The sequence below is a fragment of the Calypte anna genome, chromosome 3 (genome assembly GCF_003957555.1).
Source record: "Calypte anna isolate BGI_N300 chromosome 3, bCalAnn1_v1.p, whole genome shotgun sequence".
NCBI lineage: Eukaryota > Metazoa > Chordata > Aves > Apodiformes > Trochilidae > Calypte > Calypte anna.
The window spans coordinates 91,831,556-91,967,282 of record NC_044246.1 but is presented as its reverse complement, the minus strand read 5'-3'; the positions used below and the strand labels follow the sequence as shown (position 1 = coordinate 91,967,282).

The window sequence follows — 135,727 nt, the reverse complement described above, 5'->3', positions numbered from 1 at the left end:
ACTTGAGATTCCATTCTGCTGCAGGCACTTCAGCAGCTTATACAATTTCTTGGGTGCTTGAATCAGACAGTCAGTTAATTTGTCTAGTCTAGTAAAAAGTTGAGGTATGACAATGGAATTAAATCAGTTGAAGTGTCACTTGTTTTCAGGGCTGAAAAGATGCTTAGATACTCCCTGTGCAAACAGGGACAAGTGGCTACTCTCCCTACCCACCCCCCCCAAACCCTGAATGCTTGGTTCACAGCAGATTAATCATGAAAGTTACTTTCATGTAATTCCTCCTGGTCAAAATTCAGCAACCTAAAGACCCCTGGTAGTCCCTCTGATTTCTTTAGTGGTCTGTATGTGTGCCATTTCATGAAGTGGTTCAGATTGATCAAGTGTTGAAAGTTCCAGGCAGTTTTAATTGTATTTTATAGCCAGAAAAAGCTGATGGTGCTTCTCATGTTGAAGCAGTAGGTGTCTTTTAAATCATGAGCCCTCCCTTCCCAGCCTCTGTTTGTTTCTTCTCTCTTGCTGATGCTTTAAGGAGCCTGAGCAGTGAATATAAACCTTTTAAACAAAACTTTTTTTCCTCTCTCAAAACTTTTTCTACTTCAGGTGCTTTCAAAGCCATTATGGTGAGGGTTCAGTGCAAGGAAAGAAATTTGCCTGTTCCTTTTGTTAGCTAAACAGGTAACTAGGTAAAAGCAATTAACTCTAGTGGGGCAGTGGATTTAATATTAACCTGTCAGTTACTGCATATGAGTTCTCTTTATTGAAAGTCACAATTCCATCATGCAGGAGCAGGAAAAGACAAAAAAAGGACTTGCTACCATTGTAAGTGTAGTTAGCAAAGCAACAGATTTTCCATCCCATGTGTTGCTCCAGGCTTTTTCCACAATTTATGTGTTGAGATTATTTTTCTGGCTAACATTCCATATTTTTGATAATCAGCGTATTGTGGAAAAGTGAGTACTGGAAACTTGCATACCACTGTCCTTTCCAACAAGTGACTTGTTGTGTCCAGGACAAGCTGATTAGCCTGCTTCTTGTCTAATATTAGTGTTTTACTACTCCCAGGTGAACTGTTTTTAGCTGATTAGCTACTTAAAAGCTGAACTTCTGAGCAGCAAGCAGTGAAACCTGTTGAGAGGACGGTAGTGACACTAGGATTTAATTTTTTTAAAGTATGTTATTTCATATATCAGCCAATCCTATCCTGGTTTACTGTAAATATCTACCTCCTACTGAGTCTGAAGCATTCTACTGATAAGAAATTTCTAGGTCTTTTCTTAATGGCGAATTCACTTTGCCATGTTAGCAACACACTGCAGTAGGCAAGTACTTCAGTAGCTTTTCTTAGAATTCTTAGGTGCATGCACAGCTTGCAAGTAAGCTTGCTTGTAAGCATCCCCAGAACAATGCAGAGATTGGTCTTAACTCTTCAAAGCTTGTGGGTTTTTTTATTGTATATTTTATAAAACTATCTTCTTTGGGTCCTGACGTGAAATAGAACAAATTCTGGGATAATTTTTCTGGTGTTAGCAGTTTGATTCTCTGATCACTCGCAATAACTTGCCAGTTTTGCCCACACCCAAAATAAATGAGCTGCATTAAACCATTTTGAAGTAACTCATATGAGATATGATTGTCCTGTATTGCTGAAAAATTAAACAGGGCACTACATGATTATAAACATAAGTGAATTTCTCTGTAGTTCAGCAATGGCACAGGGGACCTTCTATGAGGCAACTTAAAACCAAAATCTCAACTAACAAATAGTGATTATTTGAATATTGGCGATGATTTTTTTTTTTTTTTTTTTTTCACTTGGAAGGGGAGAAAACTGCAAGTCTGAGGAACATTTGCATAGTGGATGATTTTAGGATAATCTACAGCAATTTTTAATTTTTTTGCTTTTTAAATTATGTCTCAAAGAAATTAAAAAATCTTGCCTGGCTGGCTAATACTTGAAGATCTAAGTTTGAAATTCAGTTTTGTATTTACTGCTGTCAAAGATTGCTTGTGGCAAGCTTGCTTTAATGATCTGTTCAGGCAACTTTTTTTTTTTTTGCCTCCTCTAGAGTGAAAGCATATTCAAGAATGCCTTTTTCAGGAGCATTTTGCTTAGATTTCATTCTTACTTCATGTGAATCACACAAAAAACTTTTAGAGGCAGCCTTTTTTACTTTAAAAAATGTCTGAAATAATTTTCAAATAGTAGAACATGTTATGTATAGTTATAATTAAAAGGAGAAGAGTTTATGTATCTTTAAAGACATCTTCTTTCCCATATTTACTAATTAATCTATTTGAGGAGTTTTTTGTTACTTTTTTTTTTCAATACAAAAATAGGTGAGAATGATTCTTTGGAGTTTTGTGTTTTGAATTACAGTAGCAGGTGTATTACCATAAAAATACTACAAGTAACTGAAAGTACTACTTGCCAATAGCAACCAGTTTGCTGCTGAAAACCTGGTGTTTCAGTGTCGCTGTATGGCCTCAGTATGGCACTTCAGAAATGTGGTGGTTTTCATGTTGTGGCTTTTATCATTAGGGTGTTGGGATTAATTTTCATTTACCAGAATGATTTAGGGTGATACATAGCATTTGCACACCTTTTTTGCCCTGAGGAAATTCGTTCTCTTGAGGATTTATTAGGGAGATCTTATCGGGACAGACACCTTGTACTTTATGGGAACAATTTGTCCTCTTAACATACAGGGTATGGTACAGAGAAGTATTCATGTTCCGAAGAGACTGCCTTTGAAAGCATGAAAAATACATTGAAAGGAGGTAAAAGGGGAGCCTACCTGACTTGCTGGTGATATATTGAAGGGAATAATTAGTAATCAAGGGAATCAAAAATGTATTTCCATGGAAGATAACTGCTGAGGCTGATAGTTTTCCCCTCCAAACACTTCTGCACTTACAAAACATTAGTGTTACACAGTCCAAATACCCATGAAGCTTAAGGTTCTAAATACTCAATTCTGCCTTTGTTTTATTCAGAATATTTTAAAGAGAATGTTTATTTATGTGGAGGTGATTTTCCCTTCTGCTCTGTACATGGAGTACTGTATCCAGTTCTGGAGTCCCCAGCATAGGAAAGACACAGAGTTCTGGAATGTGTCCAGAGAGCCACTAAAATGCTCAGAGGGCTGGAGCACCTCCCCTATAAACCAGGCTGAGGAAGTTGGGGTTGTTCAGCCTGGAGAAGAGGAGGCTCTGAGGTGTCTTCATAGCAGCCTCTCAATATCTTAAGGGCACCTACAAGACAGCTGGGGTAGGGATTTTGACACAAATGTGCAGTGAGAGAACAAGGGGAAATGGTTTCAAACTTGAAGAGGGGAGATTTATGTTAGACATTAGGAAAAAAAGTATTTCCTGTTGGATGGGGCATTGATCAACCTGGTCTAGTGGGAGGTGTCCCTGCTCATGTAGGGGGGTTGGAACTAGATGATCTTTAAGGTTCCTTCCAACCTAAACCATTCCATGATTCTGTGATGATGTGCTTCACTCTTTATTTGCTACTAATGGTGTAAAACATTGACCTTTTTAGTCTTTTTGGGACTCAGCTTTCCAATGTATAGAATGTGAGAAGAAGCTTCCCACCATACCTGGCTAGTAAGAAGACCAATTATGATCTGTAAAATTTGTATGTAAATATAAGGATAAATCAATATTCTCTCGTAGTATCAGGATATTTGCCAGTAGCTTCTTTTGTCTCAAAGTGTGGTCCCACAGTATTTAATACAATGAGAGTGTCCTAATAAGTTGCAGGAGGTTTTTTAAGGTAGCTGTATTTGTGGAGTGCAGTTCTATCTTAGCTAAACTCTATCAATTTCTGCCTTGAGAGATGTTCAAAGCTTCCTGCCCAACTAATGCAGTTTTCAGTAATACATCAGAGTAAGGACTTGGTTTTATTTTGGGGAGGGAAAGCAAAATCCAGTAAAAAAAAATCAGATTGAGTGGTCACTTCACATTAAAGCACAGCAAGCAGATCTGTACCTTCAGTCTCTGGTAGCAAACTTTGCATGTGACAATTTGAAATCTATTTTTGTTACCTTGAGGGAAGAGTTTTTTCACTGTTCTTGGAGAATTTGTCAGGCTGAGTTTGAAAAGCTGTTGGTTAGGATCAGGGATCAGGGTCAAAGAAGGATGAGACATTCTCTATGAAGACATTAAATGCTTCACTGTACCTGTGTTTATTTTTAGAGTGAAATTGCTTTATGATTTCTTAATGAGCTTAAAAGTTGACAAGGATTTAAACTGTTTCTGGAAATACCCTGAACATTGGGAGGTGTCATATTAGCTGTTCTGAAATAAAACAGACCAAAAGGAGAACAAACAACTTCAGCTAGTGTGCTATTTACCTGTCTGTTTGGAATTGCTATCCACCTAGTTAATATTTGAAGGAAATAAAGTTCCAATGTAAGAATGCCCTGTGTTTCCTTATTCAAGGCAAGCATAAAGAAACACCAGGAGGTGCCCTGCCTGCCTTTTGAATTGTCAGGAGGAAGGGGAGACAGTGCCAGGTAATGATTGTCAGTGCTGCTTTCACATTCTGTTCACTGATGAACTAAATCACACTTAGCTCAAGGGTCCTGAGCAGCGTGGTTTAGGAGAACCAGAAATGCAAGCTCTTTGTTAGCAGAGAGGGGTACTGCTGTGTGCAAGTGCTGTTCAAAATGTTTTTAAACAGCAAATTCCCTCTATAGGCCAGCCATGCCTCCTATCTACAATGCAAATAATCCTTTGTTGGGGCTATGATCTTTTCTGGACTCACAGAAAGGTCTGGAATATTTTCCAATGAGACACCTGAGATCTTGTCCATTTTTTAGTCTTTTCAGCCATTCTAAAATGAAAAGCAAGTGAAGAATCTCAAGTGGAGCTCCTTCAACAGCTGAAGATGAATAAGCATGTCCAGCCTTCTCCTATCTCCTTTTCCTTCTCAACCTTAGATCTAACAGAGATAGTGACATTTGGGGTGCTGATAACATAACAGCAAGAGATCTCTTTGTGTGAACATAGCCATTCTGCATCGAAATGGAAAAATGGGAGCTTAAAGAATTGTTAAATCTGAATGAAATCACTTTAAACAATGTGAATGTCACTCTGTGCTGCTGATTTCTCCACCATAAGCTTGTTGATGAAATTTTTCATTAGTTTTGTGTTCTCTCTGCCTTCTTGGAGCGTTAGTGTTGATGTACCTATTCCAATGACATCAGGCTGCTTTCTGCCAGTGGATTTTTATCACCATAAGAGAATTTGAAGGCAAGACTAAAATAAAACTTAAAGAAAAATAAAGGTGACTTTGAAAAATTACTTGAGAAGTTCTGTGAAATTAAGGTATATAGGCAGCCTTGACAGAAGTTGTCATTTATGAACTTCTATGTATGAAGAAGAGAGGTGGAGTTTTTTGGATGTAAATAAATAATGGATGTTTTTTGAAAACTGGACTCTAATTACTTTGAAAATCAGCAAACCTTAAAAGATCGATTTAGTATTATTATCCCAATTATTAAGTGGTCCCAGCTATCTACTTGAACCACTCAACAAACTGAATATTCATTTAACAGATAATGAAAAGAGGAGGGTGATTTGATAGGCTTTTTTAACACAGGTCATAGATGAGATGGTCGTTGAAGGTTTAAGAATTCTTGTTTATTCATAGTACAAAGTGTTACCTTACTGAATACTGTTGTGGATCATTAATTCTTCTTTATGATGCTGAAGATGGGCTTGGTTCTATGCTTGCATAAGTCCCTGAAGGCTTCTACTAATTTCAGCAGCCTTCACTTGCTCTTTGTATCACCAAAGTGTCTCTCTGGGACTGAAGGTACCTCTCAAGGTAAATAGGGGAAACCCAATATTTACAAGATACTAATATACCTTGCAGGACTTGCCAGATGATTTCCTCACATCATGTCTGAATCAATTGCTCAAAATCTGTTTGTTGCTTTCCCCCCCCCCCCCCCCCCTCTGTCATGTTCCTCTCAGGGCTCTATGAAGTGGCTTCCCAAGTCTCCTAAACTGTACAGTGGCCATAACTGGAGCTCCCAGGGCTCTCGCTGGGCCTCGTTGAAAGGAAAGGAAAGTTTGCATGGTGGTAACCTGTATAAATTCAGCTCTGCTAATGGAAAATGGAAGGAAGGAAGGATCAGTCCTGAGCAAGAAGCGGAAGAACTGGAGGATCCTGATGATGTAGGTAGTTTCCTTGAAGTCAGGAAGGACTTGTATGTCCCTCAAGAAACTGCAGTCTGCTCATAGTGCTATGCTGTTGAGTTTGCGTTGATGGGAAGCTGCTCTGCCTGTACTTTCCCATCCTTGCTTGTGCAGAGGGTACAGAATCTTGCTCAAGGTTTTATTCCATTACTTTGCTTGCAATTAAAAGGTACAATCCAAAGCCCAGGAGTACAGTTCAACTTGCAGGTTAAGATGAGTAACCTGAGCAATGATAAGATACGTATGTTTCAGTGTTTTACTCCCACTTATATCCCCGGTTCCCAACATCCCTCCATCTCTTTCAGATTGTGAACAAGCTCTGTGTGTCCCAGAGACCAGTGAGGTTGCAGTGCTACCCCACTGCACGTTTAACTTTGGTTAATGCTCCTTCAGGATGCTGATGTCAGGGAAGCCTGGATGCTGTGTTTTCTCTAGCCTGTGTCCACCAGGTGTCTGTCACCTGAGTGTCAGTTTTTCTGCATGGAAGCCCTTTCCTTTGCTTCATACATATGGCTCCTTCCTCTGGGACAGTGGATTCAGTGCTACTGGGCTGTCAGAAGCTGCCTAAAGTAGTCTCGTGCCCCTTTTCCTAGCGCACTGAAGAACTTAGTTGGGTATATGGGTTTTATGTGCTTGTGTGTGCCAGGGATCTAGAGAAAAGCTGTGTGAATCCCAGTCCTCCTCCTGTTCCCACAATTTCTACTCCCATGTTGAGGAAAAACTATGGTCAGGGAAATAATGGTGAAAGAAAGATACTTGTACACTTGCTTTAAAGTTGTAGTTTCGTCTTTACTGAAACATATCAACGTGGAGCAATGTGACAGAGGCAAACAACTTCGATCTATGATGGGTAGGTTCTGGGTATCAGGTATTTTTCTTGTTATTGCAGTGTTTACTTTTTTATCTTTAACACCCAGGAACCTATTTCCAAGTTTTCTGGCAGCCTTTTTGATACCAACGATAGCATGAGAAATCAAAGAAATATCAGAACATCTCTTCAAGAAAAACACAAGCTGGCAATGAAAGGGAAGACTCTTCCAGGGACTAACACTAAGGTCCAGCCACCCACCTCAGGAGTGGGCAGCATCCCCAGTGAGAGTGGATGGATCCCAGAGGATTTGAGGGTGGTGGATGCTCCACAACCCCCACTGAAGGTATTAAACTGCTGCATGGGCTGGGCTGGCTGATGGGTGGGCTCCAAATGTCCATGGAGAAATCTGCATGTCTGTGGGGAAGATGCACTTCTTGTACAAGGCAGTTTATGAAAGATGTGAAGGAGACGTTGCATGGTAGATGTCATGGGACTTACCTTTTGCAGAGTGTAAGCTGAGGTTTGTGGAGCTGAGGCTTCCACTGGCTTATATGGAAAAAGATTTCCCATTAAAAAAATATAAATACTTTGTAGCTATTCAATACTGTCTCATTTTGTATGTCCAGCTTTGGCATTGTAAGGTCAAGCCAAGGGTGTGTGCAGGTGGGCACTCAGCTAAGTCCGTGGTTTAGGAGCAATGACATGGCCTTACCCTAATAGCTTGAGAAAGCCTTTGTCCTGTGAAAAGGGATGAAAATACCCAAGTGAAAATTTATCAGTGAGAACAGCAAGATTTGGGCTGAAGTTTATGGAGAAAGCCATAGTCTGAATTTAATTGCTATATCCCATCTTGGCGTGCTTTGGAGCACATGAGCTGGAACCATGCTTTATGTGTTGTCTCCCGGGGTGCCCTAGTACAGATGGCACCAAAGCAGTGACCATCCCTGGGGCAGGAGGTGCAGAATTGAGCTGCATCCGTGGAGTTGTAGGATGCAGCCCCAGGGAAGGCAGCTCGCCCCGTGGGGCACCTGTGCTGGGACCTGGCACCAAAGCACTGCCCAGAATTGTGAAGTCTTGAGCATGTGGGGTAATGCTAAGTCTAAGCAACATTTGGCAGGGTTGTTTGCATTTGACTTGTAGGATATTTTCTTAACTTTTTAGGCAAAAGGAATTTGAGACGCGTATGTTATACCTGCTAGAAAAACTGCATACATTTGTTAAGTTTTGAAACGCAGCTGTGTTAAAATAGCCATAATTGTAAAACAAAACAAGTTATTTGAAGCCTGAATTGTCTCAGAGATATAAAGCAAATCAATGAAAATAAGAACATTTTACTCATGTGATGAGGTGAAATGCAATTTGCGTTCAGATTCCTCTGCACTATGGCAATGTGTACTTGAAATTTAATGTAATTGTTGTTGCCACTAACATAAAAAAAACAACCAGGAACTGGAAGGAATAATTCTTAAATGTAAGCTGTCATTGGAACTTGAAAGAAATTTTATTTGGTCTTTGTTGTGAATTGAAAAAATTATCTGAGATTTTGCACTAAATTTTTTCATATACCACTGACAGAAGAATAGATTAAGTAGACTACAACTTTCTCTGATTTTTAAAGCAAGTAAAAATATTCCTGATATTTTTAATTTTAATGCTTATAATACTGTCAAATCATTTGATGGAGTTAACATATACACACACAAAGCTCATTTAAAAGCAAAGAATATTACTCCTGTAGTGCTGAGATACATTAGTCTGCTCTCAGAAGAATTAGAGAATAAGCAAATCAGATTGTTGATGAGGTTTCAAAGCAAAGGTTTTTCATAAACTTATGAAAAACCTGCTCCTTCTGTGTACTGGTGTTGTTGCCATTGTGAATGCTCAGTAAAGTGGTGGGTTTTATGAGACAACAAGTTTGGTCAGCAGCATGGTAAACAACCTTATGTGGTCTTGGCATGACTAAAACCTGGAGAAATAATGCATTCTTGGTGTTATTGAAGAGTAAAGGCTAGTTTTGCATGGTGTTGAAGTGTAGGACCATTTTTCTCTGGGCTGAGCTCCAGAGGGGAAAATCTGCTGGATTTCAGAGTGGGAGGTAGATTTTCATTGCTCATGTAATTAATAGGCAATGTTTTTGATTAATCAGGCCACTTATCCATTATAATTCTTTTCCAGATAACCATTACTGTGTGCAGTCAAATGGGGAGTCTTGGTATTAGCATTGCTGGTGGAAAGGGCTCATCTCCATGTAAAGACAATGATGAGGTGCATTTCATTACTCAAAATTTATCTAGTAATCATTAGAAAGAAACTGACGAGCAGTTCTTTGAACTATTGTGTTTCTTTGTTTTCTTTCTGAGGTTGTCCTTGATAGGACATAATAAGTGTCTTCATAATAAATCTAACAAGGGTAAAACATGGTTAACTTTTCACCCAAAGTGGAAGCTGACAGTAGATTTTGATGGAGAAGCTCCTGAAGGGATGATTTTGGAGAGAAAACCTTATGTAAACCAATGGTTTTCCAAAGACACCCTGATGGGTAAAATGTTGCTGTCTAGTTTCCAATTTCTGCTTCAGTTTGGGGTCACTCCTTGGCAATCCACATGCCTCTCCCATCCCATTTGCTCGTTTCCAGGAGCTAAGTTGATTTGAGAGACGTATTTCTCACATCTCACTTAATTATCTCTTAAATAAATCTTTGTTTCCCTGTCTGTCCCTCAAGCCACAATGTAAATAATTAATGACTTTTGTTCATTGGATGTATCAGCCATGAAAGCTATTTTTTTCTTGCTAATGGATTAAGATGTTTGTTTATTTTAATAGAGGCAGCAGAACAAAAGTTCTTGAAAATTAATTATTTCCCATTTGTTTTTTACATCTAAGAACAATGGAAGAAGTCAGATCTGAAATGTTTCTTTTGTGTTATCAGGGGATTATGTTTGCACGGCTGCCAAAAGATGGTCCAGCAGACATGGCTGGGGTGCAAGCAGGAGACAGAGTGGCAGAGGTAGGTGGGATGTGTTCTTTTGATGCTATTTTTTCATCAAATCACTCAGTTGTGGAATTTAAGATCTAGATCTAGGCTTGCCATAGCTTTTTAGATACTTCCCAAACTACATTATAAAGAAATTGTTATTACATTAAATTGATGTATTATTTCTTATTATTATATTCTGACGCTCAGATCTTTATGTTCAAAGTGCTTAACAAAACATTATTCACTTAAATGGCTGATTTGTAAAGGAAAATAATGGTCTTATTAAGCAGTCATGTAAGTACAAATGCAGTTGTATTTCGTCCAAGAAGTTTTCTTGTGACATTGTATTAGATTTACTAGATGAGCTCATTGAAGTTTTCACAAAGAAATATAAACTAGAGAGCTTGTTTCTCCCAGGTAGTTTTCATCTGGAGAGGACAGCTCAAGGTAACCTTCCTGATGGAGGCTTACAGTGCCAAGTGGTAAATGTGTCTCTGAGGCTGCTCCACCTCAAATCTCATCTTTTCCACCAGAAGTCACTCTCATGAGCTTCTGATGTTCCCAAGAGCAGTGGTGATCACACACAGTTTTGTGATATGTGTATTTCACCCACTGTTCAGTTTCCACTTGCTGAAAAAAGTGGGACGAGCCTCCACAAAATCACTTTGAGGTGAAGCTGGTCCGTATTTTTTTCAGCTCTTATTCTTTTAAATTTTCATTTATACCTCTGTAAATGAACAGTTATTACTCCAGCATGCTCCTTGTTCCACAATCCACATACAGAAGTTAGTTTAACATTTTTTAAAGGATTAATTATGGTTAAAATTCTCTATCATTGTACCTTATGAAAGGATTATCCTTTTTTAATGTTTTTTTTTTATTTATTTTAACCTATGTGAAATAATTTAATTATTTCCTTACATATTTCACATTGTCAGATTATCAGGGAAGAAAAGAATCCAGATTTTTTAGTGTCTGTACCTTTAACTTCTGAGTAGAGTTTCTGGTATAGTCAGTATCTTAAAAATCAACCAGTTTGCTTAGATTCTTCCATGAGGCTTTAATTAATTCTTATTTGGGGGGCTATTTGAGATACACTTGCTACTTATGTCTGTTTTTTTAATGAATATTGAAACGTGTAAAAAGGAGGTGAAAAATCTGTTCCATGCTGTAATGTCCTGATGTTGTTATCCTGCAAATAGTTATGATTTCTTTCTCCCACAAGATGGCAGAATCATTCATCTATTTAAACGATGTAGAAAAACCAAAAATCTCTGCTTTTTGTGTGTGGGTGGGAGATGAGAAGCAATTCATGCATTCAGGTGTGCTATTGGAGTCCTAATATTTAGACCACAAGACTTGACTCTGTGCAAATAACCAATATTTTTCTCTCGATACAAACAACTTCTGTTACAGCTTCTAATTCCTGAACTGACCATTTCAGCAGTTAAAATATACTGTGTGTTCATAAAAAATGGGGAACAGCAAGAACTGCAATTTCATTTGCTTTCGTTGTGCAAGAATATATAACAGTAGGCCCAGGCATTTGTATAGTATCCTGAGGGGGAGGGAATTGTTCTCCTTAATCAATGTTCAGAATAAAACAGCATTTCTGCTGCTTTGTTTTTAAAGGCATCCCTTGTTTCAGAAGTCGATGCCCTTGATGCTGGTCCTACTGAACCTTCATCCAAGGGCAGCTCCTTCCCGAAAGTAAACCATGTCATAACAGTAAGTAAGATGACCTCCATGAGTAACATACCATTCTTAGCTATGTTCTTTGTGTTGACTGTCATTAATGCAAGTAAAGACTGGCATAAAACTTGTGAGTGGCTGCATAAGAGGAGAACACCTACCAAAGATCAGCAACCTTGCCAAGTTTACTTAGTTGGGCTGTCACTGTATCTGGGATGTGACTTCTGGAGTGGTTCAGCTCCTGGATAAAAACTATTTAGCAGATCAGAGCTTCTGAAGCACTCTAGTTTCGGGGGTTAAAGGGTGGTGTCTGTTCTCCTCAGCTGAAGTGTTTATTTTGTTGTCTGGACTCCCTCTCTAGTAAATGGAAGGAGCAGCATCTCCAGGGTGCCTCTTGTAGAAGGGAGGGATTGAGCTGCTAGCTCGAGGTGACCCTTTTTTTGTCTTTTGACCTGAGGAGAAACTTGTGTGCCAAATTAAGACTGCATGCCCATATTTCATGTTACTAATGTCAGATAAGATTTAAGCCTACTACACAGGTCACAGAAGGAAATGGTGGAGCCTGCAAGGGTGGCTTTTAGAAATCTGATCCACTTTTGTGAACTTCCTTAAAAATTCAGCTCTCTGAAAACCTCCCCAGCCATGGTCATCTGCCTGCAAACCCAAAATCATATATAAGTAGCAGGAAGATACAATAAGATCAAGGTATCTGAATAATTAAGGCCAAAAAGGATCATACTTGCATTAAGCCTCAAGTACTAGGAAGCAACAACTGTTTCTTCCACAGCAAATGCCAGAGGAATGCTTTGTTTGTTATTTGAGCCTTTTTTTTTTTCATACTTCTCCTAGAATACCATTCACAACCCAGCTAATGGCAAAAAATCAAAGTTCATTGATTATATAGAAGACTATAATCCAGGACCAAATATGGTTTTTATTAACCATTCACATTTTAAAAAATAATGGGATTTTGTTAGTTCACCGAAAAATAAGCAAATAGATGATGCAAACCTGGTTTCCTTTCTAGATTACTGTGTAAGAAGGATCAAGCTGCAGAGTTTGTCCATGAGATGACTTAAAAAAGGTTTTCTCTTTAGCTGCTTATAGAAACTTATTTGAGAGCTCTGTCTCAAACATCATGGTGTACAACATTTACACCATTTTTATTTTCCAGTTGAAAATACATCTATAAGTTGAAAATCCAAAGAACTTCAAGCTAAAAAAGCCAAGTGTCTTGGTTGCTCTGTTAAAAATAAAAAGATCTGTAATGTTCCTAAATATGATGAGAAAACACACGATGTTGGTATAGTAGAAACTGTAATGCATCAAACTGCCTTTAGAAAGTGCATAAGCATATATGATGTCCCCACAATACATAGGTCACTGGTTTTCTTCCTTTCTCACATATTCTTTAGACACAAGTCATGAGAAATCCTACGTGGATGAGAATCATAGCAGATCCATCTACTTCACGTCTAGCTGATTTAAACTTCACAGAAAAAGGTCTTGATGCCCTTACACCAGTAAAAAAAATCTTCAGATATTTAACTTTCAATTCCTTTCTTTATTCATCAATATTAGAAAGTTCTAATCATACAACTTTAAACATAATAAAACTTCTTTCTTGTTTCTTTACTCATGTACTTTTTTCAATTTTAAAAGCAAAACCAGTAGAATACTCAGATCAGAGAAGCTCTATAAAAGAAGACAACTAAAGTGGGATTCAGAAAGTCCTTATCATCATCAAAGATAGTTTTCTTCTGAAACTCATTTCAAACAATAATGACCTTTCTCACAGTCAGTGTCTGACTGACCTGTTACTGTAACACCATATGACTCAATATTTCACTCTTCAAGTTTTTTATGAAGAACTGCTTTATCTCTTCTCCAAAGCATTTCCATGTCCCTTGATCTTGTCAGGTAAGGGTGTTGGTATTTCTATATTAATATTTTTTTTTCTGACAGGATAAGTTTTAGAAGGCAGAGGTCTGCCTTGCATCTTGTGAGTCTTGCAAAGAAGCCCATGCACAGCCTTGTTGGCTTAGCTACCTTGAACTGATTGCGTGAGCTTCAGCAGAATGTAAGAACCCACCTGCTATGTAATCTCCTTCTCCATGCAGTCTGCTGGTTTGATTCCACTTTTATCTAAGTAACTGAGTTAGTTCTGAGTCAGGATGAAAGATAAGAGGTCTGTAATACATGCACTGTGTTTACCTCCATAGCGCAGTGGTTATTTTGTGAATTTGGGATTAAGTTCCTGCTCCAAACAAATGCTTCTGTTTGCATAGTGTATCTTTTTCCTTCTCTTCTTCCTTTTAAGTAGTTTTCCCACAGGAATCGGTCAGAATCGACTCACTTCAAGTTTTAAATTCTTGGATTTTGCAGAGCTTGTCATTAACAATTCTAAATTCCAAAAAAAAAAAAAAAACTTTTAAAGAAAAAAGTCATTACTTGATCTTTTCAAGATTCCATACTTAAATACCTCAAAGAAAAAAAAAATCTACATAGTAAACCCATTCTGTGGTTGACAACATTAGCAATGCAGACAGTATGAGCAAAAATTCATACAACAGACAAGCAGACTTGAGCAAGGCAACTGGAACTGTGTTCTAGGAGACATCAGACTGTTTGAGAATAAAAAAGAAAAAATATTTGCACAACCACACAAACGATCAGCACCCATCTCTCCTTGTGAAAGGCATCCTCATGCACTCTGCAGGAATTCAGCATGGGAGGAGGAGGTGCTGAATTCCTGCAGGTGTTCAGGTGTGACCACTGCCTTTCACAGGGGTTATCAGCTTTCTTCAAAATCAAAAGGATTGGTAACTTGGGCTGTGGGTGGCACTGCCCAGGGAGGTGGTAGCTTTTAAATCTCCCAATGTGATCAATGCAATGGATTTTCTTCCATGTTTTTGTAGCAGCAGGCCGTAAGTGCCTACACAGAAAGCACTTAAATTAAATCTATGTATCGGGTTCCCCTGTCAGGGAAGTCACTGACCAGTGGAACATTAGAAGATGAAAGAACTGGAGCAAGGACAATATTCTTAAGCATTTTGAATCCCGCAAAAGCCTTTTGTGTCCAATGGCATTGCAGATATGACATGACAGACACTGATCTTTCATTTTTATCTCCTGTGAAATGCAATGGTGAGTATGACCAGATTTCACCTTCCTTGCCTTGTGCATTGCCCTTGGGAGGCCCTGAACTGGTGGGTAGGTAAAAGAGAAAGGAGTGTTGCTTTAAATGCAACATGTCCACATGGTGTATATACTACACACTGGGAGACAGATAAAACATTTAAGGTGTTCTCTTGCTCTTTGCAGTAAGAAGTGGAGAAAATACTCAGTTTTAAACCTGGCCTCTAAAAGATATCAAACTTTAGAAAATTCTCACAGAGGAAATCTGAGGGCAAAACACCTGGATTGAACCTCCAGTTCAATCCAGTGCATTGAACCTCCAGGAAATCATATTGATCTGAATTCAATTTTGGAGCAAGTCACCAGGCAGTGTGGGAAGAGCAACGAACCTGGGAAAGAGGGTTGAGCTGGTAGGGAAATGGGGAAATGGATGCAGCCAGGGATTTCTGGACCAGGAGCATGGAGGGTGCACCATAAAGCACTTGCTAGTTAAAATCTTTTTGATAGGGTGCTTTAAAGGGAAGCTGTGTTCAATGTATAGACATAGTTTGCAAATTCCTATTGGTTTGTACATGTTGCTGTGCACTAGGTGATTTTTGTCATGCTCTCCTCATCCCCTGCCCCAGACACCTTCCTCACCTCACCCTGGTTGCCTTGCCCACCTCTACCTTGCGTGATTTACTGTGGGTAAGGAATTAACAAAGTGTTAATTAATGTAATTCTCTCTCTTTAATTTGTATTTCCCCCACACATCCTTCTAGGGAGAAGGTTGCTTTTATCTGTTGTTTCTGTCTTCAGGAGTGAAGCATCACATTGCTTTCATTAAAAAAAGCCAGATGCCAGTTTGGTCTGACCCATGCAGCAGTTCATCAGCTCCTCTCTGCTGTTCTTGCTGGATACATTTTACCATCTTCTCTTTAAAGCTGTTATTTCAAAATCCAGCTGTATAATTTTTTTTTAGGCATGACTAAGGAAGAAAATTTGATTTAGGCAAATACAGTCATTATAGAATTGGACCTTCTTCACCTGGCAAATGCATGTTTTCATTGTTTAGTGAGAAGTCTCAATTTTCTATTTTGCAGATCTATAACAGATATTGACATTATCCATGATGATAAAAAAGTAAAGTTAAATATGAAACTGTAACATTATTAATGAGGTTTATGCAAACCCCTGCAAATGCTCTCAGCTGGGTAGATTTCTCCCTGCCCTGAATTTCTACTAGCTGAAGGGTATCAGCCTTAGCACTGGTGCCAGCACTGACATAACATACCTGTTATGTCCGGTATTTCAGAAATATGTACCATGTAGCTGTATGGAGTTAAACTAGGCAGGCTTCCCTGTGAGAGGTTTTTTTTATCCGGGAAATATTTTCTTTAGAAATTGGTCTCTCTGAACGAGGGTTAAAAGTATGTCTGGTTTTATTCCATAAGGCCAATCCAAATCCTTTACCCCTGCCCTTATTCTTTCAAAATTTGGCTTTTCATGTTTTGTATCACCTGATTAACAGCCTTTCTCTTTGGCCACTGGCCTTGTTCCCAGCCATGGAACGTGTCACTGCTGGTTACACCTTTCATGTGACGCTTGGCCTTTAGCTGTGACTCTTGCCTTGAGAGCTTTCTTCTTCCGCTAAGATTAGAGTATGGACCTGTGAGTCCATACTCATACTGTGAGTCCATGACCTGTGAGCTCAAGGGGAAGGGGAAGGCTAGTAAAGGAGAAAAAAAAGATGATGGGGATTGTTCTGTTTAGTTTTGAAATGGTTATAAAAAGACATAATTATCTGTTCTTTATGGATAAGAGTTAACTGGAAGGTAAAAATCATTGATGGTTAACCTGGTCATCTGATTGAAAATACTTTAAGAAGGTAATTTCAACTGAAGCATCGTAGCTAGTTCTGGGTTTGTTCCTATCCTGTTTCAATATGAAAGAATTCTGGCAGCAGACACCATAGCAAAATTGCCCTAGGTTATTTAGCTGGGTCAGTTTTACCACGTCTTGCAGTGGACTAGGAGTGCAGAGACAGCCCCTGCCTCTGCTTCAGTTCAAGGACTCCAACTGTCAGTGGAGGGTGGTAATTCCATTAAATGAGAGTGTCTGCAATAAACTGATATTTAGCTATGCCTGATTAAACAAAAGTTTTTACTGGACCTTTTTGCTGTCCAAAGTCTTAGTGTTTATGTTGAAAAAGTGTGAGAAAGATGTAAACAAGGTAATGAAAGGAATTTGCATGGGTTTGATGCAGGGCATGTAATTTGTGAAATTTACTTTTTAGGCAGTGAAAATATAATTTCAGGGAGGAAGGAAAATAATAACATGTTTCAAATGATTAATCATGCTTTTTTCTGAAAAAAAAAGCAGCATTCTACATATTTTGATGACTTGGAATTGACTGGTACTTATTTTAATAATGAATGCATGATGATGGAAAGTGAGTAGGAGGACTTTGTGATATCAACAGAAATATTTTAAACAAGTTCAGACAGCAGTAAAAACTAAGAGAGTAAAACACTGGAACAACACAGGATCCTGAATAATCTGTCTTCCTGTACCAGGATCAACTTCTTCTGAAGAATAACTGATAGAAGATGGAAATTCCACACAGTTTCACATGCCTTATGCAAGAAATTCAAGCTCAGTTGCCCAAACAAGGTTGAAATCCCTTGGGCATTCTAGGAAGAGAAGCCATGGGTTCAGAAAAAGATGGAACAAAAGATAATGCAAGTTTAGAGTTGTTTTGTTACCTTGTTTGATTTGTTGTGGTTTGTTTGGTTTTTTTTTTTTTTGTTTGGGTTTTTTTTAAAAAAACAAACAAATGACAAAACTAGAAGGGAAAAGGAAGCTGTTAAAGCTTATATTGTGATTTTCTGGAGCAGTGATGGAGAGTCCTGAATTCACAGAGGATAGTTAGGTGAAGGTAGCATGGTTGCAGTGATTAGAATCGTGATCAGTGTTTCTTACATCTATTTTGTGTTTGCTTTTTTTTGTTCTGGATTTTTTGGGTTGGTTGGTTTTGGTTTTTTACCTTTTGATGCAAGAGAAAGTAGAAGCCTGAACCTCTCCACACTGAATGGGATCTTGTACAAACGCACTCCGCTGCTTAATTGGGTTTGCTCTCAATTTGCAAATGTGTAGGTGGCACAATCTTCAACCAAGAGCTGTTTTGTCATTGGTACCTATGATTCAGCTATGAGGAAACCAGGTCTCCTCCACATCCTGTCAGGGAGACAGGAAGGGAGCAGGAAAACTGCCCACAGAGAAAGTACCAGGGGTGAGCTTGAGGACAGCAGCAGTATGGGTTTGCATGAGGCTTCACAGGGAGAGTGGGAAGGGAGAGATGCAGAAAGCAGAGAGACAGAGGTTATGGTTGAACTTGGACCAGAGTGTTTGATTTGTTAGAGAAACTCTCCAAATGGAGTGGGTGGATGTATGCGCTTTCATCTGCCTGAAGGGGTTGCAGAGGGACTGCTGCGGATGGGAGCTGAGCCCTCTTTACTCTCGGGCAGGCAGGTTTGCAGCTGCTGCAGCACTTCTGGGCTGAGATGTTGCACATCGGAATGGGCTGCCCAGGGAGGTGGTGGATTCTCTGTCCCTGGAGTTTTTTAAGAAGAGACTGATGTGGTACTCAGTGCCATGGTCTGGTAACCACGGTGTAGTGGATCAAGGGTTGGACTTGATGGTCTCAGAGGCCCTTTCCAATCCGGATGATTCTGTGATTCATCCTCTGCTGTGGAAAGCTGGTCAGTCATTTGGTGCTGATTCTGTGGCACCAGAAAGATCAGATGAAAGACTTCTCCCAACACCACTTATTTCATGGAAGTAGTTGATGAAACCACTGTAGACGGTGTACAAGCATGAACTGGTGTGCAGATGGTTGTCTAGCAGGGAGTCTCTCCGGTGGCGTCAGCAGGAGAGTTGTGCTACCAGCAGGGAGGGTATGTCCTCTGTCCTCCCAAGGCTCCACCACAGCCCAGGTGCTACAGGTATGCAGGCCTGGGCAGAGGAGAGAGTGTGTCATCAAGGAAGCAAAATGAGTTTTCGGGAAAGTTGTGAAAGCCTAATTACAGCTTGCAGTGTATTGAACACAGGGAGAAATGTGAAAGAGTATTGTGTCAGAACTGAGTACTCTATGGGATTCGTTCCTTTAGCAGTATTGTCACAATCTCAGATTTATTAATATAAAATAAATTTTAAAAAGAGGACTAATTTGCTTGTGATAATTAAGTTGACTAATGATCTCTTAAAATAATGAGTATTTCATAAGGTCTAAAACAAAAGAATCTCCAAAGGACCTTTGTGCCAAATCAAAACTCTGAGTGTGCATGTTTGAAGGTGGTGTGGAGTGGAATAATCCACAGGAACTTCATGTTGTTAGTTTAAATTGCTAAGGTTATGCCTCACCAACAGCTAGATGTATTTTTTTCTTTTTTTCATTTCATCAATTAAATTCTTTTGTGATTGTCAGGCCTAGTCCCATCATATTTGAAAGATAGAAGAATCAGGCTCCAGAAGTCATGAAATGCTCTAAGAAAAACTTTTTCAGAGAACTGGTTTAGATTCCTTGGAAGTGGGATCACTGGGGAGTAGAAATACAGTGATGTGGGTGTCTCTTCTCCCCATTTACAAGTAATAGAACAAGAGGGAATTACCTCAGGTTTTGCTAAGGGGTGTTTAGATTGGATATTGTGAATAATTTCTTCACCAAGAGTTTTGTCAAGCACTGGAACAGGTTGACAGGTGGTTGAGTCACCATCCCTGGGAGTATTTAAAAGCTGTGCAGATGTGCTGCTTAGGGACATGGTTTAGTGGTGGAGTTAAGGTTAAGGGTTGGACTTGATGATCTTAAAGGTCTTTTCCAACCCAAATGATTATGTGATTTTACGATAGAGTTCAATAACTGACACTCAACAAGGCTTTCCTTCCAAAGGAAAAAAGAAGTACTGGCAACTCTTCTTTCATACTTACTAATGCAATGCATGCCTGGTCCTGGGGATATGTGCACATCTCTTGTAGGTAGCACAGCATTGCAAGCAAAAGCCTTCCATGAGCTTTGAACAGAAAGCTCAATGAAATGCAAAGTTACCTGCATATTTCTGCACTAGTTTCTGAGGTGTCAAAATTTCAATATATGATCCAGTATACTGCCTGTACATATAGGATGTGCATTTGCTGTGGCACAAAGCAGATGGCTGCTGCCTGTCATGAAAAAAAAACATCTTTTAACAATGAACAGAGCCAAGAGAAACATCCATTGTGTGTAAAGCTTATAAATGCTGTCAGATGGGCATGACAGAAGCGAATCTTCCCAGGAGTTATTAGCTTGACAAGTACTTAGGCTCTATATATGTTATTGAAAGCTTCCAGAAATGTATCCTTAGTTTAAGGAAAAGGGAAAGAAACAGAAACAAAACAAAAACGATACCAAAATGGAGATTGTTTGGGGAATAATATAATTCAATGCAGCCACTAAGCATGTATGTGCTCATGTCATTTCCTAAATCAAATAATGTAGAGCAAGGAAGTAATATATAAATGGTTGAATTGTGTGCTGTCAATGTTAAACATTATAAAGCATGAAAAAATGCAACCAAGTAGCTGGTAAATAAGAAATACTACCTTTCCTAAAAATTTTCAAGATCATGTTAAGATGGACATTTTATTTATTACACATTATTATTATTATTATTATTATTATTATTATTATTATTATTATTATTATTATTTTTACCTGCTCAAGTAGTATCTGTTTTCATTACATGGTGTAATATACATATTTTTAATTAGTGAAAATTAGAATGACTTTGTGCATCAGAGTTAAATTTGTAGTAATCTATTCATTGATAGAAGCCATAACTGATCCATTTTTTGTCTATAAATCAGAAACCTGACATTATTCTCTTTTCTCAGACACAGCATTCAAAATTAATAAGCATTGCAATATAGTTCTCAAAAAACATAAAGGTCTTGGCCAAAAATTTATATGAATCTAATCCATGTATGCATATTTCTTAACTAATGAACTTCCACATTGATATTTTGTCTTAATGTTTCGCTTAAATATATTTTGTCAGTTAAAAAGCCAAAATGTGTAATTTTTCACAGATCAAGAATTTATATGCTTAATGGTCTCTAATTAATCCTTATTTCTTTCAGGTGCATGAGTTTAGTGAATAATTAAGTTAAAAGTGAATGTACATTTTTCATACTTGTCTTTATTCTTTAAAGATCTTTTAATATTTTTTCTCCTTTCCTATAATTTTAATTTTTTTTTAAATTAGCTAACAAGAGGTACAGGCAATTTCGCTCAGTTTTGCTTTAATGACCAATGCAAATTTTGGTGTAGAACAGTTCACCTGCCCGGAGCTCTGCAGTGTGACATCTCTCGCTTGTTTCTCTGATCACTTGCTTCCCCTGTACCTTTACAATACCCCATTTAAATGCTTCTCTTCTTTTGACCTGACACTCTTCTCTGCAATCTTTTGCATCTTGCTGAAGATCCCCAGGATCATCCTCACGCGCCCTTCCACTTCTGATGAAGATACCGACCAGTTGCCCCCAGACCCCGATGACTTTGAGCCCGAGGAGCCTGACAGTGCAGAAGGCCATGCCTATTCGGACTGTCTGAACAGTGCTTTTTATCCTCCCTAATAAAGTACTTTTCTGGAAAGAGTTCACTGGTGGTTTTCTTTCCCCTTGCTCAATGAAGTTTAATGCAGTACTTGAACCGCTGTGCCTTATTTGTAGGGAAGAGCATTACAGGGAGAATGGATTTGAGCTGAGGGAGCAGAAGCCGTGTTATTATTTCTTTGCCTTGAACTTTCCTTCAGCCAGAACTTGAGCACTTGAAAGAAAATGTGCTGGGTGAGGTTATGGGAATGTCAGTACATGTTTAATAGGCACTTGTAAGGGTGTCCAACAGCACTAAAATGCAGTGGTGAAAAGAGTGGGTGAGTTTTATTCAAAAGGTCCTTTATCCATTTTGAAACACACTGGAAAAATTGCTAGTTTTGTTTTTAGAATCTTGTGTCTATGTTTTCTCCATATAGCTCATCCTTTTATCTACACCCAGGTTCCTTTGAATTGTCCCTTAATGTCCTTTTCTATGAGAATAAAAAAAACTGTTTTGTCTTTTAAATAGTGCTGATTTTTTCCCCTGCAGATCAATATTATTTCCTTTGGAATTCTGTATCTCATTCTAGCATAATAAAGAATAATTTCCTCAGGTAGATTGGGAATACAAATGTGTATCAAGGTTGAATGGGACCTATAAGTTACATTTTATTAGATCTAAGTGTAGGGAGTCTCATATGCAACTGTGCACCAGCAAGTGAAATGGAAAGCTATTTTTGACTCTCGAGGAACTGCCTGCGACTTTTTTATTTCTTATCCTGAGCAGAAAACCTTAATTTTTTCTTACAGCTCTATGCTAGTATTTCATGTGTATGAGGTACTTAAGAGTAAATGTTCCTGTACAACAGTGTTCACTCCTTCAATTCTCCTCACTGCTATTCAGGTTTCTAATGCATTTTGAAGTGCTTGAGAACCACCTCCTGTGCTTAGGCTTTATTTGAGGTTCCAACAATGCTGCCTTAACTCAGAGGTGGGGTTTTAGCCCTGCTAGACTGGGATGTGAGGACTTCTTTTTCATGTGCATAAAGTGTGCCTTGGTGGGTTTTATGAAGTGTATACAGTTAATTTTTCTGTAAATACAATATAATGTAACTCAGTGAGGTGGTAAATTCTCATGTTTTATTCACATTCTGAAAGATTTCTCATATGAACATCAGGCTTGAATGAATGCTGGTAGCGAGCGAGCTTTTCAGGAATTAAGAAGCTCCCAGGGGAGTGTGGTTGTCACAGAGCTAGAACAATATCTTCTACCAATGAAAGGGGTATTCTATTTTGGAAAAATAGATTTGCAGTAACACTAGGATATCAAGATTTCTCTTGGCTCTCAAATGCATCCACTGTGGCTTTTTCATTATCTTGTGCATCAACATTTTAATTGAAGATAATTTATCAGCCATAGGAATATAAAACTAATTTTCATGCATTTGCAAAATGAATACTACTTTAGAATCTGTTATGGTTTTAGTAGTAAAGACCATATTGTGTACATAAGCATTCCAATTCAGATTAGCTGAATTGATGTTGATAAATGAAATTATATTTTAAAATATTAGCTTCCCATCCCTCTTCTTGCCTCAGAATAAACAAGGTTCCTCCACCACAAATTAATGTTTGATCAATGTATATTGCAAAAATATAATCAAGCTTAGAATCCATAAACACTTTGGCAATCCAGCTGCAAACACGGTTTATTATTGCTTTATCATGTCTTAATAGACTGCAGAAAAAGCAAACTCATTCTGCTCCTATAAACCAGCCCTGGGCTGCAGAATAAATTGTAGTTGAGAGTTAGTGAATAAAGTAGTTGTGTTGAGAATGCTCTGTTTCCATTCTTTTTCCTCCTCATGAACAGGTGTGGTTCAGATTCTTCATTAAGGTCTTGGAAGTCAAAAGGTTTGCTATCAAAATTATATGCTCTTAACCAAATGCTGTCAGCAGTCAGATAACTTTTAGACACTTGGATCTTTATCTGTCCTTTTTGACTTTCCAGTTTACCTTCAAAGGTAAATTTTATATTGCAGGGTAGAGATTTTTCTCTGGGGAGAAAAACTGAACAAAGGTTGACAAACGAACCCAAATAATTTTGTAAAGGGATATGCAACCAAAATACATCAGTCAAAGCCTCTGCTACACATTTATTTAGGCTATGCTTAAGGAAATAAATGCCAGGGCAAGTGACTTATGTTTTGCTTTTGTTCTGCAAAAAAGGGGCAGAGCTGGAGGTCAGCTGCTGGTGTCTTTATCAGCACTGAGTAATGTCTTTTTTTGAGGTTCGGTGTTTGATAAGAGGGGGCAGAGACAGAATGTGGAAGAAGTGTGATGGGAGTTGGTCTATTAGTGAGTGTTCATATCCTGCACTCTTGCTTCCTGCTCATCTGGGAGGTGCCCAGAAAAATGGGTGCCTGCCTGGGGACCCAGTTGTTTGTTTTCTGTGGGGCACTATCTTCTTGTTCTCAGCTGTCAAAACAGTTGAAAGATACCTAAGAAACTATTTAATGCCTTCCTAATGTTTTTTATTAGCCATGTCTCATCATTGCTATGTCTACCATTGTGGAGGAAGAAGGCAAGGCAAACAGCACCACAGAATATGGGAAGAAAGATTTAATTTTTTTGGTGATGCATTTTAGTGGGGTTTTTTTGTAATATTTTTGTATATTTTAATGCCTGGAATAATTTGATTTGCTGTGATATAGCAGTAACATTCAAGGATGTCATATACGGATAGCTGAAACAATGGATATCCAACAAAAAAGAGCTCAGTTGTTCTGCTGTCTGTACCTGTGGAGGACAACAGCTGCAGGACCTTGCCAACACAAGGATGGTCCACTTCAACACAGCTGATTTAAGAGAACTATGAAGAGAAGAAAGCACTTACAGCCTCCAGGGACTGCCCTGTCAGTGGAGGCTCAGAGGTCTCAGAATTAATTCACTTTAATGTTAAAACAGCCTTCCTTGGTTTTATCCTCAAACATATTCAAACTTGCTCTTCCCAAGGAAATTTGTTAAGGAGTCTCCTGGTCCCCATACCTGACATGTAGTGCTCTGCTTCCTCACAAGCAAAGCAGAGAGCTGCCTTGCCTCTGGTGTTTCCCTTTTTCCACGCCTGCTCCCTTCTGCTCCCTGCGTGTTTGCAGAGCCAGCGGGGTGGATCGGGGAGTGACAGCAGCAGCTGCCGGGCGCCACGGTAGGAATGTGGTCCCACCTCTCCTAAGGATCAGCTTCCCACCCTCGGCTCCCTCAGCTTGGAAGGTAAGCCTGCTCCCTACACAGCCCTCGTGGATCTGGGGTGCTTTTTGTTTCTGCAAGGAACATGCCATGAAATACCAGCCAGAAACTCTGCCGAGGTCCTGACGTTTCCAGGCATGTGCATGTGACCTCGGGTGGGCATGCTGGAGTAACGTAGGGCTGGGTTGGCATGGTGGGGCTGAGGGAAGGATGGGCACCAGAAATAACCTGGAAAGCTTAACTTGTGGCTACAAGCAGTGAGGGAACCTATTGGGTTTTGTGTTTGCTTTTTTTTCCCTTTTAACTTTTTGACTTCTTACTTACAGTCCTATACAGACTATGAGTCTTTATAGGAACATGCTATAGTTCCTATAGTATAGGAACAGGTTCCCCAGAGACATTGTGGGGTCTCCTTCTCTGGAGATATTCAAAACCCAGCTGGATGCCACGTGTAATGTTCTCTAGGCAATCCTACTCTAGCAGGGGGGTTGGACTAGATGAACTCTAGTGGTCCCTTTCAAATCCAATGATTCTGTGTGTTATGGAATCATCTCCAAATCAAACCTCTCAAAATCATTGCAAGTGTGATTTCTGTATTAGCCTGAGTTTTCTTAACTGGTATATGAGGTGGCTTTCAGCTGTGTATAGTATGACAGAGCACATCAGGGTCTGAATTTATCCTTCTGACTGTTGAACATTTATGGTGTTTGATGCTGAGCAAATAAAAGCCACTGGCTTAAGAAAGAAGTAGTACAGATCTACTGTGTGTCATACAGCCAGTGACTAGCAGCCCTGGGCTACTGCCTTGCCAGGCTGAAAATGAAAATTTGCAAAGAAATGCAGTGGCCACATGAGTGAAAACACAGCTGAGATGCCACACAAATTTTAGGATAGTTGCTTGCTTCCTTTTCCAGGAACAGGAGATCAAGTGAGCACAGAAAATACATCTGCTTAAGTGGTTTATTTACATGGTACTGCTATTTTGGATATTCAGTGCTTCTTAATAAATAAATAAATACATACAGCCCTCGCACTCATCAGCTTCATCTCTTGGCCTCTTTTTAGGTTCTGCTCTGAGAAGAAAACCAGATGTTAGGAAATTGTAATACAAAGAAGTAATTGAAAATAGCACAGTAATTTAGGCAATGTCTTTAACATTCTTTTTACTTAGCACCTGTTTGCAGTTTTCCTTTGCAAAGTAAAGCAGGAAATATACAGTTTTCTAACTGTGTTTCAAAAAGTCCTTAGAGTAAATTAACCATTATATCTATGTGGAAGTAAGAAATATACTTGCATAATTCTATACACATGAATTCTTGTATGGGTAGGATCATGGTTTTTCATTAGGTTTAGCACTGAAATGTCATTCTGAGCAAGGCATGGAAGATAACAAGATCATGTCAGCCTTTCTACGTGATCTCCATGGTCCTTACACATACACATCCAAACTATGGAAGAGGGCTGCAGCCAGCAGTGTTCCTTGTGCTGCCCGAGTTGAATGCAACAGTGTGAAGTTTGGCATCATGTTCTGTTGCATTCATAGCTTTTTGCTCCTGTTCCTATCACCAATGCAGTGTCCTCCAGTTCCCTAACACTTGGACAGATGCATGATGCATCCATAATATGAATTTCTATTTACAAGAAACAGAGCAATTAGGTTTTCCCCTATCCTAGTAGTTTAACTTTGTGTGTGTGTGTGTGCCTTTATGCAATCCAGTGTTCGGGCTGTAGCAGCCACAAAGTGAAAGGGGAAGACATTAAATTTTTTTGTGTGAGTGCTACAAGAAACCTTTACAAGAATGTTAGTAGAAAACACTTGTAAAACCTTTTAGTCTTATCAGCATCTTATGTTGGAATTACTATGAGTAAAGTCACTTGTCATGGTTTAACCATAGCCAGTAACTAAGCACCACACAGCCACTCACCCACTCACTCACGCCCCATCTTGCTAGTGGAATGAGACAGTTTAAAAGGACAGAAAAGGAAGAAAAACTACTACTACTAGGTTATATGAAACAAGTGATGAACAATACAACTGCTCACCACCTGCTGACCAATGCTCAGCTCATCCCCAAGCAGCAATTGCTGCCCCACCAACCGATCTCCCCAGTTTGTATGCTCAGTATGACATTATATGTTATGGAATATCCCTTTGGCATTTGGAGTCAGCTGTTCTGGCTGTGTCTGCTCCTGGCTTCTTGTACATCTCCAACCTTCTCACAGGTAAGGCATGAGAAGCTGAAAAGTCCTTGACTTGGTGCTTAGCAACCACTAAAACATCACTGTGTTACCAACATTATTCTCATACTAAATCCCAAACACAATGCTGTATCAGCTACTAGGAGGAAAATTAACTCTACCCCAGCCAAAACTGGGGTATCAATTCCTAATTACTTCCTTAGGTCTTTCTGTAGCAATCACCTTTGACATTCACATGGGCAAGCTGACAAAAGAAAACAGTTCAAGGCTGTGGAAGTAAAAAGTATGAAAATGATTGAAGACTAATTTTTACAGTACTTAGTATGAGTGCTAAGTAACACACAGCATAAACTCCAGTGAAAATCCACTCATGCTTATGTAAATCCATATGGGCTTATATATGTCTTGAGCCCTACTTTGCTGGTGTGCTGCAGCACTGGCAACCTGCTCGTTCCCCAGCATGGGTCTCCATTCCCCAGCATGAGGAAGGAGAAGCTCCATTGGGAGCTTCTGTTTGGAAACTTGCCAACGCCCAAGGTATCCCAGCCACTGGTGGGCCAGGGCTGGGGAGCACACTGAACACAGGCAGCTGAAGCTGCCCACCTGAGATGCTCCAGTCCTTGTCTCTGATTTTAAAACGCTGGAAATGTTCAGGTTAATGGGAAATGAGGTGACTCAGGTTTTGCACCTGTGCCATAGGAATGGTTGGTAATGTAAGCAGCAGTGTAATGTAAACTGCTGTTGGAACCACACTGAAGGCCTCTTAATGTCCTGCTATGTGGTACAGAGGCATTAGGCAAGTCCCTGGACATAGGGATAAGTTTCAGCCTCGGAAAAGATTTATAAGATACAGACATCTTGATACTGTTTTCCTTCCTGCTGAAGAGTGCAGAAGAGCTGCAACTTTCCTCTGGGTATTATGTTGCTTACTTGTCCTTCTTATTCCAGCATTTCCAGGAAATGCAGTGAGGGGTATTTTTACTCTTATGACATCAAGCTCATATTTATTCTCTCTACTGTGGCAGCCCTTGTAGATTTGACTGGTTCTTTGTGTTTATTGTGCCATACTCACTCATCTGCTGGCTGCCTTACACTTCTGTAAACATAGAGACTAAAGAAGTATGATTGTCACTGGAGTAACTTTTTCATTGTTCTGAAAAATGTTTCTAAGGACTTTTTTTTGGTCAACTTTTCATATTTAAACTGTATAGACTGTTGCATGTCAACTTCTTTGAGCGCTTTTCTTCATCTCTGATCCCCTAAAGATTACATGAGTATAGCATCTATCAAGAAACAAGCAGAGTAGAAAAGTGTGCCTGTTTTTGTCTGTCATTTCCACAAAGACAACAGAAAAATGCCAAATGAAAAAATGTTTTCACATTTATCTAGCTAGCTACTTATTTATTTCTTTTAGAGAAGTCATCTTTTACCAATGGGTTGAGAGGGGAGGGAGAGGATTTTCTTTACTTGGGATTTAGTGAGGTTCTTAAACTGCAAGCTTTACAAAGAGCTATGCTTTTCTAAATGAACAATATACTGACTATTTTCATAGCAACCTTTTTCTGTGTGACTCTGTGTTGTTGCACTTCCTCTTCCCTTGCTGGCACATGCAAAACCAGCCTTGTGTGTGGATCATCCCCAAGTTAACATGAGCCCAGTTGATGTGGCAACTGGAGGGTGTGTTATAAACCTTGGCATCCACAGCAGAGCCACCAAGAGGTTCCCTCCATCCTGCAGTTTCTAATATTGGCCCTTCTGACTTCATTGTTGTGAACCAGAGCCAGGTTACTCTTCTCCAGTCAACTAGCAGACTCCACAGCTACCATCTGTGTGGGTATCAGCTCTGTTTAGGAGGGTTACTGATCATTTGTTGTACTCAGGGGTGCTCACAGTGCCAGCTGAAAGTTTTGCAATTCTTTCTGCATTTTGGAGGTGTTGTTCTGATATTAGAAAAGGAGAAAGTGCTCTGCATGAGTGTATATTAGGGTAGCTCAGTCCTGAACACTCAGCAGGGAAAGATCAATAGTCATGCTAAAGCACCAATTTAAACTATTGTTCTGCATGCTTCCCGACTGTACGTGACAACATGTGGGGCCAGTTGGTTGTATTTATTATTTTGCTTGCTTAATAGTCTTTGTGAACACAAGTTAGTGCTACTGAGAGATAGCTATTCATTTTCATGGACTTTTTCAGTAGGAGCTCTTGGTGTAGAGAGGGAAAGGGGGAAGTCAATGGGGCTGGTAACCAAAGTCTCTCCTGAACAATTTGCTGTGATGCCAAACCAATGTTTATTGTTATCAGAGGCAGCTGCCTGCCTTCTCTCCACACGTCTATTTGTGGATTTTCAACAGCTATAAATGGAAACATGAGCTGACCAGAAATCACCACAGTGCTGTCTGATACTCCTCTCCCCCAACTCCAGAAGTACAGGGATTTCTAACATGTAGTCAGAGTAAATCACTTCTTCTCAGGATATCAGGGTGGTTTTTCTTCCCTTGGGAAATGGAGTTAGGAAAACATGACAGAAAAGGCTCAGGAAAGGAAGCTTTAGAAGAAAAGCAAATGGTAAGATATCTTGAGAAATGTAGATATTTTAAATTATATTTATATTTTTAACTATCATGATAAGAAGGAAAGGCAAATAATCTATTATATTTTATAGGAATATTTCTTTGCTTTCTTGAACCACTGACCTTGAAGATTAATGTATGTTAAATTAATTTTGGTAGTACATTAGTGTGGAAATTATGAAAAATTGTGAATGCGTCTTTTGTGCATATGAAGTTTGGCAAAATCTGGTCTAGTTCAACATTGATTCATTATTGTAACCCAAACTGATAGTTAATAGTCTGTGGTTTTCTTGGATTTTTCTTGAGGGGCTATTACATATCTTTGCACATTATTTTCCATAACTTTAGATCAGTAGATGGCATCTGAAATTGTTTTCCTGTGTCTGAACTGTGTCTGGAGCTTACTAAAAGACCTGTGGCCAAAACAAATTATTAAGAGAAAGTGAAAACAGTCAAGGCACAGCTTATTCCTAATTAGCGTAGGATTGAAATGCGATTTATAATCTGCCTTGCATTAATGAGGTCATTTTCTTGATACCACAAAAAGGGAAGTTTATTCTTGGTTTTGCAAAGCTGAGAAGAAATGTGGCCATCACTTCTGTTAAAGAAACAAATTAGCACTGATTTTTTTAGCACTTTTCTGAAATAGCAGTGGTGTTGTTTTGGCTTGGTTTTGTGGTGGGACAGCGTTTACTTCTGTTTAATCATATGTGCCTCAGCTAGCTTCAGTTAAGTGAGACTTGGCAAGCTTATGTATTAATACTTTTAAGAACAACTTCGCAGAGGCAATGTGCACTGGGTAGGAAGTATGGTTAGTAATGACAAGGCCTTAAATTACTTTTTTTTTTTTTTAATGAAAAGAAGTATTTATCTAAAGTATGATATCTGAAAGAACATTGTTAAAACTTCAGCATGCAGTTGTACCATGACTTTTATCTAATGGTTTACTTGTTCGTTTGCTCATGAATGAATTAATACTTCAGACAGTGACATCATTTTGAATTTGTGGTTGAAATATAAAATATAAGGAAAACTTCAAAACTAAAACCAATTGTAAAATTCACAAAAGCTTCAGGGAAGCTTGCAGAAGAAATGTTTGAAATGCTTTTCTAGCTCATGTGTGGAGAAAATATATAGCAATGTAATCAGACAGTATGATTATCTAATTGCAGGCTGCACCCCGCTGCACAAAGAATCAAGGAGACAGCCTTAAGTGAGGCTTTTCCAAAATGCAGAGTGCTTCATTTGGAACCCCAATGATCTTTTGATAAGGTTCTCTGTGTGCATAATTTAATAATTTTAAGACTGAAGAAAATAGAGACCCTACTGATGGGAAACACATTAACATCCATGCCGGGTCATACAGTGTTCAGTAGTTTCAAAAATGAATCTTCCTAACATATCATGCTAAGAGAGCCTCTGTTAGCAGCAGCAAGTCACATCCCTGTGGGTCCTCAGCAAGGGGGTTGGGGGATGCAGGTTGCACATGGCTGTGCTGACAGTGGAGGAATGTCCTGGCCCCACACACTAGTTCTCCTGCACCTTTCCCTCTCCCCTTCCAGCCAAGCTGTGGACCCCACTCCATCCCCTTTTCTCTTTCTTAGTAAGTTTAGCCTTAATGCCTTTCTTCCCAATTGCTAGATGGGTTTTGCTTTATCTGCCAATTATTTTTTTCATTTTTTGTACCTCCTTTTATTGATTTTTATTGTTTTTATTGATTCTGCTCTTTTCTTTTTGTCACACGCAGAACAGGTCAATATTCAAATGCTGCATGTGACCAGTGCCCATCTGTGGTACAGATATTATTTATACATATTATTATTGATGTCTATTCCCATATTTAACTTAGTAGAGATAACACTTAAGCTATTTAACATTATAGGTGCCATGTGCTCTCCATTTTCAGTATTATATCCTTTAAACCAGATGATACTCTGTACATGTGAATCTAGATGATACTTTCTTTTATATATATATGTATATATTTCATAGGAGCATAGGAGAACTCATTTGCAAAGGGAGCTCAGGAGATCTCTAGCCCAATCTTCTGCTTAAAATTACTATGGAGTCAGGACAGGCTTCTCAGGGCTTTACCCAGTTGAGACTTGAAAACTGCCAAGGATGGAGGCTGCACAACCTCTCTGGATAAACTGCTTCACTGCTCCGTTGCCCTCACCGGGAAGAAGGCTTTTCATATCAAGTCAAAGCTTCTCTTGTTTCAGTTTTTGTTCATTTCTCCCTCCTCTTGCCGTGCATTGCTGTAAAGTGCCCTGGCTCCACCTCCTCAGTAGCTTCTCACACGTACCTGGGGCTGCTGTTAGGTCCCCCTGGAGCCATCTCTTAACCAGGCTAGTCAAGCCTACCCCAGGCTCCTCTGCTTCTCCCTGACCATCTTGGTGTTCTCCACTAGAGCTGTTTCAATCCTTCAAAGTCTTCCCTTGGAGGGCCCCAAACTGGATGTCCTGTTCTAGATGTAATCTAGTGAATGCTGAATAGAGGAGGATAATTTCTCCCCTTATGCTACTGTGCTCCTGTGAGCACAGCCTGGGGTTCTGTTCTTGCCAGGGCTAAATTTCCTCTTGCTGTCCCCCAGAGCCCCCAGAGCCTCCTCAGCAGAACTGGCCCCCAGGCACTTGGGCCCCAGACTGAATCACTGACAGCCACCCTTCCATCCCAGGTCCATAATGCTCCTGTTGACCTATTCCTCCAGCCTCCCACGGACCCACTGAATGGAAGCCTTGCCTTCAGGCAGGAGTCTATCATTCCAGGTAGCTCATCACCTCTGGGTCATAGAATTGTAGTGAAGTGCATTGGAAGATTTAAAGGTCATCTAGTCCAACACCTCTGCAGTAAGCAGGGGCATCTTTAACTACATCAGGTGGCTCAGAGCCCCATCAAGCCTGACCTGGAATGTCTCCAGGGATGGGGCCTCCAGCACCACTGTGGGCAACCTGTTGCAGTGTTTCACTATCATCATAGTAAAGAACCTCTTAAAGAAGTCATTGTCAAAGATGTATAACAGAAAAGACCCCTGTAGGACTCTACTTATTGCTGTCCTACAAGAAGAGTACAAAGCATTAACCATGAATATGTAAGCCTGTTGGTTCTATCAGCTTTTTAGCTGCTTGCTTTTCACCCACTGGGCTGTCATGTTCTCACGTGGTCAGATCTTATCAGTGAAAGGTGAGGCAAAGACATCACTGAGTCACCCCAGCCTTATCTGTACCTGCTTCTACCTCCTGTGCTGCCTTTTTGCACTTCAGCTCAGTTACTAATTCCCTGTTTAGTCATGTAGGTGTCCTAATAAGTCTGTTTGTCCTCCTGAGTCTCAGCATGAAGTCTTGCATGTGGAAGAGGTTATTTTCACAGGCAGCTCCTTTTGTTTCCAAGCTGCCTCCCATCAGATCCCACTTACCAGCTCCCAGATAAGCTGAAGCCAGTTGTCGTGAAGCCCAGGGTCTTTGCTCTAATACTTGTCTTCCTCACTCCCCACAGGATCTTCAGCTTCACTATTTCACAGTTGATAAGAGCCAAGCCTGCCACTGAATATCACATCTGTTATCCTTGACACCACTCAGAATTCCCCAGGCCTGCTTGTGTCCTCTTCTTTTGTTCTGCACCACATCAGGGAGGCTGAAGTCTCCCGTTAAAAGCATTGTGATACAGATATTTTGTTGGGTTGTTTAAAGAAGTTGTTGTGAGGAGCATTGCCCACTTTCTCCCCCCAGCTGTACTGCCACCCTCCCTGACCTTTCCTCTGACCCTGACCCACAAGCTCTCACCCAACCCTCTTGTCCAGCCAATTGCTCCACACACCTGAGCTGCTGCTTTACACAGAGAGAGCTTCTCCTTCTTATCTTCCCTGTCTGAATTTCTGAAGAGCCTCTGTCTGTTCACTACAGCTATGTGAGACGACCCAAAACATCTCAGTTATTTCTACAATGTCAGAGTTCAATGACCTATGTATAATTTTATGTTTGTTACACAAATCTTGGCTTGTATACTTTGTTACAAATATTTCCAATTATTTTCAAAAGAACAAAGCCCATGTCATCCTGAAAACATTCTGATTGCAGTGCAACAATCAAAGAGAGACCAATTCTTGCTCAAAGTATAACCTCAATAGAGGACAACCTCTCAGACAATTTTATTAAGTGGTATTGTACCTTTACATTCACTGCTTCCTGTGGATGAGATAAAGGATGTAAAATTCTCTATAACTTCAGGCTATTTCATTTAATATTTGTGAAATCTATTGTTAAAGAATTCTTGTCCTTTGCGTCCTGAAGGAAGAGTCCCTGGCAGCCAGAATACTGAAGAGAGTCTTTGTGTGGTGCTGGTTGTGAAAATGGAAGATAATGGAGGGCCCATTTAGTGATGGGAAAATAGGATGACTCACTATAAAATAGATTGGACTACACAGATGGACTCAATTTTCCTTTTTGATTTTAGTGTAGGTCAGAAGAGTATTTCTAGTTTCCCTGTTGAAATGACAGCTCAGCTCCAAACAGTATGTTTACATTCTGAAGTCCTCCATTTATCCATGTTGCCTCTGTGATTTGAAATAATTTTTATAATATTTCACACTTGTCTGTTTCCTATTTGATCTTTCTTTCCCCATGAAAATACAGCACATGAAATACTGCACTTAAGCTAACATTTGCACTGGTATGTTTAACAGGAAACATTCAATCTTTGTATTTTAGTTTGCATTATAAGGGTTTTTTTCACTTTTTGTTACATTAGGTAATGATAAGAGAAGAACAGTCAGATAGAGAAAATAAATCAAACCAATATATGGATCATAAATAATAACATGCACTGCTTGAAATGTCATCACAGTTAGTTTTGGGATGACAGAACACACTCTGTAAGAAAAGGCTGCAGGATTTTGTTTAGAGATTTAGCATTTGCTGTGGATGCAGCTCATTTGGAGTGAAGCAGCTCAGATTTATCCTACCTGAGTAAAACAATGATTAACCTTTGTACGCAGGTGGCAACAACATAGAATCATAGAATCATAGAATTGGCTGGGTTGGAAGGGACCTCAGAGATCATCAAATCCAACCCTTGAACCACTACTGCTGCAGTTACTAGACCATGGCACTGAGTGCCACATCCAGTCTCTTTAAATATCTCCAGGGATGGAGAATCCACTACTTCCCTGGGCAGCCCATTCCAATGCCTGATCACCCTCTCCGTAAAGAAATTCTTTCTAATGTCCAACCTAAACCTCCCCTGGCACAACTTGAGACCGTGCCCTCTTGTCTTGCTGAGAGTTGCCTGGGAAAAGAGACCAACCCCCCCCCCTGGCTACACCCTCCTTTCAGGGAGTTACAGAGAGTGATGAGGTCTCCTCTGAGCCTCCTCTTCTCCAGGCTGAACAGCCTCAGCTCCCCCAGCCTCTCCTCATAGGATCTGTGCTCGAGTCCTTTCACCAACCTAGTTGCCCTAAACCCTTCCAAAATCAGGTATTCTCTGTGGGAAGTGCTGTGGGGAAGACTCCTCAGAAAAGACAGCCCATCTCCTGAAGGCTGCCACCTAAGCAATTGCAAAGAGAATGGAAAATGGTGGCTGATACAGTGATGTCTGCCCAGAATTGCACCTTTAGTTGTTGATTTAGCCAGGTGTAAACAAGATGAGATGTGAGTATGAGATGGGAAGGGTTTTCTGAAGAGCAGAAGAGGAGAGCTGGGTGAAGGCTGGTGGAAATGGGCATGGCAGGAGGCACCAGGTACAATCAGCCCCCCATGAGAACCTCTTCTGCTAGGCCACTCTTGCTTTTTGCTGGTGAGCGCTGGCATCAGAGAGGCAGAGACATCAGCACAGCCTCCAGGCCCAGGCCATCCCTTCTTTGCCAGGAGCAGGACTTCAGAGTGTCTACAGCAAGAAACTGGTAATATATTAACACAGAGGCAATTGCATGTCACTGTGCAGGTATAAGAAGGTGGCCAAGACAGCACCTGGCTAGGGGTTCAATATTTCCTCTTGCATACTGAGAGATGAGGTATTCCTGCCTACCTATGTGGCTGTGAGTCATGGATTACTCCAGCACATGGATTACACCACTGATCACCACGGAGAAAGGAACGAACTTGGAGGCTGCAAGTAGCAGCGTATTTTTAGCACTGTTGATGTGACATTAAACAGGACCAAGGCAAATGGGAAGCACTGAATTCTGATCTGCCCTCCTTTCTAATCTTGTCACTTAGCTCTTGCCTTACTGGATCTTATGCTGCCTTTTCTTTAACCTGATGCCAGTGGTACAGAGGTGCTGCTGAAACACTTGAGGTAGGCTTTGGTTGCATCAACGGGGAAAGAACTACCTTGGAGAGATGTCATCAGCACATTTTTGGCTTGAGGTTACATGAAACGTTACCATGCAGTCTCATGCAGGGATTCAAAAGGGTAGGGCAGCAGATTCCTGCAGGGACTTGAATGTGATGGTAAAAGAGCCTTCTTAAGAACAAGTAGCAATTGCATATTTTTACTTTCTGGGGTGATGAAAGCTAAGAGGCCCTCTAACAGCTGGATCAGCTGCTATAACAAAGTAATGCAGGACTATTCAAATTATTTCATTTTGTAGTAAGCAACAAAGAAAGGAGTAGTAGTATGAAGAAACAGACACTGATGATGATTTAACACAGTTCTGGGAAAGGTTTCTGGGCACTGGAGCTCTCTTGAGTTCAGTTAAATAGAAAAATCAGTCTGTGGTATGCTGTTGGTGTTGGTGCCTGCCTGGATGATACCCATGTGTAGCTTGAGAGTTAGAATGGGCAAGAGACCATTTCCAGAAATTGGTATGGATATTGAGACCATTACTGAGAAAATTCATGTATTGTGAAAAGATATTCCCCAGAGAGGTATGGGTGATACTTAGGAAGATGTTCACTATCCATTGCTACTGCTAACATTGAAGTTTGGGACAAACACTAGGAAAAGCTTCTTCATTAGAAGTATAAGGCAGCACAGGAACAACCAGGGAATTTGCAGACTATCTGCCCTGGGAGATTTTCAGGGTTCCACTATATCAAACCATGGCTGACTTGACCTTGCTTTGGCAGGAGTCTTACTTTGGAATGGATGCTGAGTGGATGACCTCTGAAGGTCCCTTCCAAACAATATTTCTTTCATTCTTTGATTTTGAATCTTCACTAATGCGTTTCTCATGGAACATGTTGCTAGTTTTTTCCATCTGCAAAACACTTTTAACACATTTAACACGGGTGCACCATGAGGCTGTGCGTATCATTAAGACCTCATTCTTGTATTACAAACCTGCTGTTTTCAATTCACTGTTCTTTTTTGAATTATGAAAGTGTTCAATAATACAGCAGTGGCATTAAATCTGTTACTTTGATATGAATTATTGAAAATAAATCTACTTGGCAATGAATAGAATAAAAGGGAAGAACTGACTGATGAAAGGAGGGAGAAAGAAGGTGCATGTTAACCAAGCTAGGCTTCGAAGGCAACAGGCAGAAAAGCAATATCAAGTTTCTGTGTTTGCTTTGTAACAGCTATGAAATGCATCATATTTAATATATTTTGCCCATATTGCCCTTCTTTGATACACCATTAGATTCTACTTGCATACTGGTATGGTAATTAATGATTGCTTCTCAAAATAATTTTCGTAACTACATTTTAGATATTGAGTACAAACATTTAAGCACTAACTGATCCAGAAAAATTATTGAGTTATCAGAACATCTGTTTTTCTGCTTGTCTTTCAAAATAAGCTGGTGTTGTGGCAGCAAGGATGCAGTAACTTCTTTGATATTTCTCAGAAATCTTTATCAGGATATTTGATTTAAAAAAATCTCACCCAGGGAAGGCAGTGGTTGCTTTTTCTCTCTCTTTTTATTAAAAAATATGTTCATACTGTGTACTGTTGACTATTAAATGAACTCTAAATAATATATTGAGTCTCTGTGAAGTGATAGCTGGGGTTTTTTTCATCTCTCCTTGAGGAGATTGGATGAAGAGAGTGGAAGCAGGGTAGCTTGCATCTCACTTTTTAAATATACAGCCTGCTGCACTGGTGTTAGCCAAGGCAGGGTGAAGAAACTCAGCCTGTGTGTGAAATTAATTTTGATGCAGGTAAATGAGAAGATGAACTGATGAACACCTATAGCTTTCTAACAAGGTGGAAAATGGTGCAGTGCCTGGTGGTCCTTCGTGTCTTTTTTCACAAGCAGAAAGTTTTCCATAAAGGTTCTGCATTTCCACAAGAAACTTTTGTTCACATCTGATTTTTTCATGTTTATCATGAAACAGAACTATCAAATATCTTGTCCAATAACATAAACTCTCATGTTTTTGCAGTACTCCTGTCATCAAATCTATCTGATGATGTTCTTTTAAGACAAGATTGATCTTGCTTGAAAGAAATGGTCTTATAGGAAACCTTTCTGCATTAAGTGCTGCATTGTTGAGTGTTAATGAGGAGCTTTTTCCAAAGGACTGGTGGTGTTATGTAGCACATACTGCAAAATAGTTTTTGATGTAATTTTTACTATATTCATCACTACTCTGTAAGCTTAAAGGGATTGATTAAATATAGATTGAACTAATGAAGATCTGTTCTTAAAGAAAGGGAATGAAAGCAGATTTGATGAATTCAGATAATTTTTTTCTGCTCAAGAGCTTTTAGTTTGTTCAAGATTCTAAAAAGTGGAAACAGAGGGCTGAAGCTTTTAATATGTTGAATTGTACACAGCTGAATGCCTTCATACTCCAGAATGGACACACAGAAATCCAAAATGCAATTTCACACTTGTCTCTATGAGACACAATTTGAACCATTACCATTCTGTCATTGCTGTTTCCTGTTCCTTATTTGATCTGAAGAAAATATTTAATGAAGCATGGGAAAATTAGGAATTTTTAAATGCTGTGTTCTTAAATAATGTGAAATAAATCAGTTGGATTCACCTGAACCGTTTGAAATTGAAGACTGTGAAAAGAGCCATTGTTTTTTTTTTCTCTTGTTGAACAGCTTTACAATTCTTTTCATAGTGGTTCCATACATTTCACAAAAAGTTATTGACCATTACATGAATCTTTTTGCTGCTTCTGAGAAATATTTCTGTTGGTAATGATTTTATATAAGAAATAAGCTAGAAATTAACATTACAGTTTTCAGCCTCAAGCAAAAACTAAGTCACTTAATAAGTGTACTGTGAAAGGCATCTAGATGAAAAGCCAGGTATTATCTCAAGTAAGTGATAATCAGAGATTGTAATTTTTAGCAAAGCTCTTGAGCTAAAAATGTACTCTGTCTTTCAGTCTCAGACAACAGTAGCAAAATGCAAAGTGTTAGCATTTCAGATCCCAGCAAAGAAAGGGACATGATCTGTCTGTCTCTTTTGCTTTAGTAGATGTTTTCACTTGTGTAATGAAATTAATCTCAGTTGAAAAGGCAGCAGCCTTCATTATAGTTATTTACAAACCAGTAGATGAGCTGACACTGCTATTTGTATAAAAAAAATAAATAAAAATCCTAAGAAACTGTCAGTGGTTTATTTATCAGGAGAGGTTTAGTTAAGTCTAAAAAACCCTTTTTGTTTGTTGTTTGCTTTTTAATAGAAATTATCCTAGTTCATGGTAGTTTTCTGCAACAGAAAGTCTACATGCTGAAAGATTAAAATGATAAATTATTTCTCTAATGAATTCAGTCTTTAATTCCTCCCCTGTTTCTAAGGTGCAGAAGTCGGGCTGAGGGGGTCCAAGACTTCCAAGCTGATTTGTGCTGATGTAGTGCTGCATCATGGGATGGATCGCCCTGGGTTTTCAATTTAAATTCTGGAAATTAGGATTATCTGAGCAAATTTAATTTTCTCTGTGTTTTATTCATGAGTGTTATGACATAAATGTCACTAATAGGGTTATGGGCTATTTTTTCTCAAATGGTGATTGTGTTTAGGAATCACCACTACCAGCTACCTCAGGATAGGCTGTGACCTGAACAAAAGAGCAATTACCCTCAGTGATCTTGGAAGTAAAATATGGTAAAATAAACCCTAATGTCTCATCCCTCTACTTCCAATTGAATATTTTTGCATTTTTCAGAACATGCTCTTCCTGACATATGCAGAAAATGTAAGTAAAATTGTTGATATGTCCAAAAAAAAGGAAACTTGGCATTTTTGTCCTCCCACACCATGGCAGTCAAAGGGATGATTTCAGAAAACTTTTCTGCACACTGCAAAGGGCTCTCAGAAGTTAACTACTGGTAGGAAGAGATAAGTTAAAGCTCCTTCATAAAACTAGCAAAATTTGTGGACATTACTAAAATTTTAGAAATAGAAATGATCAGACCACTTCCTAGGATTGCTGTCTCACTGTCTCTGTGAAGTGCTTCAGTACTGTAGATGTGTCCATGCAAAGATTTGGAAATAAGTTTCATGTTGCTTTCTACAGTGTAAGGTTTGGGAGAGGGTGTGAGCCCAGGCATTGCAGTATCAGAGTGTGCTTTGACAGATGCTGATGTTGATTTTCAGAATATGCTATTGTGTAGCATTTAATATTACATACTCCTTAAAATTCAGAAATTAATTAATTTGAAATCTTGACCCTGGTATTCTGAAAACATCTCCTTTCTCTTTTATATGAAACTTTCTTGATAGCAAATGCTTTTCAGAAGGCAATTACTTATATAGTCGTATTTTTGTTGTGTATTGTAGATATCTTATAAAACAATACTTGTCCACGAAAATTCCTATTATAAGTTTGCAATCAGTGGTCCTGAGATCTGTTCTTATTACTGTTTCTCATACAAAATCATACAGATTTAGATGTTACTTCATTCATGATGCAAATGAATATTTGTCTCTTTTCAGACTTCTTAAATAATAGCCATTTGTTCAGTGGTGGATATGTATCTTTGATATAATGGCTTTTACATAGAATGTAAGTAGTTACCAATAGTTGTCTCACTGAGCTGTAGCAGTAATTCAGTTTAATAGTTGTTTGCAAGTGCAGAGGTATATCATAGTTTATTTTGTAGCTTCCTGATTTAATATCTATGAGAGGGCATAATTCCTTAACAGATATCCAGCAGCTTACATGCGTAATCCAAGAATTTATCAAATAGTCATTGCATGTAAATCATTTAGAAACACAGTCAATGACACCAAAATATTTAAGTTCCTTAAAAAGCAGATAACCCATTTCAATCAATGTCTGAGCGGGTAGATGATAATTTTCCCATAAAGCTGTTGTCACTTACATGTGTACATCTTCTCACGTGTTGTCTATATTAGGTAATGATCTGTGTGGCATATCTGAAATACTGTCCTAGAGGAAAACAGATGCCAAAGCATGAAGAACAGTGTTTTTGTATTTAGCTACGCAGCTATAGACAGCATTTGCACATGAAAGTGTGAAAGGAGCTTGTTTTTTGGTTTTTGGGTGGTTTTTTTTTTATGTGAGGGTTGTGGGTTTTATGTGCAAGAGGGACTTTTGGTCTTGTTGAACAGAGAGTAAAATGAATCAGATAACATTCAGGATTCAAAACGGTTGTTTTGAAAAGCAGTGGAAACTCTAAATAGTGCATAAATATTAATAATCTTTGCATTAGCATTAGCATTACCAGTATTATAATTTTAGATTATGCATGTTGCAGTTTCACCCATGAATCATCTAAATCAGGGCCTCCTAACTCAAGGTTAAGAGCAAATACACAACCAATGGCTATTCTTGCCTCCAGAACACATTGTATACTATTGTATACTAAATTCTTCATGTGAATTCTTTATGAAGGTCTTTCAAGTCAAGATGTTTATTTTAAGTTGCTATTGAGTATATGGCAAAAGCACTATTTCGTGTCATCTTGACGCAGTCTTCAGAAGCCTGTAAACAGTTCATTTTTTTCCCCTCTAAATTATGACTGAAGATCCCAACGTATGCTATGCTCAGTAAATAATTCTGTAACAAAATATCTGTAATTTTAAATAAGTAGATTTTATAAACAGGAAGATATTGCCATAAATTATAATTTGTGTATGTTTTTGTGCTGGAAAATTATGTATATTTAAAAGAACTTTTAATTAAGTTTTAGAAGTGTAATTATGCCATAAATTGAAGATATTTTCTTTGTTTTTGCTATCACTTCACAGGAATGAACGTATCTGACTTACAGAACAGTCATCAGAAATGTCTGATAATTGTATGCTGAAATCAGTTATTTAGAAAATGACTAAAATAACTAGCTAGCTATTATGTGGCATGGTGAGTGCTTAGGGTATTTATAAATCTTAAACCACAAAGAAGTTGAAAGCTACAGTTGAACATTTAAAACTAGACATAGAAACACCATTTCTCAGCAAAGGTTTTTTACAACAGCTTATTATTTTTAAAATTTATTTCATTATATTCTCCTTTGCTAAGCTTACATTTTTGTTCTATTAGCGTAATGTTTCATCCTGCTCTGCTCTCCTCCATCTGAACAGCAATGTTGCAGCATCAGAAATGCCCCTGGTGCCTGGCTCTGCTCCTCAGCATTTTGTGTAATCACAGAATCATGGAATGGTTTGGGTTGGAAGGGACCTTAGAGATCATTTAGTTCCAACCCCCTGCCATGGGTAGGAACACCTCCCACTAGACCATGTTGCTCAAAGCCTCATCCAGCCTGGCCTTGAACACAGGGAAGTGGGTACCCACAGCCACAGTTTTCTAGGCAATCTGCCAGTGTCTCACCACCCTCACAGGAAAGGCAATGCAGCATCCCTGCTTTTCCTGAGCATTGCATGCTGCCTATCAGAGCTGTGAGTCTGAGAGACCTGATGAATAAACCACAAAGTGGCTTAGGGTAAGAGATAAATACTTTGATGCTGACCTGAGCCATGGCAGTAGCCCGTTTGGGCAAGCAATAGTGGTAGCACAGGTACCTATAGATGCTTTAGTCCCCAACTTTGGGAATGTGGTTTTGCAGATGCTGAAAAGCATTGGACATTGAGAGGAGGATATGTAGGGGTTGAACAGTCAAACCAAGGAGTACTTTTGAGGCATAAATGCTGTTTTGAATTGCTAGATTGGTTCTGGTGGGAGCTTCAGCACTCAGATGTTTCCTGAAGCAATAGGGCTTGGCTAGATCAATTCCTTCTTTGTCTCTGTAGGCCACTGAAATTGATGCTGTACGAAAAGATACTGAAGTACTGAAGGAAAAAGTGAGGTGGCTCATGGAGGTCCTTGCACTCAGCAGTGTTGTGAAAAATGTGAAAATTATTGTGTTAATAGCAGAATTAATCTAGTTGAAGTTCCAAGCAATGTGGTATACACCACAAGTTTTTTATTATTGTACCACAGGTTACAGGCATAGTTGTAATGCATACATGAGACAAGGCTTGGGAAGCAAGCAGAGAGTAAGACAGGAGAAGTAGAGAGTACTAAAGATCACTGTGAGACTGTGAATAAAAAGTAATAGGAGTCAGAAATGGGAGAAACAAAAGAAAAGGAAAAAAACCCCAACAGAATTAGTATTTAAAAATGAAGTAAAAACACCAAAAGGGATGTGAGTGAGAAGTAAATAGATAAGTGTGAAAAAAAGGTGTTCAAGAAACATGGCAAAGGAGAAAGAGAACAAAAAGTAGGGGGGCATGATGGGCTGAATATTCTGCAGCCATACGTTTTTAAAAATTGATGTGTGTGAATCGAATAGCTGTTTTATTGATCAATCTAAAACTTCATCATTTGCACATATATTGTTTCCTCATGATTTTGGTAAATAATTGTGTCAAATTCACAGATTACTTGCCAGAACACCTGTAAGTAGCTTGAGAGGAAAAACTCCTTTTGCTAATGTGTTTATAACAAACCTTCACACTGATGAAGTGATTTTCCCAACATATGTTAATTTCTCACTAGACACTTTTGTGCATCTTCTAAGAAAGAGTTGGTATGTGCTTTTTGACATGTTGAAGGGTAAGGGATTTCAGTACTGAAACCAAAACTTTCCTGCTGTTGCATTTGGTTGCTGGCTTGATTAGCACAGCTTTCCATGTGGGTTGATATTGATACTAGGGACACCTCTTTCTGTACAAACAGGTTTTGCCATTGACTCCCATACCTGAGAGCAGCTGAACTGTGAATAGTTCCCTCCTTTCCCTCCAGCGCTTTTATAAAAATCACTTGACTGCACTTGTTACTCTGTCTTACACAAATGATTTTATGTTGATCTATACAAATAGATGTAGAAATGTATAGAGAAGACTTTAATGTCTGAGGTTAGCAATGTATCTAGAAGATATATTTCTGCACAAGGAAGCCAGGAGTGATACTTTCTATCATATCTTCAAATGAGAACACCTCAGCTCTTCACTTAATTTATTTTCACGGTTGATAGCTCCCCAGGATACACATACACTCCTCCTTTGCTGCTGTTCTTTTCATGCCAAAGATTGCCTTCTCACTCATCAGCACTAGGCAATGTCACATTTTTGGTTGACCTCTTGTTCTCCCATCTCTTCTGAAGGGTTTACAGGAATCGTGTCACCCTGGCTCGCTGCACTCCAGGCATGCGAGGCAGCTGCTGTGCTCCAGCCTGGCTGCAGCTCTGCCCATAATAACAAGAATTGTGCTTTCACACCTTTGCAGTGCTCTTCAGTCCCGTGGTTGGGCCTTTATTTGAAGCTAGAGATAACCTCACTTTTTATCAGCAGCCTGGAGTAATATAAGATAACATAAATTAGATTCTGTGGTTGCCCTGGTTGGCTGTGGGATCTCACAAGGTTATGTTTTGGTTCCTTTAGTTTCCTTTCAGTTGTCTTCTGTCACAGAAACAACAAACTACCCAGTATAAGTCTTCCATTTCTGATACACTACTGAGATGAATGTAAGGGCTGATTGTATTTGCCATTAGAAAAGCACTCACACTGTTACTTTCTAGTGCTCAGCTTGCTCTGGCTCCTTTTCTGCAAATGCAGCCACTTTTGAGTGTATATCATCCTGTTTGGATTAAAAAACAGCAATACCAAACCCAAAACACCAGAACTTCCACTATTTTTCTGAAGTTTCCCACTACTGAGCACTGATTTACTCCAGCCAGCCAGCTTGCATATTGAAATAATCCCTGTGGGTGCTGTCTGTTCTTATGGGCTCCATATACAAGCTTGGCTGCAGGAAATGTAGGCAAAATTTGGAGGCAAAAAAATAAAGGAGCCACTGGGTTTTTTTTAAGGATTTTCTTGTAAATTGATCCAACTATTTCCTCTTTTAAGCAGCATTTGAACATTCCTGTTTGTGGGGGGTCATTTTCTAGCTGGTTTTGAAATAATTTATACTGATCATACTGGAATATAACATTAATTTATTGTCTCAGAATTAATATAGAACACATGAAATGTATTTAATTAGTGAGAAATATTTTTAGGATTATTGTGCTTACTTGGATTTTTTCACTTTTTTTTTTTTATTTAATTTTTTTTTTAGAGCTGGATTAAAAGGGCTCAGAAGAGATTGTTTTAGCTTAATATGAGAATTTTTCTTCCCTAACATATTTCTCACAGTCATCTAGGAGAAGTATTTAATGTGAAAAATATCTGTCCATTTCAGTTTGTCAGAAGAGTTCAGATTTGATTAGGCATAGAAACAGTCACTGCTGAAATCCAGTAGTTAACTAGAGGACTAATTTAAAGGTTAGGACGATGGGGGGAAGAAAAGAGTATGCCATACATTAAATATTTTTTATCACAAACAGGTAAGAGCTTATGTGCCATTTTGTGTTGCAATGCTAACTCACTATTGAGCTCCAGATTATTATTGGGAAAACCCCTATGTGTCTGAGTCTTTAGAAGAACAGTTGTGGGGGTTTAGGATAGGATTTTGTGTAATGACTTGCTGTTTCACTGCTTTGAAATGAAGGAACAGGGACAATGCAGTAGAAAGAAGTGTAATAAAAAGAAGCATTATCTTTCATGTTTGTGTTCTCCTCTAACAAGATGGAAGCAAAAATTCCATTAGCAGCATTAGTCACAGTCTAAGAGCTGAGGTCCCCAACAAAACACTCTGCAGTTAAGTTCTGCTGCTTCTCTTAGTGACTTTTTTATTCCTGCCCAAAGGATGGAAGATGAGAGTGACTACTGCTGATGAATCATATTGGTGACAAACCAAATGGATAATGTCACCTAGGTAGGCTCCTGCACTGTCTTCACCAGTCAATATCAGTACTGAAATAAGACATCAGGAACAGAGAATTGGACCAAGCACAAATGTTTTGAAGTAGAATTGTAAAAGCAGATGGGGTGATAGCTTGTGTTTTTATTTGTCATAAAACTGATAAATTCATGCGGTGCCTCATGGCAATTTTGATCTTATACCAAGAATCCAAGACACTGTAGTGAAAACTGACCTATAGACTTTTCTGCACAATATTGCCATAGGCATAGTCTTTCCCTATGTATCACTGGCTAATGTTTACAGGGGAATTTTCTGCATGAATGTTTCAATTAATGTTGCTTAGATATGATTCATATCCCCTCATTTTGATGTCTGTAATTTACATCTGAATTAGAAACTCACCTGAGTTTCTTTCACGGTCATTTAATAAAACAAGCACAGAAATTGTATGGGATGATTAAATTCACCTGTGTTAGACTCTTGCCTTTGAGCAGAATGAACTGCATCTCAGACATGCCAATTTATTGCATACAAAGAGAGCAGGACTCTTTACTATTCTGGACACCTTTGTATTTGGTCAGATGAATATCACTCTTAGTGATGCCATTTACTAGGGAAGCAGTAATATACATAATCCTGAGACACAACAGTGCTTTAGGAAATCATTCAGCAGGTAATGGGCTGGTAAAGTGTATTTTACTCCCTGTCTGTCCTCATACCCTTTGGGCACTATCTAAGGTGTTTCTTCAGTAGAAAGATAAAAAGGAAGGAACTTTCATCCAATTAAATACTCTTAGAAGTAATTTTGTTTTCCTAATGCCTGGCATCATGGTGTACCCACACTTCTTTTGTGAAATTGTGTGTAATCTCAAGAGAGCCCATTCTTGGAATGACGTGTTTCATTTGGACTATAAAAAAGGTTTCCAGCACATTGTTTCTTACAAGGTGACCCAGGACATTTTGACTAATGCTAGCTTGTTTGTGTTTGGCAGCTACCTAAAGGGAGGAAAAAGGAACATAAAAAGCAAGGCAGGGTGGAAAAACTACTTTGCTCCTTTAACCAAAGCCAGGTGGCAGGTAAATGTTATCCTCACAAGCACATGGTGACCACTGCATTGGAGAATAAGAGACGATCTTGGGGCCAGGGGGAAGAGGAGAGTTGGTCCCTGAGCCCGGGAGACAGTGAGTCTCAGCTGCAAATGCCTTGGTGGTGTGCCTGTAGCTGAGAGCTTGCCATCTCACATCCATTCCAAAAATTTGATCCCCCTGACGGCTGAGGAATCTGTGGCAGCCATACCACACATTGGCACAAACATTCTGCTTTGCGGCTGATGTTACCCTTTTGATGTCAAGTGTTTGCTGATCCTGATGCCAAATCCATCATGTTTGATTCCACTAAGTAATTGGAAGTGGTGTTTTGATTTTAACTATTTTCCAGTGAAAAGATAGGAGAGGAAAACTGATCCAAGGACAAAAATCATCCTAGGCTGACCCAGCAAGTATGTGCTCAAGAACCTCTAGCTATTGGTTTACCCTGATTCTGTAATTTCTTTTACTAACAGCAAATGACATGTAGTTTCTAGTAGTGCTTCTGGCATTCTTGTGCTTTCTTCAGAATAAACAAAAAAGACATTCATGCCCATTTCTTGGTTGCTCAGCATTGCCTCCCACAGAAATTTCAGGTGCCAGCATGGAATTTCAATACAAAAATTGTAAATGGAACTTCAACACAAAAAATGTAAAGAAACTATCAGAGTACCATTTTAAGGTTATTTAAGACCTATGCTATGAACTTTTAATGGGAAGTTGAGCCTATTGAGGCCTATGAGAGATTTCAATATTATACTCTGCTAGTCACCAGAGATAATCAAAGAGATGAGCGTGGCTAATAGTTACAGTCTTTTTTCTCCTATTAGCTTAGTGTCTGATCATTAACTACTCAATTTTTGTCCCTTTAAATCAGAAATTCACTAATTCTTATTTGCATTAAGATATTTGGTCAATGTGTTGTGGCTCATCTCTGCTGAGTTTAGACAGCTGCATTTACGTCTGAACAGGTTGTCTAAACTCCTGCTGTAGTCAGTGGGTGGAAACAGGGGCTTCTCTGCCATTATTCTCTGACGTAGTTTAGATGCCTCTCTTTTGGTGAAATGAATCCTCTACTAAGAATTGCCTGTTCTCTTTTATGTTGACTGTAAAGGAGCTTTGAACAAGCTCAAATGTAGATATGGTAAGAGCTTACATTTTCTTAACTATCTGTACAGACAACTGAAATTTAAATTGGCAGAAACTTTGTATTTCAGATTATTGCAATGCTATTGTATTGTCTTTTCAACTATTTCATTCATCACTCAGAGTTATTTTTGGTGTAGAACAAAGATATCAGCTGACACACCATATTTTTAGATGCGAAGTTCAAGATATACATGGGTGAAAATGAAGGGAAAATGTAGACTGAAATCTGGGCAAAGTTCCAAGAAATAACCAGCCACATTCCTACTCCTGTGAAAAGTGTTAAACTATTTTAAGACCCACTTGTTTTACTAGCACATGGGGTTTCAATCTGAAAGAAGAATGAAGACAATCTGAATTTCCTTTTCTTTCTTTCTTTCTTTCTTTCTTTCTTTCTTTCTTTCTTTCTTTCTTTCTTTCTTTCTTTCTTTCTTTCTTTCTTTCTTTCTTTCTTTCTTTCTTTCTTTCTTTCTTTCTTTCTTTCTTTCTTTCTTTCTTTCTTTCTTTCTTTCTTTCTTTCTTTCTTTCTTTCTTTCTTTCTTTCTTTCTTTCTTTTCTTTCTTTCTTTCTTTCTTTCTTTCTTTCTTTCTTTCTTTCTTTTTCTCTCTCTCTCTCTTTCTTTCTCTCTTTCTTTCTTTTTCTCTCTCTCTCTCTCTCTTTCTTTCTCTCTTTCTTTTTCTTTCTGGAGGTGTTGATGGAGTGTCTGACTTCCTAGAGTGCAGAAGGGTTTCCCAGCATGGTTTTCCCAAGCAGAGCTTGCACATTCAAATCCTTGCTTTTGGTGATTATATTCAACTCAGCATTACAGGAAGAGACAATAGCAATCTAAGGAGACAAAAAAACCCCCAAACAAACAAACAAAAAACCCCAACAAAACCACCAACATATTTAAGACAGGAAAGGGCATAAATCACAGAAGTAAATCCACACCCAGATCAGTTTTGACAGCTAAAGCCAAACTGCAAGTGAATAAACATTCATTCACATAGTGGCTGCCGTCTGGTCCTTGGTGGCTGTGTTTGCGAATTAGTTCTTCAGACAGACACATAGAGCTTGGCCTTCTTTTTTTTTGAGACGAGATTCACAGGGCATCCTAAATCTCCTGCTAATGCTTTTAAAAATAGGTAAGATGAAAATGACAGCTATTGAATACCTTGGGTTGGCTGAACAGCCTTTCTACTGCTGGGTACCACAGCCTTTCCTCTCCACAGTGCATAAAGAATAACTGCACTAGGGTAGGGATGTAGAAGAGCTTATCTCAAATTGTCTAACTGGAAAGAGGTACTGAGCCCATTGTACACCAGCAGGCAGAAGCGTATCTGTCATATCAGAGCATCACACATTTATTGACTGGCTTGCTGTCAGGGTTGGGTTGTTCTTCTCCTTCATCCCAAAACCCCTGTTCTGTAGAGCCTATAAACCTTAGGATACCATGTCAGCAATGTATCAATGCAGTCCTTGTAATACTGCAGCATGTAGATTATTTTTAGTAAACAGCTCTTCCTGACCACAGTGAGCTAGCTGTGGTGCAAAGCAAGGAACAGTCAGGGATCTGAGCTGAAAAGCCTTTCACATCCAGCATAAGATTCAGACAGAATTTAATTGTCTCAGTCAAAGTTCTGAAAAAGCTCATTTTAAGTTCCCTTGGAGTCCTGGCAATTAGCAATGCAAGGGCATTCAAGTCTTTTTCCTATTAAAGTTTCACAAGCGTAACGATGTCAGGTTCAATGACTTTGATTTACATTAGACTCTGAGTATTTTTGTGCTTCTCTGAAACCACAGCCCCATCATGACTGGAGAGAGCAAGAGCTATTTTGACAAACCTTCTGATCCTATGGGTTTGGTCTAAGCCCACTTCACAGAACAGAGGTGCACATGATGGTCATTTCAGGTTAATACAAAAGGAAAGGAAAAGCCTTTGACCCCTTTTAGAATACATTGCACTGAGATAGGGCTGGTGGACAGGGGGTCTCCAGCATTCTGCAGACCCAGTCATTGAATAATTTGTTTAAACCAATCTTTAGACACATCCCAAACCTCAGATCTCTCCCAGCATTAAGAATCTGTCCTAACTGCCAGTGAACAATCACAAATGCTGAATATTTTGTGAATATAAAGCAGCTAAAATAGTAATGAGAATGAGCATTACCTCACATAAGGATGACCTCTTGTCTCATGGTTGGTTAATGCATTGGTTTAAATTTCTTCAAGCAGACTTTATTCAGAAAGCTTGTTTTAAAAGTAAAAGCATTTGCCATTATTATACACCTACCTTAACATTTAGTGATGTAACCATCTCTATATTGCCAACCTTGTCCCTCATTGCAAATACTTGTTGAAACAAATAAGTTATAAATAGCTTATGCAGCATATTGGATGCTAAATAATATTTGGAAAAGTATTCAGAAATGGGTTATATGGTAAAGGAAAAGAGATAAATAATAGTCTGTACTACAGAATCATTATTATTTGAGATAGGAAATAATCTTTTTGAACCTTGCCTACTTTACTGTCTTAATAAAAACCTGATCTCTGAAGTCTGGCACAGAATTTGAATTACTCTCCTGGGGAACTATTCCACAGAGTGATAGATGACACTGAGAAGTGTTTCTTGATACCCAGCTGAAATATTTTTGTGCTCCACTTTTTTCCACTTCTTTTGTGGTATGGACCAGTGAAGCCACAGGGAGATACAAGGAGTGGTAAATCCTAAATTGTTGCTCTGCAGCAGAGCATTCTACAGGCATGGTGCAATAGAATATATAGTTTTACATGGGACGCTATATCAACACATAGCATAGAGAGTGGAAAGGTGGAAGTTGACCACTAGCTGATCGCTAGCTTGAAGGTGACCACAAATTTGACCCAGATTTCATCAGATATTCTCAATGACTTGTGCTACTGAACAAAGTTTTGGTTTTTCTTTTTTGATTATCCACCCCAAAGGAGTTAATATTATGGTGAGAAAGTAATTTGCTAATTTCTTCCTGTATTGTTATTGATGTATAATTTAGGATTTGCCTACAAATCACAGGGACCAAATCAGAGAGTACAGTATTATTAGCATTGCCTTTTCTCAGTGTCCTGTCATTTGTCACTTTTGAAGCTATTTGGTTTAATTTAAAGTTTTGCTTTGTTACAGTACTTATTGAATGGATCAAGCATGTTTTCTGGAAATACTTTTAGATAGCTAAGTTTGAAAAAGGTGCTGTAATATTTATACATATTTACATATATATAAATTAAATTGATCCTGATTGAAGATGATGGGTAAACAGATCCCTGAAAATATTGCTGTTATACCTTAGCATTCTGTATTGCTAGGAATTAGCTTGGCTGGCTATCATCACAAAACTTCACTTTCATAACAGGCAGACAAATATAATTGCTTTTGCAGTACTGCATACAAGGGCTCTCAATGGAATTTATGACAGTTGCAGTTGACTGATGGAGGTTAACTTTATACTGTTCACTGTAAATGAAAAACCTGGTCATAGATGGTACTTAGTATGAAAACTACTGATGTAATTAATTCATCCAAGCTTAGTAAGTTATTTTTTTTAGAGGTTAGGCAGCCATTTTAGAATCCAACAATTAAATAAATTGCGTCTGAGCATCTCTAATACTGGCTCAAGATTTACTGGTCCTCTTTTTGGACTGTGGTGAGAAAAAAATCTTGCACGTTTACTGCACTTAAGCTCTTTAAAGCACCAACTTCCTGAGGCAATAATACTGTTAATACCCTTAGCAGTGATTCTGCAAGTAGTTTAGCACCTGTCTTGTCTCTTACATAGGGAAATTGATGTTTATGTCAAAAACAATAATAAAAAATGTTGTTGCTCCGGAGTCTTGTATAAAGAGTAGCTATAATGCATAGTTTACATTTAGTTCCAAATGTTCCACAGTATCCCATTACAATATTTACAATAGTTACAATATTTACAATATTTTAATAGTTAAAATTATTACATAAGTCATGCGAAAAATCATATGACAGAACACAACCCAAGACCACCCCATGTTTTCTTTTCTTATTAGAGAAAGGAAGAAGATCTCCATTTGACCTGGCACAAATATTTTCATTAAAAGACTTTGGACAGTAGTTGGGGAAATGTTCTTTCTTCACTGAAATCTATAGTGCAAATCTCAGAGGCACTTCTGGTCCCAGCATATCTATCCAACCTCTCCCTGATTTTAAATCAGACTGAGGGGTCAGCACCCCTCTGAGTGGCACACGAAGATGCTTGTTAGTGACAGTGACATGAGAATCAGTGCTCAATGGAGCTCCTCTAACTAGAGGTGAGATAACAAGGAGTAATTCCAAGTTGTTAGAGCTTTAGGAACTACTTTTTCTTGAGGATAACACCAGGAGACAGAGAAGTTGCTGTTAATCATATTGTTTTTTTCAGGGATATTTCTAATTCTATTTCATGAAGCCTGTCACACCTGGGAAGCAGTAGTAAGACTAGAATGATGGTACAAAAAGGGTTTTTTGTCTCCTTTATTGACAAAGAAAAATGCAATGTCGCTTGCATACTTCTGCTGGCGTTCTTTAACTCATACAAAAAGCTTCTCTGGGAGCAAATCTGTAAAATCATTTAAATGTTTTGTGTAGATAATGGAACATTTCTATTGTACTGTCATTATCATCTTAATAGGTGCTGTATGTGGTACTACAAAGATGAGCTATTTTTCTAATATGAAAATTAGTTGAATGACCAACTGTGATCATTGAGAATCTTTCAAAATTTGGAGGAATCTTAGTTTGCTTGTAATGCTTGAAAGTTTATTACTTATTCACTGGCTTCTTAAGTTAGATGCCCTTGGTATCTCAACATTCTGTAGCAGATGATTTTGATTAGTGTTTTCTAGAAAGCTTTGACACAAGTTATGTTGATGTTGGCTGAGGGAGGTAGGTAGCATATGTAGTGCATTATCACTATACATTTTAGCTGTTGACAGTGACAGAAGCAAGTTGACATCAGTTCATCTTGATAAGTGATATTGCTATTACCAGTGTCACTTGCATGAACAGCTACTCAAAACATTGACCTGGGACTCTGATTTGATGTTATAATAAATCTGGCATCTATTAACATACATGTCACATTGACTTCTTAATGACATATTCCTTGACAGGAACATGTTTATTGTATATTTTTTCCGTTCTCCTGTTAGTGTTGCCCTCAACATCTTTTTCAGAAGGCATTAATCCAATATTTATTTTTGTGCCTTATGGTTTGTTTTTTTGTTTGTTGGTTTTTTTTTTTTTTTTTTTTTTGGGGGGTTTTTTTTTTTTTTTTTTGTTTTTTTAATGGTAGAAATAGCATTTATTGGTTTGGATATGAGATGCATTATAGATAACATTTTCTTATGGAAGACTGCCACACAATTAATTTCATTGCCAGCAATTCAAGATGTTTTGAACAGATTTTATGTCATTCAAGGCTTTTTCCTTTTTCAAAGAGTATAAATCCATTTTAGATGCTTCCATCAAATTCAAATCCAAGAAAATATACATTTTCTCTTGGAAATGAAAACTGAATTGATTTATCTTTAAAATGTACTAATCATTTGATTGCAATTTGAAATTAATTAGAGAATACTGTTTTCTGAATATGAATAAAAAGTGTTAAATTGGTAGGCTGATTTAAACAGGGCTGTTGTGTAAAAAACCCCACAAAATGCATGATCATTCACTGTACTGGAATGTGTGGGGAATGTAAGTAACCTGGGCCCTGAAGGGATGGTGGCAATCTGAGCTGTGGGGGTCCATGGTGCTCTGGGTCTCACTGGAATTCATTTGGCCATAGAGCTGTATCTTATTTGCATCATATGGATAATATGGAAGGATATAGTAAGCGTGGTATTTTCTCTAGATGAATGATTCTCTCATAAACAGTCCAAAAAAGCAAGAAATTTCAACAGAAAAGATATTTTGTGAGAACAGAGAGTTGCTCTCTGGGACCCATGAGGCATTCAGGGTTGAACTGCAATGGCTCTTAGCCCAGTGTTGCCTCTGAAGCATTCACCTTCAGGTGCTTTGGGGTCTCTTGACATCCCAGGACAGTGCTGCCTGCCTGATTCCTCTGCATCTTGTGGGACCATGTCCAAAGGCAATGATCCAAGCCCCTGCCACTATGCTTGTACCATCTGGATGGTAGACACTGGGGTATGGAGGATGAGTTGTTGGGTTGGCACAAGGCTCTGCTGTGCTTTATAAATTAAGTGATGTGTTACACAACTGGCTCAGGCCTCAGGTCTGTCTAAACTTATCGCCCAAGAAAGTTATCACCCCAAAGTCATGGCAGGGAGATGCCTCGGGGAGCCATCAGGAAACACCAGCAGTAGGGAAGAGCCTGAACTCAGCCCTTGTACCCATCTGACACTGGCTGCCTGGTTAAGCATTCTCAGCTGTGACTCTTTCCAAATTTAGGCCTCTAAACAGAGATCAGTTTCATACGAGAATGAGCCTGTAAAACCCACCATGCTGGGATGAACCAGAGTCCCATTTTGTCCACTGCCACATCTCAGGCTGTGGCTGATAGCTGGTGCCTAGAGAAAAGTGTGAGAAAGGGGCAGGAATTGTGAACTGAACTTAGATATCTTCATTTGCAAGAGAATTACAATACCTTATCATTAGGCCCAGTGATGTGAGTTTTTCCTGGTGGAAGTCTTTGATCTTCTTTAAAGAACTAATTATTCCCTGGCCCAGAGTGGGGGACATAAATTGCTCTTTACATTCTCATGTCCTCATGATTAGCTGGTCCTTAGCTGCTTCTGCATTGCCCTAAATATTGATTACTATATTTTTATGAATTTTTAATGAATTTTCATGAATATTTTAGAATTTTTATGTATTTTAAAATTAATACACCTGTGATGCTTCATGTTAAATTAGTTTTTGTTGGTATTTTAACATTTTTTATCTGTAAATGTCCTTATGATGGGCTTTTTTTTTCTTGATTAATTCAATTTTCCTAAGAAAATTTTAAGAACATTTCAGTGGTTCTTCATTCTAAACAGAACTGAGTTCTTGAAAATATTTTATATTTGCAAGAACTAACAGCAAAATAACATTTGGTGGCTTTTTTGTGTACCTTCTTCTCCTCATACATAAGCAAACTGCATTCTTTGCATACCCCTCAGAAATTTTGTGCCTTTATTGTATTTTATATTTCAGTTTTCAATAACCACATTGTTACTGAGTAAGGAAAAACAAGTTATGTTTGAGCATTGAACCAGCACTCATTAGGCTTCCAGAAGGTGTCTGTTTGATAACTTGGGCAGTAGATAACTGCAAGGGTGCTGCAGAAGTGTGAACTCATTCTGAACAGAGAGGAAACATGAAGCCCTACCAAGGGGCTTAGCTCCCCAGTCACTTGATATAGGAAATAGAGTGTATAAAAATTCTTGCCCACACTATACTTTCTAAGTATGTATTTGTATTCTAGTTATTTTACAGTGCTGACAAACAGCAAAAAAAGGTAAATATGTTAGAGGGGATGCAGGATTCAATGCTACTGCCTACAAAGTCCTGCAGAAGAGTTTTTCCTGATGTTTCGGGCTTCTTCTACCACATATGAGAAGTCACACATTCAAGTAACACATTTAAATAAGATTTCCCTTATTAGCAGAGACAGATTCTCATGCTGCCAGGGAAGGAGTAATGGTAGGTTGTTTAAAAAAACACATTTTTTTCATGATCATTTTTTTATTTTGCTGCTGCAGATGTGCAACAGCCCATAGGTGGCTGGTTCACTATCTGCACCTTCGCTGACAGATAAAAAACTTTTAAAATAGACTAACAATCATGTGCACATTTTCCAAGAGAGATAAGCTGAGTTTGGATGAGAAAAGCAACTTCTAAAGTGCACCACTTAGGTAATGATCAGGCCCGAAATATGCTGATCATTTAGAATTTTATCTTTTGATGTGATACACCATAATTCTTGCGGGACTGTGCCTTTGATTAGTCATCATGGAATGAAGTATATTTTTAAGTAGGCAGGTGCAAATATATCAAAGCATATATTTTTTTTTACTTGATCTCAAAAATTTCATAAAAACTCACTCAAAATCCAAGTTTTCCATGGGCAGCCATTAAAACCTCTAGAGTTTCATATGATCAAGGGCTGATTTATTTTAATGGGACAACTTATTTTAAGAGGACAAGCATCTACCACGCTGACATAGCTATCTGCAAAAACAAATCCCAAATTCTTGACACTTCACCTCCACCCACGTAGCATTTGCCTGTCTTTCATTTCTCAAACACACACAGATAACATACTTCCTAAAGAAAACATGGCAAAAGCCCCTTAACCCTGAAAGTCTGAGGGTCAAATAAAGTGTACTGAATAAGAGATAGTTTGTGCCCAAGCTAGTGGAGAAGGGGCTCTGAAGCAGACTTGATTTAGGTTTTGTAGCAGAAATCTCCTCATAAGCCATTTTTTTTTCTACTATTAAATTTTCAGAATAGCAATGGGCCCTTGCAGCCTTAAACCTGGTGTCTATGTTTAGCAAGAAGAAAAAAAAACCAAACCAAAAAGCCTGGCAATTGCTGCTCACCTCTCTGTGACCACGTGCATTCCTCAAATGCGTGGTTTTGGAAGAAGATTAAAGGCTGATGAAAACCCCTCAGTCCAGACCATCTGCAGCCTTCTGGCTTGTTTGTGAATGTCGGGTGCTGGGATGGGGCTCAGCTGCTTGCTGGTGAGAGGCAGGTGCCAGGGAGTGCTGCAGAGCAAAAGGTGTCCTCTCAAAGTTGCCCAAAGCTCCTTGATCTCTTCTCAAATCCTTCACCCGCAGCCTTAGCTTCAGGAGTTTTGTTCTCATTGTTTCCCTGACCCTGGGAGGCCATATCAACATTGTAATGTTCAGTGACTGGCTTTGACATTTCTAGCTAGGAAAAAAAAACTTCATCTGAAGGAAAGCTGCAACCTTTGGCGATTTGTTTTCTGATGCTAATAAGGGAAGACGTTTTTCAAAGTTTGTGCTGAAAAACATCTGAAAAAGAGACATCTGAAAATAGCCTGGTAGCTGGGGCATTCATCAGTGCTGTAGGAAACTTGGGGTAAGTTTCTATCTTGTCCTTTAAAGACAGATATTCAAACCCAATTCTGTCTCTCTATCCTGATGTTCCCATTAGTCAGTCCATCCTGGATGTAAGGAACCTTCCAGATGAAGAGTGAGTAAAATCAACAATGTTCTGTTAAAGATTTTCTTCAAGCGTTCTGAATTTTTTATGCGTTTATGAATTTTTATGTGGAAGAAAATACTAAAAGGAAAAATTCCTTTTCCACTTCAGAACTGCAAAGGAGATTTCAGATGTACAATGGCAATATAAAGCCAGCAGAAGCAATACTACATGTAGCAAAACCAGTGTTTGACTTCTACTGAAATTAAAGGAAATCTTTTAAGTTAATGAAATTTTACCAGTTACTCCTATACTTGGCAATTTCATGCCAGGATCTTTTCTGAGAAAGGGAGGAAAAATAAATACTTAGTACAAGCAGGCTTTTCAGTCACTTCCTATAATAACTTCTTTCATTTCCTGAACTTTAAAATGTTTTCCTCAGTGCCAGTTTCTGCCTAGTTAACAAGCAAGACCTGGTAGACAAGACAAATCAAAATCAGAGACTGGAGCTGTAAGACATGTACCACAGAATGCAGCTGCTTTTTTTGGTAAACTGCATGTTATTTATTACACTTCCTTTAAAAGTTAGTGAACAAGTTTCAGAAAAGAGGACTGATCCTGCAGGCACATCTGCCTTGTGTGTTTCTTGAATGCCTGAGTACTCCCACTGACCTCTGGTCTTTTCTGTAATCAAAACCTCAGCTGGAAAATGCTGGCAAGACTGAGCTTCTCATCACTTTTCTTTTTTCTTTTCTGGTTTTTCTGTTTTTCTTTTTTTTTTTTTTTTTTTTTTTTTTTTTTTTTTTTTTTTTTCTTTTTCTTTTTCTTTTTCTTTTTCTTTTTTTTTTCCCCTGAGAAAACAGCTCTTGTTAGTAGGAACATAAAAACTAACACCATGAAAAAGACAGAATTTGACAGAAAGAGTATAACAATGCCCTTTTCTTTAAAATTAAGGCAATTTTAAAATAATCTGAAGCCTTAGTACGAAGCTGCCATAAATACAATTTCATTGGATTGTCAATACATTGCTGTTAAGATGTTCTTTATGCATTACTTGACATCTTAATGGTTTTTAAATTTTTAAATATTTACTTTTAGTTTTAGTCTGGAAGAGGTTCTGTATTATGTAAAAGCTTTTCAGAAGACATGGAGTAGGAAGCTTTCAGATTTCATCCTGCCTTATGCATACAGATGTGAGAGTTTTATTAAAAATGCTTGTGATTTCTTAATGTTGTTCATAAGACTTCATTCTCTCTGAGATAATGAATCCCAGCAAGAGTTACTTGCTACAACATAAGAATGAATTTTATTAAGTCCAAACCTGTTTATTATATGCAAATCTAACTTGTCAAACTATTGCGTGAAAAAGTAATACATGAAGTATAGGTTCTTTTCTTTTGTGTTGACTTTAAATGAAGGATATATATTTGATATCTGGTTTAATAATCCCTGCTAGTAGAAATTTAAACCATGACTAATATCTCAAACCAACAAACTGACAACTGAAAAAACTTAGATTTTTAAACTTTTATACTTTTATATATATATATATATATATATAACTTTTATATAATTGGATTACAATCTTCAGTTCCAGTTGAAACACTTTTTTCAGGAGATGGATGAAAAATAGAAAACATTCTCTGTTGCAGCAAATTGAGTATATATAATATTGTGTTCTGGAGTTTTGAAGCTGACTAACTCTAAGTTGAGTCTCTTTTAGAAATAATGTACATTGTTATAGCTGGGAGCATAAAATGTACTTCTCTATTACTAGTAGTGACAGAAATAATGTTTAATTGACATCCAAGATATATTTCTTCCCTTTTCAAAGCTAAGACCAAGTTCAGAAATCACTCCATTCTCACTAAGTTTTCAAAATTTGACCTATTCCAAATAACCCTCAGCAAAGTAGATTCTAAAATGATAAAAAAGCCCAAATCACTACTTATTCTGAAGTCTTGCAGGACACTTCTTAATCTAGACATTTTGAAACATTGCAGTAAATAAGCAATTTTCTGAAGAAAATCTTGTTAGGAAGCTAATGACAACATGCAGATTTTTGTTTGTTATAATAAAGCCCCCTGCTTATTTTATAATACTGTGATCCTTTTGTTTAGTCCATAGCATCTGGAGAGATATTTTCAGATAAAAGTCTAAAGTATTCTTTATAAGAGTGACAGGGTTTTGCTTAAATTTAGAGGTCTCTTCTTTAGAAGCCTGATATTAGTAGAATACTTAATCATGAAGACAAACCTAAATACACTGTCTTTTTCTCCCTTTTCTAGGACTTTGCTTCAAATGTTGTAAACTCTGCTTGGTATAAGTTAAAGGTAGACTGAAAACTGGAATTGGAGAGGAGAGTGACTGAGAGAAGCCTAACTGATAAGAGATGGGCAAAGACAACATAAAAAGAGAGAGGAAAAAATCAGTGGTCAGTAGATGTGTTAATTGACATTGAAATATAAAACCAAGAGTATGAGGCTAGACAGAAGGAAAACCTGATTTTGAAGGTAAAGTACCCCAGTCCTATCTCTGTCCTGGAAGGAATATGGTTTGCAGGGCAAACCCAGAACTTGGGTAAAGATGGCCATCTCAGTGGGATAGTGCTATGAAGAGCTGTCTGACTGGGCTCAAATGGGAGCTTTGATAGGTCATCCCAGATGTCATACCAGAGGGGAGAGAGTTGTCTGAAGTTCTGGCCAGCACATACTATTCATGTGTGTTAACTCCACCACAACTAGTCAAATAATGCCATATGGATGTAGGATATCTGGAAATGGTGAAGAAATTGCAGTTACCCATGGGCTGTCAGAACATTTTAGTATAGATAAGGTTATAGGCACTTATTCAGGTCTCCACAGAAAGCCTGAGGTCAAGGACAGCATTTCAGTTTGCAGGCTGCCCACATTGGTTGGCTGAAGAAATTATGCTTGTTCTTGGTACAAAATGTATAGTCTGCTGTGGAAAACATACTCATTCTTTCTCCTACACTCTAAAGTATCTGAGGAATGGTACATGACTGTATTTAGCTGGATGATTATGTCAGAGTGCAAAACTCAAACTGGTGGGGGTTTTTTTGATGAGAAAAAGTCAAGTTTGTAAAATGACAATTCTTCACACAAACGGTTTTGTTGGAAAAAAAAATAAAATTACTTATTGGAACAAGTGTAGCTATTCTTCCAAATAGAAAAAGTCATATGAAAATGACCCTGCCTACTGCAAACATGCAGTATTCCTGACATCTAGGAAAGCTCAAATTAAATGTTTAAAGGCAGTATCTTTATAGTGATTAGAAAAGAGAAGAAAATTAGTTTCTGAGTTTACCATCCTCTCCTGGAAATATGCAGAAAAAGCCAACATCCCTTCAGCTTTACCTTTTTGTTTGTTAGTAGCTGAATGCCAGAATAATTACTCTTTGTAGCCAGCATTCTTCTGAACCCACACAAACCTACTCAGAAAATAGCTCTTTAAAAGGACCTCTGAAAATCCTTTCTGAGAAGGGGAAAGCATGATCTCTTCTTCAGTTTTATCACACACATTTCTCCACTGTTTTTAATTTTATTTTTAAAATTTATCCCCCAACTATGCTGTGGACAGCAGACTGGAGAAAGAAACATCTGAATTGCCAGCCCACTGATTTTTATTAGCAGAGGACAGGTAAGAATGCTTGTGGGTGGACTCATGGATAAATCCCTTGCCCAAATAAACATAAAGGGTGGTAGGGAAGCTTCTGATGGGAAGTCTGTTCTTGATTATATAGGATAAAACAATCCCTTTCTTAATGGTTAAAATACCAACTGCTTCCTCCTATGTTTGGTTAAAAAGCTCAACAAATAGTATATGATATTTTCCAAAAGACCTTGCATATCCCTGGTGTACCAGGAATGAGAACTCTGCTTTCTTCCATATGGAAAGGGATCCCTTTCTCTCCCTTATGGGAGGGATCTGAGATAGCTGCTCTCTGATGGAATGGCAGCAGAACAAACTGGCAGCAAAGAAACCAGAAGTTCTTAGCAGAGGACAGAGACAAAGGTTTAAATTTGTATTTCATAGAATCTATGGAAGCAACTCTTTATTTTTTTTTCCTCTCTCTTTCTTTTTTCTTTTCTTTGTTTTTTTTTTAAAGACTTTTCCTGACTGATCAAAAACATAAGAAAGTCTAGATGCCAGATGGCTTTTTCTATTTTGAGACCTCATCCTTTTGAATATATCACCATCAATTAGTAGGATACCTTTAAAAGTTAAAGATGTGATTTCATTCATTCATTCAGCCTGTCATTGATATATAGCTGCCAGGTGCTCAGCCTTTGAAAGTTTTAGCTGTGCAGTTCTGTGTTTCTTTATATCCTCTGGAGATTTGTTCCAAAAATATAGCTCCTTAGTAAGACAAATGCCCTGACACAGGATAAGGCAGTTTGGGACAGGAGGTATCTATTGAAACTTTCATGATTCAGAAATTTAAAAGAAATTAAAATTGAAGATTTATAGTAATGGAGGAGTCCAAACACAGGAGACAACTTGATAGAGTCTGTTCTGCCAAGATCAAATCACATCAACCTTTTCTTTCCCAATTATTTTAAATGAAAAATTTCTTTCCAATTACACCAAACTTGGCCAAAACATTTCAGCACTCAAGAAACCTTACTTTTGCAATTTTCAAAATGAAAATATTTTTTAAATAATGCATGTGAATAAGCTATGAAAAAATTGAATGTACTTTTACCATCAGTAAGCTGAGAATAGACAGGAGCAATGGATGATGGATATGAGAGGAGAAAGTAACTTTTAGGGAGTAAGAAACAGTCAAAATTAGTGAGGACACAGCTATTAGTGGAGACTGTATGGATTTGGCATCTACAGAGTGTGTGTGGGTGACAGCATCCCTCCACTTTTTGGTATTTGGTGAGCACAGGTGGAGCTGGATGTTTGTATCTGGGGGTAGCTGGTGATGAGGGGAGCTGTTAACCTGGGGCAGAATGTGGGTATTCAAGGCTCCCAAAGGTAGCTGAAGCCTCTGGGTATGGAGAAACCTTCTGGTGATGGAAATTGTCTTGTATTTTCTCCTGGAAAGAAGTGGTTTTCATCACTGTGAGTGCTGGAACTGTGAATGAATCTGCGTCAGTACCTCCAGTACTTCAGGTCTGGGGTTTTTTTTTTTTTTAGAGTAAGTTCTAAGATATGTAGGTAAGTGCTTAGGGTTTTTTAGGGTAGGTGCTTATACCACAGGTGACTGTGGTATGTAATATATATGTGGTATAAAGAGCTATGGCTGTTCATTTCTTTCTGTCAGGCTTGGATGACAGGGGTGTTATCCAACACTCTGTGTTGTACAGAGCAATATCTGGTGAAACACAGAGAAATTGCCAGTGCTGTTGCATACACTATGATACAGCTAAAGTGCTCTTGCTCGTAGCAGGTTTGCAGTGAATCAGTGAGGACCCCAACATCCATCACATCCTCATCAGTGTTCAGCAGGGATTGCACACACAGCTGTTAACCTGGGGCTGTTTAAAGCATAACTCAGCTGCTAAAGTGAAGCTGTACAAGTTCTCCTTCAGTTGTGTGTCAATAAAGCAGAAAGGTCTTGAAAAATGAGCAGAAAATTTGTGCAAGTGCAAAATGCTCAATCTCATCTGCCACGTGCAGATCACTACCAAGCCTCAAGGGTATGGTGAAACACCAGATAGCTTATGCAACTTACATGAGCTAGAGCAACACAAATAGAGATGCGAGAAATTCTATTAATCTAATGGAAGAATTAACAGTCTAATCCCAGAGTTATAATGCTGTCAATTCCCTTTCCCATGACAAGGAGTCAAGCTGGAGGAGGCACTCATCACAACCAGTATTTATCTGAACACTTTTAATTAGCCAAATTATTATCATTAATAGATTAAGGCTTTTATTAGCAGCAGATGACTATTCACACAGTGTATGTAGTTACTCATGCAACTCTCCTCTATGCTCATGCCCTAACTCATAGCTACTCAGCTGGAGCCACAGCTGGGAGGGGGCAAGCAGAAGGTGAAGGTTCAGAAGCAGAAGGTTCTACTGCTATGCTTTTGGCTTCTGAGTGGTCAAAAGTTATCTTAGAGGCCTCTTGTTACTTCTGATGTATGTATAAACCTACAGTCTTTGTCCACATCTAGCAGCTACAGTCTTCCCAGATGATGTCCAACTTGTTCACTGTTGATGCCAGTGTATCCTGGTGGCATTGGGCAGACTGGGATGAATCTTGGTATTCTCAATTTATAAGCTCTTGTGTGTTCAACAGGAGCAGTAATATCCTAAACTTACCAGGGAGGGATTGTTGGGGAGGGACTCTCATGCACTTATACTTCTCTTCAATATACTGGTTTATTTTAGCACCTCCTCATCATATTGTTCACACAAATGCACACATACACAGGGCTAATATGATGATTACTAGACCAGCTTCAGTGATATTCATACAAGGTCAAATGGTCCAATTATTACAGCCCATTCCCGATAACTGTACTCTTGAAAACTGACCTAGTTAAAGCTTCTCACTTATACCTCTTCTTCTTTTTTTTTTTTCCCCCTATGAATTTTTATAGAACCTCCCAGCATCTGCAGTTTGCAATTTGAAGAGACCTATATGATGTTGATGGTGGGGCTTACTTCTTGGCAATTTTACCCCAATTGAAGTTGTTTTTCTATGTTCACCAACAATCCTCCTACTTTTTCTTTCTTAAATTGCCAGGAAACTCTATGTTATTTCCAAATTTTACTTTGTTATGTTTTACATATGCTGGACACTAACTCTTTGTTTCCTCTGATATCCTTAACACCAGCACACAAGTTTGCATTTCTGTAGTGAGGAATAACTGGTTATTAATGATTTGTGCTTTTAGCCCTAGGCTAGGAGCTTGTTCTATACTCACATTTTCAAGGCCTCTGCTGTTATCTTGTGTTTGTACTTTTGGAGACACCTGTTTAAAACCTCCTGGTTTTCTTTAACAGCCTTCAAGCTATGGCTTCCTGATAACATATGTTTTATTAGCACATCTATGTCCTTTTTCTGGAGTCAGGCAATAGGTGACAGTGCAAAAATAAGGGTCTGCCAGAAGTGCCATGCAGTGATACTTAGAGACACAGATGTGATGCTTGGCAGCTCCTGCTCCCAAAGTGTATTGCCTACAACAGGATCTCTGGTGTGTTACCAAGCTTGCTTTGAAAGGAGAACTGCTGAGATGCTCATCTGTGGTGGCAGCATCACATGGGCTTGATCCCATGTGCCCCCTAAGCCCATCACATGGGCTTGATCCTCCTGCAGTGGTGGGGGCACCCCCCATCCCCCCAGAAAAAAAATATGCAAAATCAATATTTATGGGTAATTTCTGATTGATCCACCCAGTATAATGAATGCAGGACAAACAGAAGGAAATGGTGATTATCTGGAGGCAGTCCAGGTGTGGGACTGCCTAGCTCTAGGTTTGTACATAGGTGCATAGGTGATGGGCTAGATAGAGCAGCTTGGGATGTTACAAAAGGGGTCTTTTTAGCTTGGAAGATGTTTTCTAGGAGGTTTAGGAGAATGGAGAAAATAAGGGATATAAGCATGTATGTGATCCAAAACTATGACTTAGAGACCCAGGTCCCCTTGAGTCTAATGTTTTATAACCATTTAGTCAAACAACACTTAATTAAATAAATCAAAGAACAGGAGAGGTATTTTACTCCCCCTTTGTAACAAAGGAAATTAAAGGCTATCTTTACTTTTCATTTTCCAACATGCTTAGCTGCATATATGTAGACTAGAATGAAAGAGCAATTACATTTTATAAAGTTTGCTGGTCTGAGGAGCTAATTAAACTTATTACTGAAAAGGAACACTTCAGCTGAATGAGCTCTTGCATTTTGAATGATAGATTAAAATTGTACATAATTATTCATTTGGGCTTTCTAGTGCTTTACACATTAATTTCCAAAAGATATTTGCCTGTGTGTGTGTGTTTTGGTGTGTGCTGATGTATTGAGAGAAGCAAAAGTGATTTCCTGAAGGTGATAGGATGGGCAAATCACAGAGCCACGCAAACAGCTTGGGGAAGTTCCTGGACCACAGCTGTTGGTGGAAATTTGGCACAAACCTCAGCTGGGCTGTAATTTCATCCTGGACTTTTGGAGTGGATTTAGCTTTTTCTCCTGAAGTTTCACGGCTATAAAGTTGGTGTTCAGTTGATCATCTGCTGCTGTTTATAAAAAGAGTTTAGATAAGCCAGAGCTCCCATTACACATTAATCAGCGAGTCTGTGTTAGGTTACTGTGATAGCTAAAACATGTTGGGGTATGATGATATGCTGAAGATTCCTTCATCTCATTAACTGATAATTTCATTCATAGCAGACTGGTCTTGTTCTTTCTCTCAAGGAAGAGACAATGTCTGTTCTATGGTTTGACTTTAATCCAAACACAGAAAAGGAATTAAAAAAGAATTTACACAACCCTGGCCTTGTTTTCAGATGGCCCCTTTCCCTGGCTGGGCTGACAGCTTTAGCTGTGCTCTGTGATTTTAGAGCTATATTTATCCTACAGGAATTGTGGGCATGTGAATTTGTGCTCTGACCAAAACAGCACTTCAGTCAACATGTTTCTATGTCATGACACACAAGCTTGTTATTTTGCTATTATTTGTCATATGCCTCATTTTCTGTCCCCTAAGCAAGTAAATAAACAGCCTCAAAAGGAAGCATTTGATGTTTCATGAGTGAGGTTTTCTCAGGGTGTCATTTTATTAGCAAAATGACTTAGATTATCAAGTCAGTGGAAGAAGTGGTAATTTGAACCAGCATATTCAGCTTCACTTCAGCAATCAGTATTCCAGAAGAAAATCCTGGGAACCAATCACTGACAATGGGACCTCAATTTAAATTACAAAATTGGCAGTATGCTGAGTACATATAGAGCACGTAACAGTCCAAATGTGCTCAGCAAGTAAGGAAGTTGTGGCAATGAAACAATAATTAATATAATTTAACTTGCTATCCCTGGGGTAGCTGTAAATTGATGACATTAATTATGCAACAAATTTATTTGTAAATGGATGACACAGGAAGTCATGAAAGTCATCTAGAATATGTTTCTCCTTTTGAAGCTATTTGGCAATGTGTTGTGCAACAGCCTCTAACCCCCAGTGGATATTCAAGGGTTACTGATACTAAACCCTACAACTTATGTTCTTCAATGACTACAGTAACATGAAAGGATGCAATTAAAAAATATCAATTACTTCATTGTGCCTAAAGAGAATTATATAATATAAACCAGGATTTCTTAGTATTAACTTGAATAGATGTTGCATATGGTATTTTTCTGCCACTGTAACTCTTGATTCAAATGAATTACAGCAGCTGTGAATGTATGGTATTGATCTCCTGCTGCTGGTACTGCCAGGTCTAGAGAAAAGAGGATAACCTGCAAGAAAATTTCATATATACATTTTTATAGACTTCAATTTTAGGTTTATTTATTATTTACCTCTACATGTCAGAGTGGCTTTGAGTAAATACAATCAAATGCTGAAAGTCAACCCTGTTACTTTCTTCCAGTTCTTTGAGAACAGAAACGTGAGGCAGGGAGATATGGTAAATGAGACGAGTGTATGGAAAATGGTGCAAAAATCCTTTCTTTATCTCAGAAAAAAAAAAAAAAAAAGTAATAATGTTTCCTTCTGGTTCACATTGTCCTAATAAAATTTAGCTTTAAAAAATGTAAAAATGTCAAAGTGCTTATTTTAAAATCTGCAAAATGACATCGTTTTAAACATATTTTTAACTAGAGGTTTTTCTCTCTCTCTTTTTTTTTTTTTTTTTTATTTTTCCCCCAGTGGAAACATTTAGGTTTTCTGACCACTCTTGTGACATTTGCTTGTTGTCTAGTTTGTGTGATGCAGCCTAGATTGCTCAAGCAGTTTTACCTTCTAGAAGCCCCTGTTTTCCACTCACTATGAGTGAACCTAAGTGGAATGCACTCCTCCACACTGTGTTCTCATACAATATCTGACAACTTAAAGCTTTCTGAAATGCAGTAATTTTATTTACTATTTTATTTGCTATATATATTCTATATTCCATATACTTCCTGAACTCCTGGAAAAATAAAATACACTAAGGGAATATAAAAATATATTTTAATGGTATCTTGCACCTGAAAAAGTATTCTAGCTTGCACATATTTATATGTTTCCACTTGCAAGCAATTTTGATGGTTATTTCCACAACGTGTTCAGGTTGTATACAGCACAGTTTTCTTCATGTGGTCCTTAACTTTTCCACCAAAGCAATACAAGTGGAAGTGTAGGGTAAACAGAGGACAGCATTATGAGCTGGCAAGATCTCCTCATTGCTATGCAATGATCTGAAGTCTCATAACTTGGCTCTTTGTTTGTATTTCCTCATTACAAATATGAAGATAAGATCCTGGGAGTTTAGCAGTGTTAGCACATTTGATTTGACTTTTCTATTAATGTTGGCACACTTTCTCTTGCTCTCTCCCATCTTCTTTTATAAAGAATATTTTGTGCTCTTAAACAAGAGCTCTTACTGATACAAAGCAGCTGATGTCAAGTGTTAAACAAGAGCATAACAAGAGGGGGAGGTAGAACAGGAAAGTGTTAGTGAAGATGAATGAGGTATCCAGAGTTACTGACTGCATTTCCTAACTAGAGAGAGGGAATGAAAGCTGCACCAGCAGCAGCTGCAGACCTGCAGGAAAGCAATGGTTGCCTCTAGATGATTTCAGTGAAGACCAAGGTGCTGTGTAAGACTGACATGGATTATGTCAGCTATACAGAAGTCACTAATGCCAATACGATGGGTGCTTCTGCCTTTGTATAGGTGATCTGGTTTCTTGAAGAGCACCTTTGGGTACAGCAGGTGCTTGGTTGGAGGCTGCATCCCTGCTGTGTGGCACTGGTGGCTGCTTGGTAATCAGTAATGTCCTTGAGTACTGATGTTATTCTGCTGATTTGTAGAAAGAGCAAGAACGAAGTGCTCGATGTGCCAGCTATTCATAGTTTAAGGTTATTGCTGCTTTATGAAAGACACTGATCAGAATCAGGTACCTTGGCTCTTGAGAGAGGGACAGAGCTGTTTTGCTAGCCCTCACACAAAATAACATCCAGATCTGCTGGCATGGTGGAGTAGTTCAGAGGAGGGCCATGAAGATGATCGAGGGCTGGAGCACCTCCCCTACAAATACAAGCTGAGAGAGTTGGTATGGTTCAGCTTGGAGGAGATATCTCTGAGATCCTGTAGTGGACTTCGAGTACCTAAAGGGGCTACAGGAAAGCTGGGGAGGGACTTTTTGCAAGGGCATGTAGTGATAGGACAAGGGGTAATGGCTTTAAACTGGAAGATGGGTAGATTTAGATTAGATACTAGGAAGAAATTCTTCACTATGAGGGTGATGAGACACTGCTCAGGTTCTCTAGAAACTCGTGGCTCTCCCTTTCCTGGAAGTGTTTAAGGCCAGGCTGGAAGGGACTTTGAGCAGCCTGGTCTAGTGAGAGGTGTTCCAGCCCATGGCATGGCGGTTGGAGCCAGAACATCTTTAAGGTCCCCTTCAAACCAAACCATTCTATGATTCTACAAAACTTTTGAGAAAACCAGCAGTTGGCAGTGATGGTATAAATAACTTTCCTTTGTTTTGCTCAAGACTTCCAAGAGACAGCTGTCAGTTGATATAAGTAATATTTGCTTTTTTTTAAAAAAACAGGAAATATGTATCTATGGTTTTTAATGTTCCAGTCACAAGTAGACCAAGTCATGTGAATATATTACATAATCCCACTCGGTTCCATAATTGCTATTTACTTAAGGATGCAAATTACAAAGAAGCATAATGAGAACTACAGCTCTCCAGTTTGTTTTGCTTTAAACAATTAAGCCAAAACCAAAGAGTCAAAACAATGGTCTTGTTCTTCGTTATGATTCAATAAAGTTCAAGGTTCTGTACATCTGAGTTTATTGCAAACACAATTAACTGCCATAAACTCTAAGTCAGATGATAACAAAAAAGCCTACACATTCCATAGTTCTGAATAGGAAAGAAGATTTTTCTACACCAAGTAGTGGAAAAGTCACCATATCAGGTTCAGCAGTCTAGGATGCCTTTTCCTCTATTTACCTTGCCCAAGGACTTAGGAGTTCCTGCCTCTGGTATCTGGCAAAGTAACTGAGAGTTTTACCATGGTATGGACTTCTTCTTCCAGTTTAGTATCTCCTGTGAAGGGGGTGGAATTAATGGGAGAACACTGTAATAAAATTGAACATTCAGGTGAAGTTGCCTTCTCTTAGTGCCTCTTGAGTGCATTCAGGCCCTGTGTACACGGTCCTCGTGAGAATGCAAGGTGGGGAGGGAGAAATGAGAATACAGGCATGGAATTAGTTGGTGTAATTGGCTGAATGGCCCAAAGAAAATGGGAGAAAACCCCTTTCTTGAATCAGAATTTCTCACAGATGTTCATGATTAGCTGCATTTGCATTTTGTTGTAAACATGTTTTGCTTTCTTTTTGCAGAGCAAAGGTTCTTCCATTCTATTGTAAGATACTAAGTAAACACTCAAGGGGCTACATTATGCCTGGATACTGTGGTAGAAATTACATTATTGTTCTACGGAAGTGGAGCTAAACACAGATAAAAGTAGCTTCAAAATGAATTGAATGTGGTTTTCTGTTTCTGGTATGAAAAAACGAAAGAATAACAAGTTGTTGAAAAAATAGTCTCCTGTCAGCTTTACCATGCCATTAGAATATATAGTATGATGATGGGTATAAAGGCAGTATTTTGTCTGCCAAAGAGGATCTTTATATACAATAACCTATTAAAAAAAAAAAAAAAGACAGTATAGTTAGTATGTGATATGTGTAGGTTATGTAGATGAAGTATTTTATGTTATTTCAACTGCAAAAATAATTTTTATTTGGACAAAAAAAGTTGACTTAATTCTGTGTTTTGTAGGTCACTTCTCAAGAATCTGGAACCAAACCACTGACCTTCACATTTGTACCGTCCATTGGAAGACTTCCAACTCATGTTGAGGTTGTAGATATCTCTAAGTTCCTTGTGACAATTCCAGAGGAACCAAAGAATCTGAGCAATCAAGAAATTATAAATAAGGTAGAATTTTGTTTGCATTCATTTTTCAAGTCTTTTAAAAGATACAGAAAATTTTGTTCTGAGCATCACTGAACTGAAGCTCTTTCCCTTGGACTGTTTGTTGCTTTGTGCTTTGTTTTAATTACTACCAAGGCTACTGGGGATTCAGAACAGTTGTGCAAGAGAAGGCTGATATCTGCTCAACAGCCTGTATTGCCTTTGGCAGAGTTTATATTGGAAGGAAACATATCTCAGCACTGCTGTCTGTCAGTCACTCAAGGGCTTTACTGGCAGACGATTGGAGATTCCTTCCTGATCTTCATGGGAGCAAGGGTGGTGTGTGAGCAGTGTTACCACCTGGGAATTGACCAAGTGGTCACTAGATCTGAATTCCAGCAAATACCAGTGCTGCAGCTTCCAGAAAAGGTGCCAATACCCTTCATAGCTAAGCAGTAACACATCAAAATGAAAGCTTGCTTTTTATTTTTGCAAACTTGTCCCCATGATTTCCTGTGAGGGTGAAGCCAGCAGTACAATGTTCCTAGTTCTGCCTTTAGCCAGCCCATATTGTCTGCAATTCCTTTCCTGCCTCAGAACACTGAACATCCTCTAGTACTTCATGCCATGCCACTTGAGAGGAAGCTGGAACCCTCAGATTAATAGTAATACGGCAATTCTGCTCTTGAGTAACAGCTCCTTCCATTTGACATTGCTGGGTCTGCAGTTTTTGGTGCTATTAAAGTTTTCCCAGAAGTTCAAAGTCCTTCAATCTGAACATGCTCCAGCATTTTCAGTGGTCTATATGTCTAAAAAAGGGGGGGTTGGTCTGGGCAGAGAATGGACCTGTTTGAAGAGACATGCACTGGAATATTATCCTCAGGATGCTGAACTCACAAGTTACATTTCCACCCACTCAGTAGTGGGTAAGGCAGAACCAGGTATTGCTGCCCTCTGCCTCCCTGTGTTGCTCTGTAGCCAGAGAGAACTTTCCTGCCAGGCAATGCAGTACTGAGGCCTTCATAGTACTGATTACTCCCTTTTCTAAAATGTGTAGAATGTGAACATAAAAAACCAAACCAAAACCAAACTATCTCAGATAATGAAAATAACACCTCCAAATCCAAACTGATAGTATCCTCCTTTATAGTCCAATTTTTTTTTAAAGAAGTGAGCTCCTGGGACTTGTGGAGCTGGCACTGGAAATTACTGTAGTCCCCAAGTAAGATGCAAATATGAGCCCCATCTACAGGCTTTCTTGTGCAGTACACAGGATTTCTGTATTACCTAATTCCTCCAAAAGAATTGTGATTTACCATAGCAGCTTCAATACTGAATGACTTGGTGATGAGCATGTCATATGCTCAGCTTGAAATTCTGCTTTCATCAAAAGCGTGCTTGAGAAGTTACATGTGGGAAGAGGAAACTGCAGAAAATCTGAACAATTACGGTCTGTGCTAAGAAGCCTGAGCACACAGTAAAGCTCTCTGACCTCAAATTCTTTGTCTGCTTTCTTCAGAGAATGCCCTGGCTTCAAGGCCTTTGTTTCTTCATTAATATGTATAGGTTTTGTCCCACATTTGTCTGTCAGACTCCTCTGAGAAGCATTGTCCTCTCCCGTGGATCCCGTGGTTGGGATGCCTTCCCATCGTGTCTGGCGTGGTCTTGTCTGAAGGCTCATTCAGCTTGACTGCACCCTCCTTTTCCATTCCTGCACCAGCCCTGGGCTCAGGCCATCGCTGTGCTCAGGGTCCCCTGTCACTCTGCAAGTCACCAGGAAGGCGGCTCCCTCAGCACCGACCAGCGGGCTGGGAGTGGGGGTCTCCCCGGGGAGCTGGTTTCTGCTGGGTGCTCCTGCCCAAAGTTTTCATTTGCCTTCTACACTTCTGGTAGTTCAATACCAGCCACCACTGCAAGCCCAAATTACTTCACATTCTGGGGAGCATAAAGAAGATGCAGCTAATTGGGATCTTTTTCCTTGTATGCTTTTCAGTCTAACACAATCTCTGATGAGCTGGCCTTAAAAAGCGGGGCCGAACAAGACTGCGTGTCCATCGTCGGCACAGACAGCATTCAAACGCCCTCCCAGTCCCCGGGGTGTAAGTCAAGCAAAGGAGAAATGCAGGAGAATGATCTTTTTAAGGCTGAGTTTATCCTGATTACGGACTCAGGTGATGAAGATGAAGTAGCTGCTGCCTCAAACAACATCCAGCGGCCTTCCAATGGTTATGGCCCCATCAGCGCTCAGCTGCTGGACACGTCCCACATTTCCCCTGGCACTGGGGCAGGGAAACCTCCTGGCGACGGGCACATTCCAGGTGCTGTGCTTTCCCACAGCACTGCTGATCCACAAAAACATCAGGTAACCTGCTCTTTAAACTCTAGAGCTAACCTTTGCTTTCTAAAGCTTTCAGGACACGGACACTGAGTCAATTTGTAAAGCAGCTTGGCCAATTTATGCTTTAATTAGCATTTTTCTTGGCCATTCCTGTAATGTTTGGATTTTAAGAAGTTGTCCCAACCCTTCTTACTTACCATCTCTCCCTATGGCTCTGGTGCATAAATGGAGCAGGTGACATGGTTCTATTTTTTTTTCCTTTAAGAGCAGGGCAGCATGACAGCAAGTTAATAAGAAGACATTAGATTCCTAGCTAGTCTAAATTGGCTAAGGTCATTGAAATCAATGGAGCCTGTAGATCATTTGAATTATTAGCAGCCAGCTTCCTAGACCTATTTTTTTCTAAGGCCTGGTGTAGCCTCCTATGCCAGAGAAAGAAGATATAAACCCCCTGTAATTATGACAGTTAGCACTGCCATGGCTCAGGTGTAAAGAAATAATGAAGCTGAAAGGTTGATTTTAGTTTGATCTCCATAGGGAATGCTTATTGACTAAGTGAAATTTTAAATTGCCAATGGGAGGATTAAAAAAAGGGACTTTGAAAGGTTTCTTTTTCAAAATGCATTGATCCAATTTAATGCATGAAAAGTTAATATCTCCTGTCTTAGAAAGAGCACTGATGTGTATGCAGTGGAACACTCTGCCTTTAATAAAATAGCAACATCCTTCTTACATGGAATAAATTCAGACATTTCTTTTGACCTCAGGAACATTTCCATTGGTTGAAAATGCCATTCTTCATGGATAATTTAAAAAAAAAAGGTTGAGCATGTCTCTAAAAATGAATAGGACTTCCAATCTTGTGTTGTAATACCTGTGGTACTCACATTTTCATCAAATTAGGTGTCAATTTTTGATTGAGGGAATTGTGAATAAGAAATTGAATCTGGTTTGGGATTTACAGTATTATAAAATATTAATTTCTTCCAAGAAACTCCCAGTGAATTCAGTGAGAAATTTACCTGAGGAAGATGTAAATGCATAGATTATGTAGGGGAAGCAGCTTGTAAAAGAATAATTGCCTAGAGAATTTATTTCAGTATGCAGATACTTCCAGGGTTACTTGGGTGGTTTCTTGAAAGGCTATTAAAAAAAGACAGTGGGTTTTTGGTAAGACAATTCTGTAGCTTTCCTAAACTTTTGATGACTTGAAAAGTAAACAGAGATTTGGCTGGTAAAGTAACAGAAAATACAGATTGCACAGAACTAGGAGTAAAAGCCTGAATTCCTTATCTGTTCACCTGAATGTGAAGAGAGATTGTATGCAGTATGGGTAATGCATATTTCATAATTGCTTTTAAGTCACAGTTTTTCAAGACTAAGTAATTGCCCCAGTCTTCGTTTTATAAGTATTTCTAGCTGTCTCTAGATCTTCATAAAGAGATGTTTTTTCACTAAGTGGCTTTTCACTGATGTTCTGATTCTCTTCAGTGTTTGCTTGATCATTCTTCCTTCTGGCTTTCTATCTAGTGAAGAATCATCAGTTCAGAAAGGAAGAAAAATTATGAAATTATTAAATAGGTGCATTATTTATCTGCAAGTAGATTTCCTGTGTACAAAGGATTCCATATAGGGCCTGCCTTGTCAGTTCTAGGATTATAACAGCAGTATCATGTCTCACTTAAGGCTCATTACATAGAACATTATGTTCATGTGAAAGCATAATTAGACTATGGGTTTCCTGTCACAGATGAGAAGAACAAGGATCAGCACTGGGGACTCTGTGTTGTACAGAGGATTACTATAACTAAACCAGAAGGGTCATACAGCTTCATTCATTTTCATTCATTATGACTTTGTTTAAATGGAAAAAAAAATAAAATTGAAGCTTCTATTGTTCTTTGAAGCATAAAGGTTCTAAATGATGTTGGAAAATGCTATGCCATACTCAAAGTCTGAAAAAAATAACTAGTTTTTCTTAAAAATAGTCAGTTGTTCTGGTCACATTTGGAAACTTTTGGTGCTGTTTTACTATTTATATATGGTGCTTTTTGGTTTGTTTTTATTTTATTATTTATTTTCAATGTTAAATGTCTAGTTATGTGAGAGAGAGGCCAAGTGACTACTGCCCTCAGAAATGCACCTTTTGGGGTGAGGGGGTGCATGTGTCTGCTCCCTTGAATGTCAGGACATTAACTCTGCTTGGAGAAACTTCTTGTCTCTCTGTGGGGGATCAATAGCCAGAAAGCTTTTTAGCTGGTCAAAGTCACTTGGCATTTTTCTGTCCAATGAAAGCCATCTGGTTTGCCTTTTCCAGACAAATTACTCAGGAGTCCTGAGGTGTTTCAAACCAGTAGAGAAACTAAATAGAAAAAAAAGGCAAAACAAATCCCACTGATCAATGGATCTTGTTATATGTCTGGTGAGGCTGCACCTGTAAATCCAGGCTCAGTTTGGTGGCTCCTCACCCCCAGATTCGAGACATGTGAAGAAGAGAATGGGGGTCCAGCACAAGGCTATAGAAGTGTCTGGGGCACATGTGCTCACTGCCTTGCTGAGAGAGTTGGCCTCTCCCCAAGAGGCACTCAGTGAGGTGTCTATGAACAGCTCACAGCTACATGAAGGGAAGTTACAGGGATGGCAGAGCCAAATCTTCTCTGCTGTAGCAGGTGAGACAGCAGTGGTCATAAATCAGAGCATGAGAGTTTCTAGCTGGATGTCTAGAGGAGCTTCCTCACTGGGAGGTGCTGCAGTGCTGACACAGCTTTCCTGACACCTCCATGAGGGGCTTGAGAGTCCCTGGGAAGACTCAGCCACAGCTTGTCTAACCTACTGCTGTTAGTGACAGCCCTACTTTGAGCAGGAGGTTGGACTAGATCACCTCAAGAAGTCACTTCTGATCAAGTTTGAGATGCTTCTCTAATCCTGCAAATAAGAGAGTGATAAAATATAGATGTAGTTAACACAAAAAATCTTTAGAGAAGACTTGAATAATGGTTCAATTAGCTCCGTATATAAATGTTCAGTGGTGTTTGAACTGGAAGAAGACTACAGCAAAAAGTCTTTATCAAAAATGCAGGAATATATTTATCATCTGCCACCATGAACATTTTCCTAGCTGCTTATAAATCTTTCTTACAAAGTTTTAATGAATTAGAAGTCACAGCATGTCCTGCTCTTTCAGTATGGAGTTTCATATTAGTTCCTAATTTTCTTTTAATCTGTTGTCTTTGCAAGGGAAAATTATCTATTTTTATCTAATCTATTCTATTTTGAAATAGAAAGATTAAATTCCCTACTGTTATTTTCGTTGTTGATCAGCTTCCAGAACTTATTAATAAATTCATTGGGCTGCTCCAAATGACCAGATATATTACCATGCTGCTTTTTAGCTTTTAAAATTATTTTCTGTTTCATGACATATTAAATATTTTTCATAATGCTTAAATATTGGTATATATCCTCAATTTCCAATATTTTTTTCTTGCTCTTAATTAGCATCTTTTTCAAGATGAAATTACGATGGGAGTCAGAATTACTTAATCCAATGGAATATATAGTGCAATGGCATAATGGACATCAATTTTTTATTTTCTAACATTTGCACTGTATATCTCCATTGGCTTTCCATTTCAAAATAGGACACCTTGACATGCATATAAAATAAGGGGAAGTTCGTGTGGTTGTAAAGGCATTCTGATGGTTGGTGTTTGTTTCTACAAATCAAGGCACTGCCTTTTCTTTTCTGAAGATTTCTTACAAAGAAAGTGTTTTCAGTTTACACAGCTTGATATTTATTTGCTATCATTTAACTTATTTAATGTTATATGGGCTAACATGGTTCCGCTGTGCATATTTTGCCTGTATTCAGAATTTTAGGTATACTTTAGCCTTTTAAAGCCTGAAAATCTTGCCATCCTGTCACAGGTTCTTACAGCATGTACTTTCACTTGAAAATTCACTTTTGTACTTATTTTTGTTTTGTGGTGTATCAATACTCGAAGATATAGTAATAGTAATTCCTTTTTTGGGGAAAATAATAGTAGTAAAAACCAGAATTGATAAGCTGAACCAAAGGCATGTGTAAGCTGTGTATATAAAACTGGATGTTAAAACTGTCTTTTAAAGAATCGCATCATCTTTCCAGAGCATCAGAAAACAGATACACATGTATTCTTTATTTATACAAAGTTTGTAGGGATTAGAGTCAATTTCCCTGCTTTGAAATTGCTCAGTCAAAAGTTAGGTGATAATTTGTAGCCCTTTGGTTTTACAGCTGACTCAGCTCACTATTTCATACTGGTATGTTTTATTCATATTGTGTACACCCCTGTTTTTAATTTCAGCATTATAATAACTTGGAAGATTTTGGGAGAATTTCTTTCTTCAGAAGCATAAAACTGTATAAAAGGTTGATAATATTCTTGTATGCTCTAATTAGTTTTGACAAATCCTAATTAGAGTAGACCTAAGAAAAAAGGCACTCATGAAAGAGCTCATTACATTTTTATTAGTGTATTGTATGACTGTGCAGAGGGGGATAAGGGCTCTTATATGCCTGCAAACTGTCAAACATGCTGCTCTGTGAATGACAAGAAAAGTGAAAACCAAACTGGATGTCTGATTTAAATAGCTCTGAGCCAATTTCTTGTTCTGATATCCCAGTGCTGCAGAAGGTGCGTATGGTAAGACAAAAATAGTACTAGACTTAAATCTCATTTACAGAAAGGTTACTTTCCACTGAGTTGGTAAAGTGACATGGACACTGTTATGATTTTCTCACTTTCTATGGTGTTTTCACAATGTGAATGACATCACAAGATTATGACTACTGAAGGAAATTCTGGGCAACTGTCTTCAGTTTTACCTGAAATGAGAAATACAGTAGCCTTGAACCTTGTTCATGTCAACAGAAGTGAAGCCTCATAAAAATAAAGTAACAGATAACTTGTTTGTCCTCAGTCACCTGCTCTGAGAGCCATATCTGCCAGGTTGTATCCCCAAGTTTCAGACAGCCCTGTGCTTTTAACCCACAGAGCAGTACTAATGGCAATACTAGATGCATGACCACAAGACTGAAATGTGGGGTGCTTCACAGTTCCACAGGGTCCACCTGTATTAACATTTCTGTTTTTCTTTTTTCTCCAGTTAATTTCTACTCTTTCCACCTCTGATGATCTTTCCTCTAAACCACCTGCTGTCCACTTTATTTCTCCAGTTAATCAGAGAGTAGTGTGTGGTGCCATGGTTAACCTGAATCAAGCCTCTTCGTTGGAAGATTCCCGTAACAACAGGCAGTCAGCAACTGGGTTTTCTAAGCACTATTCATCTCTCTACTTTCAGTCTGCTCCCCATAGTTCACCACCCTCCATGCCTAAAATATCCTCTTCTGCATCAAATAGTTGTTACGCCACTTCTCAATCATGTGATAACCTACGAACAAGCCTGGTCACCCCTGGCTGTGTTTGCAAAACAGGAGACTTTACCACATTCAGTGTTCCAGCAAAGAGCCACAGCCATTCCCCCAGTCCTTCTCATTCAGCTGAAGTACAAGGATCATCAACTCAGCCTTTATCCCCCAGTTCTTCCAAAAGATTGAATGCTTTCTGTCCCATCCCTGTACATATAATTACACATTCATTATCTCCTAGTCCAAAACCTTTGTCTCCACCCTCTCTTTATGGCTCCTCTTCAACCATATGTAGTCTAAATGAGTCTTGCACAGAAATGTCATCTAGAGGAAATTTAGCAAAGTCAGGAGTCAAATCCCCTCTGCCAACCAGACTGACCCTCTTAACAGCTATTTTGAGATCAGGCTCTTCTAAGCAGAGACCACTTTCCCCCGCTTCTTGTCCCACCTTTTCTCGTAGCTTCCTTGGCTCCTCAACATTTTCAATAGATCAAAAATCCAAAACAACTCCCCCAACCCCAAAGAAATCTGTTTCAAGCCCTCCCAGAAGGCCAGGTTCTCCCAGCCGAGAAGAATACTGGCTTTCAGGATGGGCTCAACATCTGCCTTTACCCCCCAAGCCCCATCCCACCCCTAGGGTGAGGTCCCTTTCTCCTAAGAATCACCTTCCCATTGGAATGCTTTCTCCAGACTCCCAAAGCCCTCTGTCATCCCCTGTCTCCTCTCACAGAAACTCAGCTGCTTCTCCAGGTTTGCAGTCTACATTGCCTCCTCCTTGTGCCTCAGCACGCTCTTCCCTTGCCCACCCCACCTCTCCTTCTCCAGAAGGGCTGCAGTCTTCTGCCTCCAAGTCCTGGGCACCTCAGAAGTCTCAGAGGGTGCACACGTACTCACCCATCTTTACCTGCCGCTCATACCCCTTGCTTTCCTCTGATAGTGTTAGTAGCATAATAATACCCTCCCACCTAGAAAAATATGCACCTCCTTCCCCAGGTCTTTTGCATTCAGCTTCTAGATCTAAATCATATTCATCCCAAATGTCTGTTGAGGAGATGAGTGCCTCCTCTCCTATCCCTTCAAGCCTCTCAAAGCAGTGGTGTCTCTCAAGGCCTCATTCTACTCCGCCAGTTCCACAAACTGGTAATATTAATTCCCATCCACTGCAATTTAATTCTTCCTTGGTGCACGCAAATTACACATCTAATTCCTCCTCTCCAAGACCTGAGCAATCTGCCACCTCACCACCGTTACAGTGCAGGTCTCCTGTCTCAGACAAGTCACCAGGCACACTGCCATCAAGACCCAGAGAGCTGACTTCACCACAATCTTTTTTCCTGCCTCCTGACCATGAAAACATCAAACCCAAGGTACACTTGGTGCATGCTTATTTTCTAATAGTTCTTTTGTCCCTGTAGGAAAAATCACCTCTGTGTTGTGTAATGCTAGCAAAATGAATGCACAATGGATAAACTGTTTAAAAAAGAACTGGTTTTGTACAGATAGCAAAGACATTTAAAATTAATAGTAATGTGTTTTGTATTTTGGGGGAAGATGCTGTAGAAAACCTTTAGCATAAAAACAAAACACTTCATTCACAAATGGGCAGGAGATAATACAGAAGATGGGTTTGTGCCCAGTGGCTCTAATATATACCTGGTGCACTTATTTTTTTAAGTGCACTTAAAACACTGATATGTCAAAAGTAAACCATAAAACATGTTCTGTACACCCCATGCTAATCCCCACATATGTGAGGAAAGTAATAGAAAATACTGTAAGTAATGGAAGTATGGTGATCTTAGGTGTAGGGAGCAGACCAGAGGCACAGCTGAGGTCAGCCTAGACAAACAAGGCCAAGAGCTAGAGATGAAAGACAAGGACAGCCTCCTGCTTCTTCCCTGCCTAGACTGAGGGCAAGGGAAAAAAAAATAAGCCAAGCTTCCTAGAACATGGGCTACTGCAAATATGAAAGTCTGACACCCGACAGATCAGCCACGGTTCTGCTGTTTGTCATCCATCTGGTGGCGGGAGAGTCCCAGCGGAGTGAGAATAAGCAATGCTGGCAGGTGCTGCAGGAGGGCTTGGAAACCAGTCACACTTTAAACTTGAGATAAAACTCAAGATTGGGAAGGAAAGAAAATCTGATAAAAAAACATGAGCAGGGAGGTGAAAACAAAAAGGAGTTGCTATGTAAAAAGGAAGAGCTGGTGGCAGAAGGCCTCTTTTATCTTACCTCTGCAACTCGTGCTTTCCTAGTGCCTCTTGATGATGTCTGAGCTGTGCCTATAGCAGAAAGGCTATCACACTGAATTGATTTATTTGTTCACAGCACAGAATTACAGTCTGGTCTGCCAGATCAAGTTGTGTCAGATATGTCCCTAACAGCATGGCCATGGCAGGGGTGACTTGAACTGCTTGGAAAATGTTAATTGATAATGAGAGGTTGAAATCAGCACAAAGTAACAATTGTCACGAATGGCTCTATTAAAAACTAAACAAACCAAGAGAAACCATTGTGTACAGCACAGCTGTACAGTGTCACTATACTCTGTCAGGATTACTTAATGAAACAGTGAAATGAAATTGCAGAAATTCCACGAAAAAAAACCAGGGACACCAAACTAGACGGCATGATTGAGATTTAGCTTGCAGACTGCAAAGCAGCTGCTGTTTCTGCTGCTCAGTGCAATGAGCACAGTGAGAGTCTCTGGCAGTAAGAAAATTCTCTGCTTCTGACACAGAGCTATTCCCTGGGTTTATATTTGCAGAAGTTTTTGCACCCTTTTTGTCCTCCCTGCTGTCCATTATTCTGCTAATTCTGCTTTATCATGTGATATGGTGGCACATTAGAAACTGCCCCACCACACCACGGAGACTGGGAGAGAGTCCATTAGTTTGACAGATTTGGACCATTTGTCTGGTGCAGTTGGTAATCATAGAGAGAATGCTGGCTCCACTGGGGATGTGGGAAATCGAAAACCTCTGAATGAAATGCAGCTGAGTGTTCAAGCCAGGAAAGTTCTGTTGTGGTTTTAAAATATGAGACTGAGACTTCATTTACTAACAGTGTGCATTCACCACCCCCTTTTCCTCCTGCTTTCATTTATTTCCATATTTCCCCTTTATGGCATAGCTCAATGAACTTTGCTGATGTGTTAATAGTACCACACCCTCTGATAACACTTCAGCCTCAAATCTCACTATATTTCCAGAGAAAAAAAGGAAAAGATTGAGAAGAGGCAACATTAACATCCTGAGCAGCATTTCAGTCCCTTTAGATCCAATCAGTTCACCTTTACACCCAGACAAAAAGCAGGTTGCTCCATTGTATGATTGTTGATGCATGACAAAGTATTTGCATGTATGAATTTGCTAAGTGAGTATCAGGGGAAAAGCACAGAATCTACAAGTGCTTGGCTTTGGCATGTGTAATTTTGCAACCTTAACAGTGCTTCAAGAGTGGTTGAAGCAGTGTTAAGAGATGTATTAATCCAACACCTCTTAAACCAGAATTTTGACATTAGATGTACTTTTCAGTATTCACATCAAACTGCTTCATTAGAATGATATCAAAGCAATTATGCAAAAGGGATTATTTAATGGAGAGCTTTTACCTGCCTAAATGTATGCATGCATCCATTAATGCAAATCAAAGAGTAACCTATGAACTTATATAACTGTTTTCCATTGTACATATATAAACAAGTTTTAAGTATTTATGTTTTCAAATGATTTTAAAATATGACTGTTTTGCAAAGTTAATATAAACAAAACCCCACAGATCAGTGTGAAGTGTGAACTGTAGGCAACCACAGGAAATAAACCCCCCCTCTCTGGAGCCTGAAGACACTTTAATGAACAGTAGGATGGAGTAGAGACAGATAAAATTTCTTTTTCTGCAGGAACAAATTAGAATAAAAATTTCTGGCTGTTGCTTGAAAACTCTGCATTGGTTTCATTCCTACATATGCTTTGATTTTTCCTATTTGAATGTAGCACAGGTTTGCATGTAGATCTGCCCAACACAGCTGGGGAGCATAACAGCAACACCTGAGTTCAGCACAGCTGCAAAACCTGCAAAAAACCAGAAAGATTTACACATGAGGAGTAATAGGCCTGTATTGGTATGTGTCTAGGACATTTTGCAAAACTCTGTGGGTGCCCTAGGTGATTGTTTCAGCCAGAAAAGTAGGATATTTTCCCCAAAGTTCCCCAGGCTGATATTTGCCACTGCCTTGATACTGGACTTGGTTTGCTTCTGACTGGACCCTGGTGCAGGACAGAACACCTGACTCTCCATGGCTATTTAAAAATACTTGCCAAATTCCTATGAATCAGATTATTAAATGAATTTAGGCATTGAAGAATAATTTTAAGTAATGTGAACTAATGTGCCAAGAAACATGTTCTTGCAGACGACACTAAAGACTTTCCACTCATGTCAGACACAGTGATAATAGCACATTGCTCACAAGTTCTATAATATCTGGAAGTGACAAAACCCATTAAAGCAGTATAAAAAGTTTTACATTTTACCAGTCTGATATGTCTTTGTTTAGTTCGTGTAAGAGTACAACACTTCAAAGTGGTCACAGTACTCTCACCATCGACGTCTATCTCTTCATATATAAAATCAGTGGGCTAGTGAAGACTTTGCATTTCATTTACATGTTTAATTATGTAATTTTCTTGACTGAATTATCAGTTATAAGCAAATATAAGCAAAGAAAGAATACATTTTGTGGATATGTCAATTTTAGTATTTGGCACTTAGGTTTTCCATCTTACTTCAGTGTGCAGTATTATATGTCTTTTCTGCATATAGACTTTTTATACAGGTAAATTTATATTTGAACCTACACAAGTTTATAGCAGAGTGTTTCTCTCTCAATGTGCAAAGAGCAGCATTCAACACACATGACTTTTGATTTTTGAAAGTTAGATGTCCAAGCCAATTTAATCCCATTAAAGCTAATAAGAAGAAAATGGTGTATTTACAGGATGATGTTATTTTACCTTTCTAGGTTGCTATTTTTGGATAAGATGAATTATCCTGTAGAAATGCCTGCTATTATAAACATTAGTTTATAGTAATTAGTTAATGTTAACTAATTAGTAATGAGTTAATGTTATAGCATTAGTTTTGACTGAAGCACCTAGGTGGGAGGCATCAAAGTTAGAATCAGTTAAATTTCATATAAATTACTACCCCTTGCCCCCCCTGCCCATCCCCCTCAAGAAAGTGCTGCTCCAGCATATGCATTCATCTGTTTTGTCAGACTGTTCTGACTATTATGATCATTGACTTCTTGACTATCTGTCAGTCTCCAATCTCTGACTAAGAAATGTGAGTAAAGTAGAAAGCAAAGATAATATTATATATAGAAAGGATTAAAACATGGTGTACTACAGTACTGTGAGAGAGGTGTGAAGATGTCATGTTTCTCTTGTCTTATTAAAATTTTGGCTCCTCTGCAGTTCCTCTGCTCTCATCGAGAATTTTATTAGATATAAAGAAAGAAAAAAGTGAAAAAAGAATGACCCAAAGTTGCTCTGTCTTTTATCTCATAATCAACAGTATTCACTGTTGCAGATGACAGTGCATTAAAAAACATTAATTTGATTAACAAATAACTTTATTTCTGGATGACTATCACAGCCATAATCCGTCAACTACAAAACAACTATTCTGAGAAGTTAGGATTTTTTAATTAGAATGTTGCTGAAAAGGTATCAGTACAACTTGCTACTTAACTGTTAAAAAAGCAATTTCCAGCAGTCATGTGATTAAGAATACTATGTCTTGAACTGATTTAAGTATAGAAGAATCTTATTATCAATCATTTTAAAATTACTGAATTCAACCTCCATAGTTTGAAAAAAAAAAAAAAAAGTATGATTTCTAAAGAGATAAAAATAACTGGGCAAGCTAACATAGTCTAAAATATAAATTCTTTAAAAAGAAGGCTTATTGTAGAATTTTCGTTCCCCAAACCATGCAGTCTCTTTGGTTTAGATTGTCAGGTTTGTACACTTGGATAGAGTGTGAAAGTTCCTGTACTTGTTTTGAAATATTTGTTTTGGTGGTGAAGTTACTTATACAGAAGATTAAAAGCTGTGACATGGCTGAAATGATCTATCCACTCAGGGAAGTAGTTCAACATTCAAGGATACTAATCCATCTTATTAAAGGCAATCACAGAAATCCCTCTGACTTAGTGGTCCAGGATTATACCACAGAGCAGCAGTTGTTGAGGTGCAGGTGTTGGCAGAAGTAGCTGTGCATTATCATATTAAACCATAAGTACCAGGAATTCACTTTATTCCTAAAAGCAAAATATGTGCATTACAGTCCTGTAAAATCTTAACCAGATTTTCTTTGAGAAATAGCTTCCCTAAGTAATACACGAGCACTGTATTGTTGCAATGTTTCTGCAAGACAAGTGGAATTGCCTTTCATTCTGTCATACCTTTCCCTTCTCTTCCCTCTCCCTCCCCCTCTTTCTGCCTCTTCTACCCTGTTTTACTTCTTTTCCTGCTTTCTGGTTTACCCTTTTAGCAGTCCAAGATCAAGACAAACTACAAGGCATTTGCAGCAATCCCTACAAACACATTACTTATGGAACAGAAGGTTAGTGTTTGCTCAAAGACATGGGAATTGCTTTGCATATTTGAGATCATTCAACTTCGTGTTCATATTCTGACATTTCTATGGGGGATATTGCAGAATGTAAGCTCTAGGAATTAACTGCTCAGGTTTATAATTCCAATCATTTTCAGGGTTAACCACTTTCCACTGAAGATATTTGTGTTCAGATACTTTTGGTTATCCATTGCTTTACTGAAAATGCCAGATTTTAGTGTATCCTTCAGTAGCCAAAGCACAGTCACGTCAAAATAATAAGAAATCAATTTTCTGTTATAGAATTTGCTTTCAGGAGAGACTCCTGACTAATTTATTTTGTAAACTGTATGTTTCAGTGTGGTATGACTACATGCTTTCTCTCATCTTAGGAATTATCTCCTATTGATCCATACCAGCATCCAGTCCTGTTGTGCTAGCTGGCATGCAGTTGGAGTATGGCTTTTAAAAACACTGGGAAGGGAACTGGGGTGGAACTCATGCCACACTGTAGCTCAATTACAGTAATGTTGCTCTGATTTTATGTAATGCATTTTATGCACTGAATACAAAAGAGAGATGTTCCAGACAAAAAGAATGAAAAAGAACTCTATGAATGATAACTTATTAAGATAATGCTTATGTAAAAAAGATTTTGAGTGGCTTTTTTTTTTTTTTTTTTTTTTTTAAGCAAGTAAGACACTAGCTGCAAGGCAGAGGTATTACTGAGCTGAATAAATGATTAGGAATACATCACCTGCTTAAAGTGCTAAAAAAAAGTGTTTTGCTATGCACATTCTCAGAAGTCAACTATTTCCAGTGTTTGAATAATTATACTACTTCAGTTAGGTTGTAATGAAAAATATGATTAGACAGAATTGTGATGTGGGTGATCCTAGTGACAATTCACATGCAATATTACTTAGAACCCATGATACAAAATTGTCATTGATATTTCATATAAGATACGATGCCTTATCTGCTTCTAAATTGTTTCCTTGTGTCTAGTTTTCTTTCTCAACGTTTTATTTAAAATGTGTGTAGACGCTTTCATTTCAGACAGCATTTTAAGAATTATACTTATGAAACCATTAGGCTAACATAATGTTTTTTCTCGAATACATTCTTATCCTCCAGTACTTTTACTGAAAGTGAGCTGTTCCAATCTGTCTCATTAGCAGAGAAGAAAAAGCTTATGTACTCTATATGTTTATACTTTGGCAGCCCCAGAAATGGCTTAATCTCATTAAATCTCATAATTGGCATGCTTTCCTCCTGTATAAATTTGGATGAACCTAATGGACTCCTCACATCACTTGCTTTGCTCAGAAAATCCCAATTCAGGATATGTTTCAAGACTGGGCTGTAGCTCCCCTCACAGCCATATAAGCAAAACCTTATTTTTATGGGGCTTATCCTCAGCATGTCAGGCAGGGGCTGTCACCCTGGAGGGTTAGGGATCAGCTGAGTAATCTGGACATCCATAAGTCGATGGGTCCAGATGGAATGCATCCAAGGGTGCTGAGGGAGCTGGCGGAGGTCATTGCTAGGCCACTCTCCATCATCTTCAGTAAGTCATGGGTAACAGGAGAGGTGCCTGAGGACTGGAGAATAGCAAATGTCACTCCAGTCTACAAGAAGGGCAAGAAGGAGGACCCGGGTAACTATAGACCGGTCAGCCTCACCTCCATCCCTGGAAAGGTGATGGAACAACTTGTTCTTGTCACTATCTCCAGGCATATCAAGGACATGGGGGTCATCAAGAGCAGTCAGCATGGTTTTATCAAGGGTAAATCATGTTTGACTAACCTCATAGCCTTCTATGAGGAAATTACTAGGTGGATAGATGATGGAAGAGCGGTAGATGTGGTTTATCTTGATTTCAGTAAAGCATTTGACACCGTCTCTCACAGCATCCTTGTAGATAAGTTGACCAAGTATGGGTTTGGTGATCAGGTAGTGAGGTGGATCAGGAACTGGTTGAAAGGAAGGAGTCAGAGAGTGATAGTCAATGGGGCAGAATCTGGTTGGAGGTGTGTGACCAGTGGAGTCCCTCAGGGGTCGGTGCTGGGACCGGTGTTGTTCAATATCTTCATCAACGACTTGGATGAGGGTATAGAATGTACCCTCAGCAAGTTTGCTGATGACACTAAGCTGGGAGGAGTGGCTGACACACCGGAAGGCCGTGCTGCCATTCAGAGAGACTTAGACAGGCTGGAGAGTTGGGCAGAGAGAAACATGATGAAGTTCAACAAGGGGAAGTGTAGAGTTTTGCATTTGGGGAAGAACAACACAATGTCCCAGTATAGGTTGGGGGCTGACCTGCTGGAGAGCAGTGTAGGTGAAAGAGACCTGGGGGTCCTGGTAAACAAGAGGATGACCATGAGCCAGCAATGTGCCCTTGTGGCCAAGAAGGCCAATGGCATCCTGGGGTGCATTAGAAAGGGTGTGGTTAGTAGGTCAAGAGAGGTTCTCCTCCCCCTCTATTCTGCATTGGTGAGGCCGCACCTGGAGTATTGTGTCCAGTTCTGGGCCCCTCAGTTCAAGAAGGACAGGGAAGTGCTTGAAAGAGTCCAGCGCAGAGCTACTAAGATGATTAAGGGAGTGGAACATCTCCCTTATGAGGAAAGGCTGAGGGAGCTGGGTCTCTTTAGTTTGGAGAAAAGGAGACTGAGGGGTGACCTCATCAAGGTTTTCAAATATGTAAGGAGTGAGTGTCAAGGAGATGGAGTTAGGCTTTTCTCAGTGATGACCAGTGATAGGACAAGGGGTAATGGGTGTAAATTGGAGCACAGGAGGTTCAAGTTGAATATTCAAAAAAATTTTTTTACTGTAAGGGTGACAGAGCCCTGGAACAGGCTGCCCAGGGGGGTCGTGGAGTCTCCTTCACTGGAGACATTCAAAACCCGCTTGGACATGTTCCTGCATGATGTACTCTAGGTGGCCCTGCTCTGGCAGGGGGGGTTGGACTAGATGATCTTTCGAGGTCCCTTCTAACCCCTATGATTCTATGATTCTATGATTCTAAGTGCTGGCCGCTCCCCAGGGGAGGTGAACTGAGAGCCAGGGTACAGCAAGGTTGTGTCCTCATCAGCAAGGACACAGCTCCACGGTGCCTGAGCAAGGAGAGCACAGTTTGAGAAAATTAAGTGTTGGTAACCATGGTCATCATAGCCACACAGATCCAGAGTGATGAGGCAGGTCCACAGACCATGCTAGTGAACTCTTCAGCCCTGCAGACTGTAAGATCCACTGGCTAGGAGTGGAAGATGGACAAGTTTTATGCAAGCACATGGCAAAAGTTTAGCACAAAGAATTAACTGCCATTATAAAAAATCATTCTGGAGACTGAAATGGGCTCTTCATCACAGAAATTGAAATACAGAGGCAGGACACTTCTCTGGCTCTTCACAGTCATTTCAGGCAGTTCTGTGGTTCAAAGAAAAGATCACACTAGGTGATCACTGTGATTTCTTCTGGCCTTTCTTTCAGTCTGAGACAGTGAATCACCCCTCTACTGACATCCTCTCTTGTAGATTCTTCAGCTGCATAGAAGTGATCACAATCTAATTCAAAATTACGTTCCTATTCAGATAGTATTGCAAAAGTAATGCATCTATTATTTAGAGAATTTATTTATCAACTATGATAAAAATATACTTCACTCCTGCTATTTCAGGGAGCTATAAAAAAATTCTTAATTTTAAGTAAGCAGCTTCTTAAACCAGATCCTACTTCATCTTCAGAATTATGTCACAATTGAGATCTAACCCAAAAACTCTGTTGGACACCTAGGAATTGGAAACAAGAAAGATTTTCTCTGAATAATTCAGAAGTCTACAGCAAGATCTATGCAGCAGAATTTGGGTTTGCTGTGTTTGTCCAGATACACATCTCCTCTGCATGCTGACTGGGATGACATTCCCTTATCTGGGCATCATATTGATGGAAAGGAAAACTGGGCATACAGACTTGGGGTGGAGGGAAATGAGAAGGAACTGCTGCACATTCAGATTTCCCCCAGCAAAACTGTAAGGACCTCATAATTGCATCCTATTCCCTACACAGTAGGATGCCAGAAGTGAAACAAATTCTCCTGTGGAAGTAAAAAAAAAGAGTAGTCAGGTCTTTTCAGTATCATCTTCCATGATCTTCAAGGGGTAAGTTAAAGGAACTCATGATATGAGAAGTTCTTTTATATAGAGGAATTTTTTGTACATCTTGAGAGCTTAGGAAAATATAATGATGGGAAAAATAGGCTAAGGAAACAAATGAGGAAACTTCATAGCTTTTGATTAGTCCAGGATTTTCACAATATAGTAAGAAGGAAGCTGTGTCCAGGCCACAAAGTTTGTTTTTTCTCCTATACAATGAACGTGCTGCATTGGTGGATGAAATAATGTTCTATATTTCCTATATGTTGCTAAGAGCTTCGATTCTTCTAAGAAAACATTGGAGATCCTATTTGGATCATTTACCAGTACGTTTCCAGCTTTGATACAGCTTTAGCAATCAACCTTGGGGCAACAAGGAGGGAAGGGCTGTATTCTTCGCTGATGTCAATGGCATATACACACTGCACCTTTAAAGTTTTCCTTTGAAAGGGAAAAATTAGTGGTTCAGCAAATGGTTATTTCATCTGAAATTTAAAAGTCTGTCACAAATACATTTTCATTCTCGAAATTGCACTCTTCTTTTAAATTCTGGTTCCACTATTGCTTTTCATGTTTAATGAAAAAATTTGAATGCCTAAATAGTAATGTTCCACTTTTGATATTGTGAGATCATGAGTGTAAGAAATTAAGTTTGAATGCTGTAGTTTGGCTAACAAACAGTACTGTAAATAGCACTAATGCTTTAAGTTAACCATAGCATTACTTCATGATAACTGCAGGAACAAGTTCAGAAACACCAGTTGGACTTTTTCATCCCATGTTTTTCTCTAAGCAGAAATGTAAAAAAAAGAAAAGGAATTGTTGGGAAAAAAAAGAGTTGTATTTTGAAAAGCTAGCAGGATCTCAAACAAAACCTTTTTTCTTTGTAGAGGTGATAGGGATGCCTAAAATCTTGTTCTCTTTCTTTTTTTTCCTTTGAAGGACACAGGCTGTTCAAATAGGAAAAAACCCAAACCAAACCATAACAAAACAAACCAACAATCCCCCCCTCCACTAAAAAAAAAATCGAAACAGCAAAACAAAACAAAACAAAAACCCACTAAAATAAATCAGATGGATCACTTTGAAGATTAAAATTTTACTTCTCTAAAGTTTCAAAAAGGGAGAAGCACACTACAGCTTTCTCTAGACTGATCCTGCACGATGGCCATACCTCAGGGGGACTGTGGAGCACACAGGCCTTGTTACTCACTTGAGTGATTTAATCAATGGGGGCTCCAAAATGCAAAGATATTTGGGTACCAAATCTACTAAAACCAATGGGTGTTTGATAGTTAAATTATCCAGAATCTTGGTTCTGAACAGAGACTTGTGATTGTTGCCCGAGTTCCTCTAGAAAGATTCCTCAGTATCTTTTGGGTGGTTGTTTCTTACCCTTGATTGTATTCACCCTCTCCCATTGCTCTGGTGAAGAGAATATGAAACAGAAACAAGTATTTTTTCTTAAAATTGTTGTATTATGTGTATTAACCTACTGATTTCTTGTGGGTTTTGAGAAGCTTAGCAACTCCTCCATTCTGAAGCCATGACTGATTAATATTTGTTGTTTTACCTAACTCACATTCAGACATCTTTCTGCAAAAGATTGCTTTGGCAATTCTTGACACAATGGGTACTGGAACAACTCCTCTTCTTCATTCTATCACTTCATTTTATGTCTATGAGAAAGAAATAATATCAACTGAAGCTGCACCAGTGACAAAGTACTTGAATGTGGTGCTGAGCCTTCTTTAGCTGAGCCTTTCTCCTCTGCAAGACTTGATCTGAGAATGTAGCTGGCTGACAGTGATGAGCTAGCAGAGATGAGAAAGACTATGTCTCTTTTCATCTTCTATCTTGAGATAAGATTATACTAATTTCTGCATGTCAGAAATAGGAATAGTTTTTCTGTCTTCCTTCTGAACTACAACTTCTTTAAGGGTGAAAGTTTTCTCTAGAGCTGGAGGGGAGGAAAGAAACTGCTCTTTATTTTTTCTTGCTCTCTGACATGACAGGTTGTTCCATAAATATGCTTTTTTTGCATAATCATTTGTGGATAGTATGAAAATAATATTAGAAGTAAATTGTCATTGCCTTTTCAGTGCTGCATACATAAATGTATGCTACCTGTAGCTGGATTAGGAGAAAAAAACAAATGTACATAGCAAAATAAAACTCAGAAATAATTACTTAAGTATATGCTTATTTAATTTTTTTAAAGATTCTGCTATATTCCTCCCAGGTCCATGTATGTCTTCTGCAACTGGGAGCCCTGATACCCACCTCACTGGGATCAGTCCACTCCCAAACAATCCTACGTGCATGGAAGATTTTTACAGGAATGTGCTTTTTAAAATTATTCTTATAATTTATTTTTTGCAAATAACGAGCAAAATGACACTTCAGAAAAACAAAATGTATTAAACAAAAAATCCACAAGCCCTGCAGGTCCCTCCCCTGTTGTCCAATTTCATTCAGCAGCAGGCTTCCAGAGTATTATTTGATCCCAGCACTGAGTCTATTTCAAAATTGCTTCAAAGCAAAAAAGGGTGATGGCAGTGAGAATGTGCCTTGAAGATTCTGGATGAAGATTAAAAAGAAGCTGAGCACAGGAGTTTGGCTTTTGAGGGTGTTTTTTTAGTTCCCTGATCAGCAAACAGATTCCCACTGTTCTCAAACCTTCTCCAAGTACAGGATTAGGAAAGCAGATCCAAGCATGAAGAGCTTGTGTTTCATTGCAGAGAGACTGCATACCTGCTTAGTCCAGCTATGCCTCAGTGCCTCTTCACGTATGCATCTCTAATGTTTCACTCTACACAAGTCTGATTTTGTGTTAAAATCCCAAAACATCAAGCTTTGTTTTTAACTGCAATGTGGAATCACCATCCTTTTCAAACAGGAGGCACTTTTTAATGTCTACTGGAGGAAAAAAAAAGGGCCTCCTGCATGCTTGGATCCCTGCTTTGTCCTTGGCAGGCAGCCCCCAGGCCCCTGTGTGACACAGTCATTCCACTGCATTCACTGTAGAACAGGGGGAAGTTGTTGAAGAAGAAGACAATTTAAACCCCATCAGAACAGGGAGTTTCTAATCCATAAAAATTCACCTAACTGCCTCCCTCTCGGTACTGGGAATCAGAAGTTGGTAACTTGAAGAACCTCACTAGGCCTGTCATTTCTTCTTTTTTTGCATCTTTCCATGGTTAACAGAAGAGTGCCACATTTGGGAACACAAGACAGCAAAAAATGTATGTTTATTTGGTTTTTTTTTTTAATTTTCATCTCAGTATCACACCAAAATCTTTTAAATTGCAGGCATTAGAAGAGCCAACCAAGACTGCTAGTGTGACTGAAGGCACTGCTTTGGACACCCATTCTGAGGTAGTGCTGTTAGATCCCTTTCAGATCTTAATTTGAAAACTAAAAGCAAAGATTAACTGAGTGAAGTGTCCTCCTTATTTAGATGTGCTCCCCTGCCCAGCTCAGACAACAAACAGAGGAGCTGTGTGCTGTCATTGACCAAGTCCTGCAGGACCCACTGACTATGGTAACTTGTCATTATGTGGGATTGACTTTTTACCTTCCTTTATTTTTTTTCTCATTACTAATAAGTCTGTTCTCTGCTGCAAATCCTTTTCCAGCGCCGATGTGAATCTTCTCCAAGTTTCCTGCAGATGAACACAGAGTCAGACATAGGCAAGGTAGGTAAATAAGCCCAAATGCTCTTTCCAGGTAGACTCAGATTGAACAAAATCACAACAGTAAGGCCTATGGTAACAGAAAGCTTCAGCTAAGAGATGCAACATCACTGGAATTGTTTGGTGACTTGAAAGATGTGTATGGGCAGAACTGTAGCCCTGGAGTCAGTGCAGTCTGTGTTACAGAATGCTTTCTGAAAGTCAGAAGGATTTGTATCATGAAAGAGAAACTGCTCATAAAGGTTTCAGAGGCTCGAATTGACAAGAAATAGTTCATTCCTTGCCTTCTGTGTTGCAGGTCTCTGTCCATCTCCCACATTTCATTCCTTCAATGGGTCTTTGCTACAGAGCAAGCTGATGTTTCTAGCTTCAGTGCCTGGAAACATCTTTCAGAACAACTTTTTTTTTTTTTTTTTTTTTTTTTTCATGTTCATTAGTGGTTTCCAATGAAGGAGCATTCCTCTATTTAGTTTGACCCAGGTAAATTTAAAGTGGTAGCCATAGGAAAGTGAAAATCACAGAAACACCACTGGAAACAGGAGAAAAGGAATTTTTGGAAGAGGAACATGCCAAAAAGTTACTGCATTGAATGTACCCTGCACAATGTCCAGTCCACCATCCAAAAACAGGACACAGAACCAGCATTCCTGAATGGGTACTTTCAATACTCATTTCAAACTTCATTTTAATTTTTGAAATTACTTCTGTCAACCAGCACACAGTGGTGAATCAGGCAGCTGAAAGATGGAAAGCTCTTGCATCCAAAACCTACTTCCTTAGGCAACTGAGAACTGAGCCTTAACCAACTGGAAGGCACCTGTGAGCAGGCATGAAACCAAATAAAGGGGAAATAAAGGAAGTTTACCAGGATGCAGCACAAGGACATGTTTGTGGGGGTTTTTTTGTTAGGAAAAAGTTCTTTACCATGATGGGAGTGGAAAAGTGGAACAGGTTGCCCAAGCAATAGTTGAGGTCTCATCCCTGGAGATACCCATGGTGAGGCTTGACAAGGCTCTAAGCAACCTGATGTTGAGGATGTTCTTGCTTACTGCAGGGAGATTGGACTAAATGACCATTAAAGTTCCCTTCTAGCCCAAATTATTCTGTGATTCTATGATTCTAATGACTAAGATAAAGGTTGTGAGGACCTTAGAATGACACGTGCTTAAACTGAAGGTAAAAGAGAGTCATAGACAAGAAGGAAAAAGAGTGTGTTCTGAAGACATTTCACTCAGATGAAAACAAGTTCTTGCAAATGAGAACATGGAAAGAGGATGTTTCAAGTTATCTTGTGAGCAAATCTAAGTTAATTTTCATGGGATAGCCACACCTGTGTCCATTTACTAATAAGCATTTTGTTATAAGAGTTTTCAGAGTTAAAGGACACTTTTGATAGATTGTAATCAATGCCTTTGAACAGTTAAAAGGAAACAGCACTTTCTACAATAAAAATATCAAGCAAAACTTACATTTAACCATCATGTACCTAATGAAGCTGTCTAGAAAACAAGTTATCTTGAATTTAAGCAATTAATCAGTCATCAAAATAATTACAATCTCTTTGAGTTACTCCTCAGAGTATCTTTTTGCACCTAATTTATATATCTATTTTCTGTCAACAAAAGGTGTCAACAACAGCACAGAAAGCAGCTGGGCGTGAAACCAGATATGTAAGTACTTTTATAATTACTCTATATTTTGCATAAAGAAATGTCTAATTTGTCTGCTCTTGCCACAACACTGGGTGATTCTGCACATAGCAGAAACAGGCATCTACTCTTGAATTGAGGTTTTGACTCCAGTGTAGTGTCTATTGATTCACCTGTGTGAATATGATGTTAAAAGTATTTATTCACACACTTCTGGTTTGGTTCAAGTGTGGGCCAAGAGCTCAACTATTTGGCAAACAGACTGTTGTGTGTGCTGAAGGGTGTTTTTGCTTGGACTCAGCCCACAGTAAAGGAGACTTATTCTAGTAGAAGTCCTTTGGTTCTTGCCTATGCATCAAAATTTGGGGTTAACTCTTCCTTCCAAAGTACAGAGCTGGCCTAAACTCCACAGTTTAGCCTTAGATGAACAAAAGTTGCTTTGTCACATATACAGATCTTCCAATGTGTAAAGAAAATCTCTATATTGAGTCATCTGTTCAATTATTGACACATTAAACTCAATTAACATTTCAGTTCTCAATAGCACACACAGTGACTGCAAGTTCCATAATTTACTTGTGGCTCATGTGGTGAGAAATCTCTGCTTACTATTCAGCATTCAACTTTTCTATTGAACCTCAAATCAAAGCAGTGCTGGCAAAGCAACAGAGGCCTTCCAGTTTTATGCCAGCACAATGCTTGACTGATCAATTCAATTTTCATTCTTGAGTGTGGTGGTATGCATATTTTATTGCATACTGTGATTTTTACTTGACAGATGCTGCTGGCTCATACTAATTAGAAAGGATATTGGAAGAGAGCTTTTTAATGAAGCAAAATAGTTTGTTTCAGAGATAGTCCATGAGAACAGAGTATATTTAGTACCTCTTCTGTGCAAGTCTCCAGCTTCCAAACCTGTGGCTAACATATGCCATAAATTTAGGCATCCAACTTATATGCCTAGGGATTTAGTTAGGTTTACTTTGCTCACACAGAAAATCACCCTAGCAAGCTCTTCTTTCCCCATATCCTCTGTAACTTTCTAGATAAATGAAACAAATCAGTATTTATTACACACTTGGGAATAATTCATCTGATTATGGATGTGCTAACCTTTACTATAAACTGTATGTGAATGCTGATTTTTTTTGAGTTAGAAAGCAGATCGGACAATTGTGTTATCAGACTGTGGTCTCCAGGCTGCAGTTTGGTGGCTGAGCTTGGTGGGTCCAGGCTCTCCTGCTGTCTTTGAACTCTGCAGCAGTCTCCTGAGGAATTCTCAGGTGCTATTAGGAAATAGCCCCCATGTGTCAGCTCATCCTCTTGTCTTGCTCTGCCCCCTTGGTAGGATGTGCAAAGGCTACTTCTGATCCAGATCAAAAAGCGGGTAGGAGCTTGTTCTCTGCCCATCATGGCAGGGGTGCAATTGCATCATTTTCTATACAGTTGCTTTTCCCTCTTCCTATTCCACTTCCCACCACTCAGAGTAAGTACAAGTACAAGATACCTGCTTTCAAATAGGAGGACTATTTTTGACCGATCTAACAGTATCCCCATTAGAAATCAGGAACTGAGTATTGTGTGGACTTTTGCTATCACAATATCAAATTGTGACTTGCCCCAGAAGCCCTGTGGTGCCTCGAGCTGCCTGTGAGCTGCCTTGGAGTAATGATTTTCAGCCAGCCTTTTTTAGCAAATCTGTTTTCTTTTTAAAGTCAGTTTTTAGTTTATGCAGCTGAACTAATTCTGCTGGAAAGAATTAAAGTGGTAACTTAGCTATTTAATATTAATTTTGACAATTCTATAAGAGTTGTTTTCTAAGTTCTACAGACATGAAACTGAGAAGTGAAAAAATGATGGGATTTGAAATGGCAAAAAATTGCAGACAGACATGCAAAAATAAGTAGTACTTTTTCTGTGGCCTGCTGTACTTACATATATTTCAGCTAACCCCTTTGACATGAGATTTATTCTTAATTTGGACCACCGAAGCAAGAGAATTTTATTTCAGCCACTTGTATCTTCAGATCATTCTGAAGTCCTTTGATGTTTTTTAAGTTCAGAATGAGACTGGTCATCACTGGATTAGAGTCATGAAAGAGAGTCCCTAGAATGCAAGCAGCTACTAGTAAAACTCTGGTTTGCTTTGTCAAGATGTACTTGTAGATTTAGTACTAAATCACAGCTGTCCCTGTGTGGGTGGGAAGGTTTCCTCCCCCAGAGGCTGTGTCCAGAGATGTGATCGTGCTCAGTAAGGAGCACTGCCCTCCACCAGGACTCGAGGTGATGCTGTTCCTGCCACCAATGGTTAAGTAGAGCCAGCAGGCCCAGAGAGTGATTAAATATCTCTATTTATCACTTGGGAGTTCTGTAGCCAGATATCTGCAAGATCTTTGTCATGGGGGAACAAAGGAAGAGCATGTTCTTCCCTCTCCAAATGTGCTGGAATTGCTTTTCTGCTTGAAACTGGGAGAAGAGACAGTTGAGTCAACAAAAACACAGCTGCAGTGGCCCTTCTACAGAGTGCAGGCTGTAATGGCACTGACTTTTCTTTTATTAGACCTATAATATCTAACTGTTTTGTCTAGTACCTTTTTAATCACCATGCTGAAGAACATTAACATTTTACAGTCTCAAGGCATGCAAATCACACCAATATCAAGGAAAAGCACATTTTTTGTACAGAAATACTGTGTTATCCAGAGGAACTCGGAGTTTGGAGGTGATCACCAGAAATCTTTCCACAGCACTGGTAAACAAGCATGTGGCACATGATGATTTCACATTCCAATACTTTGCATTTAGCACATTTACCCTTGCCTTGAAAACAGAGATTCTGCTGCTCAATGTATACTCAGCAAAAAATGTAAGGCTAAAGTAGGATTGTTCTGGTTTTCATAATCAGAAGGTTTAGAAGATTGGACTGAGCTCCCCATAGAACTGAGTGTGTTAATAAGGCTGATGCTGCACATTAACAGAGAAAGGCAGGTGCAGAAGTGTCAGGATTTACCTTTCAAGATTAGATCAAGATGAAAAAGTGACATGGTGTTGCACATAGAAAGAAGTATCCCTAAACTCCTAACAGGCAACTTCTAACTAAGGTGTGAGGCCACACCTTGAGTACTGTGTCCAGTTCTGGGCCCCTCAGTTTAGGAAGGATATCGAGGTCCTGGAGCAGGTCCAAAGGAGGGCAACCAGGCTGGTGAAGGGACTCGAGCACAGATCCTATGAGGAAGGGCTGAGGGAGCTGGGGCTGTTCAGCCTGGAGAAGAGGAGGCTCAGGGGGGACCTCATCGCTCTCTCCAACTCCCTGAAAGGAGGGTGTAGCCAGGTGGGGCTCGGTCCTCGGTCTCTTTTCCCAGACAACTTTCAACAAGACAAGAGGGCATGGTCTTAAGTTGTGCCAGGGGAAGTTTAGGTTAGATATTAGAAAGAATTTCTTTACTATGAGGGTGATCAAGCATTGGAATGGGCTGCCCAGTGAAGTAGTGGATTCTCCATCCCTGGAGACATTTAAAAAGAGACTGGATGGGGCACTCAGTGCCATGGTCTAGGAACCGCAACGGTGGTTCAAGGGTTGGACTTGATGATCTCTGAGGTCCCTTCCAACCCAGCCAATTCTATGATTCTATGATTCATATTTGATTATACCCAGAGATAAAATTAAAATATTTTAAGCTGTCGTGAATTGTATATATCACTGCATCATTGGTAAAAGCTTTTGTACCTGGGAATGCTGCTATCCATGTGTTTTTCCTCTTCTAGGCCTTGGAAAAATACAAGTGAAATGACAAATGTAAATGTACTACTTCAGAATTAGGGATCATTAACAGTGAAACAGTGAACCATCATCAGTGAAAAAAAAAACCCAAAACTGTTTTTGATTTTTCTTCTGCCATTGCTGTACTAACTATGATACTGTATGTAATCCTGGGGATGTTTTCATTTTTGCAGGCCAGCCTTTACAAATCGGCACCAATGATGACAGAGAGTCAGCTGGTATGTAACACAAAGCTGTGCTATGCTATTTTTTGAAATTTGCACAAACACAAAATCTCAAGTAATTTGTATTTGCTTTCCTTGACCTTGAAAGAAGCTGCAGTCAATATCCTCCTGCAAAGAAGCTGCATTGCTTCTACAGAGGTGCATTGCTTCCTTCTGTACTGAGTATACACTGAATATATACTGTTCTAAGGAAGTGTAAATACTGACACTACTTATAAATTCATGGACCAATTTACAAACTAGTCTTGCTAAACCTTGTTATGCATGACAACTGAAGTGTACTGCTGATTCTTGGACTCTTCTAATATTCTAATTTTGTTTATATAACTTATTATATAATATATATTCACCTATCAATGTTACATAAAATAGTACATTTAAATTATATATAAATCACATACATTGTATATAAGTTATATTATATGAAAATTACATTAATATATTTTATAAATTATAATTTATTTACACAATAAATGTAAAACTTTGGTGAAATGCAGCTGTATTAAGCAGTATTCTAGTGGCTTATAACCATTTCATTCTTTTGGCAGCTCCTTCGATTTTTTTGCTTTTTAAAATAACTGTTTTAATTAAACATATGCTTTATTTCACTGTGTTTAAATTGAGATCACTACCTTCTGCATGGTTTTTGTTCAGTGACAGTGCTGACTCTGAGCACATTGTGATCTCTATTTGTGAATGATTCTTCATTAGCAACATTTTGACTGTGAAATTTTGCAGGATTTATCATCCAACTTCTAATTTCCCTTCTTGGGCAACCTCTGACCAGCTATACCAGAGACTGGTTACTTATGGTCACCAGAAATTTTTTATCCATACCTCTCAACTATGTGACTTTTATCCAAGGGAGAGGTGAAGGACTGGACAGAGTGACACTGTGACTGTCATCAATAGATTTTCTAAGATGACCCAGAATGACTGATGATAAAAAACCAAAGCCATACCCAGCACGTCAATGCTATACACAATATTGCATTATCATTAATTGCAACTTTTTTTTTTTTATTTTAAGTAAATAAGACGAAATTAATGTGGGACCAGGCTTGCACACCTCAGTACCATTTTCCTAGATTTTTTCTGTTTCAGAGGTTTTAAAGCTGGAACAGCCATTCATGGGTTTTGAGTGTGCAATGGAAGGATTTATCAATCAAAATGTATTTACATACAAAAATAACAGGAATGGAGTCACATATATTTAGGGCAAATACAGAAGGATATATCTATAGTTTGTGTGCAGGTCTAAATCACAGTAACAGAAAGAACAGTTTCTTGCATGAAAGGGATTGTGGATAGGAGTTGTAGGGACTTGAGGCTGAACAGAAGATGAATTCAAACATTTGAAAGAAGAAAAGCATTAGAGAAAAATAGGTAACAATCTTCACAGAAGTTAAATCTATAGAGTGTTTCAGTTATATATTTCTATGGCTTATTTTGTTCTGAAGTATTTTAGATATTACTTGACAGCTTGAAATATTTATTCTAATGAACTTATTTTGAAGCACATGTATTACTTGAGTTTCCTGTGTTTCCTACATATAAAACCGTTGCTCCCAAAGCTTCATGAAATTAATTAAATCATGGCTGTGAATATGACACTTCAAGAATTGTGCTGTGATTGCTATAAACTAAAGCAGTACTAAATTCAGCATCCTTTAAGACCCACTTCAGGTATCTAATGGCATCAAACACAGCCTAGTTGTCAGGTCCAACATGAAATCAGGTGTCATGGGTGCATCCGTTCACACAAAATGATTTAATGCCTTTTAGGCACTGATGAGTGACCTCTGGAAAGCAGTCCTTGCCATGGATTTATATCCATACTTTCCCAAGCACCAAACTCCAGGCACTGATTATGTTAAACATGTCAGTCATACTGAGGAGTGGTTCCTACAGACCCACCACAAATGGAAGTAGGAAATGAGATTCATGGTATGCCAAAGGAAAATGTGAGTGAAGGGAACCTAAGTGGGATAAAATTTTCCTAAAGAAACAGAAGGAAGCAGAGAGGGAAGCAGAGAGTGGCCTCAGTGCTAAGGCTGCCTTGTCCTTATCCTCCCCCATGCCACCAGCCTGGTCAGTGATCAGTGCCAGGGCAAGCCTGATGCCTTTTCTGGTCACAAACTTGCAGAGTTGCTCTTCTGCTGGTTCCAAAAGAGCAGCAGATATGAGTGCCTTCTTCACACTGCTCTCACTGTGGGTATGTCCCTTTTCTGTTGAAGACAATACTCATCCCTGTAGTGTGAGTAGAACAGAAAAGAACTAAATCTATTGATTTTAGTTTGGCCTAAGTTTACATCAGTCAGTGGAAATCATAATACAGCATAGCATTAGACATCTCATTGAAAATTCAGCTTTTTCTTGAAATGCAAATACTTCAGTATAAACAAAATCAAAGACAACTTGAATTTCAAACAGGTGACTGTCCTTGTTCTCTCTGCTCTGGGGCAAGGTCTGCTACTGCTTCAGCGTAAGAGGGGAAAATAATTACCAGAGAATCATCATGGTTGGAAAGGACCTTCGAGATATCAAGTCCAACTGTCAGTCCTATGTCACCTTAACCACCAAATCATAAAATGCTCCATCTACCCTTTTTTTATACTACCATCTTCCAAGGCTTTTCAACAATGCGAATTATTTACTATTTAGCTGGAGGAAGAGGAAAACCTTTTGACTAGTAATAATCTCTTTACACCTCCAAATGTAATGAGGGAGAATTTTGTAGACCCATATGCTGTCTGGAATGTCTTACTGCATTTTGGCAACTGTAGGGCCTCTACAAGGGGAAATAAAATAATGTTTTCAATAACATATGTCCCTTTATAAAGACTAATTTGATGCAGAAGAGTATCAGGGAGTAATTTAAGGGGGTTCCCAGTTTAACTGGACAAATTGCACGTTTGCATTGCTAGGGCAAAAAGCATCTTTTTACTGACAGCAGAAACTGCAATGCTCCTTTATGACAAGGGAGCCAATCCCTCACTATCCAAAGGAGGTGCTCTCAACAGCTTTAGAGGCTCCTTTAGGTGACTGCCTTCTCAGCACTGGCAGAAGGTGACTGCATTGGATGGGTCATATTTTACACACTCCCCATCTGCCTCTGCATCCCTTTCCCCAAAACTAATGGAAAGGACTGGGAAGGGTTTCTTTTCATGAGGGAGCTCTTTGGCTATCTGATTTGAAGCAGAAGGCTTCAAAGACTGCCAAAGACTGTTTGTACAGAAAATCTGGATATGAAAGCTATGCAGGCAAACAGACCTGGTGCTTGCTATTTGTCAAGCAAAGTCTGACAGACTCAGAGCAGAAGAGAGAGGGCAGCTAAGTCTTTTATCATAGGCTAGCTTACCTGTTTTTGTCAGATATTTTTATCTGATCATTTCGTATTTTTATTATTTATATGGCAGTGTCAGTCAGGCTGCTGCAAAACAGCACTGTATCAAAAACATTAAAAAGCTGTCAAAGTTTTAGCCACTAAAAGGGTGCCAGACACTCCCCACTGTCCTCCTAGAGAAAGACAGGAGGGGAATAAGGGGAAAGAGACTTTAAGGTTGGAAAAAACCCACTGAGTTTTAATGAAATAATAAAGATCCTGAATGAGATATATGTAAATAAATCCAAAGATATAAATGAATACAGAAGACACTCTCCTCAGTTGAAAATACTTCCCAGCCAGAGAGGCCCCAAGGACTCGGCTGTAGATGGGGGTGCCCGAGCTCAGGCTGCCCGTGGCAGTCCACAGAGGCCTTGTGAACCTCCCAGCCAGTCCTAACCACAAGGGTAGGAGAAGGCGACTTGTGCTGCTGACCCATGCTCTTCAGCAATGAAATCAGAACGCAGGAGGAACAGCAGCAGAAGCAGCAGCCCCCGACAGCCAGACCCCAATCCCAGCCAACAGAGCCATCTCCGAGGCGCCATTCCGCACTGCTCCCCCCGCCCCGGCCAGGAGCGCTGTGATTGGTCCCTGTGGGTCACCTGACCCATCCTCCCCTCACCACCTCCCCTGCCGGGCACCGGCACCGCGCGGCACCGGGCAGGGCCGGGGGGGTTCGAGTTGCTGCGGTCTGAGGGCGTTTTTAACCTGGTTATTCTCAAAGCAGCTCAAAACCCAGTTCATTGTCAAGCATAGAGTCAACTTTCTTGTACAGAGCAAAGCTGTTCAGTTCTACAGAACGACTTAATATCTGCGTAGTGCCTCAGAGCGCTGGGCAGGGTGGGGGTGGTCGTTGGTAGCGGTCCGAGAAGAGCTTCGTCCTGCAGACTTTGTGGATCACAGGGGGCTGTGGATAAAGTGGAAAGGCAGTGACTCAGGAGGAACATGGAACTCAGAGGATTTTAGGCATCTCGTATGAGGAACGAGGTTGCAAGATCTTGGGGACAACCAGTGCAATAGTAACAGACGAAAAAGATGAGAGGTGAATGTGCCCGTATAGGTGCTGATGAGAAGTTAAGTCTTCTGATTTTTGAGGAAAATGCCATGCAGGACTTATTTTCATGCAGCCAAAATATCTTTTGTCCATTGAGAAGGATGGCCATGCCCACACTGCCCATTGAAAGGCTCCCTGGCCCAGCCTCCTGACTTTGTGCTTGCTGGCAGGGGCCAGAACCCTGCCAGGGAGCACCCTGGCACTGAACGAATACAGCACATCCTGGGTGAGCTCTGGAGCTTGTGTCCTGGCACGGTGTAATTTGTTAGTAGGGCTGTAGCCGTGTAATGTCTGGCAGCCCATTGCGACCATAACAGCCATTACCATTTCCCAGTGCTGTTGTTGTTAGAACAGCGTTTTCCTTGGCAACACCAAGTCTTTGCTTGCTTCTCAGCAGGGTCAGTTGTGCCACCCGGTATCAAAGAAAAGGTTCAAGTTTTTAGTCTTGGAACAAAGATTTCATATAGCTTGTCAAGGAGCTAATAAAGTATTTCAGTTTCTGATTGCTGGCTGATATTCACTCTCTTGGGAGAGTCAGACATAAACATATGACTCAGTAAGCACTTGAGTGCATGATGTTGTTTAGAAAATACTTCTTAGAAGTGGTTCTACACTGTGCTTTTGGAAGAGGTTTCATGCATAAAGAGTAATAGCTTGCCTTTCATGATTTCAGGTAGATCAGTGGGCTTTTAATTGTGCTAGAAGGCCACAGGTCTTTTGTTTGCATAATGAGGGCTTGGTAACAACTGCAGCTTTCTTTTTATTTTTATATTTTTCTATTGAAAGTCAGGGGTCTTTCACTTCTACAAACTCTCCTCAGAAATCTTGGAGAAGAAAAATATTTTATGGTGAATCCTGCAAAGATACAGTAATGAACTATAGACTGTAAATTTATTAAATGAACACCACATCATCCACTATATTGACCTTCCTGATGAAGAAGTTTTTAATGCAGCTGTGCAATTATTGCTCTTTAAAAAAACCTAATATCACCTCAGGGCTGATTTTTTGCTTTCAGTTGAACACATAACATTCAATGAGACAGATGAAAGAGCCTCAACCTGTGGAAAGAAGGGAGGGAAAAAAATCTAAGGGAATGTATTTTGCTGCCTGGGCCTTGCTCTTCCTAGGCATGTTGTGCTCTTCCCACCTTTACCCCAGCCCCTGGGCACTGCTCTGTCCCAGGGCAGAGGGAAAAGCGCATGACATGGGGATATCTGCCTGCTGCACCCTCCCCTCTGATGGGCACCCTTCTTGTCCTGCCCTTGCTAGGTGCCTGCATATCTCATATTAAGGTGATCCATCACTCAGATCCATCATTTTAAGGTTACCGTCACAGTAAGGTGCATTTTTCCCCAGACAAACTGCTCATGCTCCAGGACTTCAGTGAGAATGCACTCTTCTTTCCTCCTTTTTGCTTACCAAACAAGTTGCCTATTTAACATTATCCCCTATCTTCTATTTAGAGCTTATACCACTATTCATCATGTTAGATTTTACTGTAAGAATTCTGAAAGTCACAGATGTACTAATCTGCTTAGTCCGTTTTTTTTGTTGGCTGGTAGCTAACCAAGAATATTTTTCTTGATTAAATAATATGATTTGTCGGAACTGAGGGGCACCACATATTCATGTTGATTAAATTCTCTAAAATTCTACTTTTTCAAAGGAACTCTTAAAGACAGTGTCAAAATTCAACATGCAATCACTGTTACTATTCCCCATAAAAATCTTCCACTGATATGTTGTTACCTGGATGCAAGTTAGCATCATCACATGTTGTCCTTCCTTGTTTCACAGTTAGTGTTTTGTGGAGCCCAGGAAGGAATTTGCAGCATGAAAGCAGGAGTGTGACTGTGCATAAAGTGTGATTTGATGAACTTATCAAGATGCAGCTGAACATCTGGTGAATACAGCCAGCAAAACCCAAAACCAGTAGTCTGACAACCCACCATCTATTTTTGTGTCAGTTGACAAACAGATGCCAGGGATGAGCTTCTGTGCATAGAAACAACTCTTGCCATCTTTATCCACAATCTGTATTAAAATTTGGCCAGGCAGTATAATACCTGAATAATTTGGGTGGAGAAATATGTTCTTAATAATTTTTAAAAAATATAGTCAGTACAGCCCCATTGGAATTGACTTGTCTAACAAATATTCTGCAAATTGTAAAGTAATTTTTAAAATTTTTCCTCCATCTCTTTTCTTCTGGATGTGCTATGGGTCAAGACCAAACCTGGTGTCATTCGTCCGGTGCTGGTGAAAGCAAAGAGTGCACAGCAAATGGAGGAGTCCTATCAATCCAATCCTTTTAAAAAGTACCTTGAAGAAATCAATGATCAAGATACTGAGAAGGTGAGTAACTCTCACTCTAAAGAATTTTGTACCCTCAACTGTTTCTTTAAAGATGAGAGAGAAATTTTAGATTCCTGTTTTGTCCTGGTCTCTTACTTTTTTCTGTAAAAGTGGGTGATTCCCCAAGGAGCACTTGGCTCCTGGAGGAGACTCTCCAGGCTGGAGTCAGGCCTCTGGGACGTTTTTTTTCTTGGTCATCTAAAAGATCTGAGTTGAGAGGGTCTTTTTATGATGTCTGTAGGAAACACTGTACAGAAGAAAGCAGAGGCCCTGTGCTCCCCTGTCAATCAGGTGTCTGGATCAGATCTACTAGAAAGTACTTTCTCCATTTGGGATTCAGACCTGAATCCACTCTAAAGAGAAGTGAGAGCAGCAAGGACTGGGCAAGGTTCACTCCTTCAAGAGAGACTTCAGAAGAGCCCCAGTGAGTTTCTGTTTCACTCCCCAGTGTATAGATCCTACAGGTCCCTCCACAGCTTTAGAAGACAGCTCTTCTATGGATGAGGGAAATTTCATGGGAAGTCCAAGGGGCAGCAAAAGTGCTGTTTTGTCCCACAGGCCTCTGCATAAACCCATAGGATCACTTTACAAAATCACATCTAGAACTTTGCTGAGCTGTAATGAGGCAGAGAACCCCCAGATAACTGGTGCTGTCAGCCTTTTGTCATGCATTTCTGTTTATGTGCATTATTGTGAATTAAACCTTAACTGATCTACATGATCTGAGTGTCTCTGGAGGAGTTAATTATTAACCTATCCAATATGTTCAGAAACTTCCACCTGAAGTGTAGCAAAATGAAGCCAATAGTCCTCTTGTCAGACGTGATGTGAATAAAATACCTTGCTAATTTAATTTCTCTTACTCCCTATGCTTCTTTCAGAACATCGGAGAGAGTCTTTAGCAATGGCAATTTTGCTCTTCTTCGTTTTAGAACTGATTTTTTTTTAAAGATCTTATTTTAATTCTTCCCATCCTACCCCATGGCTGTGACTTGCTGTCTGACAATCCCTGGCATTTCTGAAGAGTACTGCAGCACTACAAACAGGAAGATGTATTTGTAGTTTTAGTGGGTTCCAGCAACACTTATGGGTGTCATAAGAAGGCTTCTCATTCTCTAGGTTTCTCCAGAATGAAGCATTTATGTCAAATATAAGAACAAATGAATTAAAAGTCTGATTTGCAATTTACCTCTGAATTTTGAGGTTGACAGTGAATATTTGACTTCAGAGACTACAGGTGAATTTTTTATTCTTTTATTTTACTGAAACCCTCTGATGTCAAAGTGCTGCGCTGCCATTTGCTTAGGAAGAAAGAGAAGAACTGCCTTGTAGCTGCTGCTGCAGAACTCCTGTCCTAGGCCACTTTAGCAGGGCCCCTCTGCAAAGACAGGGCAGCTCATACCTCCTTTCTACAGGAATAGACATTGGTAATTTTATCCCAACCTAAGAAATGCCACAGGTTACTGTAAAGTAATTGTTATTTTAGAGATCCCTATTAACACGTTTTTGTGTGTTTAGACCTGTATTCAGAGGGATTCACTTACACAACAAATGCTGGGTTTGTTTCTGTGAGATATGGCTATATGATTCTAGTGGTGGTCTCATACAACCACCACTTATAATAATAAGGCATCAGCTAGGTCTGAGGAAATCACTAAAGTGCTGAACATGATGGCATATGCTTATGATTTCAGCTCTTGCCTCTCAGAGTAGGTTTATGGTGCTGATACAAGTCTCTCATGAGTAGAGGAGGCTTGAGTACCCGCGTGAGGATGTTCATGATCCCACAGTGTGTGTGAAACTCTCCTGAGGGGTTGTAGTGCCTGTGAGAGGGCTGCAACACTGCCTCTGGAACTGGCTTGGTGCCCAGGCAACAGCTTGGAAATTGCAGTGGTTGTCTCTAACCATGGGGTTCTTAGGCCATAAGGACAGTCATGCTCCCTTTTCACCTGCTCTCAGGAGTTAGCATTTTTAGCCGCAGAGCAACTGGCTTCCAAACAGGGCGAGGTTTTCCCACCAATATTACCTCAAAATCAGGTAAATTGACTGCTTCCATGGGATGCAAGAGATGTGAGTTAAAACTAGGAGAGTGGCAGCTGAGCTTTCCACATTCTGTAGAAGAGCCAGTGCTGGTCCACTTCTCAGATAAGAACTTAGCAGGCATCTGCCATGTCTGAGGGCAAAACTGCTCATACTGTCACTGATTTTCCCCGGTTTTCTTTGAAGATTTTCCCAGTCCTCCTGGGAGAATCAGCTCTTATGTTTCCTTTCTCTCCCTCTCTTAGTATTTTCTTTTCCTTTCTTTCTAATACCAGTGCCAACAAACCTCTCCCTAGGTGACTTTGCTGCCTCTCCTTCACCCACTCCATCTTGAAGGGTCAGACCCTTTCAAGCTTCATCTTCAAGGATGGTACAGATTAAATGAGGTTTCAAAGAGAACTGGTTTTATTAAATTTTTTCTTTTGATTTTTCTTAGTACCTCCCCACCCTGCCAAGCCTCCCAGTGTGACACTGAGCACTGGTGATGATGTGGGTGACATTCAGTTTGAGACATAATGATGCAGCCAGCTGTAGTGCTGACCTTCATCTTTATGTCCCTGTGTTGAACACACAGCTTTTTGAACAACAACTTGTTTTTCACTTCATTAAGGAATGTCTTCATGTGGAAAACACAATTTCTCTGGTAAAAATACAGTAATTTTTTCTTTAACAGGCAGCAATTTCCATGCAGATAATCTGAAGTAATGGATAGAGACAAAAAGAGATCTTTAAATGAGTAGAGCTTGGCTGTAGAGAATGTAGCTCAGCTCACAGATAGGACTTTTTATCTGTGTTCTGGGTATGCTTTATGTAGATTGACTTTGATGTGCTAATAAAATTTATAAACCAGGGAAAAATCCAATTTGATTTTGGCTTTTTCTCATATTAGCTTATGCTGCCTGCATTCTTTTTTTTTTCCTTGTATTTCTTAGGTTCTAAACTGTCCGTGTTAAACTTCCCACATTTTTAGTTGCCCTTGCTGGAAGTGGATATTTCCCCGTCATGAGAAAGTGTTTTTGTCCTCTTGGTTAGTATATTTAAGTAATGTTTCAGGAATTTTTTAAGTATGCTCCAATTTGTGCAGAAAAGGGCCATAAAATATACTGGAACTATATGTAACTCGTGAACAGTGATGATGCGATGGCTTCATAAAAATTTTCATTTGAATCTGGGGAAACTATCTTTTTCAGGGAAAAAAAATAGGGCATTTTGGTTTACAGCAACATGAAAACAGCTCATAATGAATGTTAGAGAATTCATGTGCTTGAAAATATTTAATAGCTAGACTGCAGCCCCCCCCACCCTTTGTCACTAGTCCCCCCTCAAAAAAAAACACCTGGGGCAATAGAAGAGCATGATAAAGATGAAGTAAAGGGATATTAGTTACTTCTGGCATGAAGCTGTGTTTGCCAGGGTTTATCATTAATAGAAATAGGGCTGGTGCCTCTGAGGAGGAGCAAGAGGCCACTGCTGCCTGGTCCCCTTCCAGCTGCCCTCATTGCTGCCAGGCTGTGATCTGCTTGTTTGCTGACACTCAGTCTTTTTGGCATGCAACACAGTAGCTTCTGCTGGAACTAATCGAGGCTCTTGTCACAAATTTTCTGGATCTGACCTTAAAGGCACAGCATGCAGGGGAGTTTCTGGTCTAAACTCAGCCAGACAAATGGGTGAGAATTTCTGATATATTTGGGAGAATTCTGGCTGTGTCAGTGACCTTGACAATACCTGAGCACAAGATATCATAAGCTAGGTGTGCTTCCTTGGTCTGATCTCAAATCTTTTAAAAATCGATTTTTTAAAGGATTCTATCCTTCAGGTGCAAAAAGCATATACATACTGGGTTTTTTAATCAGAAACACTATTAACTGCTGATGACTTGCAGCAGTGAAATGTGTGATGTATGCGCTTTCACTGGTTTACATCTTAAATGACTGACAAGGTTTGCTGGGGTCTTGTTAAAAAGCATGAAGTACTTCTGGTAGGTAGTACCTAACAGGTAAGTCAGGTGTTCTTTTGTACCTCTCAGATGCTGTTTTCAGATTGATTTTTCTTTCAATACACCCTCTCAGAAAACAGGCCAAAACCATGATCATTTTATCCTATCACGAGATCCTTCTGAGCTTTCGTTTTCTCTCTGGAGTAGTAGGAGAGAGATACACTAGACCATGTATCTGAAGCATAACTGGTTTCACGAAACATCTGCATTGGGTTTTTGTGTGTGTACTTTCATACCTATGGAAGCACTTAGTGTAGTGCAGTTGTTACAGCATGAAGGCAGACTATCTCTCCTAGTTAATTATCAAGCCCTATGAAATGTAAAAAGGTGCAAGACAAGCACTTTTCTCTGTTCAAAGCTGCTTCTTAGCACCCATTAACCTGTTTCTGTTTACTTCTCTTTATTTCTTTTTTTCATAGGAGACTCCCCTCCTACACTCTCTGTATTCAACTAAACTGATCCCTCCAACTAAGTCCCCTTTGCGCCCTCCATCTGTCTCCCTCACTCGCTGTCTAAACCCTGGACCTTTCAGCCACTTGTCTTCCAGCATGTGTGATGTTCATGAGAATCCTTATAGCCCTTACAGTCACAACTCTTTGTACAATAAGGTGAGCCTCAAGTGTGATGTGATTCAAGAGCTTTGTCTGGCTTTTATCATTTTAACTCTGGGCAGGATTCAGCTGACTGATTAGGATTTGGTGCTGGCAGGTGCTCTGAGAGATGCATCTCAGACAAGGCTGTGTATCCAGCATCCCTGGAAATAAAACTGCTTCTCCTTCTCTGTGCACGGCTTGTATCAGGCAGTACTTCCTTCAGACCTGCTAGAACAGGGCTCCCACCAGTCCTTCTTCTAGCTATTTGTTCTCTAAATGAGGAATAATCTATTTCATCCCTCATGCTCAAAAGTACTTTTAACATTAGCCCATACTAAAGTAATGAGATATTTCATTTTTCCTGGGGACTAAGGAAAGGGAGACTAACCTGAGAGCAATACAGGCTTTTCCAGTGGCTTTATATGTCATCCTGAGAAGGAGATGTCTCTTGTCAATGCAAAGGGAATTGCACCCTTGCTGACATTTGTGTCTTCTTTGAAAAAGCAGTGAAGAAGTTAGACAAAATCTCTGTAGTCCAAGGTGTGTGGGTGTCAGGGCTGGCTAATGAGGTTTGTAAGGTGAAAACTGTGCCTTATGTCTTTTTGAAGAGCAGCTGGCACAGTGTATTTACAATACTTCAAGAGAGCACCTGTATGGTGTCAGAGAAGCATCAGGTATGGAAGTCCATGGAAGATGCTGTTTGGACTCCTCAGATGCATCCCTCCCATATGCTCTTTTTCTAACACAGAATCTGGATGCAGCTGCTGGAACCTTGATGCCTGGATAGGAAATCGTGCTCTTAGATGTACAGTGTTGTTTATTTGGGATGAAAGAGGTTTAAACACAGGCATTAGGTACTGTTTCTTTAGCCTATGTTAAGGCTATGTCAGGGGGAACACCAAGGTGAAATACACATTACTAGTTTCAGGCACATTTGAGAGCAGAAAATGCTTTGAAGTATTCCCTCTGATAGAATATGCGTTGGTCAAACCTTCAACTCCACAAATGCCTTTCTCTCCCCATTGATTAGAAAAATAATTTTGGTTAACAGGCAATGTCAGTAGCCTCTTAAATTGGCCCCTCTATCCTGTGGGATTTATGGAATTTACCATTTAATCCACTTATTAGGATGGACTGAAAGTAAAAGTAAAATGCAAACCAACTTCCCATTCTGTGCTTGAGGCATCCTGAACAAAAGCACCTTTTCATATCTTCAAAGCTGGGTTTTGTTCTGTTTCAGTTCTTACTGAACTGATACGACATGTTTATTTAGGCAGCAAAGGTTTTATGATCAAGCATTTTTTAGAAATTTTCCTGGTTTATTGCAGGACATTTACATGAACAAACAAACAGTTGAAATGACTGCTGAAGGCAGTTTTTGTAATGAAAATGGGTATTTGCTCTTGCTAGGGAAAACATTGCCAGAAATTCAGAAGTTTGTATAGGAAGGCAAATAAGGCAGGGAAGAGTCTGAAAATAATTAAGATAGTGCAATATTTTGGTATACCTTGTTAGCTGTTTTCTCAAACAGGGATATTTTTGCTGAATAATTGCTGAAATAAGGAAATTCTGCTGCTGCTCTGCCCATCCAAAACCGTTCTCTTGAACGCGGAGGTCATAGCACAGCCCAGCCTGGCTATTTGCATTCCACCCACATGATGATGATTACAGGGCCTGTTGATCCACAATTTTTATCTCAAGGAACTTCTGTCATTTCAAGCAACCTTTGTGAGTTTGGCAAGCTGATATATCCAGCCACACCTCTTTGATGTTATGTTGGCTCTTTCTGCACAATATGTGTGTGCATCATCTCTTTCATTTCTTCCATTTCCCTATAAAACACATTTGCTCTCTTATTTGTGTCATTTTTACCTCTTCACTTTAAGCAAAGGTATTTCACCTGGTTTTCCTGTAAAGTACTGAAAAGTGCTGTATTCTGTCAAAATATAACACCCCAAAAAGCCCCAAAGAGGATCATGTCATTTTACTTCAAATACTTCTGCAGCAGCATTTTGAATTGTTCTGTCATCAGGGAACTAACTGGGAGGTCATTTTTTGATGAGACCCTAGTACTGACCTGCTGTGACAATTTAAATAAGAAAGTTCATGTATTTGTGTTTCTGGTGGATTTCCCACTGCTGTTCCTCTTGTGTAAACAAAATAGTGTCCTGACTTTGCTGTAGACTACATACAATGATAATACTTATGTTTTTCTGAATGCATCCCTTAATTTAATTTATGTAGTAAGTTATCTCTTGTGTCTCATAAGACCTTGTGAAAATCCACAAGAATCTATGATGTTAACCCTGATTAGTACAAAAAATTCACAATTGGATCTTCTGAAGCAGGATTGGTGAGCATGAAAAGTACTTTTGAGACTAACACATTTTTGAGTCTTCTTTGGAGAATTTTTAGTGTAACATTTCACCATTGATTGATTCCTAGTGTTTAGAATAATTTCAATTATTTATTGATTTGCAATAATTTAAACATCTCAGCCAATGAAGATAAGGTTTAGTGATACAAAATGACAACTCAATTATCAAAGGTAGGTTATATTTTAAAGCATTACTGGTAGGGCCAGTATTTTTAGTAAAATGTATTGTATTTCCCAACTGATGTCAGTTTCTGGGTAGGTGTAGCCCAATGCTTTGGCAAATAGAATAATCAGATTTCAGTAGAGGACTAGTTTTAATGCCAACAGAGATTATTTACAAAAGAAGTAAATATTCAACACTTAAAATAAATTTTTAAATGTTTCTCCTGTGCTCTATCATATTAACATTCTTGGATGACTAAAGGAAGACTAATTTCAATCTTAATGACATCTGTATTTAATATTTGAGTCATTACGTGTTGAGAAAAGCCCTGACAATATTTGCCTATTATTTCTTCCAATAACTCTGTGTTCTGTGCCACAGCCTGTTCATGTTTTTAAAGAAAATGTATAATTTATTTTTATAAATAATCAAAGTAACAGAAAAGAGAATACAGTAGACACAGTATCAGGTGTTGAAACTTCAAACTGTTTACTCCTCTGTAAACATTCTGAAATTATGGGAATTTCTGTCCATTCTCTACTAAACCTGGACTGCTGTAGCTGTAAGTTCCCTGGATGTGCCCCTCTCCACTCCTCATCCCCTGGGCTCAGGTCTGTTCTCTCCAGCCATCCTAGAAATGCATGATCAGTGTTGGACATGATCAATCTGGATGTATTTGTTACACTTCTAATATATGTTGTGTTTTGCTTTATCTTCCACTAGAGGGCAAAACCTGTTGCCATAAATTCTTACAGTTATTTAAAATATGTTGTAAATGCACTACTGAGGTCAGACAGGATGTCCCAGTGAATGGAGCTGCTTACTCTTTACCCACACGTAAATTAAAAATTAGCCTTAAACAAGTGTTCCCACAGAAATGGGAAATGGTACATGGGAAAATACAGGATGATCACCTGTGTTTGATATTAGGGAGACTAGATATGTTGAACTCCTAAATCCAGTATATTTTTATTTGCTGGCTCAGGGTGTAAGAAAATAACAGCTGCCTCTATCTGAAATGCTTTATTGAAAGGACACTGTGGTGTTGTTCAGGCAGACTGGACCCAGAGCCAGGTTGTTTTTCTTTGAAGTTCCAGCAAGTACCTAAGTCTTAATAGCTGATAGAATTACACAGATGAAGCTGAAAGATAGATATGGCAGGTTTTGGTTTTGTAGATTGGAACTGTGCAGAGTGATGAAATCCATAAGATGTGCTGAAAATAATTTCACAATGTGGTTTTAGCTTTGATGGGAGGAGGCAGTGAGAATCAAGATATTGTGTTTGCTTTCTGCTTGGAAAAGAGCAAAGAAGGCTTCCTCCTCTTATCTGTGCACAGACTATTTCTGAAATTAAGAAGTTGCCCATTCAAGCGAGCTGATTCTTTTCTTATTCACCTGCTCATTTCCCTTGTCCTCTCTTTCCCTACTCTGCTCCTCGGGCACCAGCTGCTGCTGCCTTTATTTACAATACTTGGTGCTGAAGAATTATATGAGTTGAACTTTTTATTATTAAAAAAGTTCTTTTTCCTTTTAGTTGATAAAATATCTCAGAAAGATGGACCTGAGCACAATTATTACAGTGACAGAGAGACTGAGCTAATATTTAGTGCTGTGGTTGACTCCAAAGAGTGTTGCTGCTGAGAATCACTCCAGCTTTTAACAGAGGATTTGTGTAGGGTGGGAGAACACAACCCTGTATATGGAGTACTGTGTCCAGTTCTGGTCCCTGCAAGTCAAAAAAGATTCAGACTGGAGAGTCCAAAGGAAGGCCATGAAGATGATCAAAGGGCTGAAGACCATGCCCTATGAGGAAAGACTGAAGGCAGTAGGTCTTCTACCCAGAGAAGAGAAGGCTTGAGGTGACCTTATCACAGTATTCCTGTACTTAAAGGATGGCTAGAAAGAGGATGAAAGCTCTTTCTTCACAGGGAGCCATGTGAGAAGACAAGGGATAATGGGTACAACTTTCACTGGGAGAGGCTTAATCTTGTTACACAAAACAGCTTTTTTACAGTGAGAAAAATCACTGAAACAACCTTCCCATGGCCTCAGTGGAGTCCACACCACTGGAGGCTTTCCAGAGGTGCTTGGACTGGGTGCTAGGTAATCTCATTGACTCCCTTTCCCACACATATTGGACCCTTCCAGCCTGGGCTGTTCTATTCTAGAATTCATATGGAGGCATAATTGTTGTAGACAACAGAGAGCACTAGGTTTTGAGAAACTGGGAGTCATTTTGAAGGGTAAAGGAATGACCTGTCACCCCTGACCAGGCTGACTGAGTATAGCTGCCTAATCTGGAGACCCCCTCTTGGTCCCTATTGCCTTTCAGACTGCCTTTCCTTTCTGTCAGCAAGGGATGAGCACAGGATGCACTTACATCCCTGTGAAGCTCTCCCTGTGGGTTAGGTATTTAGCAGCACAGGCTTGAAAATGGATTGGAGGGAACTGGCTTTTTACAAGAGGTATGAGAAAGGTTTAAAAATTTATAATTTCTGTACCTGATCAGAAATTACTTACAAGAGTAAAGGTCCAAGCTTGCAGAGGACAAGTTTTATTTAGTGTTCAACTTTGTACTCAAGCCAATTTATTTTTTTTTCCTGGACCTAAAAGGAATTTTCTTGAAATCATTAAATGTTTTAAGGTTGGGAGTGTCAGCTTTCCATAATCACTTGTAGGTCTACAGGCTCATAGATAACCAGAATATTTAAAAGGAATATTCATTAATTTTTAATGAAATTGGTGGTGTTTACCTCACCATCCAATCTTCTACTCATTGTAGTTTCTATTTGATTAATAGTAGCAGAGTGGGAATTGACATTCTGTGATTGTGGCAGCCTTTCAAGGTTGCCATGGAAAAGCACTTTTCTCCCAGACATCATCCCATCTGCTTTTATTTCTAGAAGAGTTTTTCTTTCTGTCTTTTGAACTTTGATATTTAAATGCTACTTGTGTAGGTGTATTGTGGTTGATCCACCATCTACTATCTGTGATCCAGAACAGTTGCTTTAGTGGAGAAAAAGAAGTCAGTGACAAACAAGCCATTTCATTAGTGCTGTCATATAAATTGGTCCTCCTCGTTGGGAAAATATTAATGCTTAAGATTGTTGTGTCTCCTTAGTATATTCTTTTATAGCATTGATTGGGCTAAGTGAGCTATTTTAAGCAATTCATACTTAGATGACATTTTATCACTTTGGTCTTGGTTTGCTAATGCCTGCAGAAAATGGCTGCAGAGTTCTTGCTCAGCTCATCTTTAAAGAAATGCATTTCTCCTAAAGCACTTTAGAAGGATAATAACTTGATAATTAATTGCTTTCTTGTAAGCTATCAGACTGGCAACAAAACATGAAGGCTGACTAAACTCATCAGGAGGCACAGCAGCATGCACTGAACATGGAGAAGTTTTAAGTTTAGCACTGCCTCGAAAGAATCCTGCTAACTGCACCTGTGAGACAGCTCTTCCAAAGGAAAAAAAAAAATAAATTGATTACAGTGTCTCTCCTTTTGGCCTGGGTAGTTAGGCAATATTGAGAGCCTTGCTGTCTTATTTATAATAGGGGAAGCAGCTGATGGTAGGATGCTGGTATTTCTTTGGTGTACTCCTGTTTGCTTAGAAAACATGCAAAAAAAAAAAAAGGGTTGTTTCCAGAAGGAATTTTCTGTACTTAGAAATTAAAACATGCTTCCCAGTGAACACTGTGCCCAGAAGGGTCCAGGTTTCCTCCTGAAACCTCCTTACAGCAATTTTTGTTGCTTTCTGCCTTCTTACTTATCCAGGCTGTCTCTGCCTGGATAAGCTTAAACCAGTGTCTAGCATCAAAAAGTGCTTTAAAATGCTTTGTCTTCATTCTTAGTGGAACCCAGCAGCAGGACAAGGGCCAGTTGGCAGAAACTGGAACAGAGGATGTTCCAGCTGAATATGAGGAAAAGTTCTTTACTGTGAGGGTGACAAAGCACTGGAACGGTCTGTCCACAGAGGTTGTGAGTCTCCTTCTTAAAAACCCTCCCATGTGCCATCCCATCCCATGTGCCATCTCCTGTAGGTGAAGCTGCTTTAGCAGGGGAGCAGGGGAATTGGATTAGATGATCTCCAGAGGTCCCTTCCCATCCGTACCATTCTGTGATCTGTGATTCTGATACAAAACTTGAGTTCAGTTTTATTCCTAGGTTTCTAGGATGATCGCATCTAGTCTTTTGCTGAGAGAATTTCAGGCAGATGTTTTTAATAAATAAAACAATATCAAATGAAATGGAAATTCTGTCTCTAGCTAAAAAACAATTTGTGAGATGTATTTATCTTAGCCCTCTGTATCTTCATATTAATATGTGAGCACACATCTGAGGGGAAGAACCAAAGGAAACATAATGGCCCAAGTTCTACAACACTCCTAATACCTGCTACTAATGTCTCTGTTGGTTGGTGAAGGGGGTTCTTGGGTGTGCTTGGGTGTGGTAATAGGGGCAAGCTTGCCATAGCTCAGAAGCTATTCTGATGCTAGGATCCTGATCCAATACTGCATTTGGACTGCATATGGTCCATACTACTTCTAGGGAAATTTGAAACCATAGCAAATAGGAATGTTAAAAAATAATAATCAAAATTAAATTAAAAAATTTAAAAAATTAAAAAATAATCTCTGTAATGATTTGGCAAATGCAAATTAGGAACATATCTTTGCTTGTAATATAGTGATATAATAAAAGACAAAATTAGAAAAAAACAGAAGCCACTCAGAGGTAAACTTTATTATTAACAACAAAAGCAGAAATATATTGTTGGGTGAAAAAAATACCAAGTAAGATTTGCTAGGAGTATAACCTGGTACTTGCAATCTTTTTATTGAAGACAATGCGTAACAAAGTTTGAAGGAAAATAATAATTAATGGAAACTATCCCCAAACACCCAGAATTACAGAGAAATTTGTATGTTTGCATTTTACACCTCACTAAACACAGATGTTTCTAGACAATTTACTTTTGCTTTTTTAGGTTGTATAAAACTCTCCTGAGTTATCAAGGAAAAATAAGCAGTGAGCTGATGAACTGAGCTGATGTCAGTCAGGACATTCTGTTGCATACGAGGCTGAAGACCACGTTATTGTGATCATTATTTCTACTTCACCCTCCCTTTTATAGAGAGGTTAAAGGTGCAAAGGAATTGGTTGCTCAACTGACTGAATATTTGAAATGGATTTTATACTGTATAATTTCAGAGAGAATATAACACCATCATTACAAATGATCCCATTACATTATATGTGTTCTCTTCCCTTTGTTGAAGGTAGTCCTGTGGGTGCTTTACCATTTATTGGTACCCTAGATTTCACATTCCTGGACTCAGAAAAAGTGGTTACTTATAAATTTGTTACATAAAAAGCTTGCTTGTTAAGCATGTATAAATAAACATTTTTAGTCTTTGAGAAATCAGTAGGTTTTTCTGTCTTGAAGGAATGACCCCATGTTTCATAAGAGTCTAGAGTACCTAATTTATTTTCGAAGTAAATTAGACTTAATGGCATAGTTTGAAAGAATAGCATATCTGTGGATGTTTTCTGGCTACTATAGTTGACACATTCTTATTTCTTATATGTGTTATCTCTCACTGGTTTAAAGGAGTTGTAAACCTGTGTCTCAATTAACAAAGGTTGCATACCCTCTAGAGAGTGACTTAGATTAATGAAAAAGGTCTTAAAATGAGAACACCTCAGAAAGCTTTATATTAGTACAGAGGAGCTGTGATTCATAGCTCAATAAAGATAAACTGACCTTTCAAAGGCAAATACGTCTTGCTGATTATTCTACAGAGCTAAATGAGCAGAGGTCTAACTAAGATGTTTTCTAAGCCTTGTCTAAGTCTGTAAGAGATAATTTTGACTAGGTATATAATTTCCCTTTGCTCTTACATGCTGCAAATGCTTGTATGTTGTGAGGTTATTCCGCACTCCTCAGCAAATTGTTTTGGAGCCACAAATACAGATTTATCTAGTTTATTTTTTCGCTGTTCTAAGAAATAACAAAGAAAATGTCACATTACCAGAAAACCAGGTGACCTCTGGAAAAATTAAGAATTACTAACTAACTTTACAAGAGTAATGCAGAGTTTTGTAACTGCCAAAGGAAAAAAAAGAATGGATATTGTAAAAGTGGTATTTTCATCTTCTACCATCAAAAGATTCAATACTTTTACATTTTTACAAAGGATTTTACAATTCTTTTCTACAAGAAAAAAAATTAGGGCTTCTTACCAGCTGCTTTGACCTGGAGATGAAATACTGCCAGTGAATGTGATGAGGTCTCACTAAGACAGCGTACCCATAAAAAGTACATAGTCCAATATAGGTTGCACTCCTGGACTTCTGGATCTTGTGGACTTGGGCACATTGCTATATGAGTGAAGATAAGTCACACAATGTTTAATAAGGAAAGGTTAATCCCACCTCAGTATACCTACTTTTCATTCTGGTACCTTTAAGTTGACTGTCTGGTACCTTGATGCTGATAGCTCATCTTTGCAGAGAGATGACCATACACACTGTGCTTGGGGCAATAAGCTGTACTCTGATTCAGGTACAAGGCTGAGTTTAAACAGGTAGGCTAACTGTCCTGTCCTCCAAACACCCTGGGCTGACCATCAGGACAACATCTAGATACCAGTATCCTCCTTTAGTACTTGCCCAGGCAGTGAAAGACAGAGACTCAAGCTTCTCTTTCTTCCAAAAGTCTGGTCCTTACCCACTGAGCTGCAGAAAGCAAATGCACTGGGACAGCAAGTTCTGTTCTGCTTGTGGGACTGGTGTAGTGTGCATTCAAGAACACAAAAATCATTTAGAGTTTTTAATTTCTGGAATCCCCAGCGTAAGAAGGGCATGGACCTGTTGGAATGAGTCCAAAGGAGGACAACAAAGATGATCAAAGGGCTGGAGCATTTCTATAAAGGCAGAGTTGAAGTTGTTCAGCCTCAAGAGAAAAAGGCTCCAGGCCAAGGCATTGAACTTCTTTGCATCTAGCAGAGCTGTATGATTCCAGGGAAAACCCAGCAATGCTTTCTTTTAGTCTCTTGCAAAACCAAGCATTATTTCATCAGAAAGTATGCAGCACTTGGCTTATTTACTCTTGCTCATTAAAGGATTGCGTACCTTTCCTTATAAATGTAGCCACGTGTGACTTCCTTAAGACTAGACATGTCATGGCAAAATCAGGTCTTTGGCTACCTGAGTAGTGGAACGTAAAGATTCTTTCATGATAATTTGAAGGCTCTTAGGTTTCAGAAGCCTCATGAAAAGAGAGAACTGTATATTGTCCAGCTTTTCTCCAAGTCTTAAGCCTGTATGACATTTTAACCCTCATTTATTAATCAGTGAAGTCCTTGTTTGCCTCTCACTTCTTTCAATTAAGCCTCTTGAAAATAATCGATGTTAAGAGCACCTGTCCAGAAAATAAAGATAATTTTCCCACTCTATAGAGACTGTTACACATGCTGATTCTTTAGTTTAAAAAGAGGATGCAGTCAAACTAAAAGAAGTAAATGCATTTCTTGGATTAAAAAAGCAATGATTACTTTTGTCAGGTCTAAGAAGGATCTTGACACCACATGCTCAAGGAATAAAGTAAGGCAGAATAATGACTCAGAGAACCATTTTGGGTTAACACTGTAGGCAGTGAATACCAGCAAGAAAGGCCAGGAGAAGATAACACCATAAAAATGTATTTTTCATTGATTTGCTCTCTGTGCAGTTTGAGAAAAAAAGCTGTAGTGTTCTTGGATCACAAGCTGACTGACTGCTTTTCTTTCTTGCAAGCAGCAAATAATTCTTCTCAGAGAGATTGGCTGCACATCATAAAATAAATACAAAATGATCAATACTTTCCCTCTTCTCCTTGTGGTTGACCCTGCTTACTTTGCCTGTAACACAGAGATGCCATATTCTGGTGAGGAAATAGGCAGCTTAACCTTAGGGGTTATTTCAGTGAAACAAGCTTGACAGGGTACCACGGGTGTTGCTAGAACATTGTGCCTGAGTGTCTCTAAGGTTTGCCCGCCCTCAGTAGCTGGAGGATGCTGGGTTTGGAAACAGAAATGTTGTCTCTCACACAGGCCATTAAACACCTCCTTATCTGCCATGAAGAGCTGTGGTTGTGCCTGCTGAAATTGCAGCAGAGAGAGGGATGCTGCTGCTTAAGGATCTGCCCCCTTCCTTACCCTCCCTTTGCCTAAAACAATGCCTTTGTCTTTCGAAAAAGACAAAATAAATCAAATGGTTCCAAGCTTCTGAAACCACTGCTGTTATTTCTAAACTTTATTCCTGCTTCCCTAAACATGAATCAGGGCAAATTTTAAAAGGGAAAGTGCAATATGTAGCAGATCCATAATAATCAGAGTATATTCCACTTTAGCATCCTTTGTTATTTATAGGGCCAGTTTAGCAGATTATTTTTTCTGCTCAAAAAGCTGAGTTTCAAATTTGTTTTCCTAGGGGATGAGCAGTATCTTTTTAAGTAATGCATTTTTATGTTAATTTACAATTGTATTTAAACACCAGAACAAAGTAATGGCTTTGATACACTGAAAATAGTGGGCTACTTCCAACCTTGTTTTTGTACAGTACTGAAATATCCAAACCCAAATACTTTCAGCAGCCTTTACTCTAAAGAGGATGTCTGTGTTCACTGTATAGGAAGCCTAAGAAGTTTATGATCTTATGGCTGTCTTTGTAAGCTGCAGCTTGTCTACTTACCTGTACTCTGATTAAAATTTTACTGAAATTGTTATGGTTCTTCACTGGAGTTGCATCCATCAATCTTCATTACACAGATGCAAATCATATTCAAAACAGTGGAAAATTACTGAGATCTTTTTGCACACACTAACTACTCTTAGACAGCATTTTTTTAGTCAGATGTTTGTATCATTTATGGCTGTGAACTTTAAGATTAAGGAGAGATCTTTTGGAGGAGATTTAAGATGATAGATATTCAAAGTGACAAAAATACAGCTGCAGTTTTAAATAATTTTATGTGTATTATCTCATACTAAATGTACTATAAGGCAGGTACCCCTGCTGTGATTTTTATTTGAGGTGCCTCTTTCAAATTGGAAAGTGATTTATTTCTTCCCCACCCTTTTCTTTATGGAAATATGACATGATAGAAAACAGACCATACCTTGAAACAGATTTTTATACAGACCAGGAGTACTCAGAGAGAATGTTGAACACAAATGGGACCTCATTTACTTGTTATTCTTTGCATGACTAATGGTATTGACTTTAATCGTTAAATTTTAGTGACATTTTATACCAAAATGGAACTGACAAGAGCTTTCTTCTTCTTGTTTTTAACCTCATGCTCTCTCCAACCCATGACATCTTGGCTCGGCAGCCCAGTCATCCCATAGTGCCTATTCCAGAAAATGAAGCACTCAGCTCTAAGGAGGTAATTAGTTGACATTTAATAGCTTTAAGCATTGCATGTTAGCTTTCTCATTTATGCAGAAAAAATGTGTGTCCCAGTCTGCTGTTTTTCAGTGCACAGACTGGATAAGCATTAATTATTCTTAATGATTAATGAAGAAAAAACCCTCTAGAATTGTTTTGCAGGCTATGATGCTTAAGTGAATTTGGAGTAACACTAACATTTACACTTCAGGTTCCTGATAAGTGCTGTTGTGATGTTAGCAAGCTGGGTTTGTTCAATTATGCAGTTAGCTCATCTATATCACACATTCCATAATTTCAATTCACTGATAGAACTTCTATTTTAAATACCAGACACCAGCTACCAAAAGCACTCAGGATAATTATTATTGAGTATTTTGTAAAGGACCATCAAGAAACCATAAGACTATACATAGTGCAAGTTTAACCAGGATCAAATGCAGTGCCAGATTTATTTGACTTTGGAGAAGGACACAAATCTTCTTTAAGTCTGTATCTCTGGCCAAATTCCTGCTACTGTGACATATCTCAGTTCCAGGACCATAGTGGTAACTACCCTAGATAACTCAACTGGTGAAAGCTTCAGCCATCTGCTACACATCATCAATTCTCTCTTGAGACAGAACACATAAGAATTAAAATGGTTCTTCTGGCACAAGCAAGTCTTTTTACCAAAAAGGTCATGAACATGAGACTGAATTATGGCCTCAAAGTTGCAATAAATGCTTATAATGTAATTAACTATCATGTTTTTTTCTGTAGGCTTTGGAACATAGTAGAATATCTTTAATTAAAGGACATTTTCAGTAGTGTTTGAGAAATTTACATGAGAATAATTACCAATAATAGCAGTATGGGTACATTTATGACACAAGAATGAATTTTTACTACAGACACCTCTTTTGGTTACCAGCCACATGCTTATAATTATTTCACAAGGTTTTTTATGGGTTCAGTAGTATAGATAGTAATGATAATGCCATTTTTGTAACACAGTTTATTTTCCCTTTATTATTTTAAAACTAGATTCTAGTCCTTCTTAAAGGAGCAAAATGAGCATTTAAATGAATGAAATTGGATTGCTACCAAATGAGTAACTTTCATGTTGGTTTGAAAAATATTCAGGGAGTTTTGAGGTCAAGTCCTTCACATGTTCGAAGCAGAGAGTTTGTCTGAATTCTCACCTTGTTGACAGCCTGTCAAATACTCACAGCTTATCTGTGTTTCTGATGAGACATGGTTGAAAAAAGTAAAAGGAAAAAACCAAAAGTTAGATATCTCACTTGCTGGGTGGATCAATGGATGGCTGTTCTCCACCAGGCCTATCTGAGATGTGAATGCTCATTTTCATGTGCATGCCTGGCCTCTCTCTGCAGAGGGTCAGGGACTTAGAGCTACTTCATATCTCTTTTTGTTTGAATCTTTATCATAGCCTTCCAACCTCCTCCCTTTTTCCTTGCCTTTGATGTTTCTGCTTGTTTATATATGATCAGTCTCCTTTCCTCTGCTTCCCAGGAGCCATTTCTTGGTTCTTTTAAAAACAGTTGTTATCACTTTTGCTGTGGATCTATCTACAGAAATCCCCAAGATGCCTTCACAAAATGAAACAAGTACCTTGCTGCACTGCTCACATAGTTTGTTTTTTTCCGTATCCTTCATAAAGTTTCTGAAATATTAGTGAAGTAAAGGTATTTCATTAGAGGATGGTGAGACAGGATGAATAGTTCTGAAGATAAATGGCTTTGTGTAGGTGAAACAGATTTGCAATAAAATGTGTTGGCAGTTGGACACAGTGATGTTAGAGGTCTTTTCCAAAACTGACAACTCCGTGATTGTGTATGTATACAAACATGTATGGATGTGTACATATATATATATATGTGTATATTGGTATGTGTGTGTGTATAGACAGATATGTATCTATGTGTGTCTATACATATATATATATATGTGCAGCCTCTGAAAATGCAGCTGATTTTCCTGTATTTGAAAATAGAGGAAGTAAACAGCTAGATCCCCATCTGGCATGCTTCTTTATCATACACACATTGAGAGAGGGCTTTGCAAATCTAATGGCAAAACAGATCTTTTCAAAAAGAACTCTTCTGAGAAACAAGATCCATTATTTAACTAATGCATTATTAAGATCAGTTCAGAAACCAAAACATCTCATACTAACATAATAAAATCAGACTATAATTGTGGAGATGTTTTCAGAAACAGGAGGTTGTAGCATGATCTGAATTGACAAGAGCAACAAAAGTGCAGAATTCTTTTGGTTGGAGGTCAACTTGGTCTCTTCCAAGGCAGATGAAATACATAGCACTGTCTTCTAAAAGTTCCCTTGTAATTTAAAAAAAAAAATCCCACACTTTGAACAGAATTTCTATCAGCCAATTCATTAAAAAGCTTAAATGTGTTCCAACAGTTGGAACATTTGTTCATGACCTGAAGAATAAAGATCTCTGATGAAATTGTGATTGCATTTATAAAGACCAAAGACAATCAATTGGAAAGAAGAGGATTTGTCTGGACTGTTACCAGTACTCTTTGTATTTCCTCTGATAAACATCTTGTTGGGTGATGGTCATTCAACACTTTGAATAATGTTAGCTGGAAATAAATAATTAGCTTTAAACTTTAGGAAAAGTGTCAGATATCATTCAGCACAGCTGAGCATGCTGAGTATTTAAGCTGGTTCCCTGGGGCCTGTCACTGATGTGTATTTTGTAGCTGACTAACACCAGGAATGATTGCATCAGACTCCCCCAAAGCTGGTCAGGAAGTAATGTCAAGAGATGACATATGCTTTGTTTTCTCTATTACAAATCAAAGAAAGTCCTCTCCAATTAACTTTTCAAAGTACTTGTACAGGGCCTGTTATCTAATTTCTTTCCCCAATTTTTCATCTCATTTTTAGCAGCAGGATGTCACCAGGGGGCACCATGCTGGTCATGCTGTGACTGAGTTATGCCTTTTAATGTTTAGAGGGTGGCAGAGAAGACACAAATCTAGAGATTACCCTCTTTGCTCATTCTCAGTCAAGAAGGACTTGAAAAAAGGCATCTTTGTGGATGCCAGGAATCTCTTGAGATCTAGTGTTGGAGATGGAAATGTACAGTACTGATACCCAGGAGATCAACTTCATGCTACATTGCATGAAGACAGGAAAGCAACAGAGCCAGGAGCAACCCAGAACTTTTGGGGCACTCTTCTTCACTGCCCTGAGAGTGGTAGCTTCTTTGTGATATGTTACTGAACTGTCACAGAAGAGCCGCCATGTTTCCATAGATTTTGTCCAAAAAAGCATAGGTGGGAAGATGGTCTGTGAAACCTAAGCACTTCCTTGACCTTTAGGAAGAAGCAAAAAAGGGAAAGAAGTGAATGTGTTGCTAGTTTCTTCTGAATAATTCATTTTGTTTTCCAGAAAGTGAAGTGTGGGGGAAAAAAAAAATTACCTTTATTTTCAGAAAAACATCATGCTAGTCCTCATACAAATATAGCTTCACCCTGTAACAGCATGCAGTGAATCAGATCTGTCACATCCCTGTGCAAACAGATCACATAAGGACCATTGTCCTCCTTGCAAAATTCTTCTCTATCAGTGCCTTTTAGCTGGTGAAGTTTTGAAGGATATTCCTTTAACTCTTAACCAAGAGATATACCAGTTATTTCCAATATCTACTGTCTTCCTTTCAAACCTATTGGTTGCCAGGTTATGATTTGCAAATGATGTTTCAGTCCTTCTCAGAATTGCACTGAGTCAGAATCTTTAGAGACAACATGGGGCATGTGTACTTGTATAGTCACAAGAAGACACTGCATGCAGGTGCTAAAAGCATGTACTCATTACCTTTATTCATATATGACTTGCAAAACCCCAAGTCTATTATAAAATAGTGTAAGGTTCATGTAAGCAGCTGTAACTCTGTCTTAACTGGTTTTTATTCATGAAAAATCAGGACTTGAACTATAGTGCAAAGATTTTTTTTGTTATTTTTTTTTAAGGGGAACGTTAATAAGAGAAATTACTGACATTTGAAATTCAAAAATTCTATGAAAATGTCAATAAGGGCCAAAGTTCTGTTATGCATTGCTCTTAATCTTTATTTACTTAAGGAGTGCTCCTGGTCAGAGGTCAACATTAGTATTAATCATTGATAGATTCCACATATAAGAAGTTAGAGAATCCTTGTACTAAAGAATTTTTGTGAGGGATTTTACATTAGACCAAAGCTCCATCCCAACTGGCATTGTCAGAGAAGAGTGATGTTCTTCCAGTTAAAAAAAAAAAAAAAAAAAAAAAAGTGTAATTTTTTTTTCTTTTACAAAGAAAGTGGCAGAGCTTACAAAATTCCTCCACAAAGTGCTCTGGCATCATGATCTCTCTGAAGTGGGGATGGGTGAGTTTGGGCGGGCTGTGTCCGTAGAAGATGCCTTCCCTGTCTCTGGTGGAAAGGAGCAAGGGCAGGGTACAGGCTGTCTTCTCCTCCAGGTTGTAGTTTATGGGAGGCTTCTGGTGGTGTTTGGGTAGCCTATAGGGATCCAGCTCACATGAACCACTTTCAACTCAGGACCTTTTCAACTTGTCAAGATCATTGTCAAAGCAAGAACAGGCCCGTGGTAGGTACCTAATAAAACTACAGGGAACTAGATCAGAAGCTGCTCTTACTAAAATGGTAACTCCTTTGTTCACAAAAATTCTTCTTCCATTTTGTGCTGGAGCAGGTTCTCGCCTACATGAGGACATGTTGAGCAAAAGGCTGCATTCTTTGTGCTTTCCTTGGAGACACAAACATGGGCTCTTCACCTCTCACACTGCAGATGCATTCTCTGCTTTTTACTTTCAGTCTTGCGTAAGTTACCAAATGAACCAGAGGCATTAGGCAAGTCATGAAGAATGCAGCACAGAGTGAAACTAAGCATAGAGTTTAAGACAGCAAATACTAAGGCAAAAAGCAACATCAGTACATATGGAAAAAGGTCTTGGATAATGAAAATTAGAAAGTCTTTTGGTGTCACCTCCAAAATGAGGATTGTTCTGACTTGGCTTGTGATCTTCCAAAATGAACAGTACCTGTCTGAAGTGATAGTCTCACCACCCCTAGTTTATTTTCTCCAGCTCTAGGCTCTACCCATATCATAATAAAAGGGAATTTAACTAAAAATTTAATAACCCTGCAAATGAGCACTAAAAGTAAGAACAACTCCACTTTTGCTAGAGGGGTAAGAATTTCTGGTGTTAGCTGTGACAAATTCTTCAACCTCCCAAATGGATGTGCCACTAAAAGGGAACCATAAAATTCAGTATTCTGATTTTTATAAATAGAAAGGTAGGTCCAAACAATGCACATTTTAAAATTATCAGATAAAACTTCTAAATATAATTTGAATACTTTCTGTTTAGTTTATAATTTGAAATTTCTTTAAACTTTTAATTTTTAATATTTAATATGTACAACATTAATTTTATAGTTGCAGCTGGTACTTGGGTTGTACTTTGGTCCAGCTTCAATGATATCTCCTTGCTTTAAGTAAAAAGTTTCAGTTCTAATCTACTGATATGACTATTAGATCACCACGTAGTAACAATGAAGAAGTATTTTATGCATTTATAAGATCTAATTCCTAACTTGGTAGCTATAAAAAGAATGACTGTAAATGTATCACTTATACGGTAAATTTACATTAAAAATTCTGAACAGGTAGTAATATAAATGTGATTCAGAAAAAGTACAGTAATTCATTTAAGCTGCCATTTTACCCTAATACTGTTTGCCTTTAGAAAGAGATATTGTATTTGGTCCCGTTTAAATAATGTCACCCTAGCATCTTCTGAAATACCACCTGGAACACACACTTTGAACTGCTGACTCCTATCTTTTGAGGCCAGTGGTCCAGGGAGTTACTCATCCATCTGTAGCTGACCCTGCTCCTTGGTCTTGTTAAAGTGGAGGAAAAGAACATGCATGCCATGTGAATGCAAAATTGGTCACATGCTCTGTCTTCCCAGGATGTTGTCCAAAAAAGAAGTGGACACCCAGCATGAGTCTGAAATGTCCTTTAGCATGCATGTAGCCAAAATGCAATGTTTGTCTATTGAAATTTGGTCTGTGCAGTATAATTCCTCAATCACGTCAGTGCATGAAAAATCAACCCCAGTGCAGCAAACAGCTCTACATTAACACTGCAAGAAACCAATGTTTTTAATAGATGAGATTCTTTATGAAGTTTTCCACCAGTCTGCAGAACAGTGCCTGCTTAACATACAGCAGTCTTTATTCTCCTTGCCACTTTGTTTTCACCTTTTATTTCCCTTTTTTTTTTTCTACAGGTTGCCAATGAAAGAGGTTCTGTTTAGCTATGATGGTGAGTATTACTGTTTTTCTGGCTTGATTACAGTCACACTTTGAATATGTAACTATGTCTTTAGTGTTACTTTAACAATTTCTTATGGCTTTGTTTTAAAAGACAATAGGATGCTTTAGCTATATAATTAAGTGTTTCGATAACAAGCTGGCTACAAGTGGTGAACGATTTACTGTTAATAATTAAATGCAGAATAATTCCACCTCACAGAATAAGGCCACAATTTATCTAATTAAATAAATAATTAGTTTTAATTAATTTTGAGTGGGATGCAATCAAACAGTTGAAAGAAACTGAGGTATGGTCTGGAATTAGATTATGTAGTAATGTCATTGACATGTGATTAATGATATTTTATATTTGAGTGCATAACCACATAGCACCACTGAAATTAATGGTTTGTTAAACAACACTTTACTGCAAATAATGCACTGTGCTTGAGAGCAGACAGAATGTATTAGTGAATGAGGTCAGCAGATAGAAGATGTAGAAAAGGCTGAAATGTTCCATCCTCTTTTTTTTTTTTTTTTTTTTTTTGCTTAGCTCTTGGCAAAAAAGATTAATTATGACTAGAAGTTTATTTCAGTTATTATTAAGAATTTGGGAGTAGGATCATGGAGAGAAAAGGAAAAGAACACTTGAAGGAATACTGAGTTAAATTATTCAGGATGGCACAATGTGATAAAAATTATGTATTTAACCAAATTAAACAATATTTAACCAAAGCAATTTTATCAAACATCAGTGATTAGCAGTAAGTTCCCAGAGAGCTGAAGAAGGGCAAACCCAGTGTTGTATCTAACAAAGGAGAAAAGGAAAATATAAAGAATTACAGAAAAGTCAGCACTAACAGCATTCCCAAAACATTGGAACAAAATATTACAAAAAAATTGGTAGACATTTAGAGAACAGTGAAGAGATAAAAGTATTTGCACAGGGAGATGTCAGAAATCGATCCTATCAGCTGGATCTCGTTTCCTTCTCCAACAGCAAAATATAAGGGATGTGTTTGATAGAGCAAATCTTCAACACAGTCCCACATGACATTCATAAGCAAGCAAAGCATGTGGTGACTAAATTAAATTCTCATAGGGTAGATGTGCATCTGATTGGGAAGCTGGGCTCCAAGAACAATAATTTGCTGCTGAAGTGGGAGAACATCTCACACGGGCTTCCACACTGCTTTCTTCTAGCTCTTGCACTACAAAACATTGCCATTAATTACTTGCTTAATCACCTGGACAGTAAGCTTACAGATAATGCCCAGATGGGAGGACTTGCAAGCAGCTTGGAAGGCAAGATAAGAATTCAGAAAATGTTGTTTACATTAGAGGAATGGCTTGAAATCAATGTGATAAAATTCACCGAAGGCAAATGAAAAAGAATGTGAAAAACAGACAGGAAAGGAATGACAATAATGCTACAGAAGAGACCTTGAGGATTACATGGAACTACAAACTGAATCTGAGTTGAAGAGTTGATGACTTTATGAAAAATCCCATTCCAGGAAGATGTTGCAGGGAGTGCTTAAAATACAATGACTGAAGAATCAGTTCCATGGCATGTGGGAAGATTTATTAAAGAGGTATTAATGGGAGATTTAATAAAGATGTGAAGGTGTCAGTGTCTTCATACAGAAGAAAAAAGTGCAGAAGCACAGCAGTTTGCATCTCTTCATAACTGGCCGTTATATAGCATCACTAGTCGATTCTCCATCCTTCCTGAGAGTAAAGAGAAAAAAAAAGGGGTCTAAATTTCAGGGAGATTTAGTTTAGAATTTGGACAGTTGCAGCAATGTTGAAATTTGAGTGCTAAAACAGTTTACCTCAGGCTGCTGCACAGTCAGACAAGCATCTCAAAAAGTAAGTTGTGGTCTTCTCCCACAGCTAAAGCACAAACGAGGGGGCTGAATGTGTCTTTAGTTTTTTTTTCTGTGAAGCTATGGGTTTCAGTTATTAACCTGATCATCAGGTTGTACAAATTAGGAAAACTAAATTACTTCAGTGACTTTTGTTAAGTTTCCCAATGTGCAGTTTGATAATTTGTGTTCATGTGAAAACTTTTTTTTTTGCAGCTCCAAACTAGGATCAAGAGCTAAAACTGTAGAGTTTTCTGAGGCCTGTTTCTATACTGAGAAGGAATCCACTGCACAAATGTTATTTAAAGCACCACTGAAAAAATTAAATTGCTTCCATTATGCTAATTGCAAAGCAGTAATAACAATCAAATATTCTTTCAAGAAGTAATCTTATGTATTAGCATAATTAACCACAGAGATGCACACACGAATGTGCCATAATGAAATATCATTTCATTAAGTGCTTGCTGGTTTAAAAGATGCCAAATATAACACAGCATATTTTCTTTAGAAATAATATAAATGTTGAAATTAAATAAAGCTGTATTTTTGTTGCAATGTGTTTCTCATGATTCTTATTTTTACTCCTGTAAATATAGCTCTACATATTTCAGATAGCTGAGAATGAATACCAGCATCACATAGAAACAAATGCTCCTACACTCTTACCCTTAGTTGCATTTTGCCATCACACAGACAACCACAGCAGTCAGCATGGCACAGTGATGCCATGCAATATTCACAGCCTGTTTGTCCTGGCAGTTCCTGTGCCAGACAGAATGACCACCTGCACTCCAGGGATTTGTAGAATCACTACTTTCACCTCCAGTTTATGCTGCTGTTTTTTGAATCCTGTGCTGCTCCCACACAATGTTACCCTGGATCTTAAACAATTTGAGGCCAAAATGCATTATAAAAGTGTAAGGAAGCTGACTCTGTGCTCGCATGAGTCAGCTGCCTTCTCCCTGATCCCTTGATTCTTTGAACCATAAATCCTGAGAGTAAAGAGGAAAAAAAAAATAAAAATAAAAGGGTCTAAATTTCAGGGAGAGAGAAGTCTGCTGCATGGCAGCACTATCCTGGTAAGCAGGAACATTTTACCTCCTGATACACTCTATGTGCTGTGGTTAAGATTAATATTTTAATGGCAGTGACTGCTGCTTTCATTAGAATTAATCTGATTAATTATTTTATAAAATACTGTCATCAGTTAAAACATTAAAACTAAAAAGGGTTTAAGTGGCACAGTTCTTTGGCCACTCAGCCACTTTGGCTACTCCAACCGATGTGTAAACTGTTGCATTCTGAAATGTTGAAGACAGAAGTTCAGTGATCAATGAGTCTCCCTATATAGGTAGAATATATGTTTTTCCCCTGATACTGGAGCACACACGTCCATCAGAATGTTATAATGAATCAATAGACATATAAAGTTTGTTTTTGTAATAGTTTCTTTTCTCAATGGAAAAAGAACAGAATTTAACTGTGTATATCTTGTGGACAGCATAGCCATTAACCAGATGGTGAAAATTGAGACAAGCATTTCAGTGGGTTCAAAAGACAATTCCTGGAGACAGAATTCAACACATATAAGGATATATAGCAAACAAAGTACTCAATACTTTAAAAAATAGATACAGTTAATACATATAAACACACCTCTAGCTATAAACGTATTATAAATATCATAGAAGATGTGCACCACTGGATGTTCTACCCACCAAGAACATAATACCATTTCTTTTTTTTTCAGTAGCCCACTGCAGTGGTCAAAATTCATATTTAGAACAAGAACAATCTGTGTTATTCTTGAAAGTCTCAGCCCATTTTTCCCAAGCATTTGCTTTGTTCTAAATTTGTCCCAAACCTTTTCCTTTGAGTTAAATTTTTGGAAAGCTCAAATCCTATCTAACATGTCTAGCCAAGAGAATTATTCACATTGTATGGTTTAGGTTTAAACTAATCCAGGTGACAAAATGAGGCCATAGGTGGAAGGAACACAAGTAAGATGAAGAGCTATTTGGATTGCAGGAAGTTTGAAAGGGGAATCCTCGTGCTGACCCCTGGGTTAGTGAGTTTGTTCATTTGTGCAGACTTTAAAATCCAGTTTCACTCTCTGTACAAACAACTTCTGTCTATGAATGAAAATTTGGAGTATATTGGCATTTACAATCTAGGAAGTCTATCCTGAGAAACCAATAGGAAAAGTATCAAGAGAAAAAATAATCCTTTATGGAGAGATTATATAGAACAAAACTTAACATGAAAAATTGATTTCTTTTTCAGATTTAAAAAATTTTAAAATTAATGGATGCTGCTTAGTAGCACAGTATATTTACTCCAAGTTCTGATGTCTTTGCCCTGCTTTTATTAATTATTTTTCTGGTGAAATACACATTCCCATCAGGATCATAATGACTGCTTATGTTTAGCAGGGGTTTATAGTCCTGTTTTGCCTTCATCCTCCTCTCTCACAGTCTCACATGGTGTTCATTCTGTGCATGGTTCTCATGTTTCTGTTGTTGCTATGTGCTACAACTCAAGCTGACCAAAACAAACAAACAAACAAGACTTATTAATGTTTCCAAGTAGTCAAAGGGGAGGTTTCCCTAGTGCAAGGGGTGTCTCTGGGCAGTGCCACAGCCATGTGAAGGAGAGTCAGAATTCATTACTTGAGAATCTTGCATCAGACTAAGGGCAGCCCTTGGCCTGAGGGCTCATCTGTCTGGGATCCAGAGCTGGGTTTGGTGTAGCACAGCTTAGTGGTCTTGATTCAGTTTTAATGAGAAAATTGCTTAAATATCAGGATGCTCACAACCTAAAGCTTTGCAAAATGAGCAAAGTGAAAGCACAGAGATAAGCATTTTCTTAAAAGGTTAAGAGTCACAGCTCAGTGGTACGAGAGGAAAAAGTCTATACCCTAAGTTATAAAAAAATACTTAAAAGTGGATTATGAGTTAAATATCATGATAAAAGTGGCACTGCTTGATACCATGCCAACAACCCAGAGTGGTGATCTGCTAGGCTGTTACTGAAACAGGGTGAAAGCAGCCCCATTCCTGCACCTATTCCTAACACATGGAGACCAAAGCAACAGTGAGAAAACCACTTCAGCACACACTTTTTCTCTGCCTAAACACGTCTAGGAGCTAATCATTCACAGTGTGTGTGTGGGGTGAATCTGAGTCTGCTCTTAGTTCATGGGAGATAGAAGACCTCTGATAGCACTCTTGATGAAGTGGTCTTGCTTTGAAAACTTTTACTTCATTGCAGCCATTAAAAATAAAAAGTAACAAGTATAAACCATTGCAGTCTACAAAGCAGTAAGGTACTTTGTGCAATGAGTCACCAAATTTCCATTTAAATTCAAAGGAAAGGATTGCTAGTTTCATTGCAGAGTTTAAGTTGGAGACAAGCAGTTCCATGGCTTCTTGGATGCATTGAGTTGTGTCTACTGGCAAATGACTGAATTAAGATCTGGTGTCCTGGCTTCTTCCTAAACTGGCCAAGAGTCACTTCATTTTCCTGGCACAAGGTATCAGTACTGCAGCTCTCCCTCTGGGGCTGGGAGCAAGGCCTTTCAGCAGCCAGGAGAAAGGAAGAACCTGGTTTTCTGGTGAGGTGGGCTCTGCTGTCCATCTGGAAGTGACCTTTAGCACCCAGAGCCTTGGTGACCACTGCTGTCACCCATACTCTGCAGATTAGTAGAAATTACATTTTTATGATGCCAAATAGGTTTGTTCAGGCAAATGGAGGTGACTTTTGAAAGAAAGGCTGTGCAATAATCGTGCTCCAGTTTAGAGATATTTTTTGACATTTTAAACTGTTTTTCAGTTTTAACTCTACAAAATGTTCATTGATGATAATATTTGAATTCCTTCCAAAAGTGTGGTGATTTTTGAAGTTCAAGGGTAGACATCAGGTAGAGCTGAAACAGGTGCAAAGCCAATATTTTTGTTCATATCTGTGCAGACTATGCCTAGGACTACGACCCTAATTTAAAAGCTTAGCAGGCATGTTACGCTTGGCATAAGTTAATCTTCAATAGAGAAAAAGGTTCATGTTTAACTGTTTCTAAATAGTTACAGGTAAGTCAATGTGTGCTTCCATACAGTGAACAGAGAACTGTGTAGAGAAACAGGATAAACCAGGTGCCTCGAGTTGCCAAAGTGTGGGTGTGAGTCCACCTGTGCCTGATTAGAACAGGCCCCCTATTACCAGGGGACCAATAAAGGTGGGACACACACCCACAGAGGGAAGCTCAGCTCACTCTGGTGCGAGGCATGGAGAGGCCAGCAGCTCGTCGAGCCTCTGGAGCAAGAAAGGCTCTTCCCGCTACACTTCTACCCTGGAAGCGCTGTGTGGTGGCTGGAGTCCTGGAAGAGACCAGCAGCTCGTCGAGCTTCAGGAGCAAGAATGGCTCCTCCCGCTACAGAACTGCTTCTGCTTGCAAAAGAAACTACTGAAATAAAACTTACTGAAGCACAATAGAATTGATTTGTGGGTTTTGAACAAATGCCAACAATTGAGAAAAATACATTTTTTCAAGGTTAAGCATATTTTTTGCATCATTAAACAAAACTGTTTAGAAGCATGTTACATTTTCATGTTACTTTAAGTGAAATCTCATTCCTGTGTAACTAGCTAATATAATTTCCAAGCAATTCTATTGCCTCTGGTCTGTAATTAGCAAGCAAATTAAAGCAAGCAAACAAACAAAAGAAACACTATACAAAACCAGAACTAACCAGAGGCCTATGACTTAAAACACAGATATCCCTGTTCACTTACTCTGACTGGCTGGTAAAGTTTATCACATACAGTAGCTTTTTTTTCTTTCCTATACTTCCAGGGCAAGGACATTGCTATAAAAATATTTCCAAAGATCTGTAATAATAAAGAAGAACTGCTATCTGCTAATGTCACTGGATGGAACTGATGAATCTGGATAGACATAAGGAAAACAACAACTGTAATTTCTACTGAGAACTTCACTTGAGTTTCCATGAACGTCTCCTCTTGTTTTTCTCATATTATATTCAATGCATTTATAGCAGTCAGTGACAGGCTTAACAATGTCCAGATTCTTGTCTCAAAAACAAAATAAAAGAAAGACAAAACAAAGCAAATGTGAAGGCTAAGATTTATGTCCTATTATGCGATTTACAGCGATTGCATGTTGCTGACCTTGGCCTTTCTATTAACTTCCACACAGACAATTTGCTTGCAGCAGAGCAAAATAAAAATTGTGTAGTCTTGATGCAATTTTCCCTCACCCACAGCTCTTTAGCTCTGGTGGGGGCAGTGTGGGAGGCAGGTCCAGTAAAAGCACTGCTGGCAGGAAATTGTATCAAAGCCTTGATCATTTGGCTTGCAAGGCCATATGTATAAACATACACACACATTCCCTCTGAACCTCTCTGCCATTCACAAGAAGGATACCGAGCCAGCTGTGCTTCCAGCTGTGCTTTCAAAGGGAGCTGCCCTTTGATGCTATGATTTCCACTGAACAGCCCATCTGAAGTCACAAAAGGAAAGATCCCCTTCATTCCCTAGAAAATAATCTGTCATCAGCTTCTCCAGGTTCCTCTCATTTACTATAAAATGAAGACAGAAGAATGACTGGTTGCTTGTTCAGCTTTGGAGACTTAAATTGTCTTAACTGTTCAGATTTGAAACTATGATGTTCTTTGCAGTTGAGCCTTATGTTTATCTCTGATAGGAACTTCAAAGTTCTTTGCTGCTTTTTTTCTGAATCTTTCAAGTTTTGGCAACAGTACCATGCATATTTCTTTAGGTCTGCTGTTCAAAAACCTGGAGATTATAGATCAAGTAGTAAAGGCTGTTAGACTTATCTTTTGATACCTGCTCTGGTTTTCCCTGTGGTGTTATTACTACAGACATTTCTTTTTTTAAATAGGAATTAGCAGTCTTCAGTGGTTTTTTACGATTTATAATGATTGCCAAGTTCATTTTGACTAAAGAAAGACAAACCTTAAAAGAATATCTTTGTGTAATAGTCTGTAATGAATATCACATGACCTTTTTGGATTTGGAACAGTAAAACTCTGCAAAATAAAGCTTATAAAGCTAAGCTAGATCACTGGAAGCAAGATTGTAATGGGGGATGAGGGATAAATTTACTGCAGTGATAGAGTCCTG

General features: G+C 38.8%; 1 protein-coding gene across 4 annotated transcripts; it reads left to right on the top strand.

Moving 5' to 3' along the window:
• Window positions 1-29,315: 29,315 nt before the first annotated feature.
• Window positions 29,316-130,123, top strand: MLIP (muscular LMNA interacting protein). Of its 4 annotated transcripts, none has more exons than XM_030448523.1 (15): window positions 29,316-29,447; window positions 69,927-70,085; window positions 72,055-72,423; window positions 77,548-79,176; window positions 84,369-84,440; window positions 91,898-91,963; window positions 92,046-92,129; window positions 92,224-92,283; window positions 93,906-93,950; window positions 97,884-97,928; window positions 104,606-104,731; window positions 109,190-109,375; window positions 121,283-121,336; window positions 127,673-127,707; window positions 129,782-130,123. In XM_030448523.1, exons 1-14 carry the CDS (start codon window positions 29,385-29,387, stop codon window positions 127,697-127,699), a joined length of 2,985 nt encoding a protein of 994 aa, XP_030304383.1. In that variant the 5' UTR covers window positions 29,316-29,384; the 3' UTR covers window positions 127,700-127,707; window positions 129,782-130,123. The 4 variants fall into 4 exon arrangements, with proteins under 4 accessions (XP_030304383.1, XP_030304382.1, XP_030304384.1 ...); XM_030448522.1 differs by having other exon boundaries at window positions 109,187-109,375; XM_030448524.1 differs by lacking the exon at window positions 84,369-84,440 and having other exon boundaries at window positions 109,187-109,375.
• The last annotated feature ends 5,604 nt before the right edge of the window (window positions 130,124-135,727 follow it).

Bases quoted from the DNA above. Each gene is read 5' to 3' on its own strand.
- MLIP (XM_030448522.1), top strand. From the start codon at position 29,385: ATGGAGTTAGGAAAACATGACAGAAAAGGCTCAGGAAAGGAAGCTTTA. The intron at 92,284-93,905 runs GTAGGTAAATAA...TGTCAACAAAAG, and splicing joins CAGAGTCAGACATAGGCAAG to GTGTCAACAACAGCACAGAA. The intron at 93,951-97,883 runs GTAAGTACTTTT...TCATTTTTGCAG, and splicing joins CTGGGCGTGAAACCAGATAT to GCCAGCCTTTACAAATCGGC.